The 144,179-nt window shown below is 39.3% G+C and overlaps 3 protein-coding genes across 5 annotated transcripts; 2 read left to right on the forward strand and 1 right to left on the reverse strand.

Moving 5' to 3' along the window:
• Positions 1–14,294: 14,294 nt before the first annotated feature.
• SVIP (small VCP interacting protein) lies at positions 14,295–19,179 on the forward strand. The gene is made up of 4 exons (XM_057414393.1): positions 14,295–14,451; positions 15,648–15,698; positions 17,687–17,797; positions 18,989–19,179. Exons 1-4 carry the CDS (start codon positions 14,389–14,391, stop codon positions 19,001–19,003), a joined length of 240 nt encoding a protein of 79 aa, XP_057270376.1. The 5' UTR covers positions 14,295–14,388; the 3' UTR covers positions 19,004–19,179.
• A 5,464-nt stretch (positions 19,180–24,643) lies between these two features.
• GAS2 (growth arrest specific 2) lies at positions 24,644–114,849 on the reverse strand. 3 transcript variants are annotated; one of them, XM_057414392.1, is made up of 8 exons: positions 114,736–114,849; positions 105,457–105,618; positions 97,026–97,150; positions 78,743–78,884; positions 69,593–69,656; positions 64,865–65,009; positions 62,578–62,685; positions 24,644–25,997 (listed from the first exon to the last, which is right to left on the reverse strand). In XM_057414392.1, exons 2-8 carry the CDS (start codon positions 105,596–105,598, stop codon positions 25,779–25,781), a joined length of 945 nt encoding a protein of 314 aa, XP_057270375.1. In that variant the 5' UTR covers positions 105,599–105,618; positions 114,736–114,849; the 3' UTR covers positions 24,644–25,778. The 3 variants fall into 3 exon arrangements, with proteins under 3 accessions (XP_057270375.1, XP_057270373.1, XP_057270374.1); XM_057414390.1 differs by lacking the exon at positions 114,736–114,849 and adding an exon at positions 114,604–114,717; XM_057414391.1 differs by lacking the exon at positions 114,736–114,849 and adding an exon at positions 114,276–114,380.
• A 17,331-nt stretch (positions 114,850–132,180) lies between these two features.
• Positions 132,181–133,831, forward strand: FANCF (FA complementation group F). Its single transcript, XM_057414371.1, has one exon. It carries the CDS (start codon positions 132,205–132,207, stop codon positions 133,306–133,308), a length of 1,104 nt encoding a protein of 367 aa, XP_057270354.1. The 5' UTR covers positions 132,181–132,204; the 3' UTR covers positions 133,309–133,831.
• The last annotated feature ends 10,348 nt before the right edge of the window (positions 133,832–144,179 follow it).

Consider the following 144,179-nt stretch of genomic DNA (forward strand, 5'->3'; position numbering starts at 1 on the left):
TGGTTTGGGTTAGAAACAACCTTAAGATCATCTACTTCCAAACCCCTGCCATGGCCAGGGACACATCACCCTAGACCACGTCACCTGAGGCTCTGTCTAACCTGACCTTGAACACTGCCAGGGATGGCACAAGCCAACCGTATCCTGGGCTGCATCAAAAGGAGCGTGACCAGCAGGTCGAAGGAGGTGATCCTGCCCCTCTACTCTGCTCTTGTGAGATCCCACTTGGAGTACTGTGTGCAGCTCTGGTGTCCTCAACGTAAGAAGGACATGGAACTGTTGGAACAAGCCCAGAGGAGGGCCATGCAGATGATCAGGGGCTGGAGCACCTCCTGTATGAAGACAGGCTGAGAAAGTTGGGGCTGTTCCGCCTGGAGAAGAGGCACAGAGACCTCACAGCAGCCTTCAAGTGTCTGAAGGGGGCCTACAAGGATGCCAGAGAAGGACTCTTCATCAGAGACAATAGCAATAGGACAAGGGGTGATGGGTTCAAACTTAAGCAGGGGAAGTTCAGGCTGGATATAAGGAAGTTCTTTACTGTGAGGGTGGTAAGGCACTGGAAGAGGTTGTCCAAAGAAGTGGTAGAGAACAATATCGCCTGTTTCTATTTCAGTTAAAATTTCCAATTTCTTAATTATCTAATCTTAAAAATATATTATTTATATTTACATATATATGCAAATATATTATAAATGCACATAAACATACATGTGTCCATATAATGAGCCTTTTTCAAACCCTGTCATTTGCAAGCTATTAATAAGTATGAGATATATACATATATAAACCACAAAAAACCTTCTGCCTAGTCTAGGAAAATACATAGTGCCTTGATTTCTCCACCCATAAAGCTCTATGTGTGCTTCCTTGACCTTGTTCTCAACCTTGATGGGGTGATATTCTCTCAGTAACAACATAAATGACATTGTGTAACAGAACCTCAACTATTTCAGATGACTAAGGCCAGTCTCATGGCTTAAATGCCCCTACATTTAATGGGGAGATAAAAAGAGAGCTCATGGAAGTGCAGACTTGGAGAATAAGAACATATTACTCTCATTGAGCATCCAAGCTCTCTAGAAAGATGCAATTTTCTACAGTACAGAAATTAAAAATTCTGTAATTTCAAGATGTCTAATCACAAGCTACTTGACACTAAGCAAGAAGCACTAAAGAAGATGAAATTCTGCAAATACTAACTTTCAGAGTAATTTATCAGCAACTTCCGCCCTATATATAGTGATCTATACATAGATCCGCAACTATATATAGTGAAACATTCTGAACAGCATAAAGCAAATCGCTGACCTTGGAGGCTCCAACATTGTAAAACTCATTTATTATCAACCAGAATTATTCTTCAATACTGCTGAATTAATGCCTCTAAAAAGCTTGTACCTTGATGACTTTAAGTGGCTGACAGAAGTAAACACAATTTATCAAGCAGATTTGGGCTTTTAAACCTTCCTACATGAACTAGTCAAGAGACATTTCTACTTACAGGACTTAAGATACAAAAGATCATGCTCAACAGTATATACTGCAGTATTTCATTAGGAGAATAGCAAAGTTTCTTTAGCTTGTGACCCACTTTTCTTTCACTAGAAAAGAAAGCTCTGGTGGAACTAGGGAGTCTGGTGAACACAGTAAAACCACGGTTAAATACAGTTTCTTCACCAAAAGCACCTATATTTAATGATACCATTAAAGAGCAAATGACGTAACTGGAAGAACTCTGTAACTCATAAGCAACTTAAATATAGAGGCTATTGCAAAGTCTTTCCCCCACCCCACCAAATACTGAATGTGACAGTCACCAAAGTTCACTGGGGCTCCGTGAATTGTCTCATTTCATGTCAAATCACTCGGGCCACATGACAAGATCCTCCCCATCAAAAGGCATCAGGCTTTTTAACCTGCTCAATTTTAAGACAGAAAAGCACATCCTTCAGGTTTCAATTATGTTTCAGGCAATCACAGTGTGTAAACAGACAACAGCAAACTTGAGAGGAAAAAGAAGCCACCAGGTAGAGATTACCAATAAATAAGGAAATACATTAATGGTCACGTTAATGATATGTGGACTGTGCTGCTGTTCACGCTTGATAATAGGTCTTACATATCAAAGTCCCCAGGACAGCTTATTTTGTGGAAAAACAAGTAAAATTCTTGTATATTCTTCATTACAAAAATCTTTTTCACAAGCAATCAGCTGCTGGCTTTTAGAATTACATGTTAAGAATAGAAATACTAACCATTCTTCAAGTATCTAGTCTAGATGTAGCTCCTAAGACACTCAAAACATCTGTGTTCAAATGATACACTGATCATTTGCTTGCCATTAGATCTTGCTGCAGACAATCAGAGGTCTCATGGTACCATTTTGTTCCTCTCCTGTTCCTCACATACCAGTTTATATTTTTATGGTTGAAATATAATTTCCACTGGTATTTTTCCAAGTCATGTCTAGGCTTTCTGGAAAGTGCATCCATCTTGGTTTCCTTTAAGTGTGCTCTTACCAGCACCCAACAGAAGATGTGCTGCTATGACAGCACTTTGTCATAACATCACACTTGACAATCGCATTGTGCGTGCATATGGGCATGTGTGTCTATGTATACACATAGTGAAAGAAAGAGATGGTAGGATTCATAGATTACTTACAATATTTGTACATTTCCATTTAAAACCTAATTAAGAACACTATTTTAAAAGGCAGTAGGTTGAAAATGTTGTGGAAGATCATTTTCAATGTATATTGGATATCAATATCATTGCCTTGGAAGACACAGCAGCATACTTGTCATTAATGGGATGCATAACTACCACCTTGTGAGTACAGTTCATACCTGTGAGATTAGTCTCTGGTTTCATAAATTCCTTAAGCACAGTTATAAGTTACACCTCTAATATTAGCAATATATAAAATACCAGCTAAATTAGTCGTTGACAAGTTAGTAACCAAAACCAGAGATAAATAGGAAGCATAAAAGCAATATTGAAAATGGAACTCAGGAAGACAGTAGTACGAATATTTTCCAACAGCCAATTCATAGAACCCATCAACCATTATGTGTTTATTACTGTCCTTTGTAAATTTGTCTGGTTTTAGTAGGTTGGCGCAGTAACAGACAAACCTATAGATTTAATTTCCACAGGGCCACATTAGTGCTTGATTGTTCTGGTAATGCCCATCTCTATCCAATACTTCTGCATTTCAGTGGCTCCTGTAACAAGAGATGAGATTCTGATAATTAAGCCTACTATTTCAGTGGCAACTCAGATTCACACTTCATGCAACTCAATTTGTAAGTGGTTTGAAATATACTGGGATAAAAGTCAAACTTGCCACTACGTTAAAGGTATATTCATGATTAATTTGCAGCCTGGATTTCACTCAGATTCCTTGAGTCCATAATGATATGGAGAAGAATGATAGTTCCACAAGGCATGTTGGTCTACAGATGCTATCACCATGACTTGTAGCAGAGTATGTGTCATCTGCAGTGCTTAGCAAAACTTCTTTTTTGCAGACTGATGACTTGCTCATCATGAAAATATGACTGATAACTGGGCAAGCTGAAAGAGAAATATGCAATTCCCACTTATTTATAGTCAACTAGCAATTGAGAGTGACTCACATTCAGTGCTAAGACCCACATCCCACTAAGAAGTACATATCCATCTGCAGGAGCTCTGCATAATTGTTTTAATTCAGTTTTTAAAATGATAAGTTGTTTCTTGTATGGAACGTAAAGTTTGTCTGAATCCCAAGTCTGCATTCAACTCTACAGAATAAACAGGCAAAATGCTGTCATGGAAACATTATACTAATGAGATTCAGACCTGACCCAAGTTCACAGAAGAGACAGCATGACTTTTTAATTGCTGCAGCCAGTGAGCACTGCTGCTGCAGATACAGTCAGGAATACTTAAGCAAGGGACAGCATGAAGCAGTTGTTTCCCACTTGCTCTTCCACTTCTTCCACCTGCACAGCTTTTTCTCCACAACCAGTCACCAAAACTCCCATGTGTTCCCAATATTGACCAATATCTAGAGTTGGCAAGGGCTCGCATCTTATCCCTGCACTAGCCACACCCCTGAAACCAGGGTAATGCCTTTGCTAAAGAGCTTTGGCACATAAGAATCTCAGGGAAGTTTGCATTAAGCATCTGACTTGGTGCTGCCCAAATTCGACATGTAGTAGGTCAACTTTGCTGAAGCTCCTCAAAGTAAGGCAGCCTAAGGCAAACACCCACATGAAGATTTTCAGTCCAAGCAACTCAAGTCTGGCAGCATAAGAAAAAGCTGAAACCCAAATCATGTCCTAATAGGCACATGTAGAAATGCAGAATTGAGACAGTACCCTTCTGCAGGGTCAGTGTGTGGACAGAGGATTTTACAAGACTATCCATGACAAAAGTAGTTGTGAAATTCTAAGAAGCAGCTGAGACAAAATAACATGTAAGCTGAAATGCTGGTGAGACACAAAAGTCTAAAATGTTAAAATGTCACAGGTGGAACACTACTGCATTAGCTTCTACTGCTAAGGGGTACCCACGCCTCTCCTGTGGTCAGCACTCTTAGGCAGGTGAATGCTTGTTCAGTTCAGGTGTCCTTTCCAAATAAGTAATAGCGCTTCATCCAGTCTGTTTTGAACCAGTAAACTTTCTACCTAGGAGAGAAAGCAAATTCTCAGTGTTTCTACAGTAATGAAAAACTTTGTTATCTTTCAAGCAAGCTTTTCACTTTATGCCCACTAAGCATTTATGTGCATTTATAAATATGTAACTAGGGACTGTAGTGATAGGACAAGTGGCAATGGGTTCAAATTTAAACAGGGGAGATTTAGGTTAGATATAACAAAGAAATTCTTCACTATGAGTGGTGAGGCCCTGGAATAGGCTGCCCAAGGCAGTTTTGAATGCTCCATCCCTAACAGTGCTCAAGGCCAGGCTGGACAGGGCTTGGAGCAACCTGGTCTAGTGGAAGGTATCCCTGCCCATGGCAGGGGATGGCAGCTGGATGATTTTAAGTTCCTTTCCAATCCAAATCATTCTGTGATTCTATGGACTCCTGCTATAGTTGAAAGTGTTTCCCCAGAAAGGCTCGTGGCTTGCTTGTTTGCCTTTCAGCTGGTGTCGTGGTTTAAACCCAGTCAGGTAACTCGTTCACTCACTCCCCCCCTTCTTTCCCTCCCCCTGCTCTCGGAGGGACGGAGAGGAGAATCGAAAAGAATGCAACTCCCACGGGTTGAGATAAGAACAGTTTAGTAACTAAGGTATAACACAAATCACTACTGCTACCACCAATGATAATAATGATAAGGGAAATAACAAGGGAAGAGAATACAACACCTCAGCACCAGCCAACCGATAACTCGCCCCCCAAGCCCGACCAAGCTCTGACCGATACCTCCTCCAACCCTGCAGTCTCCCAGCCCTTCCGGCTAACTCCCAGTTACATCCTGGGCATGACGTGCTGTGGTATGGAATAGCTCTTTGGTCAGTTTGGGTCAGGTGTCCTGTCTCTGCTTCCTCCCGGCTTCCCCTCCTCCCTGGCAGAGCATGAGGCTCACAAAGTCCTTGGCCAAACCAAAACATCTCTATCAGCTCTGTTCCCGAGCTGAAAGTCAAAACACTGCACTGCACCAGCTACCAAGGAGGAGAAACATGACTGCTACTGCTGAACCCAGGACAGCTGGTAACCAGTAACAACACCTGATTCAACATGAATGTATAGCAGAGGTCAGTAAAGGGCCAGGGACATGAAATCTTCCTCCCACTGCCATTTGCTTCTAGTATGGAATTAAAACATTAAGAGTCTCAGAGGCTGATGTGTCCTGAAAACTATGGCAACCAATTCTGGAAAAAAAACAGTGAATAAAGACGACTTACTGCAACAAGGTTTGTTAGCAACACAATACAGAGTCAAAATTCTGGGCGCTTAGCACATCTTCACGATTTCCTGAATTCACTGTGGTTAACAGGATGCAACCTCTGTGGCCTGCACAGTGATTCCTGTTCAATTATTATTCCTAAAGCCTTTGTTAAATACAGTCAGTCACACAGAAACACAGATGATAAGGTTTATATATATTATTTCCTATAAAACACACTATTTCAAAGGGAATAATGAAAAAATTACATAGCTAATTTATTGTTATGTGACATATTAGAATGACATATATTTATTCTAATGGCCTGGCAGATGTTCTTGTTTCTCCATATAGCTCTGACAAGGGTAATTACTAGAACTTCCTTGAATTCCATTATAATGTTATAGAACTGATTTTTATCTTCAGTTTTCCAATTCCTATTTATTGGACTTTGACGTGATGCTACATGATAAATGAAGTCCTAAAATTACTCCTGAATTTATGGATAGACATAGGCCATGTGTCTAGGTGAAATTTAGCTTCATTCTTCTCTTGTTTCAAGGAGATAATTAAGGAAAAGCAATATTACTACATCCATGGAATCACACAGATGGGTTGCCATATGACTGAAGAGACCATGAAACATCAGCACTGCAAATACATGCCAGAACATGCACCCATGGGTATTGGCTGTTGATAGAATAATTTACATATCACTAGAAGTTTTAACCTTAATATCTATTCTGATTCTCTACACAAAAAAAAAAAAAGAATGAGGAAAAAAGGTAGATTTCAGCTAAGGACGCTGTCAAACATGCCAGCATCTGCCCACTGCAAACATCAATTTTTAATGCTTTGTTTTAGTACAGAAAGTACACATTACTTTTTTCTTAAGGTAAAGGCTTAATTTTTAACTCAGATTTCCAAGATGAGAAAAAAGAAATGTGTGTCTGTGTCCTTCACCTTCTGTGTCATCATTGTTGTCCCCTAACTCCAATTTAAAATGTTAGTCATAGAATCAATCATAGACTGGTTTCAGTTGGAAGGGACCTTAAAGCTCATCCAGTTCCAATCCCTGCCATGGGCAGGGACACTTTCCACTAGACCAGGTTGCTCCAAGCTCTGTCCAACCTGGCCTTGAACACTGCCAAGGATGGGGCAGCCACAGCTTCTCTGGGCAACTTGTGCTAGCACCTCAGCACCCTCACAGGGAAGAACTTCCTAAGTTTCATCTCCATCTCCCTTCTGTCAAGTTAAAGCTATTCCCCCTTATCCTGTCACTACATACCCTTGTAAGAAGTCCTTTTCCAAGTGATCTAAGTGTTCCCCACTTAGCAGATGCAAAATGTTTAAAAAACCCGAACAATCAAAACAAGACAGACACACAAATAGTGCAAGTGCTTTTATGTATGAAAACACCACAGCCTTGTAGAAGACTGTGGTATGTCCCTGCTCTCACAGGCCTACTCTTCGCACACCACACCCTTTGCGAGGGCCTAAGCATTCCTCAAGTCTGAAGAGGCAATTTTGCATTATGATCCTCATTAGTGAGTGGTCAACCAGTAAAAGATTCAAACAGGGAAGTGCTACAGAACCTCTATCAAGCCAGCTCTGTGCAACACAACATATCCTTACTGACATCATCTTTTAATAAGGTATGTTAAAGTTACATCAATCTCTGGGAAGACAGACACTGTTCCTGCCCGGAACCCCTCTGTCAAACTGGTGAGAGTTATTCAACACACAGAAGCCAGATGTGTGAGAGCTTACTTCCATTCTGCACCCAAGATATGAAACTGGTGCCCCAGGCAGGGCTGGTGACTATCAAGTGCCTACAGAAACCAAGGCACATACAGGAATCAAGAAACCAAGCAGAATATACAAAGGCCAAGAATTATCTGCTCCTATCCTTACCCAATTGTGCAAAAATGATCTGCATGTTACCTGTTTTTGACGTTATTTTACGCCCAGGAACTCCTGTCTATCTCTGTTAACATGCTAGAGGAAGAAAGCATACTCACTGCTGTGTGTCTTGTGAAGGAGTCTATTGCACAGTGATTTTTTCAAATTTTGTAGCGGTACCAAGGCAGAGTGCAAACTGACCTTAAAAAGCAGTGAAATCTGCCTTCTCAGTTTTAACTGCCCTTGCACTCTAGCACAAGCTATTTCATGATGCAAACTTATCCTTAACCGAGTTGTACAGTCAGTTTTCCTGCAAATTTTAGTGCTTCGTCTGTATGGTTTTATAGCACAGAAGGAAACTGTATAGACAGAAGGCTTGCATACAGTAAGCAAGTTTTTAGTCACTAACTAGCAACATCCTTAAGCCCAAAAAGCTTCTTGCTTCTGCAGAGCAGACCATGACAATCCAAGGGGAAAGGTGTGAAAATGATGGAAAGGGACTCAATGCTAATGAAGGGAAACTGCCACGATTAGCTGAAAGCCTATGAAGTACGTTAAACCACAGCTTAAAAAAAGCTCAGCATTCATGGACCTCAAGAAAAGCTGAATCCTCAAGGATTATACAGAGCTTGGATTGCAATTTGACACAGTAATCCCTGAACTGAAATACAAAAAGAAAATTGATGAAACTCATGAATCAGACACTGAATATCCATCTCTGTAATCTATAATTAAGCACTACACCATATCCACTCACCACAGGTTAGAATGAGTTAGAAAAATAAATTTTAAAACCCAGCCTTGCTACATTCTTTAGCTCAAACTTGCAATGATGTTGAGAACTAGTACTTTAAATATACCAAAGTATTTTGTAATAACTGCGTGTTTTTATCTAACTGCTCCTTACATGACATCCAAGCTCTGTATGATCTCTGAAAGTTCAGTCATCTCTTGCCCTGCCATTTTGGGCAGAATCATTTACATCTAAGCAGAGGGAAATTAAAGTTCATTATTATTTCACTGCTAATATTTTACTATGCACGCATACAAAATACCTTTTGTCTAAAGTTAGGGTGACAATTAACTTATATCTTAATAGTGCATGATATCTGTGGTGGGAATCAGCCTCCCTGTATATCAATACAACATTATTAATAAAACCCAGAGTCGCATTTTTTCTAATTCTTCACACCAGTACTCAATGCCTGTGTCAGTAACTGTGCTTTGCATGGAAGGCTTTACACATTCATTCATGAACACACACACACACCTCCCCCCCTCCCCCCCAAACCAAGGAGCCACAACGAAAGCAGCTGAGGATCTAAAACCAGCACTACTGCCAACTTCAGCACAATCAGTGTACCAGAAGCACAGCAGAGCCTGCCTGTTTCTTGCCGCTAACCAGGTATTGCTGGATTAAGCTTAGCACTTGAATAACCCTGGAGAGGACAGGACAAAGGTGAAAACACTCCCTTCAAGCCCGACCTGCTGTTCCATAAGTGACAAGACTCCAGAAGCACTTTCCTCTGCATTGCAGGTGGCATTTACAGAGAGACAAGAACTCTTCCACAACCACAAATTGATTTTCCCCTTTAATCCACTGCTCTGAGAGGATGGTGCCATGCAACAATACAGCCAGAGGAGAAACAGCCTAAGTGGGACTGACTTAGTGCTGTGGAGAGTGCTAGACCTGGAGGCTCAATAACCAAACCTGACAGACACCCGCTGCCAATCACTGCTGCAGGACTACACCTGCTCCCATGAAAATCAATAACAGTGTAGGCATTGATTAGCGTCAGTCCCTTGCTATCGATATTTAAACTGATGTCTTTGAATGACTACAGAGTTAACATAGCATGGCCACAAAGACAACGTCCACAGATGCTGCACTCAGTTCTGCAGTACACAGCCTGGCGCTAAGCTGTTCCTCAACTTTCCTCAAAAGCGCTCCATGCGTTTGTTACTTGAAGTACTATAGCAGCCTTCCAGTACCTAAATGGGCTTAGAGGAAAGCTGGAGAGCTTTTACAAGGGTATGTGGTGCAAGGATGAGGGGGAATGGCTTTAACTTGACAGAAGGGAGATGTAGGTGAGACATTACGCAGAAGTTCTTCCCTGTGAGGGTGGTGAGGTGCTGGCACAGGTTGCCCAGAGAAGCTGTGGCTGCCCCATCCCTGGCAGTGTTCAAGGCCAGGCTGGACAAGGCTTGGAGCAACCTGGTCTAGTGGAAAGTGTCCCTGCACATGGCAGGGGGTTGAGACTGGATGAGCTTTAAGGTCCCTTCGAACCCAAACCATTCTGTGATTCTATGATTATGACTCTATGAAAAGCTGCCTATGACAAAAGCGAGCACTGCTGGTTCCCAAACCAGAGTTATGACTCTTTTACAATCACTCTTACAGACATTATGAATCTATCTTCAAGAAAAGACAGAAGTTGAGAATTCAAATGAATACTTTCATTAGCTGGAAGGAAAGTATGATAAGTAACTGAATACATCCAAGTTAAATGCCAACTATAATTTAATCACTACCGAGTTTACAGAGTTTTCTTTTTTAAATAATTATAGAGCATGATAACTTTCTAGCCTACCAGAAATGGATTCTTTCTCTAGGTCTATGTGCAATAGCAGTAATATGAATCATCCATTATCACTAAGTCCCCACGTTCAAAGGTTAATGCTACGATTGCTGTGCCCCTTTAGACTTCATACTTGACAGATTCTCATTTGGAGGGGTGTATGAAACGTCTCAGAAGACAGGTATCGAAAGAGACATTCATGGGGCAGACCAAGTATATATAGCACTAATTTTCACCCTGGAAGTTAAGGTCATCAACCTGCAAGTCACCTACTAGTGACTGCATTACCCTGAACGTATAGTACTGCAGGGTAAATAACTGTCATTCCCACCCCCGAAGTCCTTGCCAGTTGTGCTGAAAAGCTTTCTAACCCTTCCAGAAATCTAGCATATGATAGCAACTTAATTCCTATTCAAAGCCACACTGCTTGCAACATCAAAACAATAAATCCAAAGTGTGGTAATGGCTTTGGGAAATACAGGACATTTTTGTGTCAATAGTACCACCTGCTGGATTTTGAGACTATAAAGAGAGTTGGAGACTAATCAGCATTGACAGAAGTCAGATGGAGATGCAATTCAATATTGCTCTTGTACAAATGCCACCCACCATAACTAAACCATTACAAATGAGCAGGTAACAAACTGCCGGATCTTCTAAGGAGCTGCCAACATCACACAGAAAGTTCAGAGGCATCTTCAATGTTTTTTGTTAAATCAGATATTCAAACCTCACTGCTACCCCAATAAAAGCAATATGCTGCTACTAATGTCAGTGTTGAGTATGGTTTCTTTCTTTATTTATTTTTTTTAAGTTGACTGCAAAACCAATGTGTTTTTCCACTAGGGTATTATTTGTCAGGGTGGGGAAACTGGACAAAAATGCCCCCAAAAGCACTAAAACATACAAAGAAAAAAAAACAAAACAAAACAAACAAACAACCTTTACTATTGATATGAGGTGTTAATATTTCTGATCTCATAGTATCAAGAAATACTCAGCATGCCATGAAAAAAAGAGCACTGCAACACATAATGGAGAAGAACACACTTTGCCATGTCAAGTGATCACTGCGAACTTTATAGTTAATTCACCACAAAACGCAGAGGGCTGCTCTGCACTGTCCACACCCAACACAAGAAGTAAGTTTCCAGCAGAAAGAAAAGCAGAAATTTGAGTAGTAAGGATTAGGAGACTCCAATGCAGGTGAATTCACCCAAAACCCACAGGGTAGGTCTTTTTTACCAGTACTACCGTACACCACACAACTGCCCCAGGGAATAAGCTGCCCAGTGCTATGAGTGTGAGAGCTTTCTATCAACCCTCACCTCGTTAACCAAACACAGCAAGGCTAACTCCTCTCTCATACTGACTCCAGATTACCTCCAGATCTGAATTCGTATCTAGTTTTCAAGCTATCACTGATTATCGGTGCATCTAAACACACAAAGATCCTGTTGATCACTTCATATCACACATCTTCAGGATTTCTTTAAGCTCCTCCCAAGAAGACTCAAATGGAAACAGTTTGAAGACTTTAATCGAAGTGACACTGCTAAAAGGTTATCCCCAAAACTTCAGCAGTAAAAACATCAGCCTTGACAGCCGTCAGTGATAACTTATAAGCCTTTTTTGCTAGAAGTTATTACCATATTTCCTGCTGTTTCTCAACAAATAACTTTCAGGCAGGCTCCTGGAAATAACTGAAGCTGTGCTTGAACCACTCACTTTTTCAGTTATGCATCTTTAAAGAAAGCTGTGCTCTCTTTCCCTGTGCAGAGTTCTGTCCAAGGGTACTTGAATCTTTCTTTAAACCTGTTAGATGCAGAAAAGTGTATTTCAGCTGCACTCAGAAGTTATCATCTGATAGGTCAAGCAGGAGACTGCAACCAACCAAGAACTCCTCAGGTGTAACCTGAAGCTTGACACACATGAAGCACTTAATCCACATAACCATCAACAAATAGCACCTTCATACTTTAAAATAAACAATAATAAATGCTTTTATTATAAAGCAGAAAGTGAAACCATAACCCACTACACCACACAGCAGAAAAGTTACTGCAGCTCCTAGGACAACAGAACCAAACTACTCTGCAAGAGCATTTGTGCACTCCTGCAGGTAATCTCAGCCTCACTAGCAAGGGACAGGCAGCAGGTGAGCCCCCTCCAGCTCCCTCTCTCACCAGCCTCATCAGTTTCCCACCAGAACAGGAAGACTTTGGATGTTCAGTTCAGAAACCCCAGCCGTGATGTGTGAAATATTTAGTTCAGCAATGCAAGAACCTTACCTGATGGCTGGGAACTAATACAAGAACTGAAATTAATACTTTACAACAGTGTTTGACATCACATGCCCATGGCATAAATGGGTGGAAGAACAGCGGTGCAAAAAGATATCATAGAATCATAGAATAGTTAGGGTTGGAAAGGACTTTAAGATCATCTAGTTCCAACCCCCCTGTCATGGGCAGGGACACCTCACACTAAACCATCTCACCCAAGGCTCTGTTAAACCTGGACTTCAACACCGCCAGGGATGGAGCATTCATAACTTTCTTGGGCAACCTGTCCCAGTGCCTCACCACCCTCACAGTACAGAATTTCTTCCTTATACCCAATCTAAACTTCCCCTGTTTAAGTTTGAACCTGTCACCCCTTCTCCTATCACTACAGTTCCTAATGAATCACAGAGGTAGAAAAGAAGTTGGGTAAGATGTTCATTGCTTATAAGGAATACAGTTACACCTTTCCTACGTAATCCTTGGGCATGGGTGTATACACCAACATGCAAATTCAGGAAATACTGAACAGGGTAATGCTGGAGTTTAGCATAAATAACTAGAAGAGAAGGTGGCAAAATTCTAAGTGAAAGAGACAGAAAAGAGGGAAAGACTTTTGCTTTCCTCTATTTACTGAGTTTTCCAGTGAAGGCCAGCAAGGGAAGCAATTGTTGCACAGCAGCTCCTGACAGTAAGCTATAGCAAAGCATTCCAAAGTCAAACTGTGCAAGTCAAAAAAGCCAAAAGCCGCTGGATGAGAAGTGTAAGGCATGGGCTACACAGGTCCCTGCTCAGCCAGACCTCATGTTCTACGTGCGAGTGTGCTGGTCCTCCAGGACAAGCGGTGCATGCAGGAGCTTCCAGCACTTCCTAATGAAAGGGCTGCGAGCTTAGGCTGTGCCAGAGCACCCATGGGCTTGTCTGGCTACAGGCAAATCAGCAAAAGAACCTCTGCAGCTCCACCACCAACAGACCTGTGTCAGAGCTTCAGACAGGGAGAGTGGAAGGTGTGCCAGGCTGTGGCGGGGGGAGGTGGAATTAGATGAGCTTTAAGGTCCCTTCCAACTCAAACCACTCTATAGTTCTATAAAATTTTTGTGTCTTTTTACAAAAGAACGTAGTGACAGGACAAAGGGCTTTAAACTGCCAGGAGATTGAGATTTTGGCACCTTCCCTGCGAGGCTGCTGAGGCACTGGCACAGGTTGCCCAAACAAACTGTTGCTGCCCCATTCCCGGCAGTGTTCAAGGCCAGGCTGGCGTAACCTGGGTTGGAACTGGATGAATTTAAGGCCCTTTTCAACCTACACCATCCCATGGCTCCCCACAGCGCCGATCTCGGCAGCCCCGCTCCCACCCGCCGGGTTGCGCCGCTCGGTGGCAGCACCGGCTTGGGGAACGGGAGGACTGGTCGCCGTTGGATGGAGCCCTGTAGCCAACTTCCCGGAGCGAGCTGGACGTTAACGAGAACTATCGACCTTTAGCCCTAAAATAGGACGAATCTAATTTAGTTTCATGCCTGGGGGAAGGAGAACTAGCGCTGGTCTACCGCTGTTTCTTTCGCCCACCCCCACCCCCCCCCCGCGGGCCTCCTGGCCGGGCCCGGCCAAGCCGCCCTCGGCCGCCGGCCCCACGACGGGGCGGGCCCTGCCGGAGAGCAGCGCCGGGCGGGGCCGGGCCCGCCACCGCCTCTCCGCTGTCCGCCGGCACCGCAGCGATTGCGGGTCGTGCGGGCGGTGTGGCCCGCCATGGGGCTGTGCCTGCCCTGCATGGGGGGCGCAGTGAAGGACGTGGTGGAGACGCCCGATCCGGTGAGTGCGGGAGCACGTTCTCCCGCTCCGCCTGGGTGTTGGGTAGGGGGACTGACGCGGCGAGCTGCGGCCCTCCCCGCTGGGGCGGGGTGGGGAACCTGGGCCGCCCTAGCTAATATGGCGGCCAGGCCGCAGGGAGGGGCGTGGCTGCGCCGGCAGCGCTCGCCGGAAAGCCTCAAAGCAGCGAAAAGGCCGCGCGGGTGCCGGGTAGAGCGGGTGGCCGGGTTTCCGTCATGGGAGAGCTGTCTGGGACGGGGCTACGCGCACCCGTCCTCTGCTGCCTCAGGCCTCACCCGTGAGCCCTCGTTTGGAGACAGCGATTTCATGTCGAGGGGGTCCGAGCCACGGCTGGGGCCATGGTGACCCTCTCTTTAACTGGAAACAGTGAAATCTAGCGCACAGTGATGCTCGGTTCTAACTAACCTTCTCTGTGTGTACCTGAGAGGCGGGGTCGGTCACCGCTCCCAGGTAACAAGTGGTAGGACACGATGAAACGGCCTTAAGCTGTGCCAGGGGAGGTTTAGACTGGATATTAGGAAAAAATTCTTCCCCAGAGGGTGTTCAGGCATTGGAACAGGCTGCCCAGGGCAGTGGTGGAGTCACCGTCCCTGGAAGTGTTATCAAACCTTGTAGATGAGGCCCTCAGTGCCATGGTTTAGTGGTGGCCTCGGCAGTGCTGGGGAACGATTTGGCTTGATGATCTTAAAGGTCTTTTCCAACCCGTTTGATTCTGTGGTTTGTAGGATGGCATTTCTTCTGGCGAGTAGGAACCTATCCCCATGCTTCTGTACCCCTTTATCTGAAGGTTTTGTGGGGGTAGAAGGAAAGGAGCCCACTCAGGCTGGAGGATTGAGCTTTCCTCTGCTCAAACTCCAAAAGGACGTTTCACACCCTGCGTGCCTTTCAGTTGGAATTTTTCAGAGTGAAGGCGTAAAACTGACAGCTGAATACAGATTTTTGGTGGCGGTTTGCTGTGGCTGTGTCAGCAGCTGCTCCTGTAGCATCTGAGTCACTAGAAACACTTTGTTCTTGCAGACTGGCAATGCAGAGAAAGATGATGCTAATTGGCTTAAGGTTGGCATTTTGTGGCAGCTTGCATTGCAGAGTTGAGTCATCCTCTAAAAAAACTGAGACTTTCAAAAGAATGTACAGACTGTGCTGGAAGAGAATTTCACTGTCTTTCACTTTTTATTTAGGAAATAAAAAGAAGACAGCTAGCAGAAGCTGCTGAAAAGAGGCAGATGGAGGTAAGGTCTGATAAAGTGCCATTTATTCAAAATATATTTAAGGTAACAGATTTATGGGGAAAATAGCCAGTACTCTCTGGAAGCACTGGATATTGTGCCTGGATTGTGGGAATTGCCATTAAATATTTTCATAGCATTAATGTTTTACCTTATACCATTTTTACATATCTCTATAGTCATGTTTAACAGCTTGGTATGTGCTCTGAGACCATTGCAAGATAACTGAGCTTGTTTGGATGGGAGTAGTTAAGAAAACAACCTGAAAATTGGAAAAGCAAGTTGAACATTTGGGTTTTTTTCCCCGCCATGACTTGATAACAAGAGATTGAGAAATACTTCAAACTGGAATCATCAAACAATTGTTGTGCTAGCAATTTCAAGTGGTACTGCACTTGTACTTCACTTACAAATGCAGGCTATAGGCACTTGCAAGTTCAGTTTATCAGTGTGGAAACAGTTGGGCTCATAATTCCAGAAGAGAACAAGTATTAACTTACTCTTCTGTCTTTTTAAGATTGTTAAGCTTTAAATACTGCAATATCCTTGCAAGCTAGAAGAGGGTAGGATGCAAGCATACTAACAGAATGTAAAATAGCTAGCCTGTTTATACCTTTCCATACCCCTCAAAAAGTTTATAACATACACCACACAAAAGCTGTTGTAAGTAAAAAGTGTATGTTTGAGACCACAGCTGAACTAGCAAGAGAAAGGAACATGTTGTATGAGTGTTAGTGACGTTACATATTGAATTAAACATCAGCCATTATTGATGAGGACCATGTTGACCTGTTTTAAGGGAGTTTGGTCAATAATTCAAGCCACAGTTGATTGATGCTTCAGAGTCCTCTAAAACCCCTTGATTTTGTGTCAGACTACATAGAATCACAGAATGGTTTAGGTTAGAAGGGGCCATAAATCTCATTTCGTTCCAACTCTGTGCCATGGGCAGGGACACCTTCCACCACACCAGGGTGCTCAGTGACTTGCCTCAGTAGCCTGTTGAGAGTTGTGCTTCTCATCACAGCCTTGAATTTCAGGCGAGAGGATTGCTACTTTCCTCTGTTAGATTATAACATCTTTTGTGTAGCTATAGTGACATAACCCAAAACATAGCTAAGGAATCAGTTTTTAGAACATATTTCTTTTTTTCTGTGTTTACAGCATTAAGTGTTCATAGTTCTGATATTCCTGCCATATAGTCAAGGTCCTCTTCAGACCATCACCAGGGGGATGTGAAGTAGGCAGCTGACAGAAGGTTTCTCATCTAGGTATTTACTGCTGTCCGTACATCCTGTGAAGTTTGAAGGGTAGACTGGCACACAGGTTATTTCTCAGATCACAGTTTAGAAGTTCTTACAGCCTGAGCACTACCAACACAAGTTTTTTCTAACTCCCCTGCATGTAAAGTTCTCATCATTTTCAGTAGTAGCTGTACAGAGCTTGTGACTTCCTCTGCTTATTGTTAGAATAGAATATTGTCATGATTTCCATCATTTGTATGCTATCTCTAGGTAAGGTAACCTTTTGATAAAAAGAGATGGAATAAGTGACCACATGATGAAACAGCTAAAGTCCTTGGAAGTTCTGTCTGCCTGCATCATCTCTTCCCAGTTAGTTCTGTTTCTGAGGGCAAGAATAGGCCCTGACACTGACAAAACCACAGACTAAAGATTTATTGGACTGTTAGGAAGGGAGGTTCTGGTTCTGCTTCTTAGTATGCAAAGCAGGTACATGTAACTGCATTAAATATGTTCACTTGGATGTAATAACAATATGAAACAAACCCCTCGCAGATACCTGCAGGACCAAGAGCTCACAGTGTGAAGAAGCATCCTAAAAGGTCTATATTTAGGTAATAGTAGCATTACTTAATGTTTCAGTCTTTTCACACAAACCAGAATTCACAAAAAGTTATTGCCAAGACTTGCAGTTTGGTTTCTATACAGAAAAATAGCTGAGTGGTCTTACCCAAACGTGTTCTCTTCCAGGCTTCCTCTCGAGGTATTAAGAACGTTTACTCTGTAGAGCAAAAGAAAAAGAAACAGGAAGAAATGGAAAAAAGAATGACAGCTTCAGGTTCTGGAGGAGGAGGACTGAGAGTAAGTTTAAAGAAGAAACAACATGATGCAGCTGTCTGTATTTTCACTGAGAAAGTCCTGCTTTGTTGCTGTCCATAAGATTGAATAACGAGGAAAAACTAAGAGGAAGGGAAATGAAAGCATGGGTCATTTTCACAATGTTCTTAGTGAGGCTTCATTTCTGGGACACAAAGACAGCAAGGATGGCAGAGAGCTCCCCATTTCTTCCTCCTCAGTTTCTCCATTGTACTTTCAGCACTGGGGACCTTCTCATAGATTTGCCCTGTACTCAGTGTCTCTTTTCAGTACCAGCTGTGATTGTCTCACTTCCCTCCGTTTACAGAAAATGTTTGAACCAAGTAGGGTAATGTCTTTGGGTTTCCTGTGTCTGTCTCTGCATTCAGTGTTGGCATAGACACTGACCAACTTTACTGCAGTTACTACTAGTTTTCTAATGTAAACTTTGTCAGACCAGGCAGAGATTTAATTTAGAAATAGAATCCCAGACTGTTTTGGGCTGGAAGGGACCTTGAAGCTCATCCACTTCCAACCCCCTGCCATGGGCAGGGACAGCTTCCACTAGACCAGGTTGTTCCAAGCCCTGTCCAGCTTGACCTTGAACACTGCCAGGAATGGAGCAGCCACAGCTTCTCTGGACAGCCTGTGCCAGCGCCTCACCACCCTTGCAGGGAAGAACTTCTTCGTTTATCTAACCTAAATCTTCCCTCTGTCAGTTTAAAGCTATTCCCCCTTGTCCTGTCACTACCTGCTCTTGTAAAAAGTCCCTTTCCAGATTTCCTGTAGGCCCTTTTTAGGTATTGAAGACTTAAAAGGTCTCCCCAGAGCCTTCTCTACCCCAGGCTGAACAAGGCCAGCTCTCTCAGCCTGTCATTATGAAACGAGATTCCTGTAGAATGTCTCCAAAGCAATAGGTACATCTGGTTATCAAAACACAGGTTTCATAAGCCTTCACCTCTTACTGTCACTGCTGTATGTGGCTCAGCGGGCATTTTAGACAACCTGGTGCTGGTGGGTTACACATCCCTCACTTGCTGGGTATAAAAGGTGTTGGAATGGGAATTCACTGTATTTAGACAACTTTGTGTTTGGGTTGGGTTTTTTGGGGAGGTTCGTTAGTTTGGTTTGGTTTTTTTCTTGCTTTCCCCTATCTTCATAAAAACTTGTGGTGTGTTATGTTGTTTTTGTCTCTAGTGGCAGGTTGGATAAAGAAGCATGACTTGCAAAGAGAAGATTGACGTTTACTGCCAATAACTTGCCAGTTTCTGCAGCTGAGTGGCACTTACTCATCATGTGGCTTTTGCTGTTTGCATATGAAGACTCAGCAGTACTTCGCCATTGTGGGAGAGCAGGGGTGGAAACACACTAAGAAATTTAAAAACTAACTTTGAGCACTAAGTTTTCGCCAGTTTTTGTTTATTTTGTGTGCATGTTTTATTGCTTCCCTGTCACACGACTGAGGTGGATTCACATGGAAGTGGCCTCCGTGTACCTGTAGTGAGTCAGTACATGGATGCTTATCTGGTCAAGTGGGTGTCTGTCTGTGTGACTGGCTTAGGCACATCTCAGGTGTCCATGTGGTGGTATTGACCCTTATTTCAAACTCTCCCATCAAACTGTTTTCTAAGTCCTCATGTAGAAAGCTGTCCATAAATATATATATTTGAATATGTGGGTAATGACATTTCTCTTCAGTTTCTTAATGACTTTTGAACTGCTTAGGGATTTAGTGCCTTGTTCAAAACAGAAAGCAGATTCACAGTGGACCCTTGCCAATAGAAGTGTTTTGTGACACTAGCTTAAAAAAAATAGAAACCTTTATAAACCTTATGTACTTACATGAAGAAAGCTGTTCTATTATGAGCCTAATAATTGTTTTTGGATGTGCATTTCCTTTGAGACTGTAAATATTTATAGTGAATGCTGGAAGTTAAACATTACATTAATAGTATTATTAGTCTTTCTCTTTTATTACCACAAGAGAGCAATGCTGCACCTCGCAGGAGTTTGAAAAACAAATGGCAAAGGACTTCATCACGTCTTGGATGGTTCATTTTCTCAGATTTGTGTTCTGTCCTGTCTAGGTGGGTTTGTTATTGTGCAGTAACATCTGCCAAGTGTCCAAAACTCTGTGACTATTTCCCTGTCTTCAGCAATGTCTGTGGTTCCTTTCCCAAACATGAAGCTGTCTTTTATTATTTATTGCTCCCTAAACCCTGGTGTTAAAACCAGACTTTCAAACTAATAGCCTCAAGCCACTGCTTTGATAGAGCGGTTTGTTGCACCATGTTTGACACTTGAATCTAACTTCATTTTCCCCAGAGAGCACAATGCTTGGCCTCAGTATCTTACTGGCCTCATTTCTGTCCTAGTTTAGGTTATAGAGGCTTCCCCCACCCCACCTTGAACTAAATATTTCTGCTTTTATCTCCCTCGGTAGCGTTTCATGCTGTCTTAGGAGCGCAGTCCTGACACAATGAGTTTTCTGGCTTAGCCTTCAGAATTGAGAAGAGAGACTTTTCAGTATTAACATAGTGGTGTTTGGGCTAAGAAGCTGTGTCCTTGGCAGATCAATGTCTTCGGTTTCCTTTTGGTTGCTGGCAATTAACTGGTCATAGCAAGTTGGGGTTTTTAAGTCTTAACAAAACATGCATTGAATTATAATAAAATATATTCTTAAAAACATCACCCATTAGTGTTTTGATGCTGTCAGAACTGGAGGAGTTCACAATGAGAAGCAGTTGTATATCCTTGCTTATCAGCCTAAGGCAAGCCTGTTGGGTTCTGTCACCAGTGGAGGTGCTTTATGGTCGAGTAAAGGATTGCTGCCCTGGCTGAACACACACACTGCTCAGTACCCATTTGCAGATACAGTAGCTTGACTGGGCCTGCCTGCCAGCTTCTCTGCAAGGGTTAGGGAAGGTCTGAACCACCTCGGACCTAAGAGGTGATTTGTGTAAGTCAGAATTACCACAGAAGAAAAAAAACAGCTCTTATCTCTCCATCCTTCTAAGTAAAAGCCAGATACATCTGTGCTTCTTAAGAGTCCTTGCTCTCAATGTCAGATGTATTCCTACAGCTAAGAAGGTCAGAGGATTTTGGGGCATGTAGTTGTACATTACAAACCTCTGCTTGATAAAGCTGTTCGTGAAGATGTTTCTATGCCGTACCCATCTCACTGCTCACATGACTGGTCTGAACTGAATCTGGGAAATTCTTGGGGTAAATAGAAACACCTCTTGATGGTTTAAGGGTTTGGGTTTTTTTCTAATATTTTCAGTTGAGAACTAATGCAGAAAATACTGCAGTTCAGTTAAATACGCCTAATGAGTACCTGAAGTGTACCATTAAATGGTAAAGCAGAGAGCTGTGTAGATGAGAGCTGCTTTGTCCTTGTAGGAGCAGATGCCTCCCCTCTCTTTCTTACCGTTAGCACTGCACTAATATGAAACACAGTAAGAATTTTGTCCTTACTTCCCCCAGTCAGGGAGGTTTACTTCACCTTTAAGGCTGTCAAAACACATCCAGTCACACAGATTATGAAGGCAGTTGGCATTTTGTTTGCTTTACAGCAGTACAACTACCTTTTTTCTCTCTACCTTCTGAAAGCACTGTCTTGCAGCTCACTTGAACAACTGGAAGGCAGAGGCCAGTGCTTGCAAGCCAAAATGAAAGGGCTGACTCGGTGACTGCAATAGTAGCATCTTTGTTGCAGTAACAGAAAATGAAGCCATCTGCTACAGCCTGTTGTTAAAACACACAAATAATGCCGGGAAGAGTGTTTGGGGCACAACTTCCTGAGGTTTGGGAGGACCCAGGAGCTGCATATCCACAGGGGCAGTAGCCTTCTGCAGCCCCATAAACATTCACATCATCCCATGTGTCTCATTCACCTGACTCTGGATTCTAAACATAGCACAGGCCAAGAAAGGAAGAGAAGCAGACAGAGCAAATAATAAGTGCTCTGCCTCCTCTGTCAGGTACCACACAGCAGTAGCCAGTGAGGCAGCACGGAACACAAGCCCGACAAAAGCCAGCCCTTTCCATACCTCCAGCAGCTGCTTCTACAAACAGCTCGTCTCTCTGATCTAAAATGCATGTAATGAATTCATTTTAAGACAATCTATATTATATAGTCTGTACAATATAGAGCTATATATGTGTGTGGCTATACCACCTATTGACGCCTCCTTACTTCACTCCTCCCCACCAGCAGCCCTTGAACAGCTTCCATTGATTACAGGTAGCATCTCTAAATCACTGTTGGAAAAAGGGCAGTAACACAAAGGAAGAAACAATTCCGCTATCAGAAAGATAAAAACCCTATCATTAATCAGTTAAGTAAATAATCCTGCTTGGTAGAAAAACTCCAGGTAATCCATGAAGAGCAAGGTGACAGAAAGTACCTCCTTTAACGAGCAATTACCAATGTTACATTTCCAACCTAATTCTGAATTGCTTCCAGCATGGTGATACTTTTCTGACATTCTACAAGACTAATAGTTTCTGTAAGTGATCTTACAGAGCCCAACCACGTGGGGCTTCAGCACAGTTACAAGGTTAGTGGTGTATGACCCGATGTATGTGTGTATGGCTTGGTTGTATGACCCAATGAGAGTTTTAAGAGTATTTGCTGCAGCTCATAACTCGACTTTTGATGACTTTCAGCCTCCTCAAAACTCAAATCCAGTCAAGTTACACTGCAACAGTGAGCTCAAACCACTACAGAGCACTCCTCTCTACAATCTTCCATGCCTAGTTCAGCATTTCAGTATCTCACCTCCTGCTCTTTTATCAAGAGACTGTTCCACAGCCCCACCAGACCCTCTCTCACTCAGGGGGACAAGAGAAGAGCTGCAGGCCATCCTTGGGGGTAACTCTGAAATTCAGTTCAGCCTTCTAGAAATCTACACAGATACCTCACTATCACAGACTTTAGCATAGAAACTTCAAGTACCACCCATCTTAGCTAGCTGGTCAAACAGTGGGGTTATTTCCTGCCTAAATACTTCCTACATGAAGGCTGTTCTGCCCCAGCACTGCAACAAGGGCCATGCCTCTGAGCAAGATTGTGATGCACACAGAATCATAGAATAGTTTGGGTTGGAAGTGACCTCAAAGCTCATCCAGTTCCAACCCCCTGCCACAGGGGGGGACATCCAGTTCCAACCCCCTGCCACAGGGCAGGGACACTTCCCACTAAACCACATTGCTCCAAGCCCCATCCAACCTGGCCTTGAATGCTGCCAGGGATGGGGCAGCCACAGCTTCTCTGGGCAACCTGTGCCAGTGCCTCAGCACCCTCAAAGGGAAGAACTTCCGCCTCATGTCTCATGTAAATCACCCCTCTGTCAGTTAAAAGACATTCCTCCTTCTCCTGTCACTATATGCCTTTGTAAAAAAAAAACCCTCGACAGATTTCTTAACAAAATCTTTAGCTTTGTAAACTGAGGCTTAGGCTACTAAGAAACATCCCAACTCCTACATTGCCACAGAATCCATTACATTAAGAAAATACTATGTAGCATGCTAATAACACTTAACCATCTGAATAGCATACTTCCAATCCCTTTCTCCAGAGGTACTTAGCCTGACACATTTAATTGCCTGTTTCCTTTCTTGATGCTTCTGCTTTAATTTCCTCCTCCACTTACACCAGCTGCACTAAATGCAGTTAAAGTCGCACCTGGAAGTTTTACCCAGATAAAGGGCAGTGGCAGCACTTTAAAAAGTCCTTTATAAGTCTCCCATCTGGACCTAAGTTGAAGTGTTCAGGAGGTGTTCTAATACGATTTTTCTTTTTATGGTGCTTCAATACACTGAATCAAAAAAAGATTATTTGGATAGCTCCAGTGCAAGTACATAAATCAGTTCATAATTAACTTAAAATCTTCATTTGGATTTACCAGGATTATTTGTTGAAGTATAATATTAAAGCAAATCTAAGAAGACTTAAATAATGACCTGCTCTTGATTTATTAACAAGTAAAAACCTTCAAACATTTTACAGAAAAAAAAATGACAGTAATGCCAACTTCATGTTGAATAATAGAAATGCAACTATTTCTGTTTGAAAAAAGTAACATTTCAAATAAACACCGGATCCTTTCAGAAGTGGTAGTTTTTCCTTCTCCATTTGGAAACAAATCTCAGTGCACAGATTTCACATCATGAGGGTTTTTTTCAGCCGTGTTGGATTTTTCACATGTTGCTTATGGTTTCTTCTCTACTTCCCTAGTGGATACATCCATTGGTTCCATCAGAACTGGGTATTCTTGTGGCTTTTCAAAGGATTTACTGCTTGAGTAGATGTTTGACCTTCCTATAAACCATCTCAAAATTAAATAAAAAGGCTGCAATTTTTCCTCCTAAAAGCACAGGTCAAATGATGTGTTGTTGCTTAGTAGGGTGAACCACACCATTGTGAACTGCTGGTATTGAGCAGATATTTTTAGGTATAGTGGTTCCACAAGTGAGATATAGGATACAAGTCGTGGAACATGAAAGAAGGCGGTCTTGATCATGTCTAGCCAGCAGATATTTTGCTGTTAATTTTACAGACCATGGGAGCAGAGCATGAGGCTGTTTTGAACATCAAAACATACAGAAAAATAGCTGGCACTGATAAAATTTTCTCAAGAATGCTATTGATTTTTTTCTCTCCCTGCAAACGAAAATTAAATTTCAGTAACATCCAGTATTTCTGTGCTATCTGTAGTAAATGAATGCTTGCCTTGTACACTGGGTAGCTCATTATTTGGTTAGTGAGCAGTGCTGTGTATCATAGGCATTCAGGCAGCAGCAGCAAAGCACAGGAACACAGATTACAAATGACAAATGAGGCTTCCAAAACGTAGGAGTATTTAAAAAAAATTTATTTCATTTGTAATGAAACAACTGAGTTCTGCTAAAATTTATACAGTCAGTGAAATAATCCTATAAAATGATTTTTCTAGGACGTTGCAAGGCACATAAATTACCGAATATAAACATAGAAAAGTAGCCAAAATAATGAACTAAGCCCCTGTATGCCTTTAACTATTTTTGAGGTGTGCAAATGATTTACAAGAACGTGAATCACTCCACTGACAGGGCAATGAGTATTTCACATTTGGCAAGACCAACAACATTAAAAGATAAGGGGAAAGGAAAGCTCAAATCTGGGACTCCAGAGGGACCAGAATCTTCTGCAGCTCTTCCCTGCAGCACTGCTTCCCTTCAGGGGCTGCAGAACGTCACCCCGTGAGCACGACTAACACCTCTATTGTCTGCCAGAGGAAGGGGCAACCTCTCAGCTTCCCCATGCTTCTATATCAGACAATGCTGGAAGGAACAGGAAGGATATACAAACAGAAATAACATTCAGCATTGTCTTTAGCTTTAAAGAGTAGAGGTGTGGGGTTGTTGGGGTTTTTTTTTTTGAGCTTTCTTTTTTAAAGTAATCACTTTGGGAAGTCGTTTGGCATGCAATAAATCTTTGTATTCTACTGGTTAAGAAAATCTTGCAAACCATAAAAATAGCCAATTTTTCTTTCATTTCAAGAGGCATTACCAAATAATTTCAACAATTGTTCATTTTCCACCTGCATATCTATTTTTCAACTAATCTAACAGTCAAGGATTCAATGTAATACAATTTTCATACAAATATAATGTATTGTGTATTTTCTTCCATTAACAGGATCCACTCCTTTATGTAACTCTAAGAATACGTTCACATATTAAAAGAGTAATAATTTGGCTAAAAATATATGTCTATTTCTTATCTGACTGTAGTAATTAGCCTATCAAGGGTAATTTGCTATAAAAGATACAGTACTAGAAATAAATAGTTCTACAGTTCAAAGATCTTCAAAATGGGTTGCCATTTCCAGTCTGCCTTAAATTTTCTGAAGTCCTTTTAAAGCATAAACTAAATTTACTACACTTGAGAAAATAATTTGGACCTACGTACATAGCGTCCCAATCACATGAGGAGCTTATTTCACTTAATCTCCTTCTTGGTTTTGTAATGGGCAGAAACCACCAGGTAATTGTCTGGATTCGTGTCCCTGAGGGTTGGAGACTTGCTCTGGATTGGAGAAGTTTTCCCATCCACTCGGGAGATCTGCAGCATTCGGCATGGGTCATGCTTCAGTAAGTAACCTGCAAAAGTTTCCCATCCTCCTCCAACACGAACCATCACGTGTTTGTTGTGCAGCATCTGAAATTGCATATACAGGGGAAAAGAAAACCAAACACAAACTCTTTAGAGAGATTCGCTCACTGGGAAATCACTTTTTTTTTTTTACTGTAAAAGCTGTGTTTGCTTCAATTAAAAGCCACAGAAATGCGTTAGTAGTCTGCTTTATAACAGAAGGAAAAGAAACAGTAGAATAGTTTTTATTTGAATTGAATAAGTCAATTAAAAAAAGAAAATGAGGTAGTATTTAAAGATTCTCATATTGTATGGAAGCAATGCTACATGTTCTCCTAGTCCTGCAGCACCCAATGATCCTGGTCTTCATGTGTTTAGGATAAACACGTTAGGGAATATGAATGATTTTCAGATTAATTTTTGGAAAATATGTTCATAAAGATGCCATTTTATATGTCTTGAAACTGGCTTTCTTTCTAGGCTAGGGAGCTATATAAAAGGAGCAGTGAAGGGCAAACCACTAAAACAGTCTCCTAAAATACCAAAAAATTTATTGAAGAGAATGAAGTACCATTTAGTTTAATAATTGACATAAATTCTACCTAAAATAGTCTGATGTTGTAATTAAATCAGTCTAATGAGAGACATTAGAAAGAAGACATCTGGAACTGTTTGCAGATACCTGAATTTATGCTGAGTTGTGAAAGAAAATACAAGAGAAGTCCCCAGGCTTTTTATTAGTGGGACAGCTCAGGACTGCTTACGTTCACTGACTTTATACCAGAAACCCTGGGGCTTGACCTACAAAGGAATTTCAGGTGGAGAGGGGGATCTGACTGCCAAATTAGGCACCTATCTATTCTCCCATGTCAGCAGCAGCTGAGACTTCAGCTGGCAATTCCATTAATTTATCTCCTCCAGTTCTCCATGCAGAACAATCAAATAAATACCAGTGCAGTATCATAAAGCAGCATATTCTATAGAAGCCACATCCTAAATCACGCTTTGAAAAATGCTTTCATTAGTACATCCCATGAAATGCTCAACATAATTTAGCTGTAGTGCCAGAAATTAAGAATTGGCCATGTAAAAGGCAGCTTATAAGATGTTTAATGGAGTCTTGTCGTGGTTTAAATCCAGCCAGACAGCTTGTAATGATGTTTGGATTTATGGCTGTGCTGTGTATCTTCTACACATTCAAACCTCCCTTGTGGGCTGACAGTATTTGTAATTGAGACTTACATGGCACATAAGCCTTTTGCAACACAACGTATTTTAGATGAGAACACATAGCACAGAGAACAAAACAAGATCAATTCCCAACCAACAAAATCACAGATGATAATAAAAGGCAAAACCGAACTCTTTAAAAAAGCCAACCCAACCAACAAACACCCCACCTCAGCCTAAAATTGCATTGTTCGACTTCTGTTACCTGAGGAGACAGATTCATCTGGAATGAAGAAAGCATGGAAAGCTGTACAACTTTCTGAAGTTTGAAAATCAGAGAATGGTTTGTGTTGGAAGGGACCTTAAAGCTCATTAAGTTCCAACCCCATGCCATGGGCAGGGACACCTTCCACTAGACCAGGTTGGTCAAAGCTACTAGACCAGGACAAGTTTATAAGGAATCAAACTCTTTATTCAAATAAGCGGCTGCAGGTGTAATCTGGTTTGACAGTTCTCATTTAAAACATGAGAGTGCAAGGAAATACTTGTTTCTGCATTTTGTCTTTTGTGTGAAGCACAGCGGGAAGTCAATTCAGCTTTAGAGATACTGAAAAATAGTTACTTCTGATCTATCCCTGTGAGAACACATTCAAGTACTCTTAGTTTAATTAACATGTGTTAGCTACTAAGACTGTCTGTGCTGTTGCTCTCAGTTGCAGGAGCATTAACTTCTGCAATAGCTATACACACACGAGGTTTTCCTCTTGGTTTATATGGGTATGAGAGCAGAATAAGCCTCACATCTTCACAAACCACACTTTTTCATCTCAAACTTTGTATTTTAGTGCCCAGACTTCACTTTGAACTGACAGTGGTATGATCAGCTTTTAGCAAAATGAGAACTGACTCATGTCTTTAGTCTGGACAATGTATCATGAAAGAAGCGAATGTTTTTTACATCAAGTTTGAAAATTGCAGTTCAAACAGTGCCTCAGCCTAGACAACAGTCTACAGAATTTTATTTAGTGACTTTCCCGTCATAGAATGCCTAGAAAAGCATTTGAGAAACACCCCAAAAACTTATGTTAAAACATTTTAAGCCCATCGGTTCCACTACAAGTGAGACTGCTGCAGGAAGGAGTTAACTGTTGCTGAATTTCAGCTTCCACATATTGTCACGGGGGTTCACGTTCCAAGAGCAGTTAGAATCTGTACTTTTGATTAAGAGTTGGGAATGGAAAGTTAGCAGAAAGCATATTTGGTTCCATTTCCCTTAGGGACTACTGTGCAGACAAATAAAATCTACCACTGGTATGTTATTTCCTGATGCTCAGGCTGAATGTACATCTTCTGTCCCCCCCCCCCCCCCCCCCCCCCCCCCCCCCCCCCTTTTTTTTTTCTTTATTTTTGTATTATTATACTATTATAAAATCAACTGAATGCTCATTGTCTATAGAGATTGGGGTTTTCTGCATCCTAAATATAGTTGTTGTTCATGCTGTGCTGTGCCACAAAAGTACCATTTTACTCCTATGGCCATATTTTGACCTTAGTGACACCAGCACAAATCCAGAGTAATTCTGCTAGCTTCAGAATAGCTCCAGGTTCACAGATGTAGAAAGGATTTCTCACCAGGGGTAAAACAAAAAAAAGAAAATAAAATAAAACAACTTTCTCTACTTTCTAACTGAAAAAGCACTTTCTTCCCCAACACACTTCAGCAGAAGATGAAACTTTTGAGATTTTATGATCCACCCAATTCAGTTTTTCCATTGCATGAGATCTCTGAGAAAGAAGTTGGATTCTACAATAACAATGTAATTATTCAGTTATCAATGTAAATAAATTCATGCCACGTGTGTATTTTCACACTGCTATCCAGCCAATTGAAATTGAGAAAACCCTTTCTGTGAAATAAAATCCAACATATGTTTAGGCTTGCTGTAAATCAGACTCCCAGACTGGTTTGGGTTGGTAGGAGCCTTAAAGCTCACACAGTTCCAACCCCCTGCCATGGGCAGGGACACCTTCCACTGGGCCAGGTTGCTTCAAGCCCCGTCCAACCTGGCCTTGAACACTGCCAGGGATGGGGCAGCCACAGCTTCTCTGGGCAACCTGTGCCAGTGCCTCACTCACAATATTTTTAGTTGTGTCAAAGCAGGGCTGTCACTAAAGCTGTTCTGTCTAGAATCTGTGTTTCAGTTGAACCCATGGTGAAGCAAACATACAAGAAACCAGATGACCAGACAATAGAATTGCAGAGGGAGAAATTTTAGATTGTTTTGCATGCTTTAAGGCTGTATCAAGAAATAATACAAAAAATAGACAATAGAAGTTAGGTGAACTAAGCTGTCATTGCATAGCACTTTGGCATCAATGTGAAATATAGTCTGAACAGTTCTGGTTTTCACATAAGTTTTGAGAGCTTTATGGCTTATTAAAGCGATATTAGGCTGTATGTGAAGATATTAAGCTCATGTAAATGAACACAATTTTACTGACTTGAAAAAAATCTATTCTGTCTTATGGGAACTGAAAATCTGTCCCAATATTGTTATTGTGATTCTTCAGATTATATTATAATTTTCTTCAAGAGCATTTCAGGGAGGGAAGGGGAAGCAAGAGGAGAAATTACACACTGTGGATTTGATCCAAGTACTGCAAAAGTCAACGGAAAGAATCCTACTAACTCAAAAGGAACTTGGGCTGGGGTCTGGAAGCCAAATGCAGCAACCTAAAGCGAATCACAGCCTGAAGCTAGTTGGTGTGATTTTAAGCCAATTTCAGAAACAATGTAGGCTACATACTGAGAGAATATTGACTATAAAATCCAAAGGTGTTTGGCCAACTAACACAGTGCATCACACCAGTGGCTGTGCAAAGAAATTGTTGCACTCCCAAAGTGTAACATTAATGAGACTGGGAAAGAGAAGAACTGAATCTCTTCAATTAACTTTTGCTGAACACGAACCACTTAGACTCAGCAGCAGCAGCAGATATAACCCTTGTTTCTCATATCTGAGCATTTAAGGGGCCTTCTTTGGGAGGTGTTCAGAACTACATTATGAAGCAGGCTTCTAGATCAATATATTTTCATCCTGACCCAAGGTATTTCAGGCCAACACTAAGGAAATTCCAATGTTGTTAAGACTTAGCACATCACTGTGCCAGACCACTACCCATAGCAAGTTGGAAGGCCTCACCACCATCGCTGCATGCTTTTCAAGTTCTGAAGTGAATGCAAACACACACAGAGCACACTCAGACATGGCTTCTCTACAATCTTACTGCAACCCAGGCTGATGCTATTTAGGAATCTTCACTAACCATTCTTAGCAAAAAACAAGGTGATAGCGAGGTACAAAGCTCAATCAGGAACAAGACCCAGATCTGGGCAGTCAGCCTTCCCCGGTGAGTCTCTGGGCCTATATCTAGATTGTGGTATTGCCAAGTAATGAAAAATTATTCTTCAGGGCGTAGCCAGCAGGAGGCTGGAGCTGGGATTCTATGTGGTCCGTGGAGGTTTTGAGGAGACCTGGCATGAGCAAGTGCAAGGGCCTTGGGCAAAAGAAGAGCCACAGGGCTGCCCTTGGGAGCATGGATTAGCATGACTGAATAGCGATGTTTAGCAACATTGCATTTCCATAATCATTACTATTATCATATTGACACTTTACTAATTTACAATAAATGCCCATGCAGTAAAGGCAGTAGCGGGTGGTAGTAGGTATTTACAGCAAGTCTTCTAAATACCTTCAAATAGGGAAGTGTATTTTCAGAAACTTGTAGGTAACTATTGCCAAAGGGAGTTTTTCTACTTACCTGAGAATTCAGTGACCTGAAATACCATCAAGAATGTGTCACAGTCCCCTGATCAATTGCTGCAAGCCACAATTAAATATGTAAAAATACCTCATTACCAGAGATTATGCAATTTCATCCCTAAAGTTCATTGTAAAATCTATAGCAAAATCCTGCAGCACCATCGGATCTGAACATCAGTCAGCTTAGATTCAGATGCATCCCCACTTTAAAAAGTTTACAGCCACCGTGTGATATCTATTATAAAAGGCATTACTACTGCTACATACTGTTATGGACACAAGGGAACATGGAAGCAATTCCCAAGAGGATATGGAAGAAAAGCAGCTTCCAGCTGGAAAGCTAGAAAGCTTCCCTCCAACTTTTCTTTTTCTTGGCTTTTGTTCTCATTTTGCCATTGAATTTGTGTAAGTTGTCTTCTTAAAGTTTGAGTCTAATATAAGCTTATTTTAGGCTTTCAAGAACTCACTTATGTGCCTAAGTGCACATCTAAGGAACTCAAATCTCAACTCTGCAAATCAGAAAGAGCACGAATTATGCAGCCAATTCCAATTATTAATTATTCATCCACACTGAAGTAATCCACTTAAAGTATACTAATGTGTATTTTGGCAGGCAACAATATATAGTCCCTTCCAACCTCAATTATCCTACGATCCAACTGTATTAAGAAAAAAAATCTTTCCCCACCTGAAAACCAGGAAAAACGCACTCTTCATTTTTCCCTGTCATCCCTCATTAAATCACATTTTGCCTAGCCCCCTTCTTGATACAGGATTATACAAAACTGTTTTGAATTACATCTACTAGTTTTAAAAGTTCCAAATGATGCAACTTGCATAACTCCAGTCATTACATATGGATTTGTTTTGGGACCTCCTCCAAGTTTCTCTGTTGTTGTTCTGAAACCCCAATAAAGGAGCCTGCACTTCCCCTCTCTGCATACACCATGATAATGACATGGAAAATAGACAGCTTGCTGGATTAACATCTCCCTCTCGTTTTCAGAGATTTATATGTAGTAAATCACACTACATGAATCTCACTTAGCTGGAAAAAGCACTGTAAAAAAGCTCAGCTCAAAAAACAGATGTCAAGAGTGTACGCTAACTGCTTGTCACAATATTTCTAGTGCTAAAGCTGGTCTTCATAATTAACAGGCTTTCTGAATGTTAAATTTATTTTAACATTATAGCTTAGGTTGTATCAAATATATTAACAGGTATCTACTGATTTTACCAAACTAACCTCTTACACTATGTTATGTAACAAAGAATGGGATGGAATGATACTTTGCAAATTATTTATAAGCATCATTTGTTCAAGAACATATTCCCAAAACAAATCAAATGCAAACATTCCTATTTTATAGTAAACATCAATGGTGGGAAATAAACCTGAATGGAAGCACTTGCAGACTCCCTAAATCTCCATTTTGGGGCAGAATAACATTTAAAGCTGTGTGTCAAGTGGTATTTCTCACTGAAAAAGGAGCTCAATTTTCATGTAGAAGCTAATAAAGTTCCCAATGTCTTCAGCAACACCACCACACCTACATTCTCCATATCTATTGACTGACATACAGGCTGGGGGGAACTGAAAGAAGTTTTGACTTAAATAGGTGATACAAAAAAAAGCTGATACACTGAAGCCTCATAGATTTTCTAGGTGAGGCAGCCACCCAGGCACACACACCAGTAGATCCTTCAAAGCATATACAGACCAGGCCTTACACTAAATATCAATCAGAAGCCTCCTATAATTCATGGTGTCATTTTTTCACAGTTTGAGTTCAAAAGAGCAAGCAGACTTCATGTCTATTTACGGATCCTCACTTGCTCACAGGGTTTTCCGTGATAACAGAATTTAACTTCTTAAGGTTGTTTTGCATCAGCATGAAAATAGCAATCTTTTAGTGGTGAAGGGTGATGTGTTTGTTTGAAACATGATCAAGCGTTATTACTTTGCCACCAAAGAAGGCGGCTCACTAACAATACTTACAGCATAATGTTTGTAAGCTTCAAAAGACTTAAACTGATATTAAAATGATCCATGTGAGGGATGCAAGTTAACTTCTGGTCTTCTAGCAGATTAACTGACATATGCATCAAAAGGTCCAAGAGAAAACATAATGAAATGTAATAAAACTGAATGAGATCAGTTACACATTTTCAGCAAGTGACTGGATCCAGCTCCTACTGAAGTCAATGGGACTTTATTCAGTTCTTAAAAAATGTGGTTTGGGTCCTGTTTTTATGAAATTTGAACTTGATAAATAAGTATTTTTTTAATCTTTTCCTTAAAAAGACCCACGAATAAAGGCTTTAAAACCATATCCACCACATCTTTTGTTAATGAAATCCGCTCCTTACGAAGCTGCTTTCTTTCTCATTCTCCTTTTCATCTCACACATCTTTCTATGAAAAGATGCATAAGAACATCAACTTTTTTATGTCACTAAATCTCACTGTGGAGAACTCTCTCTATTTAGAATAGGAAGTGAACTGCTTTCACCCAACTAATCTTTAATTGATCAGTTAGTCATTTTGACTGCATGCTGATTTCTCCTTTTTCTAGACTGATACTACTGTCCCTTCATCAGCTGTCCATTTGGCAACTGTTTCCACTTGCAAAAACACTCCTTTCCATGAAAAAATGAAGGTATTAACATACCTTGTTGGTATGACCTGTATCACCTGGTCACCTGCTGAAGCAAACTAAAATGCTCTAACACTGCGTAAGTGGCATATCATTCATGCATAACTGTAAATTCTCCCTAGCAGGAAGCCAAGCAGAACTAGTAAAATCCTTTAAAGTCCAGGGACAAGTATCTCAAGTCTCTGCCTTTCACCTTTACACAGAGCTAAATCCTGCTGTTCTGTTACTGTTTATACAGAAGGCAAATCCTTTTCACCAAGCATCACAGCAGTATGGAACGAAAACAAACATTCATTTAGATCTAGTCACAGCTCAGCAAATTAACAAGTAATCAGGTTAGAAACCCAATACCATGGCGAAGAAGTTTATAAATTGTTCCTAGAGCTTCTCCCTAGTGGAGGTACATATATGGAAAAGCTGAGATGGCTTCTCGTTACATCCTGGTGTACAACAAACAGCTTCTGAAAGATTATAAAAGTCTGAAAGAAGCCAGGAAATGTATATTTAAGCATGAAGACACCAGGTGTCTAAGAAAACATAATGAATAGAATGGTAGATGACTAAAGCCTCATACAACATGAGGGAAATAACAGAGGATAACTAGGATCATGACCTCCAGTGAAAGCAGTCAGAGAACAGGCAAAGGGCATGTTTACACCAGTACCAGCATGACGTGCCAGAATTTTCCCACATGATATTTCAGCAGAAGATCATACTAGATGAGTACACAGCCTCCCAAAAAGAGCAACAGCAACTGCTGAAAACAATGCTCTTGCATACCTAATCCAGCATCCATACAGTGGTAACAACGAAGATCATCAATTGTGGATTTACCAGAAATATGGTAACAACAGAGTGGTGACAGAATGGAAGAGTAGGAAACTGTGTGTCCCAGGATGTGGGAATGAGTAACCCAGAGACACCCACTGAAATGTCAGAGAAAACATCTCTTAAAAGCCAGGGCAAAGTAAGTTTCTTTTCAGCAGGCATCTAGCAGTAAGCAAGAATCAAGCAGCACAATGAAACCCTGAACTGATGTGAGACATGAATATTGAAGGATGGAGAAGGAGATCTCAGGGCAACCAACAGTAATTAGTGAAACTATTGGAAGGACAAACTGAAGAGCAGCTGACAACACTGCCCCAGTAAATTATGGGATCTAGCATAGAGATGATTTTTAGCTGACACCCAGTCATCTGAAGAGATGGTAGGCAATGAGCAATGATCAAGAGAACTGCACACAATACTGGACATGAGCACCTGGGATACATACAAAGATACATACGGAAGGTGGTGTCAGGGGAACTCAGTATTCTGCAGGAATGGGTTAGGAAAGAAGAAAGGTCTACTCTAACAGCAAAGTGAATGAAAGATCTCATGAGGCATTGAAGAACAACCAGTAGATCAGTGCAGAGGTCCCAGCTTGAGAAGTAGCATTTCCTCAGTCATTCTACCATTAAAGATACTCAGAACCCATGAAATAACATCTTCTGCAAGAGAAATAATCAAGTGAGAGAGCTGAAAATTTTTCCTTTCACACTGCAAAAATGCAACCTCCTCCCTCTATTTCTTCTTGGTAAGAAATATGAATAGTGAATATGCTTGGTAAAGTGGCATGAAACACTAATGCCTGGGAGCTTAGTCACTTTTCATATACCTCAAGAAGCCCAGAATTGGCTTAGAGGGTGAAATCACAGCCATGTAAATCTGGCATGGCACAGACACCTTATAGAGAGCAGCCTATTGACCCCTGGAGGTAAGGAAAAGGCAAAGTTGCAAAAAACCCAAAACATTTTTACAGAGGGAAAGCACTGGAGAAGGTCAAATTAAAGAATTCTCCTTATCACAAATGTTGCAGTTAATGAAACTGAAGTCTTCATTTCTACTTTCAGAACGTAGCAGACATTAAAATAATTATTCAAAATGCCCCTGCCTAACTAATTGAAATAAAGATGCATCTTTGTATGTGTCCTGATAGAAATAACATGAGAGTTTGAATATTTGGGATTCCCACCCTCGGTTAAACTTTCCCTCAAATCTTACTTTTAGTTTCTGTCTGACACAATTTGATAGAATTTGGGCACAGTACACATTTGGTGTCTATTTAACACTAGACCTTGGTTGCTGTCTGAAAAAAGCATCCTGTGTAGGCGAGCACTGCGTGTGAGAAATGACTCAGATGCAGGCAGAAGTAAACACGCTTGTTGATTCAATAAGGGACAAGTGAATTCCTGACAAGCGGAGGCTTTTATTTCTTGGACAAGGAGAAACAGTGTCAAGGAAAATCAATTCGATGTGGGAATCATGTTCAGAACTGCCTTTGTAGGTAAAGGGACAACGCATTTCCAAGCGCTCTGGATGCGATTCTGTGCCCGATTAGTTTTGAGAGCAGTAAGGGTGACACTTACTTGTTACTTCCCCTCCAGCCATGTCTGTGTGGGCCAGCCACAAAGACCACCTATTCTCTATCAACTGAAGTGTGGGATCTTAAAAAGAAATCAAATTGCTTCTAGTTACAGCACTGACTCAGAAGAAATATTTTATGCAACACCCGGCAGGAGAGATGATACGGCAAACATTAAATATAGAAAAAGATATCGGAGATCATGAGTTTGAAGTGAAAGCACAAACTGGCACTGAAGACATAGAAAACCACATGTGCTAACACCAAATAATGGGGGGACAGGAAGACTGTCTTTCAGAAAAAGAAACATTTAAAAAATGTAAGCATGAGGCTGCCAAAATAGTATTTGGAGCCTTGGAAAGTGTCTCTTAAAAACTTAAAAACTCTAAAAAAACTGGAGCAGTGAGATACTAACAGTAAGTTAGAGAAAATCTAATGAGAAATTTAGAACAAAAAAAGTTTTCCTTATAAAAAATACACAAATTTAAAACAGAACCCTAAGTACAAAAGGAATTAATTTTACCTGGACTTTTAAGATTCTCCTAATTTACATTCCTTTAAGAGTGCATTAATGCACAGAGCGATCACCTGTTTAAATTTTGCCACTGAATTCAGCAAATCTTGGGTTTCACCATGCAAATGTGTGTGGGCTGCACGCAAACACGCTTGTGTTAGAGCATTGCCGAAGTACATGAAAATGTTCTTTTGAACCCTAAAGTGCCATCTGTTTTCCAGCTATTTTCCCAAGGCTCATTCTGTCTCTCCTAGTTCCCTGAATAACAGCCTCTAAACAGTCAAGAGAAACTATTGCCTGCAACCAGACTAAAAAAAACAACCCACCTTTATCTACAAAATTCTTCTCACTGCATGCCAATGGAAGTGATGTGCATGTGTGACACAGACACGTACGTCTGGCCCCACTTGACTTAACGTCACACGCACCCAACTGCAGCAATGTCTATGTTTCCCTAACTCTGCCTAGATTCTTTCTTTTCAATGTTCCAAACTGCTTCAAACAGCTTCTTCCCAGTGCATGCAAGATTAATACAGAAGCTGGATTTAAAATATTTAATGTGGTTCCTTCATTGTGCATGCGTATCCTCAGGGATACCAGTACAGCAGACCCAGCAAGAACTTCCCTGCAGTTGTGATCTTTGTCAGATTTGCCTCAAAAGTGATTGTAGGCCCCTATTTTTTTGCCTCCTATTAAAATAAAGATGCTACCAGGTCTCTTATTGGTAAAAAATGTGACCCATAACTTTTAAAATTGTGTATTTAAGATATTTTTTATGTACCCAACATCCAAAATTAATTTCAGTTGAGACAGAAACGGCAATGTCCTTGAGTTGGCTGTTAGTATTTCAGTTTAATGTTTTAAGTCCAAAGTCATTACACTGTGGAGGAAAAAACCCAAACCACAAACCCCAAAATTAAAGCATAACCCTGACAGGCGCTTTTAAACATTTCTCCCAGTTGACTACAGACCTCAGGCTCGAGCAGGTCAGTGAGTCAGTGTGGATCAAGAACTGGATGTGTGGTTGTCACTTATTCCAGTTTGTATGACTGACCTTTCTATGATCTTGAGATATTAATTCCATGGATCCGCTCTTTTTTCTATCACTACCCTTCCATTTACTTTGTCTAATGTGATCATCTGAAAACCAAAAACAGATCAGTTTTAGTATGAGATTTTATAACATCTACCATAAGAGACCTGATCTTAGTTAGGTCCTCCAGACTTCACTGCAGAATAGAACACATAATGTTAACAAAGTCATGAAACAGAACTACCCCATTTTCTTATAGTGCAAGTCAGATTTGTAAAAACATCATCACTCTGTCCTAACCTTTAAACAAACATATCTAATAGAATAATTTATTCAGAAATCCCAAATTTCAGGATTTTCTGTGGTTGGATCTGGTTGTAACCATTTTATTTTCAACCCTTTTTTACTGAAACAGCTGCTTTTCATAGCTATGCATCCTATGCTACAAATTAACACTAAAAATGTTATTGCCTAGAGTAGCAAAAATCTAGGCACAAAATGAAGTACCTTCTAGGATAGTATAAAGGCTTACTGAGTCACAAGATAAAAAACCTAGTCAGCAGCAGGAAGGTATGACAGCATCAGCTATCATTTATGTGAGGGAAAAATGATGACCAAGCGTGGGATCACGCTGTTCATTAATAAATCTCTCAAGGGCATCACTCTCATGAGTTTCTGAGAAATAAATAAACAAAAGGTATGCCTAGAATCATCACAATACAATTATTTAGCATGACCTATTTAAAAAAAAAAACCCTCCCAGCTCAAAACCAGATACACCAAACCGACCGGGATTGCAATTATAAAGAAAATCACAAGGAGGCAGACAAACACCACAATCAATTAAAGGCGTGAGGAAAACGAACAAGAAAGGATGTTCAGGGCCAGTGAAGATCCCTCAAAGGATGGTTAGAACTATTTTGCTTGCTTGTGTAATGAAAACTAATTAAAACTAAAAATATCGAGCATATTACAAGGAACTGAATGCCACGTATTTCATAATTGCAGATTTATCTTTGTGAAGAACAAAAAAATACTTGACACTCTAGGGGTCTCCTGCGATGATCAGAATAACCAGCACTAGTACCTGCCTCATTTGGTTTGACACTAGCAAGTAAATGAAAGTCTGAGGAGTTTGACAGACTGGGGAAAAGAGGTCTACACTACAGCAGCATGCCGTCTAACTTAACTGGGAGATAGAGACCACAAAGACTGTATGCTCAAAACATAATTTCTGATGGATCACTGGAAACAGAGGAAAATCTTGTGACCTGGATTTAAGCCAGAGCACATACCCATAATTTCAAGCACAGATACCTGAAAGGGTAGGCATTTCCCTGTTTTTAATTTCCATTCAGGCTTACCTTCAGTAAGAAGAGATTTAAGAAAAAAAATATTATTTCTCTCTTCTTGTATCCACATACTTGATTTCCAAAAGCTGAATCATGTCACAAGCAGCAATCACAGAAGAACTGTTATACTGAACTTGAAGCTGATGGCAACAGCTCCTGCTGCATGTCTGGGCTTAGATATCCACCATGAAAAGCTTGTTGCTCTATCACTTTCAATCTGTGCTATATTGAGATGACATGGCCTTTGGAATCTACATAGAAGTTTTTACATCTTTTTTTCAGGAAAGCAACACTAAGACTAGAACATAAACCCTACAAAGCACTCTTTAGTGAAGGCCCCATCAGAAGAATGCTGGTCAGATTTGTATTTTCTGGACATTCTCAGAATAATCTTCACAGTTTCAGATGCAGCATTTGCCTAATTTTATTTTATTTTTTTTATTAAAAGTTTCATAATACCTTTATTAGTCAGAATTTTTACCTATTTGTAGTATTACTTTCAGGACTGGCAGAGTGCTGGGGTCTTTGATCCAACCCATAGGAGTGAATAATATACCGTGACTATAATACCTTTTAACTTCCTCAAATTTATGAGAGATGTAGGTTTAATTATAAGCTCCAAGACATACTTTTCACATGATCTTCAGTAAGTAAATATACTGTAATTCTGTACTTCAATTCTCTAGGCTGGGCGTAACAAGACTTATTTTTTCCATTTCTTCTGTGTACAGGCTTGCTGGGTATTCAAAGATAGGGTCTTTGAATATATGTAGATAAACCACCAACATTACCTGTGGTTGAAATTAAAAGCAGAAGATTAACACATGCGTCATCACAACTCCTCACTGAAAACTTGCAGATGAAATTGGTCTGCGCTCTTAATTATCAAATCGCCTACATGTACCTGAAGATGCAGCAACTATAGCACCCAATTGCCACACTCACTAAGCCCCATCTCACTGCAACTGCAGCCTATTAAAAATACTAAATGAAAAAAAAAAAAAAATCTACAAATAGACACAAAAGAACACCACCAACACAATGCACCACAACGATGATAGCTACAAAGCATAATTCAAGTGAGGCATTTAAAACTGGGGAAGCCCAGGGAGATCACGTGCCAAACCCCAGAAATTGTTCAAGAGGTGCTGTAATATGCTTACAATCCATTTATTCCTATGCCAAAGAACTAATGTTCTTTTAAAAAGCTTTTACAAGCAATACAATATACCAGACAGACAGAAAGCTATTTGTCCTTGGTTGCTTAGTGATCCTAGAATAGAGATGTAAAGAAATTCATTGGGCCTTTACTCTGACTAATTCAAAAGATTACATGCTATTGTTTAGTCTTGTCATCAAATATATGTTACAATACGGTCTGTTACATGGAAATTATTCCTTTATACTACTCTTTATGAAAACGACTCATTAAAATGTGATTACATTGAAGATACTGCTTAGGAGAGCTCTTCTAATAGCAACAGAAATTAATAAACACTACTAAGGTACATTTATCATGTTTAAGCATGCACTACATTCAAATCATTTAATCCATCTATTTTTCCTCCATCTTTCCTTTACAGGATGGTTTGGGTTTGGTTTTTTTTTTTCTGCACTCTCCACAGCTTGCAAGCTTTAGGGAAATTTGTTCTCTGCATTATAAGCAACAGAAAATTAAAACCTCACAAAGAATGGAAGCACAAAGAAACAGTACATGAACAGAGAAGAGTGAAACCCTTCTCTTTGCAAGTGCATCATGGCAATACAGTACTTCAAAATGCAAGGAGGAGAAAACAGAAAACTCTCCTCGCCTCAGTTTCCTACCTTACTGGTATTCTGAGGCCACAATATTCCTTAAATAGGTACAATATAATTTTAGTACTGGTCCAGTAGGGACTATTGCTTAACATTTACCTTAAAGTGAAAGACTGCACATATTGTGTAGTAATAGGCATGCTGCTAACTCACATCCTAGAAGTAACTTGGTTAATTTGCCCAAAAATGTAAGTAGCATCATCTAACTCCATAGAGATGTAAATTAATTCCCAATATACTGAAAGAGATCTTCTAGTCTGACTCTCTTCCAAAAAGTTCTGGACCACGAAGTGAAGGCTTGGCCTCCAGTTTGCTTCCCCCCATGGTGTGGTGCAGCAGGACCTGTAATCCTATCGCCTCCCACTCATGCTCTCTGCAGTAGGAATGTTTCCATTACTCCAGCCTCCTTCCCTTGGTGAGTTGCAGGAGAGCACCACATTGCATTAAGCCCCTGACACCCTCACTACTTATCAGAAGCAGTAGGGAACTCCGCTGCTCCTGCCTCATCTGGGGTAGGAGATAGGTACGTAGACAGATAGGTACGTAGACAGAAGGACAAATAATGGACAGAACAGTTAAGAAGAGAAAAATACTTTTTTTCTTTCTTTTTCATATTTATACAGTTCCACCTCTACAGCTCCATTCAACCAGGTATCCTTTCCCTCTTTAAAAAAATGCCCTCCTACATTCATAAACCTTGTAGGCAGAGCATGGTAAGGTAAAAAACATGAGCCGACCGACATTTAAGATTAAAGGTCATGATATGCATATGCCTGTATCTCCTCCATTTAATCTGTCATCTATTGGATAAACAATAGTTAACAAATGATATTTAACAATATTTAACTATACTGAACATGAGTATATTATATAATCATACATATTTGATTAATTCCAGCTTTATCTGGGCTTTTTTACTGGTACAGCAGTTGTCTTTGGAAAATGCATCCTTTGTATATTTTATTACACTCTCTTTCACACACTCTTTCCATCTTAGTCCTGAATGCAGCAAGTCTCTCCACTGTAATTGTCCTGTGGCCTCACTGCAATGTCAATTCACAAAAAACCCTGATCCCTATCTCTTTTAGCAGCACTGTGTTCTCACTGACAAATTCCAGCTCAATCTGTCTTTACATATGTGGTACTGTCTAAATAGAAACAATTTTTAGTTTGATGTAAATTGGAATTAAGGAACACAATAAGGAAAGAAACATTATCTGCAAAACCTAAGGTCCCAAGAAACTTAAGGTCCCAAGAAGTACACACAATGCCAGATCTAACCTGCAGTATAACTGCTTACCTTACCTTGACCTATGACTGCAGATGCCACAGCTATAGCTTTTATGGGAAAATTATCTTTTGGTTATTTTTTAACAGAGATAAAAGGCTTATAATAAAAATATGAGTGAGCTGGCAAAATTCAGATAAACATTCCTGCAACCATCACAGATTGATTCTATTCACAAGAATTGTTCAAGATTCTCCAAGATACTTGTGCAAAGTGTATATAACCCATGATACCGGTTGGCTTCCTCTAAAGTACTTCATATTCCTTCTGTTTTGTGATACTTAGTTTTGCTGGAAGCCTTAGTCCATATGCTTTTAGGTAAGATCTAATAGACACAGAACACAAAGGTCCCAAGATCTGTTTTCCACAGTCTTACACATGAGCAGTTCAGGGTAACACCAAAATTATGAAAACAGTCACAGATGTCCCAAAGTAAGAGGCAGAGATTTGGAAACTGCCTCCTGCCTCCATCCCCTGGTTTTTAAATCAGCAGAGCTACATGCATAACCAAGAAAATTACATTTTGAAGGTATCTAGAGACAGATTATTTTATCAGATCTTACTTGAAGTAAGACTAGAGATTATTCTTTTAAATGAACAGGCCTGAAATAAACTTTAATTCTATGGGTTTCATTAAAATGTCCTCTAATTTACACTGGTGTAATGAGGGGAGACAGGGTAGCGTGATTTCACTAATATTTATACTTAGGCTTAATTTCCTTCAAGTAGGACAAAGCATCTTCTCTAAGTTTTGAAAATGATGTCAGTGTGAGTCTATGGGGTATGATGTTACAACGGTGGAATGAAATTATGTCACTGCAAATGTATGAAAGCAACATTGTAAGTAACAAACCAAAGTTATATTAATGTGTTAAACTGTGAAAATGACCTGAATAGAATCAATAACTTTGCATAAGATGAAGATATTTCAGACCAGAAATTATTTATCTGAGACTGCAATCATCAGTCTTAACTATAGATCCATATACATATTTGGCTGTAGAGCCCAATGTAGTCAAGTACAGTCTGTAGCATATTACCTAAATTCAAATCCGCCATAGTTCAAGTGACTGCAGCATGCATGGGAGTCTTTGAGACAAATTTGATCAGAGTGTAAATATATTGGAAATTACATACCAAGTGTAAATGGAGATGAGCACAAATGGTTGGAGAAATTTAACTAGCAGGTTAAGTGGACAAAATTTATTCCTGACACAATGTGAAAGCAGGAGGTCCACATGTAGTCACTCTCCCAGCTTCTAAAAAACAGGCATTCAAATGAAAATCAAGCGATTTAATTGCACTGATGAGGGTAGCATGAGCACAATTAACATATGATGACATGGCTGCACAGTATTTCACTATTACCAACTTCTCTTGCTCCACCTTTTTCCTTTCTTTTGGGGATCACGTTAGCACAGACTTACCATCTTGAATCGAATTTTCAATGTATCTGAACCTAAAATGGGTTCACTCTGAAATGAGTGCCATAAGGAAATGAAGGATCTGCCTTTCAGCTTACAAAATGCATGAATTTTGCATGCTGAAGTTGACCATTTCACACATAACTCCTTTGTCACCGTATTTTCACCCATTTTTGGACTTTGTTACCAGTACCCCATATATAGTCTTATGCTATTACTCCATAATACTGACCATAACTGGACATACAAGTTACAGTGATTTCAGTTCCCAGGAAAATTAAGAAATCTTTCTTACATTCTAACCTGTACACGGATGAATCATCCAAGTTTGGATTTTTGTTTTCTTTTAAATAATCTAGCCCAAAGTGAAACACAGCTGAAATCAGTTTCATCTGATTTCATGTGTTACATGAGATGATGTTGATTTTTTAACTGTTGACACAGGACAATGCATTTTACATGGACATGAAACTGCCAAGATTTACCAGTTTGGTAAATTTGGGCGATAAAAGAGAAAATACTGATGCTTTTGTTCCCCTCAGCTCTACACTTTGTTAGCACATCTGATATTAACTTTGTGCCTAATCCTCACTTTTCCGTGGGACAGATCCAGGAAAAATCCTGGTAATACTATCACTTTTGTTCTGCAGAATTCCAAGTTTATCTTTGGAATGTGTTCCAGGACAGTTTACTGTACTGTACTTTTATGACACTTGTGACTGGCTGACCAGTGGCCAAGCCCTGAAATCCATTTAAGAGCTGTGACTGCTACCAACAAAAAACACTTCCTTGGTTTTGAAGTGAAGATGAAAAACCAACGGAGTCAAGGACAGAAGCAGTCAGAATTAAACAGTGCACAGATTTCTCATGTGCTGTTTTTCTTTGGTATATTTAATAATTTTAGGACTCTGATAAGTCTCCTGACACAGGAATGAATTATTTAAAGTTAGTGTTAGTAATTTAGTTTAGTTTTGATAGCTGCCAGCTGTAACCTGACGGCACTTAGATTTAGTCACATGGAAATCCCCTGTTGTATATATTCTAGTATGTTGGCTCTCTTTGCACTCATCAGTTTTATATCTTTCCACAAATACCAAAAGAAAGATCTTTTTAGGTTCTGGCAAAGATCTTGGAATGGGAAAATGTGCTAGTTGCCAAAAAGGCACTGATTACTGTAACAGAGTAGCCTGGAGTTTATATCCTTTTCTTTTAATATGTAAACTTGTTTCTGATTTAGAACCAGCTCTTCTGGCAAAGGTGTTTTCTCAGTGCTAGTTCATGTGCAGCAAGACTTTATGTGGCTCTGTTGCCTTAAAGTATGCAAAGCAAGTTTCACTTACTTGGAAGCACAAATAAATTTTATACCATGTAGTCCTACACTGCAGGAGATAGATAGGGACAGAAACAGTACTGCTACTGCTTGTATGTTTTTAACTGTGATTTCAATAGCAGGAACTATGGAAAACTCCTTTAAAAAGAAATCTAACAAAAGAAAGAACTTCTTTTTAACAAATCAAATATGGAAAGATCAAGCATGCAAGGATGGTTTTATACTTCAGTACTTCATCCTTAGATCTCACTTCCTTCAGAGAAATGCTTTTTGCTTACTGTCAGCATAATAGATTTTCCTGATTTTCCTTTGATAATGCTCCAATCAAGAATTTAATGACATTTACAGGACGACTTGCCATTTATTAAGGCAATCAGGTAATGTTCCAGTAAAGCCTGAAAAAGCTTTGGAATGCTATGGAAGCATTCTTGGCTCAAAATTCCTGGCTAAAATTCCTTTTCAAGTATTCTCTCTCACTCATTGCTGCCACATCTGAACTGTAGGATGGAACACACAATGTTCTACATACGTATGATGCACCCTAGTCACAACTTAATCCATGAGAAAGTAAGACTTTTTTTTAATCTTATATCTCCTGTTTCAGGTTTCCACAGAAGACAAGACACAACAGCTCTAGCTGCATACTCAACTGGACATTCAAGAAACCCCATAAGTCCAAAATTACATCTACTTCATTATCTAAACATAGTCAGAACTGACTAGAAAGAACTGCTGCTGCAGTTCCAAAAAATCTTGGTTGAATCTACAGGTCTGTTAAATCCCTAAAGCCTTATTATGATCCCTTAGTCCACCTGCAGTGAAATAAGTTATTATTAAATATAATATTCTATTCTATTCTAAATACAAAGCATGACAGTTCTTAACTTCTTGAAATTGCATATTGAAATTGTATGAATGTAACTTATTAAACAGTGAAAATGTATGAGTGCATCTTTCCATATGAGGTGCTAAAGGTCAAAGTCTTCATGCTCAGAGTCCTGAAAAGAAATCCATTGCATGACAAGTTACTAAGCCATATCTCCTTGAAAGCAGATCATGATGGCTTGTACCTTATGAACAAAAATCAGGTCTCACTCCAAGGTACTGTTTGACAAATCAGCTTCCCCAGCTGCCACTGGAGAGATTAATTCCTAATGAATCCTTGTGCACTGATCTTTGTCTTCATAGTGTCTCTCACCACATGCTGTTTTAATTGATTCTTTTCACTATAGTGTGCACGTTCTGCAAAACAGTCTGACTAGATCAGAAAGTACCATATAGACAAACATATTTCCAATTCAGGGCCAAAACAAAGAAGATTTAATCAGCATGCCCTTCTCAGATTTGCAGTATTTAAAGAGCACAGTTCTCCCTTTTAATTCACCCACCCAGATAATACGTATCCCAAAACTGCAAGAAAGACAGATTGAATGCCACTGTCCTTGAATAATGTAAAATATTTTAAAAGGCATATTGAAGTGAAAGAGAGAAAATACTAAAAACCAAACTGTGCCACTGCATAGATTGCTCTGCAAGGTGGGGATATGGCAAAGTCAGACAACAGCAAGAGCAGGAGCTACACTCGGAACAGTCCTTGCATTCAAGCGACCAGCTTATGAGTAGAAGCAGAAGGTCAGCTAGCCTGAACTTGCTTGAAGCCACAGGTATTCTGTGGAGCAGTTAGGTCACAAAGCCTGCCCTTAGGATAGATTAAGAGCTATTTCTCAGAAGGAATATATCTAACCTTGAGAGGTTGAGGGAATAACTACAAGTCAGTGATAAACATTGGCGGAGGACTGGTGAATGTCAAGCTGGAGAGTATTTCTTGATTTGAACTGACTTATCTTTTTATCCTAAATTGTACAAAGTTCACAACTGGCCCTACAGACCTTGCTTCCACCAAAGTACAGCACAGAATGGCAACACAGAACCACCCAGCTAATGGGTATTATACCTGGGAGTACACAGAAGTGTGCCCATGGTAAGTGAAGCTGTAGTCTGATATGCAATTCCAGATCAGCATCTGCTTTGTCCTTTGGTCTGAACTGCAGTCACTGTTGAGCAAATCAAGCTATCCTTTGATAGGATAGCTTTGATCCTACCTCCACTTTGATGTATTTTGAGTGGACATCCTATAAATTTTAGAGGACTATGGTTTCACTGGTCACAGTGTGGCACGTGTATGTTTTTACACACCCACCTGTAGGTGTGTAACACTCCCCGATACACTTCAAACCCGCTGTAGCCAGGTAACACCATGAATAAAGCAGACAAGAGTTCCTAAATGCAAACATATGTATTTAGTTGGTAGGTCAGCTGGTTCACAAAATATTTTCATAACTTTTTTTTTCAGTTCTGCATAATGACTAAAGCCAAAGAATCATGTGTTGTAAAAGAAAGCTTCTTCAGACAAGAGAAGCTATTCACCTAGTTTTAGCTTTCATTCTAAAAAGACTTTATGTTTAAACCAGGTTTTGTTATTATGTTAATACTGAAAGTGGAAACTAATTGTTAGGATAAGACTTAGGTCTGACTTCTTATCTGGTCGGGGGTAACCCCAAAGCAGTAGCTCTAGACACAGACAAAGCTACAGAGATCTTCCCCTTAGACTAGTACTACTAATGCTAAGCACCAGCTCTGAGAAATTCCTTTTTTTTTCTTTCTGCTCACAATCTCTCCTAAGCAAGTATGATGAATTTTTAATAGCTAAGAAACATGAATGAATTCCTCTTGTGAAGATGACAGTGTAAAAATGTCATTATTCCTGTTTTCACATCAACATGATCTTTCATCAACACTACTGTCTTATTTTTGAATTGGACTCTTTACAAATACAGCCAGACTCTTGGCTCCACAGAACCAACTTTTTATACAGAAATAGATACATTGCCAGATCAGGATCAAACACTTGATCTCCAAGTTTCCTACAGCAAAGCTTTCATACCACAGACACCGTATTACACAGTATCAACCTTTGAGCTTGAAGGCATCTCATCTGGCTTAACCCTCAGGCCAGCTTGCTGGACAAAACTGAAGCCATAGTAAAGACAGGAGAGTTCAAAAAGTAGTGTCACAAGCCTAGTCATTATGGTAAAGACATTTTGCAATGCTTCTCATTAGCTGAAAGAAGGGATCTGGATGTTTAGCACATTTGGGGAAAGGTCTTTCCCCTATTTTTCTAAACATACTCAGGTACCCCTGACCCACTGGAAGCTTACTTTATCCTTACTAGCTTTTTTTGTACTGCTAGAATTTGCTGAAGCACCAAGAATCAACTCTAACTCCATGGAGATTTTGGGGGCTTTTTGCATTTCTTGCAAGAGAAGCAGGGCTAGGTCAAGACTGAACACTTAAGGTATAATTCTGATTAAGGAAATTCAAAACAGACACATTTTATACACACTGTTTACTATTACTTGTCCTTAGCTGGAAAATTAGGCCTGCAAAAGAGTAACCCTAAGCAAATTAGCTACATTACACCTGAATTTGTAAGATAATGAAATACACACAGACCAGGCCTGCATCGGCTCCTTCAAAATTAGGGCTTATGCTCTGAGTTGTCTTATGTAGGACTTTCTATGGCATCTTTTGCAAACACCATATTTAATTTAAACCAAAAAAATGCTACCACTCTACCAAAGCAGACTAAAGAGAAGGAGGGAGACTTGAGAACAATATACGCTTTCAGCATGAAAGTGCCATGATATCATTCTTTGGCTTGGTAACGTATATACTTTAAGAGACTGGGGAGGGGAAAAGGTAAGGAAACAGAAACAGAGTTCTTTGTACCCTTATGAAACACCACATGACTCTTTCTCCCTCTTGCCTCTCTGTAAATCACAGGGAAGTGGCTCAGTAACGTGAACCACAAATTGAGCACAAGCTGCAGAGTTATTTCTGAAAAGCTGGTTTAACTGAACCGCCAGCCTGTCATTCTCCCTGATTTATGCGATTCTGATTAGAAGCTTTAACACAGAACTCTGAATGCCACTCTGGTTCTACACCTTAGACACAACAGAATATTGCTATTTAAAATACATGCTTTTTGTAAAGAAAGTTTTTTTGACCAGCCAGAATTATCCTTATGTTCTTTGTAATAGATAGAATGATAAAATGATTTGGGTTGGAAAGGACCTTAAGATCATCTAGTTCCAACCCCCCTGCCATAGGCAGGGACACCTCACACTAAACCATATCATCCAAGGCTCTGTCCAACCTGGCTTTGAACACTGTCAGGGGTGGAACATTTACCACTTTCCTGGGCACCCTGTGCCAGTGCCTCACCACCCTCACAGTAACAAACTTCTTCCTTATAACTAACCTGAACTTCCCCTGTTTATGTTTAAACCCGTCACCCCTTGTCCTATCACTACAGTCCCTAATGAACAGTCCCTCCCCAGCATCCCTATAGGCCCCCTTCAGATACTGGAAGGCTGCTATGAGGTCTCCACGCATCCTTCTCTTCTCCAGGCTGAACAGCCCAAACTTTCTCAGCCTGTCTTCATACGGGAGGTGCTCCAGCCCCCCACAGATGCCTGTGTTTTAAATGCATACAGAGAAGTCATAGTAGTAACTATGCCCTGACATCAACAGGTGTGGGAGTTTGTGGTTTTTTTTAGCTTAGGCTGTAAACTGGCTTGGAGTTTACTTTTAGGTGCTAATTTTACCTCTGACTCACAGATCCCATTGGGTTTCAGTACATTTTTTTTTCGTGTGCATTTGAACAGAAAACAGACTGGAAATATATTGGGTGAAACATCAAAAATGGACTCTGCTCCAATCATGCCAAAGGAGGGAAGCTGAACTTATTTACAAGTGGAAATTATAACCTGTTGGCATTTAATAGGCTGCTCTACCAGCCAGCAACATTTAGGCAGCCCAAAGTCAGTGTGTTGCACTTCTGAATTTTTGCTATGCTTTTCCCTGTAAAGCAAAATCAGATTAAGCAATTAAAGACAGTCTAATCAATGCTTGGTTCGAAAAATCCACAGACATGAGTTTGGCAATGAGGAATATCTGGTTTTGGCTTCCACAATGACACTTTTTTCCCAGAGCAGAAAAAAACAAAACAAAACAAAACCAAACCAAAAACCCACGTGAAGGAGCTAAACAAAACAGTTTGAAAACGTTACACTAACAAACAGGGGAAAAGAAAGTTGCTTTTGTTTCCTTTATCATTACCTTTGCCTAACTAAAACATTCCCAATGCATATTACCTTCCCTACTTCCTTGATAAATCTCAGGCATCTAGCAGAGTACAGGACCAGGAATAGTGATAATCCTGATGGATTTATGGTGGATTTTACTTTTTCCCCCATGTAAGAATTTTCTGTATGCTCACTTTTTCCATGCTTTCCATACCAAGTTTTACTGATCTATGTTGAAGTTGTAAAACTTAAATATGTTATTCCTTTCTTCTCATTTCAGTTTACATGCCTGCTGGTCCTTACATAACAACACTTTGGGATCTCGGCAACATCCACCTTAATGTGTTGGAAAGTGCTCACTAACCTGAATAACAAGGAAATAGCAATAAACAAAGACTGTTGTGGACTCTGGCCAGCTTATTCTTCACCTGATTTTTGACTATTCAGGGAACAAAGCGATTCCTTTCAGTTGCTTGTGCAACCATACAAAGGGTCAGCTTCATCCAAGTGCTACTCTTCATGACTGTTTACCTCCTTCCTAGGATTTAAAACAACAGCAGTCCACGGCCAGGCTGAATGGGGCTTTGAGAAACCTCGTGTAGTAGGAGGTGTCCCTGCCCATGGCAGGAGGTTGGAACTGGATAAGCTTTAGGGTCTCTTCCAGTCCAAACCAGTCTGGGATCCTATGATGGAAATGCCTGGAGAACAGGACCCAAAGCAAAGACAGGAAACAGAATATCAAATATTCAGTAATTCTGGGAGATGGTTTAAAATGGTAATACAGTCAGAAGCATTACGAATTGGGATTCTGAGCATGTCAGTGAAGTTCCACAGAAATACTGGCTGCTTTTCTTTATTGTTTAAAAGAAATAAAGTAGTCTTGCTTGATACACCAAAGGCAGTAAAAGAAATGAAACAACACAGACCATTGTTCTGATGATCAGGTAATAAAAAGTGACAGCAAGATAAACTTAGGAAATTATATTAGATAAATTTAGGAAACAATTTATGGCAGAAATTTTAAAATCCTATCATATAGTTAAAAGAATTCAGTTCACTTTTCAAAACAACATTCAAATATTATGGTTAACTACAGTGTTTGAAACTGAGTTATATTGGTTTAACTGGTTGCATAACAGGCTAGCTAGTGACAAAATGTTTCCCAGGTCCAATACTGAAGGAGAAATCTGAGCTGTAAAAAGAGTAGCTACTACATTTTAAACTTTTTTTTTTAATGTGTTTTCTTGAAGAAACAAGGAGGTATTTCGGAACCTGAAGCGATAAACTTTAACCAAATCAGTTGAGCTCAAATGTCTTCATGGAAAGCAATGTGTCAGAACAAAATGGTATCAAAGAGTTAAAAAATACTTGTTTCAGTTTTAAAAACAAGAGAAATAAATAAGAGACGCTCTCATTTTTGTGAGTTAGCTGGTTCATCTTAAGTGATTTGTAAATATTGTCCATTTAAAATTATACTAGTAGAAGGGGACCAGGAACTCTGTCAGATGCTAAGCCAAAAGCCCCTAGCCACATGTCATGTCTTTGGGCCTCCCTGCCACACCACAGCAATAAGCGCAGGGCTGTGGTCTAACGGAAGCACTCCAGATTGTGCCTGGGAGCAAGGCTGAAATTTAGATGTGTAAAGATCAAGTATTATACCTCTATGTCATTCAAAAGAAACGTTAAAACTTCAGGGAAAGGAAAGCTTTCAGACTGGGGGCTGCTGGGGCAGAACGTAGATGAAGTAGAAACCAGTTCCTTCACATGAAACATAGGCAGTCTAACATGTAAAACTCTGAGGCTGGAGAACAAAACTACTTCCTTTATATTTAGAAAGTCTTTGAGATTTCTAAATCTTCCTTTAAGTGAGACAGGAATTTATAATGGCTATGTAGTTCCTGAATAAACAATGTCTCCTTATGAATAAATAATTACTCTTGAATACAATAATGTTCACGTGAAGTTAAGATGGTCATATATTTAAGATGATATGAGAAAAAGCAGAGTGTTAAGGGCCTTAGTTAGTAAATCAAGCTGCTCTTTTTCCCTAGGCTGTATTGTGAGAGTTTAAAAGATCTTGATGCAAACAAATTACTTGATGTTATTTCAGCATTATTTACAAAAAACAATCACGACCTAATAATTACCAGTTAATGACATGCTTAGGGCAATGTTTCTGGCTCTCTTTTGATTTTTTAAAAACATAGTTATGGCTGTATCTAGTTGGGTAGGTAAAAGGCATATCGTTGAGTGCAAAACCTAAAATTATCTAATCGGGTCCAATTTCAGCATGTAAACAGAGTGTTTATAACAACTACAGCATTTTGGCATCTGGTGACATGACTGAAATACTGACTTGATAAAACAATACAATTTTTATCATCTGGTATGGTGGGTTTGGGGATTTTTTTTTTTTTCAGAGTTTCTTTTTAAACCTTAAGTTGAACCCATTTCTGGTGAGTTGAAGACAAAGCATAATAGTACACCACAAAGAAGCCAAGAAGCCTGAATGAGCTGATGCTGATTAATGACTTGTTGAACAATCCATGTTGGTGTTCAGTCACTATTTTTTGGAAAATACCCTTCACATAACTAGTTAAGTCTAGGATCACTAGAATTTACTCATCTTTGCCAAACAAAGTGTTTGCTGTATTTAATACTTCTGTACAGCAACAGATTCTTCTTGTTTAAATCCGAGTTTCAAAAACAGCAAAAAAAAAAAAAAGGTGAAGAGATGCTCCTAAACTTCCATTAAAACGTGCACATTATTTTAAAAGTTAAATCAGTTTTACATGTATTAAGCTTCTATGAGATCTGCATAAAAAGCAGAGGTAAAAAAAAAGAAAAGTCTTATCAGAGCTTTATAAATTTGTTCATTCACCATTTTTAAAATCAACATATATGGGAGAATTTGGTTTTGTATACAGCTTTCCCTCAGGAAATGGTTCATTGCCACAAGACAACCATAAAAAATCACTTCAGGACTTATACAAAGAAAACAACATTGCTTTTAGAGTAAGAAGGATGTGAAACTGCTCGAGTGACTTCACAAGAGGCCATGGAGATGCTGTGAGAGCTGGAGCAGCTCTGCTCTGGAACCAGGCTAAGAGAGCTGGACCTGTTCAGCCTGGAGAAGGGAAGGCTCCAGGGAGACCTTAGAGCAGCTTCCAGTGCCTGAAGGGGCTCCAAGAAAACTGGAGTGGGGTTTTGGACAAGGGTATGTAGGGACAGGACAAGGGGGAATGGCTTTAACCTGACAGAGGGGAGACTGAGAGGTGATCTCGGGAAGAAATCCTTCCCTGTGAGGGTGGTGAGGCACTGGCACAGGTTGCCCAGACAAGCTGTGGCTGCCCCATTCTTGTCAGTGCTCAAGGCCAGGTTGGACAGGGCTTGGAGCAACCTGGTCTAGTGCAAAGGTGTCCTTGCCCATGGCAGGGGGTTGGAACTGGATGAACTTTAAGGTCCCTTCCAACCCAAACCTTTCTGTGATTATATGAAAAAAATAAAATGGCATTGGGTATATATTTTAAGAGAATGTCATATCCAGTTTTATCTCTAAATTTCATATTTGGAGAAGCTAAAAATTTTATCCCTTGGCTTTTATGGACTACCACGAACTTCGGTGTTTTTCTACCAACTTACATTTGTCTCTAAGTTGGCACTTACTCTATAGCATTCATGTGATGAATGCTATAGTTTTTATCTTTCTTATCAAGGCAAAAAGGTGGTAGTTATAACCTTTCTAATGTTCCATTGCTAAAGGAGTAAAATTACACAGAAAACATCCATGAAAATTCATTATTTGATGCACAAAGCATATAAGCAGACTTGGCCTCAAAAAGTGCTACTACTAATACTAAGAAATTAAATAAAACCACAGAAAATAAAGTCAGGCTCACAAATTGACCTTGGTTGAACACTGACAATTTTCTGTTGCTGGATGAACCAGGAAAGCAGTTTTTTGTCCCAAGGGAACCAAAGGAGTCATTTGCTGCAGCTGTTTCCATTTGTGACATAAGGGGTCACACATAACAGAGACAGTAACTGACACACTCTAGTCTAGGGTTTGACTAGTGAAGAACTAGTAAAACCTGTATTTTAGCCTGTTCATATATTTTGGTCACAAACTAAGTTGCATAAATGTTTGGCACAAACAATTTGAACAGGCAAGCTGCGACTACATGAGAATAAAATATGCAATCAAATTTGAGAGCACATAACCTTAAAACCTCTTTCCCTCTTTCCTCAATTTTCTCTTACTGTACACAAGAACATTTACCAACCAAATGGAATGATAAATTAAAAGTAGCAAATTAAATTTAAAATACAAAGTAAAAATAACTATTAATACTGTGCTAAATTATTAACAGAAAATTAAACTTCAAAGGAAAATTTCATTACATTGTAGTTATACATCATGGTGTAAGCCCAGCCAGTAATTCAGAACCACACAGCCACTCACTGCAGCTAAAAATTTAGATTCCTAGATTTAAAAATCTGCACTTAAAAAGCATTGCTCAATATCCTAAAAATATTATTTCTAGGCTATTGCACATATAAGATAAACACACTGAACGTATCATGACTGTTTCTTAATCTTTGGCTCCTAAAAAGATAAATCAATAATTCAACTGTTATGGATAAATGTCTCATTGTTTTATTCATTCCCTACCATGAGAATTCATTCTTGATAAATACTCTTCTGGTTTTTGAAAGAGAAATAAATTCCTGTTGACTCACACAGATACGTGTGAATTTTCTTTTCAAGCTTGAATAGAATATCTCAAGCTAGAACCTTAAGAAATAAATGTAACCCCCTCCCATAATTCAGAACAAAGAATACCTCAAACTGACAGTTTATTTTTTGTATTTTTGATCCAAGAAATAAATAATCTAAAATGCCTCATAGTTCTGTAAATTGGTTAACAAGCCATTTAACATAATAGAAATAGAGAGGAATTGCTTGTTCCTGTATACTAACACACCCTTGTAGGCATCAATCCTAGGGGGGATGAATGCAGACTTCAGATTCTTTATAACAATATTCATAAAGAGAAAAAAAAAAACAACACCAAAGTAAAAGCTTAACTTCCCTTGACTCTTTAGTAAGAGTGGGCATCTCAACTTCTGCTTGGGAAGAAAACCCTAATGGAGCAGACTGGTTGATAAATTCATTAGAATGCAAATCATGAATACTCATAAAAATAAAATATCCTATATTTCAACATGAGAAAGAAGATTTGGATATGGAGTATTTACTACTTTTCTACTGGTTAGAATTAGAAGGCAACACAAAGGACAAACTCATCAATAAACAAGAGAAAATCCGGCTGCCTTTACTTATGATAAAAAGTACTTTACAGGCATCTTGCATGTTGCCACAGAGGTGTGATTGAGTTTCAGAATAAACTACAGTAGATAGATAGTTTTTAGTGAACAACACAAATGCGAAGTATAACTTGATGTAACAGGAGGAAAACCCATTATTTCACATTGGTAAGAGAATGACAAAGAAATAAAACGCTTTTAAAATGCACCTTCACATTTTCTTGTTATTTCAGGAATGGAAAAGCCAAACCACACTGTATTAAACATTTAAAAGGCCTACATACCATTTTTGTTACATCACGGCCAGTTCAGTTCTATGTAGAACCGTCATTCCTGAGTCAATGTATAAAGCCCAGTGGGAAATTCCCATGTAAGCTGCAAGTTCTTAAAGAATATTACCCTAAAACTAAAGAACCATGCAAAATATCATCAATGTACATTTATGGCTGAATCCTAAACACTCAATAAGCACCTCTGACAAACAGCACAAAAACTTTTATTTATTGTCATTTCTCTAGAAGGTAGCATGAGTTATGTTTATAGTGTAAAAGTATACTGTGCAAGAAGTGTATCACAACAAAGAACCAGGTTTTTTTTTAATAGCATTGTATACTATTTATCTAAAGCTACAGAAAAGAGTAACTAATTCACCCTGTAAAATACGCAACATTGTCCCATTAAAGACACATGCTTATCTTGACTGTATTAAATATTACTCACATCGCAGTCATACAAGACCTTTTTACCTCAGCAAGGAAGAAGTTTAAACAAGGAAGTGAAAAGCTCAGTGCTATCCTTTTTCAAGAGCAACACCACAAATAGCTGCATCTCCAGTTCTAATGCATCAGGTTTACTAGAGCCAAACCGCAAACATGAACTTTTGTCTCATTGTTTCAGTAAAACATTCTAATATCTAGGAAGTATTCTATGGATTCCTACAAAATTATTAATCTACTAAACAGAACCACAACACAAGAAAATAACCAAACAAAAAGGACTTTCCCCTATTTAAGTTTTCAGTAAGGGGACCCAATCTGTGGTTCTTGACAATAAACTATAAAAGCTTTTTCATTTGCCAAATCTTACCTGTAGACTAATGGTGGAGGGGATTAGCGGTCTCTCTGTGCTCTTAGATATGCAGGTGCTGATACAGTACCTTTCATATAAAACTAGTCAGTGGAGCAGGGAAAAATAAAAGAGGGGGGAGATGGGGAGGAGAGGTTGCAGGGAGAAAAAAATAAGGCTGAAATAATGAGATCTATAATACATAACCTATTTATCTAGCTTTGTTTCTCACCTTTATTTACCTCTTAAGTATTGAGAAATGTTTTGCATAATGAGTTAACACACAGTAAACTGCTGATACTATCGTGCAAGGTGATTTTACATGCTGGCACATTACTGCCAGAGAGGAAATGCTGGTACCCAGGGAGGTCTCACTTTGCCACCTTCAGCTCTTGCAGACACAGGCTGCATTAAGAGCACACCAAAGGCTTCCTACCCCTGAAGTGCATTGCTAAGGAACTCAGATGAATTCTGAGGTGGTGTTTTTAAAGATGTTGCACAGTTTCAGAATACTTTACCCTGACCTCCTGTTCTGAGCCACCTCCTAAGGGAGATTTCTCTTTCCATTAAATACAGTTGTTATAACTTTAACTCTAGAAGTCTAAATTATAAATACCTTGGCAGGAAATTACTACAGATGTATTAGTCATTTCAAGAACAAAAACACGACACTCTTTGAAGATGCGTTACATCTTAGAAAAGCACAATGCAATCTGCTAAAGATTTTTCAGACATCCAAGAGGATTTCTCAACGTGCAATATTGCATAGAGGCAGAGACTGAGAATTAAAGACCCCACATTTAATTGTCCACAGGAGGTTGCTGAGGTGAACAGGTTTAAGCTAGTGAGGAAGAACTGCGTATCTACTGCACAGCCTGTCAGTTCCACTGAATCAGTGTTGCATTGGAAATATATTCTGTCAAAACATTTTCAACCAAGACTAACAGGAACACCATTTGGATGAAAGTAAAAATGAGTAACTCCAACACATTTCCATTAAATTAGCAGCCAAGAATTTGATGACACACAGCTGGTTTGTCAATAACTTTATAATGAATCCTTTCAAAGCATTTTGCTCACAATTGGCTTCTGAACTTCCAAACACATCAGACACTAAATTAACATGAACGGCCACACAAAAGAAGCATGTCAAAAAATATAGGAAATTATATCAAGAGGGGGAAAAAATATAATGAATTTCATGTACTTAAGGGGATTGGCTAACCCTCAATGAAGGTCTGTCAATCACCTAACTAATGTCAAGTCCTCATGGAACCAGGTAGTGCAACTGTAGCTGCTCTTGTGCCCAGTGCAAACACAGCACCATCAACAACAAAGTAAACAGAAAGATGTCCACAGGCTTATCTGCCTGGGTAAGAAAGGCTCAAGGCAGGAAGGGGGAAAAATAAAGGAAAAAAAGGGAAAAAAAAAAAGAAAAAAAAGAAAACTAATAAAGGGGAAGCAGGAGAGAAATTGTAACTAGGAGAACAAATGAGCTGTAACTTAATTTGGGGAGGGCAGGGGTTTGCCCAATGTAACTCAAGAGATTAAGGGCACAGTCAAGGAGACAAGCTTTCTATCATACAGGCAAGACTGCTCCAGTCACCCCACTGACATGCTCAGTATCACTGTTTGCCCAAGAGCTTTTCTTAGGGACTGCGTTTTGCTGGCTCTTTAAGGATGTTTGAGGTTTTTTAAACAAAAACTAAAACCTGAGAGAGTTGAGAAGAATTCCACCTTCACTAGCACAAGACAGACTGAAATGTGCCAACTACTCTGTAAGCACAAAGCAGCTGGAGAGAAACTGGCACGTAGTAAAAATGTGTCCAGCCACCCACTGCTAGAAGGTCTCCAAAACACACCTTGCATCCAGGAGATAAATTAGGGCTGGATTTTAGACGTGCCTTTCCCTGCGTCTTTTGCAGTCTACAGTTAAGAATTAGTATGTTTGTCTAAAAAGCATGAGGAGACAAAGAGGCCTATGACTGTCCCTGTCCTAAGGCCCAAGATGTATTTTCAGAATTCATTTACAAGATGATTCCCAGAAATCCCACTACATCTCCCTTGGAGTTAATTCAATTAAAACTCCTTATGGTTTTGATATTTTAAACATCCCTGAAAGTTACCTGACATGGGTAAACGTCTAGGGAAGGAATGTCTGTGCTAAAAGGGTAAACTTTTATAGACTAGATGTGAATGGGCATGGGAAATGCAGAATGACTGTTAAAATACTTGGAATAGGGGGATGATAAAAACCAGGTAAATGATGCTGAAGTAAAATTGAAAGGCAGAAGCACACCAAGCAAAAGCCAGTGATATTTGAATCTTGAAAACTGTAGAATCTATCTGCTTTCCATTTTCCCTTATTTCCAGTTCATAGATGGTGTATCGTCCCTACCTGGATGTTTTGGAATAAAACGTGCTTCCATATTTCTACACAAGCACATTTTTGCAGCAGGAAGAGGCAATAACATGCATCAGCCTGTCTGCAGAATGATTTTATATAAGTACACATATGGATTACACACACATTTTGATAGCAAATCCCAAAATAAAGGTTCTACATAGGTGGCAGAGGAAGCAAATAATGCCTTTAATTTCCTGGGATTTAAAGAATGTAAGTATTAATAAAAACATTTTATTATTACTGCAGCAAACTAATGCTAAGCGATACTAATGATTAAAAGTACAAAGTCAAAAAGTAACGCAACAAACACATGCTTGTCATCTGGTCTGCAAGGCATAGAATACCTACACATTATAGGAAAAATGACAGGCTTTCAAGACAGGACCCATTATATTATCTAATCTGAATCTACTTGCACAACAAATTATTTTTCCATTGTGCAGAACCCAATGATTTCAAAGTTATTATGGGTTTGGACCAATAGAACAGGTCTTTCTGAGAGAAACTTGCTAGCTTGTGGGAAGTGTACATCTTTATGTATTTACAACGTAGTAAAGACAAGATAGCTTGGTAAGTATATTTTCACATAAATTATTAAAAAAAAATTACCTTTTTAATGCCTGACATTTCTTACTATGAAAATCTCTATTGATCTAAACAGCTCCTTTACTGCCTTCTGCAAGAAATACTTGAAACTCTGGGACTCTTTTTTTCCACATTATAAAACATGCATTTGTGCAGTGTAAGTTTTCATGACTTGTTATTCTTTATTCATTAAAATAGGCTTATTAATTCAGTTCTACTTTGAAAGATTGAGGCTTATGTTCCCTAAATCACTTCATGGCATAAGGGCATGATCTAAGAGGGAACAGGCAAATAATTGACTTATTCTAACCCAAGTTTTCAATTTAAATAAACTAGTCATTTCATTTACTGCAAGTTATTAATATTATCCATCATTGTAAAACACATCTTCTACAATTTTTGCGTAAGCAGAATTTAAGACTCTCTCATTCCTATATGTCAGGAAAGAAAAAGCATTCACAAGCAAATAAATTTTTATTGAAAACAAAATTTCAGCATCTAAGCCACCACAACACTAGGGGAGGAAGCATGTTTAGTTTAGGTATTATGGAACTACTTCCTGTGTAAGAAACCTACTTTTGTGACACACATTTTTATCAGCAGACTTTATTTTCTTAGTGTTTTCATGTCTCTTCATTGTTTCCATTACTTTATGGATTGCCATGGTTTATTTTCATCTCAAATGTAAACCTTTTCCATTTTTATGTTCTTCAAAAAACATAATTCTTTATGCAAGTAATTTTAATTTTGAAGGACTGTCCCCCTGTATTTTGCTACATAGTCCAAACTTCTTTTTTCCTTGAAATTATTTTACATTGACACGTGTAAATTTTTGCATGTGTGTTTTTTGGGTTTTGGTATTTTTTGCATGAAGTTATGGTCTGAAGTTTGTTTTACTTTGCTGTTCCATATATATATATGTTTCATATACAGATATATGTTTCATATACAAAATTGTTTCATATACAGATATAAATTAACAAAAGGAGGGACTCTGACACTTTCTTATTAATGGCTATTCTTAATAAACAAATTTGTTATGGCTCTTATTTATGAAAAAATCATAACCAGCAATTAATAGGTGTTAACTCCACTTTAAACTTAGGTCTTGGAATGCTTCATCATATGGTCTACTTGTAGCATCAATGAAACTAAAAAGATTTTCACCCTGATATAGGTTACTAGATCAAGCTCATAGTGATTGTAATGGGTATACTAAGCCAACTTAATAAAACTTTTGATCCCAATTCAACTGGGGCATGTTGGGTTATTAATAAATGGTATATTTCAAATCCAGGTTGGAAGGGGTCTGGAGCAACCTGGTCTAGTGGAAGGTGTCCCTGCCGATGGCAGGGGGCTGGAACTGGGTGAGCTTTAAGGTCCCTTCCAAACCAGTCTGTGATTCTATGATTTCTGGTTGTTTCACACTGTATAGACAACATACAATGTAGGAGGAACTAACTCTGTGGCATCAAATGAGGTGCCAAATGTCAACAAAATCAAAAGCCAGCTACACACCTCAAATGTATTTTCTTAAAAGTGTCCAAGGGATTCCAAAGAAAGGCTAATAAATCTACTTATGTACACAGAAAAAACACAGAGAATGAAGAGTAAAAACTTACTGTGATCCAGTGAAGAGTTCCAAACTGAGGATGAAACCAAGCAAAAGCAAAATACAACTGACTTTTAAAACCCAGGAATATTGACTTGCTCCCACTAAAATTCGTGTTAAGTTTCCATTGATATCAATTTAGTAGGAATGAACTCTAATCCTGCAGTTTAATGTCTAATCTATATTACTGGTATTTTTTGGCACAATTCAACTTGGAATGCAGTAGCGCAATATGAAAAGGGTGTTATGTTTGCAAACTTGGAATGAAATCTGACTTGGACTACACTGCACAATAAAGAAACCAGAAAAAGGGAATCTGACACTCACCCTTCTGGCAGAAAAAAAAACTTAAGTTTCTTAAAACTAGAAGAAGATTAAAAATACTTTCATATTGTTATTTAAAATTACAATCAAATTGTACCTAAAAATACTTCAAAGTCATTTGAAGTTTGTACCTAAAAATACCGCAGAACTTAAAAAATCTCACTGCTATGAAAGCAAAAAGCTATTAATCCTTCATACTAGCATGGTAAATCACAAACTCTCTGTAACAAATCCTGTATTTCTTCTGTCTGAGCTATTACCAAATTAATTGGGAGTTCTCAATCCCCATTCAGCACAATAGTTAAACACCTTCTCAACTTAATACACATGATAAGGATACCTACATCCTTATCTAAATTTGACTTCATTGTAAGTTAAGCATAAGTTTACTACAGAAGCAGCACTCTGGTGTTTTGCTGAACTAGGAATTTGATTTTTATCAATGGAAAATATTCCCTCTGACTTCTTTTGTTCTCACAAGTGCTAAATCCTCAGTTTTATCAGGTCACATTTTGCCTTTAGCAAAATAGGGGCAACAGTTCTTTGAGAGCAAGTGCTATTGTTTTTTCAAGTCATTAGTCAAGGACAGTACATGTGGAAAGGAAACTGGAAAGCATAGCATGAACCAGGGTCTTAACCTATTATTACAGGAATAATATGATTAGCATATTTTCATTATTATAACCATGAGCATATATAGAGAAAATAAAGAGGTTTGAAGTTGTTTGGATAATATATTTGGGCTAAATTCAGCCGGATACTAATGCTAGCAAATATTTATATTAATTGTTAACTTTGTTCTATGGGAGTTTATATACTACATCTGAAACCTGAAATACAACCCTGGGTTTGGAGATGCCTGTTAATCAAATGAAGTACTACAATACTAATGTTTTCTCACCCTACTTTAGCAATATGTCTTCATCGTGACTTGGCAATTCAATGATCATGAAGTCTTTGATCTGTTTCCTGACCTGTCAAATAGTATTAGTCAAAACCAAGTGGGAAAAAGGCTGCTTTAAGGCAGTGGATATTCTTTCAAGGCAAACTGAGAGGAAGTCATCATCTCCATTTGTGAAGAGTTTTGGTTGCCATCGATCAAAGACAGAGCAAATTCAATGACCTAAAGTTAGAAGGATCTATTACATGTTAGTAATTCCTTGGAGCAGTTAACCCACTGTAGCGTATTTAATATATGACAGCATCATAAAAATGAGTCAGTCTTTGTTAATATGAAAATATTTTGTCCTGTCGATCAATGCCATCATTTGCCAAGTGGAAGGTAGCAGATACTAGCAATTCACTACAAAAAAAAAACAACCAAACAAAAAAACCCAGAACCAACCAACCAACCAAAAAAACCTTTACCCTAATAAAGAGGATCTTCTCTCCAACTCTGTATCTTCCTTGTGAAAGACGCTCCACACAGAACTTCGTAGGGCATTTACAAGGCGGATCTTCAGAAATGTGTTTAACCTAAAACACACAGATGTTACTAATAGAAACTGTTTAAAGCAGCACATGTAGCAAAACATTCAAACATGACATTTGCCATAACATGATATCGCTATGTCTGCATTAGTATTTTCTTAGTTTTTCTTAATATTTCTGTAATCCCAGACCATGGTGCTTCCAGTATCAATAATATTTTTCCAGCTGTGAGGAGGTGAAAGAGAGACAACTGTTACATAGTTCAACATAAAATTTGCACAATTTAAGTCAAGTTTGCTAATTTGAGTTCAGCATCAAGGTTTTGCAGATTAGCTCTAATTATTTTATGGTCAAGTGGCTCAGCTGTCTAAGTGCCAGTATAGCTGACAAGCAAAATTAAAATGTCATAACAGTATGTTTCCCCTTATAAATAAATACAGAAGCATATGGCTTATCAAAAAAAGGTCCTGCCAGATACATCCACTTGCACTTTCAAATAGTGCGTTAACACCTTAAAAACAAAAGATATATGGAGAAAACAATGACAACTACAAATCCACGCCAAGATGCTCCCCAGCACTGCTAGCTACCCTTTGATGACTCTACCTTAGGACATTAGTGCTACCAAGGGTAATTTAAAGGCGCCTCAAGACTACTCTACTCCATCATTGCCAACAACATGGGCTGCTTTTTCAGCTTGACCAAAGGCACTGATGTTTAGTAAAAGCATATTTTGTACTCTTCAGTGATCCTGAAAGCAGCAGAGGCATGAACGCCAAAAGAACAGATCTGGCTGAGAAAATCCAATTTAACATTAAATTGCAGAACTGCATAGGAGCAGTAATAACAAGTGCAGCATTTTCATATACTGCAGTTCTCTTGGATGAATGCTGACCTGGCACAGGTCCCCCAGAGAAGCTGTAGCTTCCCCATTCCTTACAACATATTTTTCAACATTTATCACCTCTGGAAACACTCTTAAAATTTGAAGCTGAAAATGGATAGTGTGAACTATGCCTTGATAGCTGGGTTGACCAGGGGTCATCTAAGCAAGTAAAAACCCAGAGCAACCAGATCTAAGAGGTTCCAAGTTGTTTTGAACTGTGTAAGCAAAATAGAGCCATCTTGGGCCTGTGGAGAATAAAAGCAAACAGATTTATACTGGTGTAAAACAGAGCATATGAGACCTTTACTGCTGATTCTGCTATTGAGGCTTCCAATACCTGACTATCTCAAAGAACACAGAATTTAGAGTGGAATTTAGAAATCAAATAAGGAAGCAGAGGGCAGAACCATATCCTATTCTATTTTGCGTCTGGACTACATGAGCACTGCTGCTATTTTATGGTGTGAATGTCTGGGGCAGTGCAGGTCGGGAATCTAGCTGGATGAATTCCATTCTGTTTCTATCCCTACTGCTTTCTAAATTAAATGAGGTGGTTGGAGACAACCTTCATATTCTCTGTTCTGTTCCTAAAAGGAGCATGGTAACTGTATCTACACATAGCTGCTCTTTCTCAATTCTGCTGCAACATGAGTGCTTCTGCAAAGTTAAGGAAGAAATACACAATATAAAAATCTGAAAATAATATTTCAATAAAATGAACCAACATGATATTCCATCTGCTTTTTGTAGCAACAAAGTGGCACATGGATTTTTCAAGAAATGCTTTGTAACTCCCAGGCGGCCCATGTAATATAGTGGTTACTATAGTAACTGCTTCTTTCGACAGAATATATTTGTACTTTTCAAATTTAACCTCTTCCTGGTCTCAAAGAGTGTCCTTTTCATCTGATTCCAGCTGTTTCAAAGGAACTCCTCTAGGATTTGCAACAGAGAAATGAAAACTGCATAGTGCAAAGAGCTTAATGAAATTCCAAGTAGGGTAGTTTCTTTCTAACAATGAGGGGAAAAAAAAAAGCTTCTTGTTTTGCCACCCGAGGAACATACAGGACAGCAGCATCAACATTTGGCTGAGATAACTTAGAACTGTTGGTTAACAATCTGTACGAGTCAGTGTAGACCAAATCTAGTCCTGATTCAGTCCTTTCTCAGACAAAACACCAAGTGGGAGTTGAATAAGAAGTGAACAGAAAAGAGATTAATAAGAAGGGAGCTTGACCTTCAGCACAAAGCAAGGCTAAATTTGAGCTGCTGTGTGCTTCAGAAGTAAGTGCATACCAGAATGGGTCAGAGAGGAGGAAACTTCCTCCCACAACTTACAGCATCATCCAACAGTTTCCCTGTGCTCTTTTTCCCTGGAGACTTTGTTGGTGACGGTGAAGGAGATGGAAGCGGGGCTGAAAGTGTTTCCTCTTGTTCAATCTCTTTTTCCAGCTTTATTAATCCAGGAGGCTCCACCCCAAACCTTTTGGAAACATGCAAACATATTAGTAGTCCTTAGGAAGTATTACATGTTTTAAAACAAAATGGTGGAAAAAATTTATACCTTCTGCATTGCACTACTGTGCAGTGATAAAACCCTATGTCTGTTACTAAACATGTATTAAATATATCAAACATTAATGCCATCATTCCAAATGAATACAAAAACTAAATTTATATGGAAGCTCTCAGTTGATCAAATTTACAGGAAATACAGGGTTTTTACAACTTCTCTGTCTGGCAACACATATGTTGGTGAATGAGCAATATCAGGCTTCAAAAACTGCTATCCCATGTAGAACATTAGATTTCAATAAATTAATTACAGTTGCCCATTTTTTTCCCTTCCTTGACAATCAACATCCTTTCAACTTACTTGACAACTTCTATTTCGTGTTAGTATTTTTCCAAGAAATCCAGAGGTAAAGGAATTAAAGGTTATCCTGGCCTCAGCTCTTGCATTGAATGCACAGATAAATGAGTCATGGCAAATATTTTTCAGAAGGGGCTAATACTTTTTCTAACCCCTCTGACAGCCAGTCTTCAGCTCTCTGCTGACAGTGAAAAACACTTGTAACTCCAAGCAAAACAAAAATACATGCAACTTTGGCATGGGGAATCTCAAGCACAGCATTTGAGAGCAAAACTCTTGAAAGCAATGCCTGCTTTTGAAAGCTTTATTGGAAGTGAATAAGTCTGTATCTCACAGCAAGGAGTAGAGCTTGGCCAGATGTCAGGAATCTAAAAGGCCATCCCATTTTTCTTATCGCTGATAATTCTCCTCTGTTGTTTTTTTATCTGCCTGTACTGAACAAACCCCAGAAAAGGACTTCAGCTTGGAAAAGTTATCATGCCAGGTAGGCTTCTAATAGCAAGCTACTTTCAAAAATTAAACCGTATTTTCTTTTGTACTAGAAAAGCCCCTCGCACAGATGCAGAAAAATGCTGACTTACCTAGGTAAAGATCTGGACACTAAAATACTGAGCATTAACATATATTATGAAAATCTAAGCTAAATACCATAAAAATGTTTAAAATGTACAGGGAAAGAGCATAAGCACATATGCTACCTTTTGTGTTTTTCTGGTAACTTTTAATTTACTCACACTACTGCCTAGTAAATAAATAGAAAGAAACCCAAGAACCAAATCTGTGCTATTATTGGCTTCTAACTGGTGCAGTCTGCCTAATGAAAAGTCAGCCAACATTGAAGCAAACACTTACACACAATCCATTTACTTCCTGTCTGTCTGCAGATGCTGACAGGCTGTAAATCATTAAATTCCCACTGGGCTCAGATCCTACACCTGCATGCAGCCTTACTCATCAAATAAAATTCCTCCACTCTAAGCAATGCTGTTGCTTTTCATAATCTCCAACTTTTGTCTTTGTGGCAGGCTTTTCAAATTCCTTTTACTTCCAGCATTATGAATTCCTCCAGTGATGAGTTGAAAAATAAAACCAATGAACAAACAAACATAAAATATGTGGAAAACAAAAGTGTCTATCAACCTGAAGCAAAGTTGCTGGAAAGCTGAAATGGTAAAAAAACACATCTTTGTCTGGAAGACATAAAAGTGAAAATTCTGTTCTGGAATGTATGCTGAGAATTTCCTTTCCTGCTTTTTTCTAGCTTGCCTTCTCATAAGTACAAATGAAGCAGCACTGGACTGTAATATGATCTCCAACAGACTTCTCAGAGCACCACTTCCCATTTTTAACAAGGAAAAAGTGAATACAATAGCAGAAAGACCTTGAAAGTGCTCAACAGTAATTTCTAAAGACCTGTGGGAGTTGTTTAAACCCCCCCCCCACACACACACACACCCCCCTGAGTTTAGTATTTGCCCAAGAATATAATTCTTTCTGCAAAAAAGATAATTAAGCTCTTTTCCATTGTACAATCTGTGACTTTATAATCTGTGACTTCAAAACACTATGAGAACGTTGGACCTGTGCAACCCACTGCAATAGCCCCAAGTATTGTCACTGCTCAGTTTCATCTTACAGGATGCTTCCCCCTTGTATAAATGCTCTCGCTCTACCCACCTGATAACTGCTGGTGCACACAATGGCTCGTTTTAGCTATTGAGATTTCACGGATAACCTCAGTATTTTGTTTTCAGAAACAACTGAAATTCAGGGTAGTTTATCAGGTGATTCTATTTTTATCGGTACCTGCACTTAGAACTCCCACATTTGAGTCAAGTGGTCACATCAGTTTTCCCCTCACTGTCCATTCATGCAGACTGTCTCTCTCTAATTTGGCTACAAGTACAGTATGAGAGAACATGCTAAAAGCACTGCTGCAACCTAGCTGAATTATCAGCCGTCTCCCCTCATCCACAGAGTATCTGTTGAATGGGTTCAAGTTTAGCAGAACAGAGCTCGGTTCTCTCCCCTCCTCAAGCAATCCCTACTCCTGCTCACTTGTGCCTCAATCCCATTACATTCAATAAGAAAGCCTAGGCTGATTTATGTGAGATATAAGCTCTCAAGAATAAAAGTAATCCAGCTGGGCAAAGCGTGCTATGACCTAGCTCCTTGTGAGAAGCCACTTTGTTTTAGAAGCAAAGCAGTATGTTCAAAGAAGAGAAAAGTATGAACTTATTCAGCATCTCATACTCTTTTCATTCTTAAAAAACATACTGAGGCATCTTTTCAGGGATGTCTGAAGCTCCTGTTCTGGAAAGCAGACCCCCTAAGACTGTCAAGAGACCCAGTTTGCTTTACAAAACAAGTGTACATCTGACCTCTGTCCTTTTTAAGGCAGCGCAACAATTCAGCTCAACCTCCTCTTTTCTATGCTTAGTGGAGGCAACTACCTATTCTTTTCCATATAGCTCCTGTTTACCACACCTCAGGCAAGACTGGCATCACATATTTAATTTTCAGTTATTTTAACTTGATGTTCCCCTTCAACAGTTTTTGGGCACCTTAGAAACCTACAATATTATAAATAGGGTTTGTTTGTTTTCAGAGATATTAGACCAGGCAAAAGTAGACAGACATTTGTCATTTGACCCCCAAGCTATAAACAAAAATAAAATACCGTACCATAAATAAATAAAATACAATAATGACATATGGGAATATATATGGATTATAAGTAAACAGCAAAATAAAAATATTTTAAAGGCAAATTAATAATAATGAAAACATTCTTAATTCATTGGCTCAGGTTTCATTTTCATGCTAGGAGCAGAGAACATCTGAGATATGGAAGCTTAAGAGAAAAAGACAACTAGGAAGGGTAAAATACTACCTTAATTCCCTTGCAGATCTGTTGAGAAATCAAATTTCAGTACAAAGTGAGACTAATCTAACTCAACCAACTTCAGCAGAATTCAATCCCACCTAACCAAGGAAGCTGGATGCTACCAAGTAATCAGCCTGGGGCAGAGCAGGCATTCCTGACAGATGTGACAAGAGCACAGGGTCTTTGGATGCTGGGAGGTCTATCTCCAAGCTGGGGATCTTGAAAGCAGTTTGTTTGCTTAGATATATTAAAAATCATGAAAACCAATTTCAACAAGCACCTGCAGATCAGAATTCTTTATTATTCATGGAAAGTTAAATTGATTTTTTTTTTTTTTGGCCATGTTGGACTGAATCCAAGTTTTAGAGATAAGAAAATTCCTGCTACCTGTAAATCAACTTTTTTTTCTGGCCAGTGCTATTCCTTTGCAAGCTTCCACTGACAGCAAGGGCTTTTCTCAAACTTGACCAAGAGACAAATTTCTAGTTGAGCAGCTTTCCAAGCAAAACTATGAAGACCCGTAACGCAATTATAACATGACAAGTTCTTATGCTAGCGATAAGCAAGGGCCTCCTTTGCATTGATTGCAACCACAAGGAATTCATAAATTAATGGAAGTATCTGAATAGCAAGGCACCCTCACTTGATACACATGGGTGAAGGCACCTGCAATTTATACACAAGACTGGGCAGCAGCACTGCTGTTTACATATTTTGTAGCAAATCTTATGCACTCAGTGGTTAAATCTTCATCTGCAAGAAGAGGAAAATCACATTCTAATTCCTGGCATTTTGATTGTCTTGACATCAAAGATGCTACAGTGCACTGAATGTCCAGCCTGAGTAGAATCATCTGACAGAAAGAGAGCACAGACTATTAATTCAATTCTCATATTGCTTCTGTGGGTGAAAGCCAGAGCTAAGTTTATTTCAGTAAATCAGATAAAAGTCAGTGCTGTTGAGCTCAGATTTAGGCTGCATAAGTATCAATTTATTACCAGTAATGTTAATGAAAGCTCAATTGTTTTTGAGAGATCTAACTCTTAGAAGGAAAAATTGCTCCAAGAATTATTTAGAGAAAATAACTCTCAACTCTCTTCCCTCTCAATATAAGGATAACCAACAAATACGAGATTTCATATTTGTTAACGACTACCCGCAACATATTTTTATGACATCAAGACATGCATTCACCTTGAACCTGATGAGCATAAAAGCTTGAGATGAGAGATTTAACAAATCAGCACAATAGCCGCTGCTGTCAAAAATGTAAATCTCTCTTCATTCTGTAAATATTTTCACCTACCTTGCTGCAATCCTCCCAAGTTCCAGCAAACAAAGGCACACTTCTCTTGGCTGCTTGTGGAGAACTGGAAGAGTAAAGTGAAGATGGAAAACATTAAAATAAAAGCTATTTTAAAGATCTTTGTGATGAAAGAACCTGATCATCAACATCTGTAACTCTTGACTCAGATAAAACTTGGGTTTCCTAGGCTTGCAGTGGAATTTTACAGGAATTAAAAAGGATGGGATTGCGGAGTGGTCCTTCAAGTGCAGATGATTTAGGGAGTTCCTATTTAGTTATCCTTCAATTACTTTGAAAATAACATTTTAAATCTAAACCATGAGTAATTATTTAGGCTATTTGGTAACCTGCAAGAAGTTCATAACCATTTAAAAATAATCAAGAGCTCTGGCAGGAGCCAGGAGAATGCCAAAATTAATTAATAACACTAAAGTGATACTTCTCTTTCTACAAGCTAAGGTAATTGCTATCCTTTAGATAAATATTTTTCTTGGCCTATTTAAAATCGCCAAAATAACAAAATTGCAATAGCAAAGATACATCTCCCTCAATTTGGTCCTGAATTGGTTATGCATACACTCTTAAAGTAAATATGAAACTACAATATTTCATGAATTCAGATCATCATAGACAAGAATCCAACCAAACAAAAACCTTTTCCTCTGTATATGCATATACATCCATATATGCAAGTTTTCATGCCTGGATTCTACACAAGACCTAGAGTTTTTCGGCTTCAGAAGCAGCTGTAACACAACATGAACTTCTCATTAAGAAGTAACATCATAATTCAAAAGAATTCTTTTTTTATAATTATTATTATTATTTTCTCCCACAATTCCGATAATATTCTGCAGAGAAATCCAGCAAAACACATAAGCAAAATCCAAAAATCAACCAATGAGGAAAAGTCTATGGCTGGCTGCATAATCAACTCCCCAGTAGAGGAAAGGAAAAGAGAAGAAAAAAGGAAAGAGTCATTGTGATCTTCTCTCCGGAAATACCTACTGCAGCAAATACCTCACATTGTGGATAAAATTCAGGTTTTATAAATTTCCACAATTATCAAAACATTTGTACTTTAGATTGAACTGACACAAAAAAAAAATGTGTATTTGTATAATATAAAAGAAACAGCAACAAAATTGATATGCCTTTAATGAGTTAAGGTTAACTTATACGTATAAATATTTTGGTTATCTAAAGGCTCATCTAAATCAAATGCATAAAGGAAAAAAAACACCATACCTGAAAAAGATATTGCAATGTCTAGTTAAAGCTCTCAAAGTCATTACTTCATCCTATGCTGTATGAGATCTAGAATGGGAATCCAGACTTATGCATCTCTAAATAACTAACACCCTGGGGCACATCTTCAGCTTCTACAACTTCAACTTCAAGCTCAACTGACTTGAATAAATGCATAGCAAGTTGTTAGCTGAATGCTCATCCCACTACCTTTTACTAGAGAGATGTGTGCATTTTTCCTCTCTTATCTCATCCAACTGTATTTCCAGAAGTGAAACTGCAGAGCATGAAAACTAAAATGGCACTGCACTAGGAAAATATTTTTATCCTTCAAGTATCTGTTATTACAAATATAAAAGATGCAGACTTAGACATTCAATTATGCTCAATATTCTTCCTTGCCATATCAATAATTTTATGAAGTATTTACCTTTACTATTAATGAATATTTTTCAAGTGTCACATACATTCATGGCCCTAGAAATGTATCCTTCTGCTTTAGTTTGAAACCAGTTGGGACTGCCCCTAAATAAACCTTAAGAAATAAGGTATCTCTCCAAATATAAATAGAATAAACTAGTTTTGGAATAGTCAAGAGGAGTCCAATATTTCTGAATTACATTTCACACATATGCACATCTGAGGAGAAAAAGAGGCTCACGTAATACCTTATGGGAAAAAAAAGCTACAAATAGAACTGGAAGAAGATTTGATTAAGAAAGGTAAAGTGGTTTTCTTTCAATACTTAAAGCTCTTCTACCCAAAGAAAATTCCAAGTCTTCTAGCAAATCTGACTTGACATAACTGAGACACATTTCATGCATTTCGCATAGCACAATGTGACATGGTAAAGTTGTGAGAGGATGAAGAGCTGTGGGGGCAACAACAAACCACAACAAACATCTGGTCATCCAATGAGCAGATGATGACACAGCACTTCCAACAAAAAAAATTAGCATTCCTGAGGACTATAGCAGCTTATGTATTCTGGAATTTCAGAGACAAACAAACGTCATTTTGTGTACTACAATACTCACTGGAAATAATTTAGATTCTCAAACAAAAATTTGCATTTTTTTTCCCCCAAAGACCGTCTTTTTAATGGGCTAACAACCTCACAAGAAACAGCTCGGGAGTTAAAGCAAAACTCAGAGAGATTCCAGACTGCATTTCTTGGACCATTATCTTGGTCCCAAAAGTTCAGGATAACCTTGAGCAAGCAAATCAAATCATTGCTTTTTTGAACAAGCAGCACATTTGAGTACCTTGATTTCTGAGTATTTATCTTGACATACTTTTTGCTTGGTGCTATTTAGCAATGCCAGAAAGAACTCAGTATTTACAGTCACTTTCAAAAGGCTGCCTTTTAAACTTCTGGGGAAAAAAAGCTACCTTTACACTTTTCCATCTAGAAAACAGAAAGAGCAACATTTCTTACACTTCCTTCCCTAGTTTTACTTACAGAGGTTGAGCTGATTCACGTTTTCAAAGCACTTCAAGATATCTTGGAGAAGAGATGCAAAAACTATTTCAGAAGCACTATGCAGTGTCAAAATCTCTCATTATTTAAAATAAGTATGCCACTAAAGAAAATGCATTAATATTTTAATTCTTGCTGTGCTCTGATTTAATTCACATCTGCATTCTGACTATACTGGAGTTCATGGCTAATTACACTACATTCAGGTTTAAAAAATACCTAATTGTACATATGTGTGTGTTTTAATAACTACTATAATTTGATGACTACACACAATTCATTCTGAAGCTCAGACTGAAATATAACACCTGTACCCATGGCATTCTGTTGTACCTGGGGATCTACAGCTACCACTTTCTGAATTACTATCATCATTTATGTTAATAGTGGCACTTCAGTAATAGGCACCACCTCAACTTTTTTAGTTAATCCCAGGCATCTCACATGGCAGACAGACATTTGCTAAGCAACACATTTGCTGTAATTGCAGCAGTTTATATGCGGCTAAACACAGTAAATACTGGCAGCTGAAAAAGGATTTTTAAAAACCAACTTGATTCCGTCTATGGCCATACACAATTCACTGCACAGCCTTTAAAGTTGACAGTCAACAATTCATTTCCACAATAGTACTACTCTGTGCTGTAAAGAATTCAAAGAAAAATAAAAAATAAAATTGAAGATTTTTCTACCCATGGAATTAAAGTATAGGTATTAAATATAAAAAAGCACATTTATATAGATACTATTCTAAAATACTTACTGCCTGGTCTCTTGGGTACTGCTGAGTTTCCTAATCCTATATTTTGCATGTATTCAAAGCCAACACAACCAGTGATCCCACTACAAAGTCTGATACGTCTGCTCTGGCTGCATGTGGGAGCTACATGATGGAGCCACAGTCACTTCTGCTGATGCCATTCAGTAGTACCAACAAAATACTATCCTACATCTTGCACCACTCTCCAAACACCTTCAGGTTTTTACAACAATGAAGCATGTCAGGAGAGAACAACATACCAGTTATGAGTTTCTTTCACTTCATGAACTATACTAAACCAAGATCCACCCTAAAGAGAACACAGCTCTTGTAGGGGAAAAATAACCCACGACCACATCAGACAGTTATAGTTTAACTAATGCAGTACAGCCAGCCTTAATTACAGCCCAAGTATTTCACTTTGCATCATTAATACATTTTTTTTTGTATCCAATTTCATATAATTTTTCAAGCTTCCACAGGGGGAATAAAACAATATTCCTGGAGAATCCTTAGCCAGACCTTCCCTATCCAACATTAGCAAGAGGAATCAACCAACTAAGTAACCATAGGCATGTAGCAAATTCTAAATGTAGAAGATGTACGCTACACAGATCTACTGCATAAAATGAATGGAAATACCCACCTTGCCAGAGACTCTCACTGACAGTATTTGCTTGACAAGGAAGCTGTGTGAAGATTTAGAAATCATGCATACAAGTCCAGCTTATTTTAGGTGCCCTAACGGTTACAGACCATTTTGCTTTACATTTCATTCATTTCAGTTATTTCTCATCTGCTGTCCTCATTGTCTGCATCTTTTCAAGCTACTTCCAGGGGCTCTTTTTTTAACCATAGTTCCTTTTCAGCTCCTAGCAAGCTTTTTACCCTGCTCCTCTCTGTCTATAACTTCTTTCTCCATAATGTTTCCATCTTGTTGCTGCTCCTTCTTTATTTTACAGGTCCTTCTCTCCTGATCAATAACCTCTTGTTCTCCTCCCTTGTACTTAATTTCTTTCCTATCTACTGTTCATATTTCTGAAGCATTTTTAGCTCACTGAAAGTGATTTTCCAAAGGAGCTTAATACTTATTATCATTGTCTTCCAATTGCCATCAGAATTCAACACATTCAGGGAAGATTTTCAAAAGGTTGATCCCATGATCTTTTTTCATGTTGTCTTTCTCCTTTTTTTTTTTTCCTATTTTTAAACAGTGTTTGACAAAACATACTCTGTTCAACATATCCCAGACATATCCTCACTTCTGCATCCAGGAGATATACTTAAATCAAGGAGCTGTGTTCTCCATCCCCTGTTTCATCACTATCACGTACGTAAATCTCAAAAGAATTAAGGTTTCAAACACAGTAAATCTACAGATAGTAATGAATTATTCTAGAATGAATACAGAAATCACAAATATTAATAATTTATGGAAATTCATTAACTTAAGGTGCTAATCTAATGGTAGTAACAGTGTCCAGGATGCTTCTATAACCCTCAAAACAAGACATATTAGACTATATTATAAGTTTAGTAAAATATTGTGAAAGCAGGACAAAGGCTTATTCTGATGCAACTATGTGTAAAATTCAACATGCTGTTACAAGCTGTAAATGGGTCACTGTGAAAGAATGGTCAAAATACTTCCATTTATGAAAGGGAATTAGATAAACAAGAACAATAATTTAAAAAAAAAAGGCGCTTTTTTTCTTTAAAAACATCACATCAGAATAGGTACTAGAAACATTTGTGATTAAGTCAATTATTTCCATCAAGGCACCAGATGTTTTTGTTTAGGGAACCTGTCATTAAACTTGAATCAAAGTTGCACCAAAAGAAGTCCATGTCACATACTGTATCACATATTGTGTGTACACACAAAAGTTACAGAATACACAAGCACAAAACCTTAATACAACACTATCATCCAACAACTCCCAAAGCAAATGATGCACATTAACATGCTGGCATATTTGGCAAACCCTTGTCTTGATGGGTGGACTCTGTCATAGAAGAGATACAGAATATTCATTGCTTCCAAATCCCATAATCATCCAACAACACTGTTACCAACAAAGAGTTCATAACTGAATGCTTTAAGTTCACATTAAGTAAAGCAGTCACAGAAATTCTTACCATTCTTACTACTTGGCCAAGAAGAGTTTTCTTTGAGTATTACACTCTTCAGGCTTGAGCACCATAACTACAAATATCTCCATCTAGAATGCTTCAAGAAATGTTATTACCATAGCTGTCTGGATCTGCTGCTCTAAAACCCACAAAAAGGAACTTAAAAAATATATACAGCATGCAAACAGAGGCGTTACAGACAGTATTACTTTTCTTAGACTGCAAAGAGAATGCATCATGTTCCAAGTCTTGGATATGGCACAAACTCAGACTGCTGAAACATCCAGAGAACCCCAAAGACAGGCATCTCTAGATTTTCCCAGATGACATAAGTTTGGACTCTGTACCCTAGTTTTTGGTATTAAAGCTTATTCCTTCTTCTTTAAATACACCAAAAAAAAAATACTTATGAAAAGCACACTGAATTGGTCAAGGTGTGCGAGGAGCAATCAGGGTCTCCCTTATTTTTGCAGCATTCCAGATGATACATACATACTGTGGCGCTATATTTGTTACTATTATCTTTTGGCAACTGATACAACAGGTAACACCATCCACCTTTTCTTTGCAAGGGCATTAACTCTTGAGACTTTTCTGCCAGGTCTCTGCAATAAGCTAAGGGCAAGAGATTGCTACCAGTCAACTTTGGCTGTCTTGTAAGTCTTTACAGAAAACTGTATTTCTAATTTGTTTTTATTTCAAGCCATGTTAATGCATCATAACATTCAGCAAGACAAAATACATCCTACTGCACTACTAATTTATAGTTAATAATCTCTTAACTGCATTGTTTTTAAACTTCTGAGCTCTTTACTGATCTTTTTCAAGGACCCTTAAAGTAACTCTACTGATCAGAGGCCATAATTTTATCTACCAGCACAGCAAACATCACTTGTATTTTTTCCCCTTCTATTTATTCTGAACAAAGTCTTTTATCCCATTTCCTTGTTTAGCTCAGCTGAATAGCCCAGCAAAACATTTGAACCCATAATTAGTCTGAATGCTAAAAAAGTGGGAGTGTTGGAAGCATTTGTGTGCAGTTATGCTTACATGATTTCCAAGGCTTCGGAACTCATCAGGATGAGAATATATTTTTAAATAATGAGAAATAATAGAAGTTAATTTCTTAGTTAGCACATAGCTAGTTTTGCTGACCTCTGAACAGACTCGTCAAAACTGCTCTTATAATGTCAGTACACAAATTTGACAGAAAAAGGCCTCAGGAATGCCTTATGAGATACAGTGGCATGAAGAAAACAACACTATTTGCATCTAATTAAATAATACAGTATTTAGATACATAAGGCAGCAACAGAATATAAAAGAAAGGTAAAAGTCAAGTCAATTAAGAACATTAACACAGTGGGGTTCCTCAATCTAGACAGAAGCTACGGCTTTATCACTAGCAATTTACACATCAATACAGTTTATGAGCCATGGAGAAAAGTCACAAGGAAACACAAAACCCAGTTACCTCTGTAAGCATAATTTCACCACATTTATTATAAAGAAAAAAAACACATAAAAATTCCATGAGGCAGTGCCAACACTTAGATGTCATTCACACACATTTCTCACCACTTGGCATATTACTTACCTTTGCTGAAATTTTATTCCCTATGCAGTGGAGAAGTGATTTGTGGGAGAGAGAGGAACACAAAAGCTTTAGATTGGCAACTGCTATGATTCATCATTCTTTCTAATGCCGCAGAAAATCCTCAAGTGAAATCAACACTTCTACGAGTTCTAGCACAAACTGAGGGAGAAGAGGAGCGTCTGTTTTTATCATTTTTAGAAGTGGCATGGTTAGTACCCCCTTCCCAACTCTAGAAAAATGAGTCAAAATATTACCAAGTCCTAATCCTATTTCCAGCACTGTAAGTCTTTTCAACAAGTACATAAACAGTAGCACTTGGAGCAGGAAGACAACAGAATCTAGTTTCAATCAGACAAGAAAGTCATTCACTAATCAAACAAATCTAATAGAGCGCAACATGTATTTCTGCAATTTCATTTCACTTTTCTGAGAGATGAAGATGTTCATCTTAAATATCAACTTTCCAGGTGCATTTGCACTCCGTGTTCTACTGCGGCAGTCAAAGCACTGTGTAAGTGTAAAAATTAACTTATCCAGAGAATGTTGGTATTTCAGCTATGCCAATTCCATCTCTAAACAAGAACTTGTTTCTTAATGATGCACAAGCAAATTCCTTATACAAAATGCTCTCAATTTCGCAGTTAACCTATTACTGGAACAATGATAAACTGCTGGGTTTACCACAGTAGTACAAAGTATAAATTAATTCAAGCGCTTTATTAACCACAGGTTCTTCTGCTTCTCTCAGACATTGGAGGTTTGGGTCTCCTTCATTCTTGTGTTTGCAAGTTTCTTTGTCCTAGTAGTGTCCAATTACTCCATTATTTCAAATCTTTGGAAACACAGTTGCTGTTCATCTTCTGCATGATTTACCACATCCAATAAGAAATTCAACTTGATGATTTAATTAACAAAACAGAGACAATACATATATCCTCCTATTTTTGATTGATACCAATTTCTCTTCTGCCAAGCATCTTCTCCTGGACATACAAAATAATTTAAAACCCTCACAGAATGCAATAATAGAAAAATGAAGAAAAATAGAAAAATGGAGAAGAAAAAAAAACTGCTTCAGAAATAGTTGTGCTAGAAGAGTAAGACTGTAAAAGAAGGGAAACAGATCACACAGATAAGAACTTCAACTGGCAAAGACCTTTTAAGCAACAGAACAAAGAAGCCTCTTGATTCATCACAGTGTGTTCATTTGTCTTATATAGAAATAGAGCTATCATCACAACTGCTTTGCACTTTTATCTGAGTTCAGCTAACAAACAAACATTTGATTCTCTTTGTTTCATGGTATTTGGCTAAAAAACTCCTGCTGTAAGACTTCCTTTGAAGACAGAAAAGTTAAAATAATGAAGAACATGTAGTTGTTCTTCATGAAGACATGAAGGACAGTGATTTCCTAAAGCAGTCCAATTCTTTTGTTGGAACACTCTGAAGCACTACTGTTGGACAATTTTTATCCAGAGCTGCACAAGAGAACCTGGTGGAAAAAAGGTCAGTACAGGCAACAGAAAAAATTTCCTGTTTTCTTGCCTTCTGCACAACCCACTGAAGCTCCATGAATAGCTAAATGCCTCCAGCCAAAACAGAGCCTGCACTGACAACCCACTCTCCTGAAACAGAAATACACCACCCTACACAGCCAACTAAGGAACTGCATTCCATGGTCAAAAAAAGTGGGTGTAGGATGAAAAATCATCTGTGTGCAAGAAATCATAGCAAGATTTTTTTGCCTCATGTACTTATGAATTTCAGAGGATATGTACTTTATTCGTTCAAGCTTCAGATAAGGGACAGAATTAAAACAGTTTGACACAGGTCAGATTTGAAGTCAGGCTCTAGTAAGAGAGCCATTCTGTCTTCAAAGGCGAACACACAGGTTATTTACAATTACCAACTACTATATAAACAAATACATACCCAAACCTTCAGACTCAAACAAGCAGGTATCATCCACCCCCACATCTCTGCACCAGGATAAGAAATTTGCTGTGTTGTCCCGTGCAAAAAAAGACCCTGAAGGAGCATTGGCTTTGCATGGAATCTTCCGTACTGGTAAGGTCTGCAAAACAGAAGTTCCCTATTTAGATAAATGACACATGTTAACATAATCATAGAACTCTAGGATGGTTTGGGCTCATGCAATCTTAAGAGGTCATCCAGTTCCACCCTCCTGCCATGGGCAGGGACACCTTCCACTAGACCAGGCAATACTTTAGTGTTATGAAATCAATATGCAGATTTTGTATAGATGGGTGACTGCCACCAACGTATTTCCTTGTCCATTAAAGAACTGCAAGCAAGGAAGAATGAGAAGTGATGAAGTTGTTAACCACAGTCTTTTCAAAAGCATCATAATGGTTGAACAAATATTAGCAACTTCTTCAGAATATTAGCAACTACAAATTTGGGAATTCGTGTTTGGTCCAGTTCACTGAATAAACAAAAAAAACACAAACAAAAAAAAAACCCCAACTTTATAAATACAGACCTTAAACCTGGAACTGAACTTTCCCAGAATTAAGGGTTAATTAGTTTCAGATGTATATTAGGAGAAAACCACAGTCCAAAGCAATAGGTCTTGAGGCCATAAGCACTTCAGAAACATCACAGTCTCAGATTTAACAACATGTGAATGCCCCCTATTCACAATAAGAAATGAAATCTAATAGCAATGAGATCAAGCTGTAACATGGAGACATGCTCAGCGTGTTCCAGAATAGTTAATTTATATGATTTTGATATTGGAGGAGATGCTACTCATATAGCCTATCAGTATCTGAAGCAAGCAGTAATGACTTTTTGCTTGCATTGGTACATTTACCAAGATGTGTAAAAAGAATACTTCAGCATTTAGTTCTTATTCAAGGTTTCTTTTCCTCAAATGAAAAGTAGTCATCACCCAGGGCAAAATGAAGAAAGAGTTAAAGAATGAAGCATTGTTACTAACCAACATTAGGAACATCTAAACCATGGAGGAATTCAGACCCCAAGTCCATTTGAATGTGCTGCTTTATGAACTATTACCTTCTGGAGTCAGTAGTTACTTGATGGCAAGTGAGTTAAGAGGCAGAAAACTGAAAATAGGGTCTTTTTTAGTTCCTAGTTCTATGTCCAAAAATCTGGTTTTAACAGTCCAAAATAATTCTTGGAAATGCGGACAGGGAAAAAGACACAGGAGTAAGCTTGCCCTTACAACAGCTGCTGCTAGCATACTAATGTCAGTATTTAAACTGTAGAAAATGTAGAAAAAGTTTCTGTAGGATTTTGTATTAGACACATGATAGAAGCAATGTAATTGTATAGAGTATCCTAGATGCATAGAACTACTCACCTCTATATACCTGATAAACCAAATAAATTGCAAACATGAGGAGATAGTAATACTTTTCTATATTGGATTAGCAGAAAACACTGACCAGTTTTACATCATATTTTATAGAAAAATACAAATAAACCTTTGTGTCACAGACATCACATCACCTCCTGGACTATTCAGAATAAGGGAGGAAAAGGAAGGAGGAAGTAGGGAAATGAAGACAGCTATCCACTAAATCCAGAATAAATAAAGCCCAATGAAACCTGAATTCTTCCAAGGGGCTCTAGATATGGAACAACCTTACACATCAAGACACAAGCAACTTGTGAGACACTATTTTAAATCCCTTTTGTTCTTCTGGGAGTGGGGGATGCTCAGTTCCTCAAAGACCAGGCCTTTGGTTTCTTTTTCTTTTCTTTTCAAAAGGGAGGAAAAAAAACGAAAGCTGGTAGCACTAGACACATTTCTAGCCTAGCACCCTTTTCACATCATGCTAATGTCTTCAAAGAAACAATGAGTATCTGCACCCCGATGTAAATTCACATTATATGCCACAGACTGCTTCACATGTTGAACTATGATTTAACAGCCCTTAGGAAGAAGTAATGCAGCATTTGTCCACCTCTGTCCCACCTACATCCTTCCTCAGGAGACTTTAATTGGACAAGTCTAATAACCTTAAAAGAGCACCAACTTCTGTTAAAAGGACTCAGACAAAATTCTCTGGCAGAGTGTGGGAGGAAGGTCAACTAGTCCTGTCTGCATTCAGAGAAAAGCTGTCAAAACAAGCCCTTTGTTCCATGATTTTCTACTAAAATCTTACAAAAAAAACTGAAAAAAAAAAATAAAAAAAAGTTCCTTCCTGAAAATAATTTCTTTAGCAAAGGTCTAACCTGACCTTACTTCCTCCAGTGCAGGAGAGGAGCAAGCAGTGTGGGCAGAGATGTTCAACTGGCTAAGAAATAGCAGCACAGAGCAAGATGGGAAACAGGCCAGGAGCAGGAAGAGTTCTGCTGCTCTGTGAAGGAAGATGAGCCCGGAGCCAAGTGTAACCCCAGCACAGGTGGTGGCAGCCCTCACTGGCAACAGAGCAGTCCCACAGCACCCAAGTCAGGCACTGCTGGTGGCATAACAGCTTGAGCCAGCTGCCTTGTGACAAAATAAGGTGACAAGTCAGGTTTTAGTGTCACAAAGTCACAGAAGGGTCTGGGTTCCAACCCATATGAGTTGCAACTCCCTGCCATGGGCAGGGACACCTTCCACTAGACCAGGCTGTTCCCTGTATAACCTGGTCTTGAACACTACCAGGGATGTTTGATCAATAAACAGAACATAAGGCCAGGGGCAAGGCTACAGCAGAGGCCACAAAGCCCAGCCAGCTAAAAGAAAGGCTGGAGATGGTCTGTCCACAACTTAGCTTAGGCAAAAAGTGGGGATAAGGACAAAGGTAGCTCCTGGGCCACAGGCATAGAGGGGAGGCTGAGGTACCAGGTGAGGCTGGTCAAAACTGTTAGGGTCCCCTCAGGTCCTAACAGCAAGTATTCTGTGTTTTGTAGTGTTTCATTGGACTCAATCCATTCAGAAAATCATAGCTAGTTTATAATTGACTGTCTTGTCAATAAATTCAAAGAGGTGCCATTTCATGGTACTGTATTTTAAATACATAAAACGTCCACTGTAGATACAACACGCTGCTTCATATTCTCACAGAACCAAACTACCAGCAGCTATAAACTAGTTTAATACCATTAAAATTACACATAATGAAATTCTTTTCCCATTAATACTTGAGTATTTGAAGTAATACATTGTCAGACTAGTCCTGGAAACCAGGAGTTGCTCCTTGGCAGAGATGCCCTCAGCACTACAAAAGCAGCTAGAAGCAAAGAGACAGAGGGGAGAAAGAGCTCTGCTTTTCTTTTAAGGGGCTGTTAGGAAGGCTTTGCAATGCCTGGCAGGAATGCAGAAAACTAATTTTCGGCTGGGTCACTGCAGCTCCCCTGTACTAACACATGAATAAATCTGGTTCTAAGTATTTTGTTTTCTGATTTAGGTAGATCATACTGACTGACTATAGAAATTTTTTTCAAAAAAAGCAAGTCAGAGGGTTTATGTGTATACATGAAATCTATATTGAATTCTTCTACATATGAAAATATAGATGAAATCTATATAGGTTATATAGAAATATATTTCAAGTTCATATGAAATCGATATAGATTTCATATATACACATCCATATTCCATATACAGATTTCATTATAGAGCATTTATGTGTATACACATTGACATATCTATGGATTTACATATATATCTACATATAGATATCTACATATGTATTATATAGATTTCTACATAGATTTACATAGTTCACACATAGATTTCATTATAGAGGGTTTATGTGTATATAGGAAATATATATATATTCATATGATTCATACGAATCATATGATATCTGTGCAGTTAGACTCAGCAAATAAACCACTGCGAACTATCCATAAATTACACTTCGACAGCTTGACAACTATGATAGGCCTTTAAACACATCAGGCAACTTAGCTTCACCATGAAGCTCAGACAACCGAAAAACTGTCTGATTAATGGGTGCCCTAACCAACTCAAAAGTGAAACTCACAATATAAAAATGAGGCTTGTCCTGGACTACAGAAGGAAAAAAAGCTTACATTATTTAAGGAAAAGAAAAAATAAAAGCTCCAAGTCATTTTATGAAACAAATACTACACAGATAAATATCCCTGGCCTCACACGATCTCACTAAATTATAGGACACTATATTTCATAGCATTTCCCACAATATTAGGGTCTTGCTGAAGAGAACAGCAAAAGAAACACCCTCTTCTCTATTCAACAACAGCACAATCAGGTTGATCACAAAAATCATAGGGAAACACTCGTATTTTCTGATCACCTCATAAATTTCCCTCCCACCTTTTAAACAGAAGTCTACTTTTTTAGTATTTCCAAAACTGTCATAGTAACATTCAATCTACACATGAAAGCTTAAAGGCGTCACGGGCAAATATTTTTTACTGATTTGTATAAATGGCCTGACTATCTCACAAGTACTTTCTAACAGATCATTCTGAAGTAATTAGGTTTCCATATGGCAAAAGTGACTTTTGTTGACATAGTATAATATAACTGCAGTTGCTTTGCAACAGCAGAGTCCGCAATTACTCCTATCAAATAGCATGAAAACAATTCCCCAGTCACAATCCTTTTGCAATCTTGTCTTGTTGATGTGTGTGCATGTGGTTTCACATGCAGGATGTGAAACTGTGAGTGAAACATATGATGCTATCCTAGAAAAATGCTGTCAGGTTCACATTGAAACCCAAAAGGTAGTCTCTTACACCCATGCTCTGAAATCACATGGAAAAAATGTAATTTTTGTACCATTTTTCCAAAATGAGGGACAACAAAAACATGTTAAAGCCCCCATTTTATACAGCAGACTTGAGCCACATTTTGAAGATTTGTAATCATACTTCCCTCTTTACTTACTATTAGGAAACAGCTCTTCCCTGTGAGGGTGGTGAGGCTCTGGCCCAGGTTGCCCAGAGAAGCTGTGGCTGCCCCATCCCTGGCAGTGTTCAAGGGCCAGTGGGATGGGGCCTGAAGCAACCTGCAGCAAGTGGAAGGCGTACCTGCCCATCGCAGGGGGCTGGAACTGGATGAGCTTTAAGATCCCTTCCAACGCAAACCAGTCTGGGATTCTATGACTTCACAAATTTTTGAATAGTCACTTCCACTTGAATTAAAGGAAAAAGATTGGCAATGTTGCTTGTCATGTAAAAGGGTTACAGTTAGGTAGGTTATAGATTTAACATGGTTTAGTGGTGGACTTGGCAGTCCTGGGTAACAGTTGGACTTGATGATCTTAAAGGTCTTTTCCAGCCTATTTGATTGTCTGGTAGGAAAAATTTGCTTTTATCACCTGATGTCCTACATTGACCAAAATGGGGGGAGAAATTACTCTGTGGAGACTGCAGCACCTCACTGCAGGGGTGTCTCTCATATGCCATGTGAGCACAAATTCATACTGAAATGTGAGTATATCAGCTAGAAACCCACATATCTGGTTCAGAACTTTTTACACTTTTGCCTTTACTACTCGCCTCTTGCTACTGACCTCAGAGCTATTCTTTTTCTTCAATTCTTCCCTTATTTTGCTCAGGTATTTTTAGAAAAGCCCTCTTCCTCCTTATAAAATTAGCTCATTAGGATACGGAATATCAAAGAAGTTCTGCCACAATCTTCTCTATAAATGATTTTTTTCTCCCCGTCTTTTATTAATTTGTTAAACCTAAGAGAACTGAAGCTCATTGCTACCAGAAGTTACTTTTACTGAGCTGCTGCAATTCACCTCACCACAAAGTGACAATACAGTCAACTTAGCTGCTATTTCTAATTCTTCAGAAACTCAAACCTAAAAAGTTTCAGATGCTATTTATAAATTACAGAAGTAGTGGCCCAGGCACTCATTCCAGCAAAGGAAAATTAGGCTTACCTTAGCCTGCTTTGCAGTGCCAAAACTCAGGTTTAGTCAATAGCCGTAAAGTAAAGTATGAATCAGACATTAAATAAATGAAACTGTAATACCCACAAGGTAAAATAACTACTCCTGGGCAAGGTGGGCCCAGTTTTGTTCTCTCCCTACCCCATTTACTATGGGAGAGAATGCTTTCCAAATATAAAGACTGGAGAAACAACCAAAAGAACCTGCTAAATGAATAATCAAAATGGATAGAAGGAACTTTGCATACGGAAATGCATGCACAGAATTTACAATTAACCATTTCCCACTGAAAAAAAAAAAAACCCTAAGAAAAAAAATTCTGTGCCCCCTCCTCAACCCTCCCAAAGCTTCAATAAATGTTAAAATCCAGGAAAATTTTCAAAACAAAAACCCAACATGGACGTTTCAAAGGCTTTGGAAACATCAATCAAAATTGCCCAGCTTTTCAACAGACACAGAACCAGGCACAGCTTCCAGATGAGCGAAAAATGACATGGCACTTGCAACAAATAAATGAATTGCCTAGGGATGCTTTAACACTGGGGAAACATTTTCCTTCAGTGAAATACAGTCTTTGCACTGTCATATTAAGTACTGTAGAGAGAGACCATTAAATGGAATAGCAGGTTGGATTTCAAGTTTAAAAATCACCTGTTGGTTAGATTTTTACCCTATATAATCATTGCAGAGAACATCAAAAGCCAGAAGTCACTCTGTCAATTTCCTAGGTTCTAAGAAAGCATTTGTGATCTCTTTGGAATACCTAACAGATTTACGATATGCAAATAAAAATAATTAATATCATCAAGGCTTTATATCAACATATAAACTACAATGTTAAAATAAATGCAGAACCAAGTTAATGGTTTAACCATGCAGTTAGTGTCAAAGTAGAATGCGTCTCCCACTTCTTTCACATAGAATTAGTTTTATATTCCTAAGAGTAAGCATAGATAGAGAATAAGATTACTTTAACAACAATATAGTTTTTAAAGTCAAGATTTGATTCATGGCTTTGTTCTAAGTGCTCTACTGGTCACACAGAATAATGAACACACTGGTTACCATCCTGAAAAAGATGGGGTTAATAAATAGTTATGAAAAATTAATGCAACTGAAACACTACAACTCCTACTTCTAGTAGTGTTAGAAAATCAAGGAATGCAAGAGATGACTCAATTCACATACAATGCACCAGACAACTGGGAGATCCAGAAGTAAATCATGTCAAAACTTGGCAAGGCAGAAGCTTAATTCACCAGTTTAAGCACATTTGATTATTTGACTAATAAGTAATTTAAATGTAGTCAAGGGACATATCCATTTCAACATATGGAGACAGAAGTCACAAAGTCTGCCAGAATAAGGTGGACACTGAAGAGAGGCTGGCTGTTGGGCAGCTGGATAACGCAGAGACCAACAGCCAGGAATCTTCCATTAGAAAGCAAGTGAGGCACAACTAATCATAGAATATCAGGTTGGAAGGGACCTCAGTGATGATCTGGTCCAACCTTTCTTTCCAAAACATGACCTAGACTAGATGTCCTAGCAGCCTGTCTAGCCAAATCTCAAAAAGTATCCAACATCAGGGAGTCCACCACTTGCCTGGGGAGATTATTCCAACAGCTGATTGTAAGAGAAGCTGACAACCAAAAGCCCATTTAAAGTGTCCGACTCTGTTCCTGCCCACTCAATTTGTGTAATTGAGGATGGAATTAAGTCACTGTAGTCTAAAATCTTGGGAAGGTCTTAAATTAACAGTCAAAACTTCGAGACATCTAACTCTCTAACATAGCTATGCCTACTGAGTCATGGCAAAGACCTCCTGGCGGGGCTCCTGAAAACAAATGCAATAGGCAGAGCCTGGGATTCAGTAGTTCATTCCCATGCAATAAATGCTTTGTCCTTAGACCTCTAGTTTTCAGAGTTTATGTTATGATGAGGATTGATAAAATTAGCATTTCATAACAGGTTCTTAGGTAAACTCCATTAGAACACAATGGGGCAATTCTCACAGTTGCTCTTTCAGAGGACTATTGCACCTTATTTTTTGATATGCGATTGTGAGCTTTTCCCCACCACAACCACAGAAGCCAGAGCTGAATCAATGTAGGGTTAGCTGAAGAAGTTGAAGAAGCCTCGTTTCTGAATTTCCCTCATTTATATTGTAATTTAATGAGAAAACCAGGAGGACTGCGTTTCACCAAGTTGTTTGTGGCTATCTCACGGTCACACAGCATGACCTGTGAATAAACATGGCAACTACATGAATTAAGTAGCATTTTTTCCATGAGATATAAACTACTCAAATCTGAGTGGAGTTTCATAGGATACATTTCAAAAAGTATCTTTTTAACCAACAATCATCTTATCAAACATCACCTTCTTGAAGGGGACATGATTGTCTCAAAACAAATATGAAAAATATTAAACATTGTCAAAACCAACTCATTTTAGTCTCAAACTTCAAAATCACTTCTTCCCCTTAATCATTCCAGAACGCAAGCCGAGGACAACACTTATGTCTGAATAGCTGAAGTCCATCAAAATATATTATAGGTTCTAAAATTTCATATTGAAAGATGTTTCTGTACTTTCACTTACAGTGAAGTGTAATAAAGTTCAAATAACCAACATATTTCTTCAGCTATGGCATTAAAGTAGATAAGCTTCCCCGGGCGGCCTGACTAAAAAATGTAAGAAGCCATTCACATTCCTTGATATCATCATTCTAAATGCTGGGTTCACGGCTGTATTACAATCATGCCTCTTTTCCTCCTGTTCTTCTCTCAGTGATCAACCTCACACTTTGCTGACCTTCTGAAGTTTGAGGTTCCCAGCCCTTCCTGCAACATAAGTTCCAAACTCTGCTTTACACCAAGTCAATTGCCAAGGAAAACTGTGATAAAGATTCATGCAGTCTAAAGCAAGTCAGATTTCTTCAGATGCTTTATCTGTTTGCTTTTTGGATTTACAGATGTTTAACAAAGATGTGATCTTCACGCAGACGCTGAAAACATTCAGCAGAAAACATTCACACATAGCTCACTGCAGGTAAGTCTGATTCTCCAAAGCCGTGTATGTTCTTATTTAAGAACTTCTTTTCCTTTATGATAAAGAATCTAATTTTCTGTGAGTTTGCCAATTAGAAACCACAAGGAAACTGCTAGAGCCCTGAGAATTCTAAACTGGCGTAGAGTTTTAAATTGTCTGTGATTGGAAAAACATGTTGGAATGTTAATCTATACAGCCAAATTTCCAAACCAGCCTTAAATCAGCCTCTAAAGTTGTGAACAAAGCTTTACTGTATACTTGAAGCATTTGGGGCCAATTTACATATACAAGCCCAAATGGGAATACATGCTTTTTTAAATAAACAGATTAGACATAATTATGATAGCTATAAATTTGTGTCTATGCCTCCAAGTGACTTCTGTTTTCTCCAGCTGCATTGCAGTCACTGCTTATGGCTCTATATTCACTATTCCCATTGTTTCAGAAAATTTGGCTCATTATCTTAAGTTCAAGACTCATTGTTGGTAAATGGACTAAATTCTGTAGTTCTTGCTTATTCATTATTCCCTAAGAACTACTAAAACTAAGTTTGACCTAAGAATTCCACAATTAAGCTGACGATAGTTGATCTAAACTGTATTTTCTCAAGCTTTTAAAAATATATGCTTATTTCCATTCAGCCTTTCTGTTTCCTTTGTTACCTTTCTGTTCCAGACTACTCCTAATAGTCAAAATAAAAAAGCCCCATAGAAAGCTACCCCTCCCACCATTTTCCCCCCATGCCATAACCACAGTCCTGCGTCCAGCTCTGGGGGTAACCACACAAGAGGCACATGGAGCTTCTGGAGCGAGTCTAGAGGAGGCCATGAAGATGCTGTGAGGGCTGGAGCAGCGCTGCTCTGGAGACAGGCTGAGAGAGCTGGGCTGGTTCAGCCTGGAGAAGAGAAGGCTCCAGGGAGACCTTAGAGCAGCTTCCAGTGCCTAAAGGGGGGCTACAAGAAACCTGGAGAGGGGCTTTTGACAAGGGCCTGTAGGGACAGGAGAAGGGGGAATGGCTTTAAGCTGAGGGGAGATTAAGATGGTATCTCAGGATGGTAAGGCACTGGCACAGGTTGCCCAGAGAAGCTGTGGCTGCCCCATCCCTGGAAGTGTTCAAGGCCAGGTTGGACAGGGCTTGGAGCAACCTGGTCTAGTGGAAGGTGTCCCTGCCCATGGCAGGGGGTTGGAACTGGATGAGCTTTAAGGTCCCTTCCAACCCAAACCAATCTGTGATTATATGATCTAAACCAAGCATTTTTAGTTTGCTTTAAAGATTTAACAAAATAAATAACAGGAATGTTATAATACATTTCACGTAAGAGAAAATCCAGCAAATCTCAAAATGGCTGTTTATGTATTTCTCTCAGAAAATACGGTATCCCTATTTGCAATACCCAGACTTAAGTAATGGTAAAATTGTCATGAAAACTTGCAGATTTAATACAAATTTTATTAAGAGTCCAAATATTAGTATTGCATACAAAACCAATGTTAACTAATCTCTTATGGAAACTGGAGATGCCCTCTAGTAATAATGATATTATTAGAAATCAAAGTTTGGTTCTCTCTTAACCTGATCTTCAGTCTGAGTCATTACGATATTTTCCAAAGCAGAAGCTAACAAGAATTAACTGCTTCAATAGTGTTGCTTTTTCCATAACAATTACCTTGAGATGCAAATTCTGATTATTTCTGCTATGTCAAGTAGGAATGGAAGGAGGGTATGCAAGAGAATCCATTCCTCAGGTTCACTGATGAGAGCAAGGCCAGTTGACACAGATTAATTGTGCTCCATCCAAACAAGGGAACAACCCACGCTTCCCATAGGACAAGGAGTATCAGCCGGAAGAACAATCTGGAGAGACATGATGTCTCAGTGCTCCTTGCAGGACTATGTAGCTTTGCCCCCAGCACACTGCAAAGCTTAAAGTGTACCTAAAAGCCTCTAAGAATTTCTTCAACGTATTCACCTGGCAGGTGCCAAGCAGACCACTACATAATAGTTTCAATTTGTTCAGAAATCTCATTTTATGCATGGGAGGGGGCACAAAACTCCATCCTAACATGCAATCCTCCTGCAAGCAGAAAAGCTTTAGCTGTAAGACTTATTTGCTGAGGCATTCCAGGTTTGTCCACATGACCTGTTGCAGGCAAATCTTACAATATCTGCAAGAAACCTCGTAGCAATCCAGTTGAATTCATGAGCTCAGCAAGCTATTGACTTGTCTGAGAAAGGTACAAGGAATTCTCTAACAAACAGCTTTAGTCTTGTGGAAATGATTTATTCCAGATGGATTAGCACTTGAGAGTCATTTTGCAAGATGATTCTTTTCCTTTCATAACCACATCAGTCTGCCACTATAAAGATTAATGCACCAAAGACAATGCTGTACTTTTATTTTTTTCCCCTCCCAAGGAACTGAGGGCCATATCTATATTGTATATGATTAGAAATTGGCTCCATTGGCTTTTCCTGCAAAACAAAAGTTTCCAGAAAGGACAAGTCTGCAGACAAGCAAATTGCTGCCCCAGACCACAAAGAATCTGTTCATAGCCTAACAACATTCATGCAATTCTCAGCTGGAAATTCAGATTTATAACTTACAGAGAGCACCTGCACAGGGCTCTGCTATAGCTGAGGATTCTTTACCTTGGACAGACAGGCTCAAGGTGCCAAACTTACAGAATATTGTATTTGCTGGGAATCCATCCCACCTACAAGACACAGGTAACCTTGAGAAACTGAAATCTACAGTAAAAATAAAACCATCATGTTGATTAGATCAGACTTTCAGCTTGGCCATCCATGGTCTAAGAGCAAGATCCACATATCTCAAAGGCAAATACTTTAAAGCAGACAAAATACAGAAGAGACTGTCCAAAGAGAACATTTATTCTTAGCCCTTTCCATCTGAACTTGAGTTACACCTCCAGGAATGAAAATTCATAACTTTTTCAAATTTAAGAACCATTTAAGTAATTCTATTTTACCTATGGATGGTCTAATAGCAGTCACACACATCTGATTCTGTTTAGGAATGTTAATCATTTTCTTAATTGAGAATACTTCGATGCAGTAAGTAATCAAAAAGTATTACTATATTTCAGAAAGACCAAGTAAAAGGAAATTATAAAATTCCTAATTTTCATTGCACAGCACCTCAATCATTTACCAAGAGGAAGACTTCCTTCGGGCAGGACCTTTTCTATTTGAAGAAAATAAGTTCTGTGGTTTGGTCTATCTTTTTGTATTTTACTATCCTGAATAATTTTAATGTACATCCACTCTCTGACAACTCCATTAAGTGAAGCTCTAAGAGCTTCAGTGTTGATTTTATTAACTGTAATATTTAGCTCCAACAGCTTTTTATTAGCCTCCTCATTTTTAAGAGCTCAAAAATACTGTGGTCTTTACTACTTTGAGGTTTAGTTAGATCTTAAACCAGCTCCTAAATTCTGCCAAGCACGCCTGCTGCCCACCAGCCAAGCTAGCTGCCTTGGGAAGGTATTAAATATTTCCCTAGTTCTCTTCCCCTGGTTTGATATTAATCAGTTTAGGAGAAATTCTATGATTCTATGAAAGTACACTAACATCATGTTATATATATTATACCTTCTATCATTTATGTGTATGGTCTTCTGCAAACCAAAATAACAATTTAACGTTACAGTATCTGTACAAGTGGCTCACCTTGTCCAAGACCTGAATGGATCCTACTGGATTACTTACAAATGAGGGTTAGAGTATCATGTTCATTTGTCACTTTACCTATGTGACAATGTATCATAATGAAGATTCATGAGATTTTCTGAAACAAAACTGCCTCATCTCTGAAGTGCTGCCAAACACTCAGCTTGCTTTGATGATGCATGTCTTGGAGACTCAGAGGCACTTGTTACTCCTTGTGAATCTCCAGGATTCTGCTAACTTCTCCATTCACATCATTGATGGAAAAGATAGAACAAGCATAAATATACCTTTTGCTCTTATAAATTGTTAGAGCAATCCCAGAGCTGTTACTCCATCCTGACTCTCACTGGTTTGGTGATGACTCAAATCCTAAACCATTGGTCCAGATTCTCTTCTTTAGGAAGACCAGCTTCCCTATATTTGCTTATGGCCCCATAGCAGAGGGGACACAATGCTCTTTGAAGCAGTAGATTCACAAACAAAGGTTTATCTCTTACTTGCATTTAGAGAACCATGAGTGTTCATGTTTCTTGTAAAGAAGTGGAGTCAAATATCAATTTATTTTCTAAATAGAAACTACCTGATACTAATCACAGCTCATCAAATGGGACAGCAATAGTGCAGTCAAAGTGCTCAAAGTAGTTAATAGAATTCACAAGTCAAGACACAAGTCCTTCACCGTCTACTTCTATGGACAGTTATAACTGTCCTTAGAAGCATAAGTATCTTGAAACTTAAAACAAACCGTGAGCTTTCAGTTGCGAAACTGCTGAATTGTTTCAGCCCCGAGATGCAGGTTCAATATTAAACTTAATTAAGGGAAAAAAAATCTTCCATCGCAAACAACAGTTTAGATCTCTTAATTCTAACTCTCAACATGCATAACATGACTTTGAAAGTGCACTCAAAAGGCCAAAGAAAGCTGCATGACTCTGAGAATCCAATGCTGTGACAGTGATCTACAACCAACCAAGTACCAGTACATTTCCCAGAAGCAAGTGAAAGCTTTGGATATGGAATAACTGTAAAATACACTTCAGATACTAGGACTAGGGGTAAGCTGTGGGCAGAACCTCTTAAGGTTAGGAAATACCTGAATGCTGTGCGCAGAAATGGCCGTAACTGTGAAAGTTACTCTCAGTGGAAGTACATGTGCACATCCAAGAAGAAAATTCGCTCTCTGCTTTCCATACAACAGCTTTGCTTCACTGCACATTCAATTCAACCTTATTAAACCAGATCCCACTGGAATAATAAAATTAAATGCATATTTGAATGAAGCATCCTAGGACTTATCAAATATTTGCATCTGGATTTCTTTTGTACTTCTATTTTTTTTATAGGCCAAATCTAACCTAGATCCCAGCTTCCTGAAGATGAGATTGAATTTGAGATTCCAATTCAGTATTCCAAAGTATTTCTAAAAGTCATTTGAGTTGAGATTTAGCTGATTAACCTCCCAGAATGCAGGCAAAGAAGATGAATCATCTTCAACCTGTTTGCCAGGTTGCATTCGTTTGACATGAAAACACTGAAAAGTGTAATGCTCATAAAAGTATCTGCAGCTTCAAGGATGGTGGGCATACTATTATGCCCCATCTATTAAAATGGTGATAATAATTAACAAAATTTATTTATGTTTATTTTAAAAATCTTAATTCACAGGCTTACTAAACTAAGCCCAAGCAACTGTGGGCTCTGTACACAGTGCATATGCCTTGATGCTCTGAATTTGTTTGTACAGCTGTGAAATTCTCAAATTAACTGTCAGGAAAATTAAAATACTGCCTGGAGAGCACAGAGATGAAATCCAAGCCAATGGGAGAAAATTACAAAATACCATCCTGTGACATGAATCACTTTAATGGAATAAGTCCTGCTATGTTAGTAAGTCCGTAGTTTCTAGATAGTAGACCATTAGCAGCAGCAGCAGCACAGGTAGTTCTAACAGCTTAGTACCACACAAATCTTGAGCATTTATTAAGACTGATATCTGTCATCCCCTTGTGTCCTGGGTTCAGCAGTAGCAGTCATGTTACCCAGTCATGAACCCAGGGCACCTTGTCATTTTATAAATGTACATGACTATATCTATTTATGACCATAAAATCTCCAGAAAGAGGAAAAAATTACTTCTTTACAAATATGTTATAGAGTCGCACCAGTCTAATGCTGTCCTCACTGTCTAAAATTTCCATTTCAAATTCAAAGCTTTGTCTGTCTGAAGCAATGGATCAGATACAACAATGTTTTCACAATCATATGGTTTTGCTGCTTTAACAATGAAGACTATAGTCACCTTGGATTTGCAGAAGAACCGAGTGCATAAGATCCTTTGAAATGAACAGCTATTAAATACTTCATATTTATAAACTGAAATGCTTTTAGTAACTTCTTACTGAATGATTAACAAATCAAAGACCACAAGATTAGGGAGGCAGGTTGGTGGAGGACATATTCAGGCCTTCTATGATAATACCCAAAAACGCCTATTATGGCATTAAGCTTACAATGCCAATGAGGAGAGATGATGCAAATAGCATCAGAGGCTGCCAAACCCCACTGCTCTCAATCACACATTACTCCCTCTGGATAACAGATTCCAAAGCCCAATGCGAGTAAGGTACCATTTTTAACTGCAGGGATTGCTGCTAACATTCTAAAGAGGCATGTTTAGACAGAAAGAGTACATACTTAATTTAAAATAACTTCTTTGAAGTTTGACCCTTGTGAAAGGATAGTTTTCCCACTATCTACCTGAACAACCAGAAAGGGATTTATTCTCAAGAAGCAGTAATGCACAGAACATAAGAGTGACCCTGTGAGGCCAACTAAAGGTTCACCTAACCCAGCTGCAGACTGGCCATAAGTATTAGTTAAGAATTTAAGACTAGCAAACATGTTACACCTTTCAGTACTTTCTCAAGCTCCAACTATTTTAAGCTAGAGACCTCCTCACCTACATGTGGTTCCTGTGTATTCAGCCTTTCAAAGAGATCTCTCTTCCACTACTTACTCACTGTGTTCTTGAACCCAGGTATATTTTAGCATTCATTGAAAAGATATTTCCAACCAGTTTGTAAATCAGCTTGGTTTCTACCAGCTTCATTCAATGTCCCATGTGTTCTGCGCAGATAAGGCTGAACATCTACCATGCCATCTCCGATATTCGGGTTTCACCATATGCCCCCATGCCGTCTCCTTCCACATGGAAGGACCCTAACTGAACTCAGCCACTCATAAAAAGCTACTCACTTCCTTCATTTCCAAAATGTTACTCTTTCATTGCCTTCCTCTGACTTTTAAGGAAAGAGGACATTGCTTTTGCATCACATACCTTTTAATTCCTTTTCCATTTCTTCAAGCTGTATCCCCAAGGCATTACCAGTAGTTTCTTAACTCTTCTGAAAATGTCCCCAGCATCCACAGGCGTCTCCAAATGACACAAAGAGGAAGTCTTTATGTCAATACCACCATCTCCCTTCCAGGTTTGGAAAACACAATATTTTGGGAGGCACAACTCCTTTGGTTTATGCTTTCCCGATTTATTTCACACTCAAAAAAGGGTGATGCTGACCTAAGGGGTCCCTGAAAACTGAAGAAAGTTAAGTCCTTCCTAATAAGAAAGGGAATGATGAAGTCCTGTTCAGAAACAAACTGCAAACCCTACAGTGACTCGAAACACATTGCACAAGCAGTTAACCCAGAAGCAACAGGATTTAATCTCTGCCACTCTGTAGAGTATTGCAATATGAACTTAAGGAATTACGGCAATTAACTGATGAGTCAGTATATACAATATTAGTTTTTAATGTTTTCTTACATGTGTTGCTAGAGCTGCTAAACTGGCCAGACAGCCCACAAGAGCTCACAAGTAAATTCATGATCAGTAGCACATATCAAGCAGAACAGAATATATCATCTTCCAGTAAGACAAAACTAAACTCATAAGATTTTATAGAGCTTTGCCATCTAGGAAGTAGATCGCTTACAAGGAAAAACTTCACTTAGAAAAACAGACCAAATCTTCAAGCTTGCAGAAGGACTTCACAGGATTACAGCTCCCCCATTATCTATATAGCCTTATCCTGTCTCACTCACTCAGCTGCAACCTTCTTCTGCCTGAAAGCTGATCCTTCTGGCAGCCACTCATTTGCTATCAATATGCTTCTATCTAACAAAATTCAAAGTTATATATGGGTGGAAAAGCACTTTATCTATTTTGATAGAGGCTGAATGACAGAGGTCAGCTTTTAGCTGTTTTTGTCAATAATGGCACTTTCTGTTTGTTTCTTTGCTTGCTGAGGGGAAAAAAACCAAACCAAGAAGTAACATTTCTTTCTGCCTAGCTAGTTTCTAGACTCAATTGAAGACTGCCGTAAGTGCTTTCTCAGCTTGGGAACTACCATGATGCTAACAGGCCACCCCTTAGGTGAAGACAGGCTGGACCATATTACAAAGAGGAACTCAAGTCATCCAATAATTCTACTAACCAAACCCTGATTATAATTTGAAATATGAAATATGAGTCCCAGCTGTCTTTTCCTCCTTTGTGGAAAAAGGCTTCCTTCCTTCTCTACTTTAGTTCTTATCTTTCTTCCCAACTATCACTTCCTTTTTCTTCAGATAAACAGAAAACCCAAGCAAGCAAAACACACCCCCCAATTCACAGAAAGTTAACAATGATTAAAGCCTATCTTAGTGCAGACAACAATTACTAGGCTGGAACCAAGAAAAACAACTTAGGCAGCTGCAGCTGACACAAGGCTGTGGGCTCTCAGAACTGCTGATAAAATTTATGCTGTACCCTGATTTCTGCTGCAGAGTAGTTTTGAAAACATCAAGAATAGAAGATGCAATATGTGATTTCTGCTCTTGGGCTTTTTTCTAGCTGTCTATTTGCCTGCTTCACCTGTCAAGGAAGATGCATCTGAATTGAACAAGTAAAATAAAAACAGTTTCACAGTACATGCATTAACATGTCAATCACTTAAATTGTCCCAGGAAGAAACTTGTTGCACTCTTGAATTTCTCCCAGTAACACTGTCCTATGAAAATTATTGAAGTGAAAGGGTGATTGTGGTCAAGCAAGATCTTAACCTGATTTTTGCAAAGATCCTGGGTATCTTCTGAATCTTTCCACATCATCCCTGCAGCTCTTGAATGAACACCTTCCAGTCCACCAACATGAACTGTAAACTCCAGCCACCAAAACCAACTATAGAATTTAATTATTGGCCTCCTTTGAGCTGTTTATGGAGGAAGAAGTACCTCCCACAGCTACTTAATATTCCCTTTGCAAATATATACAAGGATCACATTTTCTCGATTAGCTACCACGTCACACTGCTAGACTTCATTCTGTGTCTTCACACAAGTAATTTTTGGAGTACTTGCTTCTCATAGTTACTTTAATAAAGACCCAAGAAGTATTAATTCCCCCAATTTGATATTATAATTTTTCTACACAGAGCAATTACCTCCCTGATCATTTGCAGAGCCTTCACAAATGAAACCTCTCAACTGCACAAGAAATTTCAGTACCAAACAGATAGCTCAGATACTGATAACACATGCTAGAACATTTACCAACACTTACTTTGCCAGGCTTGTTTGCATCAAAGCTGTTTTCTTTAAATTTCTCCTGCAGGGTCTCAGCTAACCGACAAAGCAAGGCACCATTATCCAATTTCTCCAGAAAGGTTTCTGCTGTTATTTCTCTACCTGAACAGCAAAGAGAAAATTAAGATAGCAGAAAGCGTGTAAAAGTATGTCTGCATCTGTGTAAAAAGAGAAATCAGTGGAATTCTTGGCAGCAATTTGAAATACACTTGAACTAAAAAACTTGCATTATTCTGAATATTTAGTGAATAACCTCACTCCTATTTTACCAGTAGACATGCAGCAAATTTCTCAGAAATGACATGCTTTCTTTGGGAAGGCACATGCTATCTGAAAAGTAATTCTAGCACATCAGACTCCACAGATCTCATTTTACTTATGAAATTCCAGTGCTTTTAACATACTGCTTTACATGAGGGAGTATAGTTCACACCAGTGTGCATGGATAGCTATAGTGGAAGAGTTGCTAACACAGAATAGCTTATTTTGTAAAAGAAGTATAGAACCCTAGAATGTGTTGGAAGGGACCATAAAGATCATCTAGTTCCAACCCCCTGCCATGGGGAAGGACACTTTCAACTAGATCTACTTGCCACGCAAATTAAGATTTTTTCACCCAAAGAGCAAAGACAAAATAGTTGGATTTCAACATAACTATCATCATGCTAGATGACACTGTACTTTAGCTGCCACAGATGGTCTTCCCTGGCTACAGCAGACCAGATGACCTTCCATTACACATAATTACCTCTTCCTGGTGGAGGTGATCACAGGAGCCCCATGATGTGACGTGCATTCTGAGCAGGCTGGACAATCCAGAGGAAATGGTAATCATTCACCACTCTAGACTAAACTTCTAGGATCTTAACAGCATTTCCATGTAAAAATATTCCTTTCTCTTATTGAAGGTTTTCTATTTTCACATTTCTATTGGAAAATTTGCCTTCTCTTTGGGCACTTTTTAGACTACCAGCTGTATTTTTTCTGCCTCTTCTACTAATTTCAAGAGAGCATCAAGGACTAATTCCTGACCTTCCTATGAGCACAGCTTTATTTTTGGTGATATTTACATACGTCATTCAGAGACAGGAGTAACACTATCAACTCACTGAGGCTCTTAGTGACATGGTTTAGAGGTGGACTTGGCAGTACTGGTGTAATGCTTGGACTTGATGATCTTAAAGTTTTTTTCCACCTAGTTGATGCTATGATTTTTCATAGGCTGTTACACAGCAACTATCAGTAACTCTATCTACCCTGCCAAAAAAAAAAAAAAAAAAGATAAAAGATAAAAGTTTGAAAAACTGAGTGACCTAGATGATCTTTATGGCCTCTTCCAACCCAAACCATTCTACGACTGTAGCTTCTGATCCCATCCAGATCCACTCCTGCTGCTCCAAACTGACTTGTTTCTGAGCAGAACAACAGGCCAAAGTCTGTCCACTACTGGTCAGGTGTTTCTGCCACAGATTTTTAACCACCAAGCAGCTGCCTGACCAAACCAGCAAAATGGTTTGTTTGGGGAAATTTGTTTTCCATGAGATGCCTGGAAACTTGGAGCATGATTCTGTTTAGAAGAGGTTCACAAAATCTTTTTGTCAAAAAAAAATAAAACAAACATAAAATCTAAGGAAAGTATATTTAGGGGGAAAAAAAAGTAAACCTTTTCCATAGCTCTTCATTCAGAAGAGAGGTGAAAATTAACATTCAAAAGTAACAAATATTAAGCAGATAATCAGAAGTTATCATTCTACTTCTGCAATATACTGCTGGTACATTGTGATCTGACAGCGAGTGGCACAACACTGAAGATCACAGTATCACAAAGCAGTATTTTTAGAAAAATGCTAAAGGACAGCTGAGGGGAGTTGGAACTACCTGAACTCCAAGGTCCCTTCCAACTCTAACCATCCTATCATTTCTCAAGGCCCTTGCCTCAAAACTGTTAGAGGCTTCGGCATCCTTTGGGTAAAGGAATGTTAGGTTTTCAGCGTGGTCAGTTAAAATAAAAAAACTGAACTAAAGATCTTTGCAGCAAATCAGATACAACAGCAGACTTCCATTTTCAGTTGAATTGAAGCTTTTTTTTTTTAACCCCTAACACATTTCCATTTCAGAAATATCTTTAATGTGAAGTTTTTTCTCCTCCCCCCCCCCTTTTTTTTTTTTCCTATTTTTTTATTCTTCCTTAATTCCCTCTGCCATATAGCCCACTTTACAGCTCCTGGATCCCTAAATGACTTCTCCAGGCATAAGAGCAGTAGCAGAACTGCAGACATTCAGTGGCAGCTTGTGCATAACTGCCAATATTTCAGTAGTGCCTCCTGCTCAGCTGAAGCCAGAACTTGAAACTATAGTAGCCCACAGATGAAAACCCTGACCATCCCAGCACCTCAACAGCCTTTATCACCGTTCTAGCCTACATATTTTCCTATTTACCCATCAGCATTTTTTGGCAAGGGGTATAAAGCCATTAGAAAGCTCAATTTGAACGATTACAGTTACAGTAACTGCTTTAGAGTATTGCATTTTGGAATAAACTCTTTTTTTCTAAAAAAATACTTCAAGTATTTTTAAACTACACAAGATTATACTTTCCAAACTAAAATAAAAAGTTTTCATAGAGGTAAAAAAAAAAATGTTTTACATATCTATTCTGTTCCATGATTTGTAGATTTATTATTTCACTAGTCAAACATTAAAAAGCCTAAAACATATTTAGAGCTATTTTCTCCTTTCACAGACATGGGAAAATTCTTCTATCGCATTCTGCTATTTAACAACACATTTACATTCTTTTAAATGCTAAACAGCATTAGCAATTTGGTCACTGCATATTGTGCACTAAGCTGGAGTATTTTAGTTCTGTTCTCATTTATGAAAGCTGAAAGAATGAGTTTTGCACTGAACATCTGTATCCAATGAAAAATATATTAGGTGTCAGCTTTCAATTCACTGTATTTTATAGCTCCAAAAGGTGGCATTTCTTTGCTAGAACAGACACTCTGACATATTTAACAGTTGAAATGTATTGATTCAAATGAAAGTAATGTTCATAGCCTGAGGAAAAAAAATGGCTCTGTATATTTGTATGGAAAAAACATTAAACTCTATTAAAAATGTATAACTCCCACTATAATTACAAGAAAGCCCTCACAATATTTTTATAAAATGGTAATAACATTAAGGATAATAAAAACACCAACACTGCAAGTATGCAAAACAAACAGGAATATGAAAGCTTTTCCAAACCTTACAAGCATTTCTCACCCTCTCTTTGATCACAATCACCAGATGCCCCTTACAAAGACCAACTCTTACACCTGAGCACCTACCACTTGGAAACTGTGGCCAGCTATCTGTAAGGGCACCCAGTCCTGGGGGTCCTAATGCAACCACACTGGGAGGCTATGAAAGCTTAATCAAAAAGAGCCCACGCCCAGGGTGGGTGCCCAAGAGGCTGAAGACGAAGAATTCCCTATGGGTCACCTCAGACAAGAGCCTCAGGAGAAGGTGGAGGAAACCAAAAACTACAAGTACCAAAATCTAGTTGGTTCCTCTGTTACTGAACTGAGCTTTTCTATACTTCATTTAATAACTATTTACTATTATTCTTATTGTACACTCCAGTGGTTACACAAAACTACTAGTTTCCAAATTGAAACATTTCATTCGGGTGCATCTCTGAGACATATCAGTAAAAGGATGAGCTTCTACAATACTGAGCAACCAGTGGAACAGCTCTTCCTGACCCTCTTAAATTGTGTGACATCTAAACCCAAAATAACAAAACACCATAAAAGTAAAGAAAACAAAGGCCCAAAGAGTTTATATACATGCAAAACTGGTTCTTTTCTGACAAGGATACTGTTTCCTACAATAGCTGACAGCAATAGTTTTGGTAGCATTGAGACATTATCACTGTTTTGAAATGGGACATATAAACAATCCCACATGCATGTTGATACCAAAGAAAATTGTAAAGCCACTCAACTAAAGGAACTGCATCAGTACCAGCAGAATCACCAGGAGTATCAGTATCATAAATTACTTTATATTCAGACATTTAAAACCTGCATTTCCCACTGGCTTGAGCTGAACATGCTGATGTTGAAAATAAAGGTACTGCTATAGAATCCTCTCCGACAACAAGATGAGCAAGAACATCAAGGTAAAGCAGGCTTTGGTTTAATTCAGAACCAAAGACAGACGGTTTTCCCACAGAAGAGTTCCCAATGTTCATCCCCCAAAATTGACATCTTCCACACACTTCTGAATTCCAAGTCTTGTCTTCAGCTCAATACTTCTTCTAACCTCTTCACCTCCCTGTTCCTTTTCTCTCAGCCTGCTTAACTTTTGCACCCAAGAAACTTTTAAATGCCTCCTACAGCACTGAACATTTACATGTCCAATTCCTCAGCATCCTGCATTGTCCAGCTCCTTATTCATGAACAACTTCTGAAGGCTAGAAACCTCTGGGTCCTCTGTTAGGAAGGGGCCTCAGCACTGAAATCTTGGAGCCCAGACATGTGTCAAATACACATCTTGCAGGACTGTTCCATGGTGCTAAATGAAGCTGGATTGAATCAGCAACAATATAACCCCCTGCAGCTAGTAACTGCGCTCTGGGAACAGGAAAAATATCAGAGCTCTACACAATAGCCAAAGGGGAAACAGAAACCATCCCTCTGTACCTGTCCTAAGCTAGAGACTGGTGATGAGGGCCTATGCATAATAAAAACAAGGCTAAGAGATGATCATAATTTGCAAGGCAGTTGGGTCAAAACATCTCCTTAATTTTGCCAGTGCAAAGATCTCTCAACTGAGCCATCAGAGCTCTACAGAGAGAAGTGAGACTAAGACGCAATACCCATAGCTACAATCTTCCTCTCATGCATGCAAACTCTAACCCCTGCAATACTGACGTGTCCCACTCTGAGAATGCCATCATGCACAATATTGTGAGTTAATCCATCTGACACATCGATTTCATGTGCCATGTCCTTTTTCCAGCCCCCATAATACAGGCAGCTAAAATCTATTTAGCAATGGACCTGAAATGACAAACTGACCTCTCAAACTCTTGACTTCTCTGATGCGGTTCCAAAAATAATTAGCAAAATGCATACAAAGTACTTGTGAATCCTCAAAAAGCCCACAGCAACATTCATGCTAAATTAGAATGAAATGCCTGAAGTCATATGAAGGTTTGGGTTGGAAAAAACCCTAAGATCATCAAGTTCCAACCCCCCTGCTAAGGGCAGGGACGCCTCACCCTAGACCATGTCACCCAAAGCTCTGTCCAACCTGGCCTTGTACACCGACAGGGATGAAGCATTCACAACTTCCTTGGGCAACCCATTCCAGGGCCTCATCATCCTCACAACAAAGAACTGCTCCCTTATATGTAACATGAACTTCCCTTAAGTTTAAACGCATTACCCTTTGTCATATCACTACAGTCCCTGATGAACAGTCCCTCCCCAGCACCCCTGTAGGCCCCATTCAGATACTGGAAGCTGCTATGAGGTCTTCTCACAGCCTTACCTTCTCCAGTCTAAACAGCCTCAACTTTCTCAGCCTGTCTTTATATGGGAGGTGCTCCAGCCCTGGGGTTAAAAATTCTTACAGGATTATTTTCCATCTGCACCATGTATCTCAGCCTTCTTATCTATCACTTATGTAAGGTCAACTTCTGGCTGTGCCTAATTTTCATCTGATATCAAAGCCCTTCATTCTTATTATAAAGTGCAATATCCCTCAAATGTTTTCCAGTTTGGAACATCGAACCAGGCTATGCTGCTGCAATACTGTCACCCTTTTAACTCTCAGCAATACTGTTGGGCATCTTTGCCTCCCCACAAGTATGTCCAAACCCACGCTCAGTTGATCAAAGTACCTCAGAGAGGTTCAGCTCTATTCTTGCCTAAAGTATTATTATTAAAAATAAAAAAAAAAATCTACATTTATTTGAAAATATTATGTGCCCCTGTTGACTCATAGTACAAAAGGAGGAAGAAAACACAGATGAAACAAAATGTAAACCAACATGATAAAGACTACTTGAAATACTTTTTTTTTTTAATAAACTGAGAAATTCTATTGCACTAAAACTGGCATAAAGACAGAATAAGGCCACACAAGTTACAGCAGAGAGCAACCTATGGTGTGGATACACAGAATATTATCTGCTGTGAGTTATCTGTGCATTCATGCACATGAAGATCCACCAACCATTAATGCAAAGCACATTAATTCTCCCATGAAGGAAGAAAACCCTCAACACAACAAAGGACTCTTGCCTACCATTTTGTCCTTTTGGATGCTGAAAAATGAGAGAGCACAAACAGGTTTTTACAAGGTAGCAGCATGCCATAAATTCATACCTACTTCCTCTTACATCATATGCTTACACATCCCTCCTCTCACTAAAGCTAATCTAAACTATAAAGTAATTAAGCCAAGTTTGAATTCTGAGTTAATACATTCCTATGAATATTAATTGCTTAAATTCAGCTACACTTATTTTGAATGTGAGTTTTGACCTAATGGAATTATAAATTTGAACAACAATGTCTACACAGGAATTTAAATCAGTTTAACAAATCACTGTAATTTCAGCTCTTCAGGACAACCTCTGAGAACAGAATAGCCTGGTGTGAGAAGGTGGGGGGGGGGGGGATGCATTAAGCAAATGAACTGTGTATGTTGCTTAATTAAGTTGTGCCTATTTAGTTCTGCAGTGTAGAATTTAGTGGCCATATGAAAAATCAGATCTTTAATTACAGCTGGCATTTCAGAACCTCCTGCTTATTGCTACTTTCTTGCTAAAAAAAGTGACCTCATTCCTAAACTTGACACTGTTACAAACTGCAAACAAGCTTCTATTTGTTGGAAATTGGCTCACTAAAAATTCATTGTTTAAAACATTTAAATATAATCAATCCTTAATGTAATAAGTTTCCGAGTCAAAAAACAGTCTTTTTGATTGCTGTCTTGTGGTAATTAGAATGAAAAGTCAGGATTACTGGATTTTGTTCTGGCATTGCTTAGACAATTTTACATTCAAAACTCATTAATTTAAATGGAAGTACCACACAAAGACATAAAACAAGTGCCACTTTTGCAGTTGTGGATTTGCAACTATTCCAGCTCCTAAATGGGTATCGTCTACCTGCAAAATACTGTGCTCTAGTGTTCTACTGAAAACTGTAGTCACTGACTACACTCTTCAAATATAGGATACATCCTTTTCTCCTAAAAAAGGAACATGCAGCTAAAAGGCACTAGGTACACTATTACTGTATGACATCACTGAGATGATTCAGCTACAATATTTGCCAAGACAACACACTGCCTATGTCTCACCCACTTCCAGGAAAAAAAAAGAAACCCAAACCAAACAAACAAAAAAATCCAAACAAGAAACAAACAACAACCAAAAAAAAAATACCACAAAAAAAAAAAACACACAAAACCTCATACACCAAATTTAAAAATGTGCATCCCAGATTTCCTTCAAAATAACATCTGCAACAGCTTCATGTAAACATCACCTCCTCTGAAATATTTTCTCCACTTTGTTTAATGAGAGGAAGTGCTGCTGTGCTGCTACATTTCCCTTAAGGTGTTGTGCAAGTCATGTATTCCTTTGGTAGAATCCTTTGCAATTCCAGAGATCACACAAAAGCCATTTCCCCCTCAATATTCTCGAAAAACAACATACTATTTCCTGGCTCATAGTTCCTAAATTCCACCTTCTTGAAGGAGTCGTATATCCCAAAGAAACATCTGCCTCCTTCCTGCCAGCGACATACTCTCATTTGCTCCACTTCATGTGTACCTATTTTTTTCTTGGCTTTTGGTTTGCATCCTCTTTCATCAACAACACGTCCTGGCTTCACACACAGCTGCAACCAGGAAATCCCCAGGTCCCACCTGCAGGGTCAGACCCCTCTACACACAAGCTTGAACATGCATGCATTGCCTTGGGCAGCAATTATCAATCACTAGATTGTTTGGTTGACAAAGGACTATTTCATGGCTCCTTCTGTTATCACAGTCATTTCACCCATACTTTTTTGGGTGCTTACCAATTGGCCCACAAAATGGAAGATGTAGGTGGATGGCAATAATTATCACCACTCAGAAAAGATATACAAAAGAACATTTAAAGGGAAATTTGAGGAAAAATAAATGAACAATAAAGGTCAATTGTGCTACTCACAGAAACACTGTAGAGGCAAATTACTTAATGGCTTTTCTGCCCTTGCTAACAGTCACACTATGCAGAGGTAGCTAACTAATCATAACCTTTATTTCTGAAGCCTGAGAGACTGAATTCCCAGCTAGCAGTGTATAGAGTTTTCTTACTGCCAGTATCTGCATTCCATCCAGTTGTATCTTACCCAGTAGGTTTGTGAGCCACAGGGCCAAATCCTCTTTCATCGGCAACAAGTTGGCCTCATGTCTACTTGCAAGCCACTGACTGTACTGATGCATATCAGAGAGGCCAGGCCCACGTGCCTTGGGGCTCAGAGCAGTGCACATGGCTTATCCACTTGCTGTACCTGTTTTATTATATAGTAAAAAGAGAAAAAGAACAAAATATGCCATTATACCAAACAAAGTTTCATGGGTTCTGTTTTAAGAATTGTAGAAGATAAGAACAGTAACTATGAGTCCAAGAAATCAGACATCATACAGACAAATGTGGATCTAACACATGCATACATCAAGGATGACTGAAGTTTTGCTTTGTTATGGATCACACTGCAGATGATTAAATTGTACAGATAATTGACAACTTCAACTGCACTTGCCAAGCTACACGTTGCCAACACATAACCACATATTCTGCAAGGCATGATTAAAATCAAATAAAAATAAACATTTTATACAAAGCTAACAACTCACTGCAGTGCCTAATCCAATAGCCACTGAAAATAAATGGAATGCTTCAGAGATTTTTGGATCAGGCCCAAGAAAAAGGCAGGAGTAACTGAGTTACACTACTACAGCAAACTTAGTAGCTATTAACAAATGCCACTACCAAATGGAATCAGTTTATTCTACAACTTCAGAATAACATAGGACAAAACTCACAGGAAATATATTTACTGAATAGCATTATTTCCTCAGAAAGCAGCACAACAGGTAGCACTTGTCACCCATGCCTCCCACTTCCACCTTTAACACAAATACTCTGCTTCAGCCAGGACTTACCTGCACGTCAAGTTTCAGTAAGACAACATGTCATGTATTAAATATTAGTTAAGTGTTGTGAGTCTTGCAGCAGCGAGAGACCTTAAACCCACTGGACCTATATCTTTGCTCCTGAAGGATTAATTCCTCCATCTGTGGCAGAAGCGTGCTAAGTAAAGAAGGTTATTTCTCTCTCTGAAAAAATACCTCAGACCTGGACCCTGATGCTCGTAGCAATGAGCCTACATACTTTCTTGCCTGGCTGGCGGTAGCCTGCTGAAATCCATCTCACTAACCAGCACTCCCAAGGTCTTCGATAGGTGGCACTAGACAGACAAACTGGGACAGACTTTATGGGAGGCCCATAAGCAACAGTTCTTTGCCTATTACAAACTGACTAATCCACACCAGCTCTAGTTACATACATCGACTGGCTTCAGCTTATAATATTATGCAAACATTGCTTCTATCTGTCCTTTGCATATCTTCCAAGTCAGGTAAGAGGCATTTGTGACTTGAAAAAAACAACAAAAAAAAAAAAAAAAAAAAAAAAAAAAAAATCAAACGATTTGTTACACTATTCCCTTGTGGCCTGAAATAACAAGAATACTGAAAACAATTCCCTTACCAAAGAAAGAGGAAAATGTTTACTGAATGTAAAAAGAACTGCTTTTCCATAAAACTGTGCTGTAACCAACATTTCCAAACATATGAAAGTCTATTTGGGATATTTTAATGCTTATATTAAAACACTCCAGCAGTTTTTAACCATACCCTGGGTAATTAAAGTCCTTGTTGGCAAACTCACCTGCCTAAGCTCTTGTTCAGAGTACCTCACCCCAAATCCTGAAGTTTGGCTTGCCCTTCAGATATACACAGCTTTTACTGCTAACACACTTCTTACTGAAATTGGACATTTTTTCAGCTATGGATGGGGAAAATAAAGATGAAAAAATACTTTATTCCCTTGTATAAACACAGATTTATTAATTATCAGTATATGTTATACTAAAAAAAAATTTTGTGCATCAAAGTTCCTTCAAAAGCAAAGGAGTTTAAGGCAGTCTAAAGTATGTAATTTAAGCAGAACCTTATTCTGAAAGCTTTGTAAAAAAAACTTTGATTTATGATTTCATGGTTAATAAATCCAAATCATACAATCATACCTGTTCATTTGCAGGGGGTGGTGGAGGGAGGGGAAGGGAGTGGAGAGAGAAGGATTTGATTTGTGCAGAGCTAACAGCCTATCTGGAACATCATTCTCAAAATAGAGACCTTCAGACTAGATGATACTAATAGCTAAGGGATTACAATGCCAGTATATGTAAGGTTGCTATTAGTCACTCAGAACCATGCACCTTAGTGCTTCAATGCACTGCTTCATTTTGGATAGAAACAGAGGCAATATGGATAATTAGCATCACCTTGCCTTCAAAGGTTATATGGGAAAAAAACAAGTATAAATATCTCTGTCATATAATTTCTTTAAAAAAAAAAGAAACAAAAAAAACCCACAGCTACTATTTTTCTGTCCGATTTCTGGATTCTAGCAACTCTGTTGATATGGTGAGAGCCAAAACTGAAACTAGTTTATTCTCTTGAATCACCTCTGAAACGATACTGACAATATGAAAAGGCAATAAAAAAATTACTTATTCCCGAATGTTCACTTCATGCGCAAGACACAAGGTAAAAATACATCCTTTTGGGGCATCCATTTTTCAGTTTATTAATACCTATGTATCTAAATATTTAGGAAACAAAATCTTGCCATTTATTTCTTTTGACATACAAACTGCAAAAATATACCTGAAAAAAAAAAAAAAAAAGCAGAGCCATTGTACTAAAGGAACCAGTTAGACACTGCACCACTTTACTGGAAATAATTTCACAGTTCATACATGCTTTGGGGAGGTGTGGGGGGTGGGGTGTGTGTTAGACTACATTACCCCTGGAGGTCCCTTCCCACCTACGTTATTCTCCAATTTTTTATTTCAAAGATGCACACAGGAATATCCACCATGGGACCCTATGCAGAGTCTGCCCTGCTAAGAATACTACATATGGCACATATACCGAGCTAGGCTGCGTTAAGAGGAAAACATGACATCTTTTTCTTCCATCTCAGGAAAGGCCCACCTACCTTACCACTACAAGACTACAAGCTCCATAGGGCACTTCAAATATGGAGATAATTAATAACCAATATAATATAATTAATAACCATCATAATATGCCTGACAGCCAGCCAGATTTGCTACTGGATGCTGCTATTGGTGGGGCTGAAGTAATTTGAAGGTCTGAAAGTTGTATTTCTTTAAGACCAGAGCAAAGACAGGGAAGGCTGCTGGAACAGCTACATGGAGGCAGTTTGGGTTTCCCCATCAGGCTGTGAAACAAGCACTGCAGTCTGTTTATGCTTCAGGCTGATCTCCGTGGTGAGACAGCACAGAGGATTCAGGGATATGAGATGTTATTTCAGCTTGTCTCTAAAACACAAGCTGTCTTGAAATATATTACATATTGGCCTACCTCTCGTTTTGTAAAACTCAGCAACCAGGCTGTGTGAAAGTCTCAAAGAACTTCTGAGACTAATTAAAGGAAGAAAAGTGGGAGAACAAAGAGCTTGGATTTCAGTGGATGGATGGGTGCTTTAGTTTCAGAGTAACTGTGGCAGTAGGAAGAGAGAAGATACAGAGACAAGAAGGGTATTCTAACGTAGTTTTACTAGAACACAAGTTCGCAGAACAGGAAACTAGGAAAGATAAGGAAAGGCAAATAGGTGACAAAAATCCCTAGAAGCTAAAAAATTATTCCAGCATCTCTATACCAGGACTAGGTCCAAGATGCCTCAGGGCTGAAATACCTAAACTTCAGTAAAAACATTCATCTCCTTCATCAACTGTAATAGCCCATACATTAACTATTGAAACTTTCATCACATACTTTGTCACAGGATCTGTGACAAAGCTGAACTGGCTTAGGTGAAGGTGACAGAAGTTGGGTCCTGAGCTCCTTCAAGACCTCTTCGAAGAGTCAACCTCAAGTCAAGGCCAGGTTCTTGATTCTTTACTCATATACCATCAACTTCACTTCCTTAAAATGTCACAATGTATTTATTTTCTGGTGAGCTGAAGAAAAGTTTAACAATTTATCAGTGAGTAATTTGGTCATATTTTTAACTTGCCAGGGAGGTAGACAGTGTTCAAGGACACATCACCACAGCTGAGGCAAACCTCCGGCTCCAACTATTTCATCCTTTCCTTTTGGCAGGAATAAGGAATGAATTAAGTAGCCAAAAAAGACTGGTTTTCTTAATCTCACTACTTTCTAACAGCAACATCAGATCATCATATATATGGCTCTTTGAAACTAGCCAACACAAACACAACCAATATTTCGCAGAATGTTACACTCCTCTATAAACTGTTCAGGCTGACATGATACGCAGAAGCATTTTCAAAACTTACCTCTGAATGACTTGCTCCTGAAAAAGCAACTTCTTCCCCCCACTATTCTGAATGTAGACAAGGAAAGGTCTTCAACTACTTTTCATTCTGTTTTGTCACAGGTCACATTTATTCAGCACAGCCTTTTTTTTTTTTCCACTTAAGTAAGAGGATGACATCTCAAATTCTCAGACTTCTTGTCTAACTGAAGAATTCAGTGTGGGATAGTTTACAGTACACCTAGTGACATGTAACAGACTCGACACACTAAAAGGCTGTATTTGCTTCTGCTTGCTCCTACCAAACACTGAAGTTTTTATTTTCCTTTACAGTAATACATTTAGTTTTCTGTGTATTGTAGCTCACAGCTTCTAAGTTACCAGTGGTGTAACTTACGCTACCTGCTGATTGTTGTCAGTGATCATCAAGGGAAAGCAGTGAGCATCAAACAAGTAATCTTCTGTAATTCCACTGCCTTTTGTTGGGGCTAACTGGTAGAACAAAAGGACTGAAGAATGATACACTCTGTACTCAAAACACACAGGAGGCAAGGACTGACCCAGAAAGCCAAAGTGGCTGCACACTTAGACACTCACAGTTGCAGATCCATAGATTCAATCCCATTTCCTATTCCAACCACCTTTCTTACCAAGTGTGATCAGGAGGAATAAAAACATATATAGAAAAGTGTGTGTGTATGCACAGATACACATACACAGAAAAAGCAAGTTCCACCCTTTGAGATAATCATACAAAACATTGAGTTTTTACTCCAAATTACCCATTCAGTTCCAGGATATGGACATAGTGGTTTTCACTGAGTAGCTGCTGGCCCTGCAGTGCTCTCTGTATTACACGAGTTTCATTGTTGATGCAGCCTGCTTCCTAATTACTACATGAGTGTTATTTCCCAACCAAAAGGAGGCTTGAGAGCTCCTTTTAACTTGCTGCTAGATATGATCCTTCCAGGTCAGGGATGAAGAAGTCTTGCTCAGTCACTTGTTCTTGATGACTTGGTTTAAGAATTAGCATAGAAATTCAGTATTTAGTCCAACAAGTGTTTTTCTTTGTATTTGTATTTAGTTACAAAAGATTAAAATCATGTTAAAAAGTATCTATAGAGGGGAAATAAATAAATCATAAAGCACATGCAGAACTCTGTATAGAGACTCCTACACAACATACTCTTTGCACCATATACCAGCTTGACTGTGACATTATGTGACAGACACTTGCTCTGACCCACCCAGGTACTGCCTCCTACCAGGCAAGCTAATCACTGCCTCTGTCCACCTGGCAGCCAAAACAGAGTTCTCCAAGACTGAAGATTTGCATGTGTGCCAATTCAGCACCCTACTTGCTCCACAAAGCTGGAACAACTGGCAAGAAGATGGCATAACTGTCTTGGACACCAAGTTCAAAGACTATTTCATAAAAACCTCAGGGAAGATGATGGCTCTAAGCTTCTGAGCCTTTGTAATACCACTGAGGCAGTGCATCAGGTATCAGTTGCAGAAGAAACAAAACATCATGCACACAACTGTGTACATGTCACACAGTTTACTGTCAGTGGCAGAGGCAGCAGACAGCAACTTAGGCAAGAGCAGCAAGAGCTTTTCTCTGAAGGAACTGGAACTTGAGTGCTAGACTGTACATTGGCTTTGACAGAGGGGTATCAGCTATAACTGCAGACAATCTCCTGCTGTCTTAGAGAGAAGGTAATGCTATTGGAAAGAAGCCATCCTGGAAAGAGAGGAGAGAAAGGATCAAAAGCCAGGATAGAGCTCATGAGTATCTGGCAAGGGTCTCTGCTGGATCTCCCTGCTAGTTCTAATCACCTCAAGCAGATGGAAAAGAACAGAACTTTTGAAATGTCACTGGAGTTTAAGTGGACTGTGTGAAGCATTCATTCACTGGAACTGCAAGCTGGGTGCAAAAGAGGCTTAAATAAAAGACCCAACATTCATAAACACATTAAATTGCAGCAACAAAATACACATTTGTGCAAGTGGAACTGAGGCTGAACACAGCCTGAGACGTATACTTGCAATCACCACTTTCAGATCATCAAGTGCTAGTTTGACACACACAGCTGTGTCAAAAACCGATTTCAGTTTTCCTGTATCAGTATTAGCATTTTTTTTCAGATTGGGAGAGTATATCATTAATCCACAGACTAGAGGTTGTTCTTGTTTTTCTACCCCTCACCCATATACATATGCATACACAAATATATATGCAGAAAGGAGAGGAAAAAAAAATATACATGAACAGCTTCCTTTGAGAGCCACAGGGGTAACTAACAACTTCTGCAATTGATATTTTTAACATCAGGAAACTGTTCCCTATGGTGAGATCTTCTAGACAGTGAAATCATTTCCCCAGGTGAAACCACGAAAGCTCCCCTCCTCAAAATCCTTAAAATGGGGGGGGGGGGGGGGGGCAGGAGAAGCCAACATAAACAAACCAAAAAAACCAAGAAAGATTAAAAAAAAAAAAAGAAAAAAAAAATCAGAGACCCATCATTCACTGGTAGATGCTACTCAATTACCACCTTCAATTTCCAGTTTACTACAGAACAGTAATCACTCATTTTTCATTTTTACATATGTAAACACAAACACTTTCAAGCGAGTCAGCTACTATATGGCATAGCTCCTCCTCAAAAAGCTATTACAGAGCCTTCCCTTCCATAGGTGATTCTGACCTTCATCACACTAAATACAGGTATCTGTAACTTAGTTTTCTCACTGTCATAAAGCAGCAGGTAAAACATCAGCTCACAAATGTAGCAAACATTTTTCTAAGGAAATTCAATTTTTCTAGTTATTATCCTTATAAACTATACCACAACCAATTTAGGCCAAGGTTTCTGGATCTTTCCCAGCTTGACTTGGAGCACACTGTATATGCTGGGAGCAGGGGGAGGGGCACTGGAAGGGAACCACCATCTGAAACTCATTAATCAATTAGAATTTTTAAGGGCTTACATCAAAATGCGATCTACACTGATAAAGTAAACTTTCATCACAAGAAGCCTTTGTCCTTTACATTATGAATATACGTGTTACAAATGTGTGCAGTACTTCCAGTGGAGGATGGAGAACCTTGGCACAAGAGCTCAGTGATACTTTAGACCCAAAAGGCCCTTGGTCTGAAGCCAGAACAAAATGGAGTTAACCACACTTAAAAATCTGAGCTAATGACTGGAAGCCTAGACATTTGCAGGACTATGCCTAGAAGAAATAATCCTGTTGCCTTGATAATGTCTCCTCTACCAAAAGAAAAGCAAAAAGTCCTTCTCACTCAAACCAAAACAAAGCTTTAAGAATGTTCAATATTGATTTGCTCATAAAATTGTAACTCTTGGAAGCTAAGCCTGATTCCTAACACAGCCCAAAAACTTTTAAGTTGACATCTCTTTGCCTGGCTTTTACTGTGTGTTTTTCTGCTTGGCTAAGCAAAATAGCCATTAAAAATGAGTACAAAAAGAAGTTTCGACTTCTACCAGCTAGAAAAGGAAATATATATTTAAACTGATACATCATACAAGGAACACAAGCATGTCTCTTGCTGCAAGTACATTATGCAGGCAGTAGTACAAGCTGACTCTAAATCATCAGCTTTGCTTTTAATCATGAAGTTCTATTCCTAAATCCTGTCCTGAAATTAGTGTGAAGCTTAATTGAGAGGTGTAAAGTGGAGCTGAAGAAGTACTCTGGATAGCAAATGTGCCAATTTAAATAAGCCTGTGGGTAAAATAAACAGAGTGACCAAATAAGTTAATAGCCTAAAGTCAGTGCAAGAAGTTGAGAGTAGTATTGCCTCTTCCTCACCTCACCACCTCCATCTAGGGTTTGGTTGTGGTTCCAACTAGGGCACCACGGTATAATGCTGATCAGATGGCCTACGGTAACATATGATGTTAACTGAGGAACATCAGCTAATTTCCTATTAAATCACAATCCGCATCACAAAACCATGCCACTTGGCACCACATCTACTACACAGTGAGAAAACAATTCATAATTTAATACATATGGAAACCAAAGAATACTTTTTGTTGTCCATTTTTAATTTCCAAGTAACATCAGAAGCGTGCTGGAACTGCACTGGGGAACCTGCAGTGAACCCTTCCTGGTGCCCCAGGCACCCTTCTCCCCTAGAAGCTCACAAAACCAGCGGGCTCCACTGACAGCCATCATTGCAGGAAGATAGATAAAGAAGGATAAGCAAGGCAGCAACCTTCACTTCTTACATGAAAGCACTACTGAGTAAGAACAGTCCTCTTACAGTAAAACTCTACCCTCCTGAGATGGGAATCTAAAACCTGAAGAAGCAAGCAACAACCTGAAAGGGCGGATTTCGGTGTGAGAGAGGGTCTCCTCCCGCCGGCCCTTCGGACCCAGCAACCCAAGGGTACGCAGGACAAGCCTGAGATTGAGGAGAGGGATGCACAGACCAAGTAGGAGCCCCCGCGAAAGCCGGGCTGGAAGCGCTCACACCGCCTCGCAGGAGGACCTCCCCCCCCACCTCTCCCCGAAAGTCCGGCAGCCGCCCCCCGTCTCACCCACCGCGGAGCCCGGCTCTGCGCGGCGCCAGAACGCGTCCGTCCGCCTCGGGACCCCTCTGCTGTAAGGCTAAACTACTAATGGCTTTGCCATCAGTGCTGGAGGCGCTGCTCCCAGATCTGCCCCTCGGGGGGCAGGACCAAGCACCACACGCCACGGGATGGGCCCCAGGAGCCAACCGATCGCAGGGCTCCATCATGAAACCCCGCAGCCTTCAGAAAGCCGTCCCAATACCCGCAACGCGGTGCCCGCCGCTCCCTAGGGAAGTGAAAGGGGTGGGGGAAAGACACAAAAGTACCGACTCCACAGCGCGGAGCCGCCAGGCACTCACCTTCCCGCTCCGCTCCCCAGCCCCTTTCACTTTAACCCTACCGAGCGCCCTCAATTTAAAGGAGCTCGAGCTGCGAGCTCTGCCGGGGCGGGCAGTGTTCAGCTCGGGTCCCGCTCCCGGGGCCGCACTCACCAGCCCACCGCCGCCGCGCTCCCCCGGAGCGGAACAGACGGGCAGCAGCCGCGCTGCCACTCCTCATGCTTCTGTCCGCTCCGAGCGGGGCTCGCCTGGGGAACCCCTGGGTTGTTTTGTGTTGTGGGGTTTTTTTTTTCCTTTTCCTTTTTTTTTTTTTTTTTTTCCCCGGCTGTCCCATATTTCAGCAGCCACCGAGCCCGAACGGAAGTGCAATACTTACTTTTTTTTTTTTTTTTTCAGAGGGGCGGCAGAGGCAGTTTGCACTGATTCACCCTTGAAATCCTGAGGTATTGTGTTACAGCCCTTGGCAGCAAGCTGGTGCTTGGGTCCGTTTCTCTGTTATTATTATTGTTACTCCCTTTCTAAGACTCCTGATTGTAGAATAAGGAAAAAAGAATAGTAAAAGGAGAAAGGAAAAATTCTCATCCAAGATAAAACTGTCTTTTTCTTTGACTAGTTGTCTGGGGATTTTTTTTAACACTTTACAGCACAACTTTGTCACGTTGCACACACACACCCCCCACCCCCCCGACAGCTAAAAGAACAGCTTTGGGAACCCTGATTTATCACATCTATCTCCAAAAAAATTTCATATCACCTTGTAGTGTATTTAAGTAGAGAAGTTCTTCCCTGTGAGGGTGGTGAGGCCCTGGCACAGGTTGCCCGGAGAAGCTGTGGCTGCCCCATCCCTAGCAGTGTTCCAGACCAGGCTGGACAGGGCTTGGAACAACCTGGTCTAGTGGAAGGCGTCCCTGCTGGTATGTTTTGTTGCTGCCCGTGGCAGGGGGCTGGAACAGAATGAGTTTTAAGGTCCTTTCAATGATTTTTCCTGTTCTATGACCTAAAAAAGTATGCTGCTCAGAAATTAAGCATTCTTATATTACTTTTTCAGGATGGTGATGGATAGAGGGTTTGCTCCTTCTTGTACATTTGTGTTTCATTTGCCAAATTGACTCTTCAACCCTTTTTCTTTCAGCCATTTTATTCTCACCTGATGTCCTTTCTGTGACATCTCAGTATTTTGTTAAACGCCAGAGATAACCTACTCCAACTGTTTATTCACTTATTCCCTGCACAGCGAAGCCCCTTTCATGAATCCAATAGCGGGAAACAGATGTTCAGACTTCTACTTCTCCTAATGCATGCATGTAGATTGTCTGGTTGAGTTTACTAATGGTATCATGTTAGCACTTTCCAGGAGAGTGCTCCAGTCAAACAGCACACTGATTTTTTTATCTTTCACAGAATATATCCACTTAATTAATTTGTTCTACCCAAAGCACATTATATGTAATTACTCTAAAAGAATTGTTTTAACCTGATTGCTGAAGAGCACATCAAGCTGACCCTTATTTTTTATTTACATTCATTTCTTTTGTACTCTGATCTGCTGGGAAAACTTGATTTGCACAATTAATGCTGGGCTATTTCTCAATAATTGCACTGTAAGCAAATTCCTGTTCTCTGAGTAGCAGATGTTCATTTCTAGCCAATCAGAATACACACATCTTTCCTTCTTTATTGTATTCCATACTCCTATTATGCTGTTTTCTGATGGACTATTAACTGCTGCGATGAGTGCTACTTCAATGAGAGCACTTTATCAGCATGCCAAGGTATTTAACTAGGATGAGCTCTAGCCATGTACTATGTGACTAACAGCACAGAATTAAATGAACTCCTAGTTTTGTTCTTGTTAGCAAAATTCAGATGCCCTGGGCATGGTATTCTTTGGCTCATCCAATTTCTTGGACACTAAGAAAAAAAAAAAAAAGGAGAAAAAAAGCCCTCAGATATCTTAAAAATCCACTGCAGTGAACCAGATGCTGAGCTGATGAGCAGATTCCTGTATACACTTCATTATCTTACACAGGTTTTAGCTGACTTTGAGAAAGATGGTTTTGGTTTGTTTTTTTTTAAATAACGAACAGCAATTTAAATCCAGTTCATGTGTCACCTCAGTATAAGAAGAAGCTTGAGATGAGAAGACCAATTCTGTTACGGTGTCCCCTACACCTAAAAGTCTTGCCCCTTTATAAAGAAGTTAGAATACATTCCCCTAAGCACCAATTACATTTCCATTAAAAGCTTCTCAAAGGTCATGTGTCCTCTTCCAGTTACAAGTTCCCTGCTTAGGAGCAATTCCACACAGGGAGTTAAGCTGAGGTTCTTTGAGCTATCATGTAAAAAAAACCTAGATGTGCATTTGCATATGTACTGGTGGAAAGCTTGTCAGCCCACACCTGGAATGCTGTGTTCAGTTTTGGTCCCCTGCTAAACAAAAAAGACATGGACAGGCTGGGGAGGATCCAGAGAAGAACCACAAAGATGATCCAAGGACTAGGAAGCCACATGAGGAAAAGCTGAGGGAACTGCTTTTGTTCAGCCTAGAGCAAAGAAGACTCATGGGAGACCTTGTAACCATGTTAAAATGGTGGCTACAGAGGAGATGTTTTTACAAGGAGTGACGTGGAACAAACAAGGGGTGATGGGCATAAGTTACTCCTGGGAAGATTCCAGTTGGACACAAGAGGAAAATTTTTCACAATCAGAACAATCAGCTATGGAAAAATAGCTCTTCGGAAGCAGTGGTTTCTCCAGCACTGGACCTTTTCAAGATTCAGTTGGACATCATGCTGGGACATCTTCTCAAGACCGTGATTTTGCCAAGAAAGGCAGGAGCAGATGATCCTTGAGGCCCCTTCCAACCTCGTATTCTGTGACACTAGTATTAGTAGTCTTTGCTTCAATTTCTCTTCCCATTAAATTACCCCCTTTGTTATTGGACTTTGTCTGAGAATATTTTGTTGAGTTTCTGTTTATATTTAACCCAGTTCTGCCTCTGATGTCACCCACAATGAAACTTCCTTTAACAGTAATGAAATCAGATGAGGACTTTTTTATACCTGGTTTATAAGAACTAAATTATTAGCAGTTATTCCAAATCTGAGAGTGCTGAATATAACTACAGATATAGCTTCCAATCTCTTCTTACAGTCCTATGGACTCATCTCAAAGTCTTCATAACTTCATCATATCTGCATTGAAACTTTCCCACACCAGTCTATACTTCTCAGCAACATAATCATAATATTGTACTGATGGGAGGGGGGGGGAAGTATTTCAACAGGCTTGCTAGTGATCAGATACATCTAAATGAAAATGCTAAGCTAACCCAGCAGCAAATATGTGGCATATAGAGGTATTGCTGTACAGAGGGATCTATGTGAGTCAAATGTCTTCCTTCCTTACTGGCTATCTATCTAGTGAAATACAACAATTTCATAGAACTTAGACACCGGAACAACTTCTGTAGTCCAATTTAGGATCCTGTATCCATGTCAAAATCCTATAAAGCAGCAGAGTCTTTGGCCATCTCAAGTTCAGCTCTACTTTTCTCACCTTGCTCTTTCCATGAAGTATAAAAAAGGCAGATAATTAATTCTAACCTATTTGAAGTAACGCACTTTCACAAAACACACAATTTGTAATAAACTTGCCTCTGTAACAACAAAAATTGCACATTTTGTGAATGTGCCTTATTTCAAATAGATTGTAAAGGGAGAGACACACACTGGTTCTTCTAAGCAGAAAGCAGGCGCTCACTTAGGTTTCCAAGTTTGATGTTCTTTCCGTACCAACTTCACATAGTTCTCCTTGCCCTTGTCCCTGTGTTTCCAACATGGCTTTTCAGCCACCCCTACAGCTTTATGCATCAACATTTCAAATGATTTTTCCTCAGAAGCTGTTGTTGAGATACTACGTCTATTGCTATTCTTTTCCAGTTTTTTTTTTTCTCTGAAACACTCAGTTCATACAGTCAATCTTATACCTTAGGGAATGCTTTCAGTCCAACATTCCTTTTCATTCTTCTATTAAAATGGCATCACTGAAACGTTCCTAATGGAAAGAACACCATTCCCTCTGCACTATATTATATTGCCAAATGAAACAGGGTGAATGCCAGCTCATTTAATAAATTATTTCTGTCTCTTGGGGGTTGGGAGATTCAGTTCTTTTTCCCAGCCCTGCAAATTCATCTGTTGTATGAGTTTTATCAATTCACTATTTCATTTTTCCCACCTGTAAAATAGGCATATTCATAAAAACCCTCTTGTAAAGTAGTCTGATGTTAATGAACAGTGAGAACTGTATAAAGATGGGCTCAACTTATTAATTCAATTTGTAGAAGAGTCCTGCACACATTTCCCTTCTCTTTCCTTCTTCCTTATCTCACAAACCACATACCTAGTAATATGTTATTAGAGAAGGGAAGTACAGTGATTTGGGAATCATCTTGGCTCTAATTATCACTTGCTGTCACAACCAAACAAGAAATCTGTATGTGATCTTGAGAAAGTTACTTAATCTTTTGGATGTGTCAGACTTACAATCTACAAGACAATTATTAAGTAGATCCCATGGGGGTTGTAAGGTAGGGGACACCTTTTCAACATTTTGATGTCACAGACTGAGAGTTCAACGCAGATGATAACCATTGCTTTTTTAATATATTACCTCTTGCTGTGAAGAAGTTGCTCAATTCCAGTAATCTCTGTGACATTATTCTTCATGTAAGGGCATGTTGTTGAATGGCAGTTTCCTTCAGAAGAATCTCCAGTTCACAGCATTACAATATCAAATGTGATAGAGGTATTTATAATTGCTGACCAAAACCAAGTGCTTATATTTTTAGTATGTTTCTTTCAGACGAAAAATGCTTTCTTAAGTCTGTACATTTTTCGTTACCATTTTGCACACGTTACTTCAGCACCTGCAAGCACAGATTATCCTTGCCTAGCTGATCTTTCTTTCCACTGGGAATAATTATTTATCCTTGCCATTAACTATACCAATGTCAAAATAAGGAGGTGGTTTTGTTCAACAGGTTTCTTGCTCAGAATAAAAGCAAAGTATCATTGCCAAGTGCACACTGGTTTTCCTCTAGGGAGGAGCCTGACATATCTCTGTTTATGCTGCAGACTATGCCTTGGGCATGTTTTCCTAATTGGGGCTGGCCGAAACTGTTCTGCTTTCCTGCTGCCTGTCATAGGCTGAATTACAAACAACAGGGAGACCGGTTACCAGCTCTCTTCATTAATGACACGTGTTGCTGAAACACATTGAGAGAATTTGAGCAAGATCAAATTTCAGACCAGCCTTTAAACCAGATGCCCCAAAACCAATAATGAGAAACCTAGAGATAGCTTGTTTTTCTGGTTTTTGTTTGTTTTGGTTTTTTTTTTTCTGGTTTGGGTTTGTTTTTTTTTTTTTGGGGGGGGGTTGGTTGGTTTGTTTTTGTTTGTGTTTTTTGGGCTGTTTTTTTGGGGGGAGGGGGTTAACCTTGTGAACATTATACCCATGCTTGCAAATAAGTCCAGGGTCAGAATTTCAGTATTAAATATTATTTAGTGTGATCTTAATTAATACATTGTTTTTTCTTCAACCATCACAAGTCCAAAGAGCCCACAGAATAATAAAAAAATCAAGAAATAATGCAACAAATGTGGAAAAAAGAAAACCCACTTGTGCAAAATATCATGGACCTGGTAAATGAGAAGAAAGAACAAAGTAGGCCAAACAGATGAGTTATCTAAAGGATATGATAGCAGGAGATACTCAATTGCTGGTAATTCCAGATGGAATTCACTACTAAATACTGTACTGTGTATCTGTGGCCCTCAGGTTTCATTTGACAAAAAACAAGATGGGAAAGACAGTAATTTGAAACTCTTCAGTCTTAATATATGCAAGTGCTAGGGTCTAAATCCATCCAAAGGATCTCTCCGTTTCCATCCCAGTAGTTATGCATGTGATGTTTTGATCTGTAGGAAAAAAATGTACACAAACATATACAGTGATCTACCAAGACATAACTGGTGATACACATCATCTACTGTAACATTCACGAAGGCTTACTGGATAAAAATTCTGACTTTCAAAGGGTAACTTTAATTTTCATTACTCTAATAATAAACCCCAGATTATTAACCTAATAATAAGTATGGTAGAACACATGATCCTATTTTTTAGTGACAAACTGAGTTCACTGGCTGCTTCTTCATGAAATGCTATAAAAGGCAGAGATTGGGAGAAATGCTGATAAAGCCAGGAGATTTTCACTGCTGTGGAAGTGGAGCAGACACAAAGAATGCCAGGCCCACAATGTGTAAATTGGGAGGGTTGGGGGGGGGGGGTGATGGTGGGGAGAGTCTGGAATATCTCTCCCTGAAAAGACAGTGAAAAATAAAATCTAACAAAGACTCACAGTTTTGCAGAGTTCAACAAAACTATCCCCAGGGATTTGGAACAATTCCATGGATTTCACAGAACATGGCAGTAATTTCTATACAGACCAGTTACAACTGACTGGGTATGTTCAGAGAGCTGTTAAGAACTGGGCCACTGAATCACTCTGGGAACAAATATAATGGGAAATCCATGACCAGGTCTGATGGATTCAACTTCATGTTTATGTCCATTAATATTATAACTAGAGGAACAATTGGAACAGGACTTAAGACACTGTTTGTATTTTCCGAACTAAAACAACATGTAAGGAAATAATGAAATAACATCCATATTGTTATTTTTGACCAATATCTTTGTCAGTACTTCCCAACAAGCTAGTTAATTAAAATTACCTGAGATAGTGATGCATTAGCCATAGTAGCAAGCTAGGCAGAATGCATCTATTTGCAGAACAAATTACCTAGACCCAATGTGCTGTGTATAACTTGAACCTTACATGTTTAGTATTAAGCCTAAATACACATGTTGAAATCATTCCCATCTGAAAACTTTTCCAAAACTGTAAAAGAAAAGGACTTGGAAACCAGGAAGCACAAAATGCTATTAGAAACAGTTATATAGCCAGAGAAGCAAACAACAAAACATGTAATGTAAGCAAAAGGAGAAACAAATAGTTTCCATCTGGCTATCAACCCATTCTCAGCCTACTGTCTGAGGAACCACTGCATCCTACCAGGCAGTCTCTACATTTCCAGTTCTTTGTCTTCTGCAGTTCTTCCCAAACCAGCAAGAGAAAGGGTGATTTTGAACCAAGCCATGTATCTCCACCTTGTCAACAGGACAGGGACTGACAAGGCCCTGCCTTCTTTTCCAAGTCTTAATAGATTGTCAGGGAAGAAGAGTTCAAACCAGTGCATATCTATTCAAACTAATGAGAGAAGGTTCCAAATATTTAAATGGAAAGCTGGAAAGTGCCTTACTTGAAGTCAAATCTCCCAAATTCTCTGCTTAAAGGTTTGTTGATGTAGAAGTAACCCTCCTTCCTCAATATTACTACAGAATTAAAATACTTTTTGAAAAATCTTTTGAACAAATGTTTCACTTTTTAAATCTTTAAAATATTTTAATTTAAAATTTTCAGTTAAAGGTTAAGTCAAAAATATTAACCAAAACATAACTGTTTTACCTGAACTAACATTTTGATTTCTTCCAAGTCATTTCATTTGATAACTTCATTCAGTATAAAATTCCAGCTCCTCATTCCAAGTGAAATCACTGTTTGCTACCTTTGGTAGCAAAGACAAAGAAAATAGAAGCCAATTTAATTTTGAGATTAAAAGAATGACTCAGATTACCCCTATGGAAATGCTCTGGAGTATTCTCTTGGATCAATTATTTCTATACTGTAGTTCTTAACATCTGTCCACTAGGTCTGCAGTATTCAGGTGAGTTGCACCCCAATTCTAAACTGTTAAACATGTCAGCTTCAATCATGAATAATGCCAGATGCACAGAACACTTGTTCTAGGTGAATGAGGAGCCCTAACTTGGACACAAGCATCTCCGGTAATACACAAGTTTTCAAGAGCTCTTAAGACTCTCAAGCATCTGGTTCCCATTGATTTGCTGTTGTGGCAAGGTGCCTGACTCCCTTAGGTGGTTTAGAACAGTCAATCATAGGCAAGCTTTGTCTGGAAGACAAAGTTTCTAAGAACTATTAGATCCAACTCTTCCTACAAAAAGCAAGGGAGCCGATCCTTACGAATCTTAAATTATCAGTTAACAGAACTTCACACTCTTTCTGGTGTTGATGAGCACCAGCATTTCATAAGAACAAGAAAAACAGACACAAGAAAAATTTCATTGTTTCATGAGTGTTGCAGAATGGCTCTAAGAGCAAGGCCATGGAGCCTTCGAGGCCTGTGCGAGCAAGGCAAGGGGTAGGCCCCACAGGTAACCGGATACCGGAGGTGGGAGGAGAATGTGGAGGAAGCTCTGTGGATCTAACCAATACTGTTGTGCCTAGGAGGCATGAATAAATACCATGCCTATATAAGTGAACTGCGTCACAGATAAAGTAGAAGTTTGCTTATCACCCATATTGGGTTGGCCTGCCTTGCTTCTCCTCGCCGCTTACACATGAGTGCTGTTTTCTTCATGCAGAGTATAAAATTCATTCATTAGAAAGTAATTAGTGCTTGATGAGGTTAAAAATGTAATTCTCTCAAATGAAGAGAAACTATTGTAATATCAAGAAATATGAGGACACTCATAGCAGTGGTTTAAACTAAGAATGGTTGTTTTGCTGCTTTCATTAGAACAAATTGAATTAATAAGATTTTGATTATTTCCAGGTTTACTACTGGGTGATTGATACCGTTTCCTTAATAAAAAAGGGATCTTTAATAAAGACCTCCCTTTTAGGCTTATTCTTTAATTCTAGGAATTCATCTTCACTTATCACCTTCATCCCATCCACAGCTATGAACTACACAGCAATTTTTTTCTGCTGGCTTTTTGGTTTATGCAAATATCCTTTGTGCTAGAATCTCTGCCACTTTTTTAAAAAAACCAAACAACTCATTCTTTTCTGCAGATACAATTCATTAATTTAGCACTGCTAATTCCTTGTCTTTGAGAAAGCTAATGGCAAAGTCTCTGGATCAGCTATAGAATCATAGAATCATAGAATAGTTAGGGTTGGAAAAGACCTCAAGATCATCAAGTTCCAACCCCCCCACCATGGGCAGGGACACCTCACACTAAAGCATGCCACGCAAGGCTTCGTCCAACCTGGCCTTGAACACTGCCAGGGATGGAGCATTCACAACCTCCCTGGGCAACCCATTCCAGTGCCTCACCACCCTAACAGGAAAGAATTTCCTCCTTATATCCAATCTAAACTTCCCCTGTTTAAGTTTTAACCTGTTACCCCTTGTCCTATCACTACAGTCCCTAATGAACAGTCCCTCCCCAGCATCTCTATAGGCCCCCTTCAGATACTGGAAGGCTGCTATGAGGTCTCTACGTAGCCTTCTCTTCTCCAGGCTGAACAGCCCCAACTTTCTCAGCCTAGAACTACATGAAGCATGAACTACAATGTTCCAACACATGTAATTACCTGTATGGTGATGCTTTTTGGATCTACACAAAGGCTCTAACCTCTGCCATTGCACAAATGCTTAAGTGCAGCTCAGCACTGGACCACAAACCAAGTCAGAAAACCAAAATAATATGGAATTAATCTGAAATATCCAAATCCTAACTGCTGTGGAAATGCGCAACACCAGATCAAAGTGGTTTAGTTTCTGGGCCCTTTTACCAATTAAATACCTGTACTTTTAGTAAAATGTGGGAAAAATTAAAGAACACCATTAAGTTAAAAAATCTGGAACTAGGAAAAAAAGTTAAGCCTGCGTTTATTTAGTCTGCCTGCTCTGCAGAATACATCAATATTAGGACGATATAATAGGGGAATAATTTCTGAGATATGAAGAGCTTTCCATCAGGAAGGTTCTGACAAAACCTGCCAGGGGCATTTCCCAGAGACAGGCACACAACCAAGTGGCCAGCAATAGAAACTGAAATGGTTTTACTCTGCTACTGATCCTATAAGCATCAGTATCAGTTTTACTGATTTACTTTCAGAGGATATTATGAGCATAGATAACAGAAACTAGTATTCCTTAATATGCGTTTAGCTAAACAAACAAATCATTAATCTTTTCTTAAATAGGAAGAAATATCCCTTCAAAGTTTTGCATTAACATTTATTGGATCCAGCCATTTATATGATTTTTTTTTTTTTTTCTGCATGGAATGGCCTTCTTTATGGAGAAAAATAAAATATTTTAATCATTAATGAGGTTAACATATAACCCCCATTCACTTAAGTAATGCTTCTTACCATTCCACTATCCCATATTTGCTTCACAGTGAAAGGGATATTAATATGGAAAATTCAATATCTTTGTAAATATTAACCAGTGAGCTTCTTAGCAAAGACTGAAAAAAATTTATGTATATATTCTGTCGTTTCCATTTCCTTGGCTTTATTGTTTTTATGTAAATTCTCCCAGGACATTTCAGGTTATATGTCTGGAAGCCCCAGCCACTCAGCAGAGGAAGGGTTGAGAGAATAATGAGAAAAGTGCTGGAAGAATTCACATAAAAGCTTTGGAGACATGAAAATGGAAACAACAGATACTTAAAAGCCTTATTGCTCAAGAAAAAGAAATATCTATCCAGCATGTGCATGTGTGTGCTTTAACACAGCTATCTTTGCATACATGGACAGCTATTATTCTTAAGACACTGTACAGAGCTATGAAGGAGTGATATTAGTGTATCTGATAATATGTTCTCGGGACATTAGGGCAATGAAAGTAAGATAATCCAAGTGACTTACAAGAACCCAGACATATGTATAAATAGCTCTATACATAGTTGTCTTGCGCTGAGTTTTATATATATATTTTTATGTAAGTGAAAAATAGAACCAATTCCAACATGAAAGTGTGTTTATAATATCTCCCTGTACTCTTGTGAATGACAACAATCGTAAATACACAGAATTTAGGAGTAGGAAAGAATTTTTAGTTGCTATCCTTACATGTACATATTCCCCCCACCCACCCAATACTTTTCAAGACACTTAATTGTTTAATACTAAACCCATGATATAGACTAAGCTTAGTCCTAGTAGTATGCTTGACTTCCTACAAGTACCATAGCATTACATATCAACATGACGTTATCCAGGGATTATTAAGGGATTCTGATAAGATGGGATCTGAAACAGATAGCTCATTAAGACACTTCTTAACAGGTACCCTAAAAGGGTGGGTGGGTTCAAACTGCCACAGAAGGCTGAATTTGTGGACTTCAAATAATAGAAGTACTTTGCATGAGTAACTAAGTGTTTTCTTGGCTTAAAGAAAATCCCAGAAAAGGGTATGTAGACAAATACTCTTACCAGTACATGCTGTGATTTATCAAACCCACCACCAAAAAACAGCAAGTTAAACCCCTCTAGAAGGTATCACAAACAACAGCAAGTGATCAAATCACACAGCTTAATACCTTTCCATTCATCACCTGAGTGATGTTAAGTGACTGTCTGCATGCTCTTATCCTACAGCAAACACAACCTAAAATGCAATAGCTCAAGCAATCTTAAGCTAAAACTGGTTATAGCTCATACACACTTAACTGCAACTGGTTTTGGAGTGCACACGTGATGCACTTATCTAGCAAGAGGCAACTGTGTAAATATCTACTAACTTCACCACTTCTAATCAACTATTAACAGAAGTAGGTGGCACAATTTGCCACTCAATTTTATTTAAAGTATTCAAGAGCTATACTCTAGCTTTGTAAAGTGTAGTCCTGACTCATAGTGTTAAAATAAAAATGCGGTTAGGCAGCGAAGTCTATCTGTTTATAACAACTTCCCCAAAATTCAGTTTTGGTATAGCTAGACATAATTCCTGGAGTGTTTTTTTAGGTTCTCAGTAATGACCTACAGGACTCATTTCAACACACTGTTTTTCAAACAATTTTCACTCTAGCACATTATAAAACTGCTGCTTAGTCACTGCATTGGTTATTGAAATCACAGGTCTAGCTCATCACAACTGGGCATTGCTACTAACATGGTGATAGGCTACAGTCAGCCTTTGTAGAACTTCCGGTGCTATCCTAACTGGAGCACACAGAGGATTCAGGAGAAATTTGCCCTGCGGAGAAGGACTTGGGTGTGTTGGCCGATGACAAACTTAACATGAGCCAGCAGTGTGCACTCGCAGCCCAGAAAGCCAACCGTATCCTAGGCTGCATGAAAAGGAATGTGACCAGCAGGTCAAAGGAGGTGGTCCTGCCCCTCTACTCTGCTCTTGTGAGACCTGTTCTGGTGTCCTCAACATAAAAAGGACATGGAACTGTTGGAACAAGTGCAGAGGAGGGCCATGAGGATGATCAGGGGACTGGAGCACCTCTCGTGTGAAGACAGGCTGATAAAGCTGGGGCTGTTCAGCCTGGAGAAGAGAAGGCTGCGTGGAGACCTCATAGCAGCCTTCCAGTATCTGAAGGGGGCCTATAGGGATGCTGGGGAGGGACTGTTCATTAGGGACTGTAGTGATAGGACAAGGGGTAACAGGTTAAAACAAACAGGGGAAGTTTAGATTGGATATAAGGAAGAAGTTCTTTCCTGTAAGGGTGGTGAGGCACTCAAACGGGTTGCCCAAGGAAGTTGTGAATGCTCCATCCCTGGCAGTGTTCAAGGCCAGGTTGGACATGGGTGACATGGTTTAGTGTGAGGTGTCCCTGCCCATGGCAGGGGGGTTGGGACTAGATGATCTTAAGGTCCTTTCCAACCCTAACTATTCTATGATTCTATGAAATCCTCCCACAAATACATTTCTTGTACAGTCTGTGACCCACACTGATGTACAAACTGGTAGATTCGATACCTTTATTATGCAATTTGATCTGTTCTCATTCCAAAAGCCCACTACAGCCTTGCTAGTTTTTAAACTATGAGAGATTACATTGACAAAAAATTTTAAGAGCCTCACCATAAGTTATGGAAGGGGTAATACAGTCCGACAGGTCCTGGCTTGACTAATTACCCATCTTCCACAAAGTCTGGTACAGAAGCGGGAAGAAATTCTACAAGAATGGTCCACAAGTTCAGAGTCTTCAACATACATAATATACGGTACAATAAGTGTGGCAACTTTATGCCTAGCATACAATTTGAGGCAGCTAAACAAACCTCCTTAAAGTTGAAAAGTGAGCATTAGTGCTAGAAACCTAGCAGATGATCAAACATGTCTCTCAATGTATTCATTTTTGTAATTTGAAATAACACCTCCTACCTAAGAAAACACCATTCTGGAGTTTTGTAATACTAGAGACTGAGTAGACAACATCCTAAATGTCTATTAAGGTGAAATACCATGTTACAGCCAATACAGCTTCTGAGAGGAAGGAAAATACAATGGAATCCAGACTTCTGGCTACTTTGACAAGTTTTGCTTCAGAACTTATATTCCCTGCCAGGGTGAATTTTACTGGCTCCATAACTAGAGTGAAGAAACTCACTAGGTTCCATAAAACTTTGTATGAATCTTTTACTTGACTTCTCAGCTTAGATAAAACAGTGCAGTAATTCATACTAAATGCAGGGCTTGCGAAACCGCTCTGCAGTGCTTCACTGAAAAGTAGGTTTGTTTTCATGGAGTTGTGGAAATGACTTCCCAGATACTGTGTCTAACAGGCCTTTTCCATACTTGCTCAACAACTTTCTTTGCCACTTATCTTATCAATCAAAAGCTCAAATGAGAAATATTTGCTACAGCTTAACACAATGACAGATGAATACTCTCACATTCTCTTTTCTTATTTTAATGCTTATTTCAGAGATTGAAATAAAAATCAGACTTCATTGAGAATAAATAAACACCCTCTGCAACAAAGCAAACAGAACCAAAACCCACAACACAAAAAACACTGTACTCCCATTCACACTCTCAGAGCTACTTGTAAGAAGCACATAGAACAGAGCTTAAACAATACAGTTGCAATTATAAATCTATGCTCTAGCCTATCATACAAAATATGCCATTTTCTCTTCTGCTTTCTTCTTTGCTTTTAATTCAGACAAAACAAAGAGATGACTCTTCAGACTATGTAATCAAGTAATCAGTCTTCAAAATACCTGAAAAATGCTACTTCAAAATATTTCCCCATCCTCCATAGCATAAAGTCTCACGCACTCATACATACAATCTATATAACTTTTTTTTATGATATCTTCATAGGTTCCACTTCTTGTTATGAAAAAAAAATAAAGAAACTACATAGTTTACATGGAATGAAATACACATCCAAACACCTAGAACAGCAGGGAAATAGTAAAAGACTCACTAATAAAGGAAGCAAACTCATATACCTCATATACCCCTAGCAAGAGCTAGAAATGGACTTTTAAGGTTTTTCTTATAAAGCAGTCAAGTAGAAAACACAAAGCTACCTGAAAATCCACTCACCATTCTATCCCCACCATCTCTATGCTCTTACTGTGTCTCCCCGGAGCCTGACCCAACCTTTCCCATCCCTTTCCCCAGCATTAACTCTCTCCCTCACCTCCTCAATCTTGCTCAGTATTTACCTCCTAAATATCTCCCCACTATCCTATAGATGTTCCTCAGATACAAAACCAACTCTGTACAAACACTTTTAAACAATGCCTAGACAACTCAGCATAACTATTGGGTACCAAGAGACTTAACATAAGTAGATAGTAACTACAAAATACAAATTCTTAGCAGTCTTGCTGTTCATAACAAGAAACATACAGCTACACAAGCTACTGCTTAACTAAAACTAAGACTGCTCACACAAAAAAGAGTACTAATATCTAAAGGCTCCATGCAAATAAGTCACTTGTGAGGGAAAACAAAAACAAAAAACCCCAACCCAACCCAACCAACCAACCAAACAAAAACACCCAAAACCCCACAAAAACAAAACAAACCAACCAAACAACCAAAACCACCACCAAACCACATTTCTTCAATTTAATTTGATTATTACATGGCACCACTCTCAGCAGATCAGTCAACAGATAAATAGATTTCAGTCTTGCAGTGGAAGGTTCTGAAGTGCCTTTTGAGAGTGGCTAGGCTCCTAATTAAGGATACAAAACTCAGTGTGGAAATTTCCTCAATGTTGAGCATGAAAAAAAAATTAATGTTTTTAAGTGTTACTGTTTTGTAAAAATTCATATGAAACAGAATTGTCTCAGTATTATCCTTATTACTTTAGTTTCTTGAATTTGTCTTCTAATGCTTCTAATGCAAATTTGTCTTCTAGTGCAGAACTCTGCTGATTCTCCAGGTTAGGCTCTGTTTTCATTTTATGTCTCTCCATTATGACTGGAGATTCCAAATGCAACTTCAATATTTAGAAATACATTTGCATGAACTATTTATTACAGAGATATCAAACTCTACCTCTGTGAGAAAAAGTGCTGATATTTAGACTTTTCACCCTAATTTGAGACAGAACTGAACGCTGAAATAATCAGAGTTTTTCACAGAACAGAAATTCAGTTTTTCAGGCAAGTCTGCAGAGATCCATTAGAACACACAAGCCATCTCCCTTCACATGCAAGAGTATTCCATATACCATACTACCCAGTGTTTCTTCTAGTCTGGTTAGATTTCTGCAACTTGGTTTTGTGAGTTTCCTGGTGCTGCAAATGAGATTATTTCATTTATTTCAAGTGGAACATACAGAGACATTCACAGGATATAAACCCATATACTTTATCCAATAAAGAAAAGAACACTAATGTGGAAGACTTCTTGTGAGAAGTTTTCTGGTGTACAGGGAAATTTCTTCTCTTTATGACTTGAAGCATATACTCCAGAAATATTCCTCACTAAAATAGAACTGAACTGGTTTTTTTTTTCCTTTATGCTACTGAACACAAGAGATGCTGGATTAAACATAACTGAGAGTTACGTAATATGTAATCACACTTTGAGCAACCTGGTCTAGTGGAAGGTGTCCCTGCCCATGGCAGGGGGTTAGAACTGGATGAGCTTTAAAGTCCTTTCCAACTCCAACCATTCTGTGATTCTATGTTCCAACCACCTCATGTTTCTGTCACTTATGTGTGTAAGTAACATGTCCCAAAGTGTTGCACGCAACTGCATGCAACTGAAAAGTTTTCATGTTCTATCTTCTCTTCAATATGTATTAGCTTATAATATGCTTTAGAATATATAGGGACAAGGCAGGTAATAGGTAATTTGTTAACAATACAATAAATTTCTAGCCACTTGTAGCCAATTTCATGTTTATCATTCCAGAAATATTTAATAGAAATGTTGAAAGAGATTTTTTTCAAGAGGAACACATTCATTATTTGAATGATACCTGGAAATATGAATCTGCAGCCATGGAGAGGTTATTACAAGCTCCATAGACCAGAAGGGCACAGAACACTACTGCACACCTAGCCCAGTGCAGCCCAGTTCAGATGACTGCCTCCTCCCTTGGGCACTGCTGCAGCCCAGCTCCAGGCCCAGCGATACTGCAGGGGCTCACTGGGTCTCTCTGCTCCCTCTGTACCCGTGGAGTGTCCAAGTTTATAACCCGGGGGCTTTTGGAGTCCCAGAGGGGCAGGCAGCAGCTCCCAGAGGCCATGCTGCCCCCTCATACCCTCAGGAGCACAGAGGGCACCTGTGTAAGGTTCTAGAAGCCCCGCTGCCTGTTGCCTACTGTGGGGGAGTGCTGTGCATAGCAGGGTTGTCACGGGGATGAGGAAGGACACAAAGGACCCATCTCCCAGGCGAGCAGAAGCCCTGGACTTAATGGACATGAGAGAAGCAGCCGGGAACAGTCACTCCAACAGGTAGGCCACCTCCTGTGAGCTACACACAATACCAATAGCTCACAGTGTAAAACTGTTCTTCAGCTGGCAGACGCAGGAAAGGGAGAAGGGGTGTCCTTTCCTGGCTGTAGACAGAAGTAGTTATGGTGCATGTCTGCCATGATGTCTGTGTGGTAAACCCTGTATGTGTCAGCGCCCAGAAGGCCCTGGTGGATGTTAGCCATTGTATCTACATCAACCAGAGGACTAGAACAGGTAGAGGGGGAGGTCAGGTACCCTGAGAAACTGTTAATGAACGTCAGGAGGGTGAGCCCAGCTGTGTGGGCATAGTGGGATTGTGCCATGGCAGGGTGCTGAGCTGGGGGCAGTACTGGGGGGCAACCCAGTGCCAGAAGATGCTCTGTCATGGCTGCCTTCCAGAGACAGGGCATACCACAGAAAGCAGGAAATGTCCCCAAAATGTAGGGCAGGGGATGTTTGCTCCTGGAGTTGTGGGCTTTTTAAAGGGCATTTACAGATATCATTCTAAAGTTTATTCTAAGGCTCTTAGCGGTTTTGTTTGACTTTTTTAACTTAGTCCTACCTCGTTTTTAACGCTTTAATTCGGTTCAACTTTCCAGTTTTTCGCTGAGGGCTTAGAGCGGTTAAGGTCTCCTTTAACCGAGACTCAAACCGCATCAGATTGACATCTGAGTGAGCCAATAGAGTTACAAATGTCCTCCCTCTCCGGCTCGGATTGGCCCCAGTTCCGGGGGGAGGCAGGACCTCTGCTCAAACGGTTGGCGCGAGGGCTGTTCGGCTTGCTCGCTATGGAGGCTGTACTGGAGCAGGTGGAGCAGCTGCCCGCACTCCTGGCCGGCTCCCGCTCCGCGCTGGTGCGGGACTGGGACTCCCTGACCTTGGCCCGAGCTCTAGAGTGGGCCCGGTATTTCCAGCATGTCCACGATCGCTTCCGCACCCGGCCTCGGCTCCGGGAGGTCCTCGGGCGGCGGCTGCGGCGGGCTCAGCCGAGCCCTCCGCTCGGCTTCCCGCACCTGGGCCGCTGCCCACAGCTGCTGGGCCTGGCGCTGCTGGAGAACCGCGCTCTGCCGCCCACCGCCTGCCGTTGCCTGCTCCATAGCTTGCTGCAGCTTCCCGGCGGGGAGGCCGGCCCGGAGCCCCACAGCCTGGCACTCCTCGCCCGCCGGAAAGCCGCCTCCCGGTTGCTGGCGCTGCCCAGCGGCCCGCCGCGGCCCCCGGCAGATACGGAAGCGCAGCTGCAAGCAGAGGCGCAGCTGCTGCTTGGCCGGCTGCGGGAGGAGAGGCAGGAGACCGAGCCAGCTGGGGAGTCCGCGAGGCCGCCGCGTTGGCTGTCAGCTGTGCTGGAGCAGCTCCCCATGCTACGGGCCTTCGAAGTGGTGGCGGCAGCGCTGCTGGGGCAGGGGAACGGCGCTGACCAGGGTGGAGACGGGGATCAGGCTGGGAACAGCCTAGAAGGAAACTGGGCGAGTGCCATAGGAGACAAGTGCGTTGCCGGACCCCTGCTTTCCTGGCTGCTGGGGAACCAGGAGAGGTTCTCTGCCTTCTGCCTTTTCCTCCCAGGATCCCTTCTTGCTTCCCTAGCTGGTCACTATTCCCAGTTAAGCAGACCTTATTTGGACCTCTTAACCGGCTGCGGAAGCCATTTGCTCTATGACCCCTTGCAGGGACGGTGGGTTATAAATTGGCCTAACAAAGCTGCTTTGTCCTGGGAACAGTTGAGGGAGCGCTTCACCTGCCTTTGTCAGGGATCTGCAGTACTCAAGGGACAGACACAGGCTGCTGTGAAACTCCTGAAAGCACAAGATGGGGACTTTCAAGTCCGTGGCCTAAGTGTGTGGACTGACTTACTTATGGAAATAGAGGAATGTCTGAGAAAAGATGCAGAATGCTAATGCCTGAATGCAAAAGCAACATGAACACTTCCAAGATTCAGGAAGTCTGCTTAACTTTGTTTAATATGAAACACAAGAAAACTGTACCTCTTAATGGGTTGAAAGCCAAGCATTGTTGTGACTGCTGATCTTGCGTTCCTGACTTCATGTGAACTCTCTCGGGGAAGCTTGGTACTTTCTTGTAATTCTGCTGTTAATTCTGGTCACCGCAGGAAATGTCTTCAGTACTTGCTGTTCACCTAATAAAATGAAAATGCTTTCCTTTTCCTATATTGAAGAGTTTTCTGTTTAGAATATAGTTGAGATATGGTCGTAGTTGTCCCTAGCTGATGGAGGCTGACTAAAATCTCGAAGGTGGAGTTTGAAATGTGAAAACCCCTAATTAAGGGTTAATTTAGTTGTGGTTGTCTTCATTGGGCTGTCTGCTGTGGTGGCTGCTTTCATGCTTCTTTAGCTCTTGCATTTGACTTAGCCCCTTGGTGTAAGTGCAGGTGAGAAGGAGTCAACTGGAAAGCTTATTGAAAAGTTAAAGTTAGATTTTAGTTGTTGCTATATTATATGACAATATGCAAGTATTTCCTAAGAAAGCTGCTGGAAAATGTAGGGTATTCTCTGTGGTTTTCTTCCGTTTTCCATAGCCTGTTACAATACTTTTCTTTAGGTTTTTTTTTGTGTTGCAGAAAAGTGAGTGGACAGCAAACTTTATTTTTTTTTCATTCTTTTATGTTTAATCAGTTTCTGTGAACAGAGCTTGATCAGGGTAGTTTCCATGTTATCTTAATTTAAAAGGAGTGTTGTAATGCAGAGGTAACGTGTTCATGTGTCTTTAGCTCTGTATGAACAAAACCACACAGTGTGATAAAAGAATAGTTGAGGAAGATGGGGGAAATGTATGTAAATATTGCAAAAAGTCTTAATTAATCTTTTGTGTGGAGTACCTGTCAGATTTCCCGTGGCCCACATTCCTTTAGTTTCAAGATCAGTTGAGATATCTTCTGTTCCTGAAGTTCCTTTAAGAGGGGTTAAAAGGGGCTTTGCTTCTGCTTAGAAACTTAAAAAAGCAAATGACATTGAAAAGTATAAACTGGATTGAAGCTCATTAGAATAGCCTGTACTGTAACATAAAATAGTATATACAGCTATGGCAGGTATTTCTGCAAAACTAGAGTGGGAAGAATTTTGTGATTTTTTGAATGGAAACAATTAGTATAAGGGGATGAACATTGTTTATCTGGGAGAAGGCCAATTCTAACATGTATGGAAATAATTAAAGTCATAAATAAGTTCTTATTCTTTCCCCTCTTCTAAAACAAAAGAGATACTCAAGGGTAACGCTTTAGATAGAAGAACATGCTGCTAATCTCCCATCAAAAATATGGCTGTTTGCTTTGGATTCCTTGCTACATCATGTCAGTTGAGGTGATGAAGTTACAGAGCTCTGCAGATGAACTCATTCTAAAAGCTACAGCTGTCAGTTGTCTTGCTCTTTCTTAAACAGGGTTGTCCCCCCCTCTGCAGCTTGTGGTGGTCAGCCTTAAAAAACAGCACTGTGGCAGTAGACCTCAGGATTGAGTCAGTATTTTTGTGGTATCAGAAGAAATATGAATGCTGTCTATAGGTGTTGAAAACTGCCCTGAAGTATAAAGCATGAAGTTTGAATTTGGGTTGTCTAGCCATGGTTCCCTGCGTTAGTTTTGGCATTTGGTATGGAAACTCTGCATTTGAGCTTGCTCTTAATGCTTTTAACAGGCATAAGATTTTTTGTCTCAGAATACTTTTTGCTATCAGAGGTTCCTGGTGGATGATATACCCAAAGGCACTAGTCAAAATCATTCCCTTCTCCCTGGCTGTGTTAAGATTGAATTTCAAATATTGCAGTAATATTACAAATGTTACAGTAACAGAACAAACCTTATCAGTGCTCCTTCTTCTTTGTGGGGATCTAATGGGGAAAACTGGGTAGAAGCTGCTGGCATTCCTTCTCCTAGTAAGGGATAATTCATCACAACTCTGTAAAAACTTACTTTTCCCAGGTACTTGAGTGTCTGTGACAAATTACAATGAGAGCTAAACCTTGGTTTTGCTTGTCAGGCTAGATAGGTTTCCTAATGTACTCAGCATGTTGACTGTGATTTAAGTCTCTTAGCAGCTTGTAATTATTTCTGGGATAAATCTGATGCTTGCAGGGAGGTTGTACTGGGACTGTTTCACGTCTTGCTTTTAATAAACTTAAGCTTTCTTTTACAAAATTCAGTTCATGAACACAGATGTCTTCTTTCCAATATTATTAAACACCTTTTACTAGCTAATGTAACAACAGAATCATCTACTGGAGTAGTTAGGAAGTAATAGGCTGTTCAGTATGACTTTATTAAGAAATTAAAGAAATAATCAGGGAGGGGAAGGCAAGAGATGGGCCAATGCAGACCAGGCATGCTTGATTTCCAATTCCATCTTCCTTACAGGAAACTGAAGAGTAAAAGGTAGTTTAGCCTCAGTGAGGCAGAAACACCTGCTTATAGGAATTTCATAAAAACATTCCGATCTATCCCAAATACATTATAAAAGAGGTGCCAGATCCATGATTACCAAATTCCAAAATCCATATGGCATTTATTGAAATAACTGCAGCAGTCCACATGCCTGTTATTTCAGCATGGTGGTTGAGTTTGCCAGGTAGCTGTGCAAATGACAATCACAATTGTTTGGAACTCAATTTTTAATAGAAGTGTTAACAGAAAAGGAAGAAGTGTGGTCTGTAACTTCCTCCCTCTTCAGCTCATATTTGCATGCTGAGGTTTGCAGCCCAAATTTGAAAACTCTTGACCTATACCATCTCAACTGTCATTTGAAGGAAGATACTGGAAATGATAGACTACAGCCTCTTCACCTATCACCTTCTTCCCTTGATGCTAATAAAGAGAAGCAGATCTCTATTTTCTCTATTGAAATAATGATTAACTGCTTTAACCCTGTTTCAGAAGATTGGTCAGGATTGTGAAGTGAATCAGGAGGATTTTACTTGCTAAGATGGATATATTTTGCCTTTTTTTTTTTTAAGTAGTAAAGGAAAAGATTTTACCTTTTTTGCAAACAGTACCATAACTCTCTGCAGGTGGTATGCTAGGAGATGTCAGGGTACTAAGTGCTTTTTTTCTGTTTCTTCTGTGAAGTTCTCTTACTTTGTAATAACCTTATTAAGCTAAATATAGAAGAAAACTTATTGTGTGTTCTAATAGTAATTTTTAGTATGTATCTGGATACTTGAATAAGGATAAATGGTGAAGAAAAAATTAATCATTTAGGAAAAATAAGAAGATTGGTACTGTTCAGATGAATATATGATCCCCATTGTGACTGAAAACAAGTGAAAATCAGAATGTCCAGTTGAAAAGTCTGTTAAGGTATTAAAAGGAATTCTTGTTTTGCATGCCAGGTTTCTTTCCCTCACCTGCTAGCTAAGTAAATAAGGATCTAATGTGCTTAGTTTTCAGTGACAACGAGTGATTTTTATTTATTTTATTTTTGAGTGACTCTTTTTAGATGATAAAAAGAGAGTAATATTTTGGTCACATGGCAGTAGTATTTCCAGGTGTTGTTTAACTACAAAGCTAATTGATATTGCTTGGCCTACAAGGATGCTGGAGAAGAACTTTTCATCAGGGACTGCAGCAACAGGACAAGGGCTGATGGGTTTAAACTGAAATGGCGGAAGTTCAGATTAGATATAAGGAAGAAGTTCTTTACTTGTGGATGAGGCAGTGGAACAGGTTCAGGTTGCCCAAATAAGTGGTAAATGCTCTTTCTGGCAGTGTTCAAGAGCAGGTTGGACAGAGCCTTGGGTGACATGGTCTGGTGTAAGGTGTCCCTGCCCATGGCAGGGAGGTGGGAACTAGATGATCTTAAGGCCCTTTCCAATGCAAACCATTTTATGATTCTATGATTTTAGTTTATTTTCTGCTGTTTCTGAAAAATGGAAGATTTAAAGCTAAATTCTAATTCTTGTGACCAGTCTGGATGAATGACCTGTTACAGAGTACCTGTGAAGGCCTCCACACCACTGCCATGCAGAATACAGCATAGAACATGGCATGAGAATCATCTGCTTGAGTAGCTTATGTAGTTTGATGGGGTAGAGTTAGAGAAAAATAAATCAAATGAATGTGGAGATGGTGAGGAGAAAAGGCAGAAAACTGCTGCCTTATGGAGGCCCTTGAGAAAGGGTAGATTTCCCATTCACCAAAACTGAGCCTTTGCTGCAGCTGGGGACAGCACTTGGTTTGTGCATGTTGTGATTAAAAAAAAAACAAACAAAAAAAAACAACAAAAAAACCTGTCCAAGATACTTGATTAGATGTTGGCTCCTCTGCTAAAGCACTCAGCCTCTGTGTTCCCTGATGACCACTGCAATCAATGGTTTAACAGGCAGGAATACTAGGGTTGTGAATGAGAAATGTAATTGTGTGTGCAGGGTAGGAAATGGTGCTTATTTAAATAGGGGCTGCTCTGACAGAGGTGAGAGCAAAAGAACAAATATCCTATCTTCCCTCAAATAGGCCTGAATCACTAGTGTGGTCAGGAAAAGTAGCTTTTAATCAGTTAATAATTAATAGAAATCCCTTTCAGAAGCTTTTTGCTCTCAGTATTTTATCTGTCTCATGAGGGATGAAACATAATTTTGACCAAATGCAGCTATTAGTCAGTTATGTGCCTGTACTGAATTTCAGATTAAGATGACAGCCTCACAACAAATACTTTTGTTCTCCCTTACCTATATACTTCTTTAAGGATTTCAGAAAAAGAGGTATCTGTAGCAGTGGACTACATTCATTAACAGAGATAAACACATAGTTAGGTGCATTCTCTTTTACAGCTTTTCAGATGTAGCCACAATAGACTGGTTAACATAGCTACTGCTTCAACATTCAAGTCATTCATGTACCAACCTCACTTTAATTCCTTGTGTGCCAATACCTAGAAATCACTGATATTACTTTCCCTATTTAGTTATATCCTAGTAGCTTTTCTTTGGGTAAGTTCTTTCACAAGTAGAGATCTTTGTCCCTAGAACTTTAATTAGAGTGCTTGGCATTTTATTTAGTTAGTGTTTTGAATCATCTCTGCTACCACAGAGGGTGGCAGCAGAGTCTCTCTGCACAGATGGCCCTGGACTTCTGATCCTGGGGGGAATCGAAGCTAATGGGCTCTTTCTTGAGGCAGAAGAGATACAGGGAGTAAATACCCACTGTTGTGCTACCCACTCAGAAGTTTTTTGAAAACTCTCGTTGAGAGTCTATTTTGTCCCTGCAATTCTGATTTTACCAGCTCTTAATGTAGGATCAGGTAATAATATAATCTGTATCCCCTACTTGTCTCTATCCAAAGACCTGTTTTATTAATAATATTAGATATTCAGCTCTTAAATTCCTTTTCTATTACATGATAAATTCCTGTAGTATTATGTGATCAATTTACTGTAACCCTTAACTAGGACATTTTACCAGAAATGATAGCAGTGTGCACTGAGCAGAGAATATAGCAATCAAATTCTGATTTTCATCTTAAAATGCACCTTCCTATTATATTTCTCCCTCTGGGAAGAAAGTCCAGGATGAATGCTCAGACATAGGCTATTCATAGTGTGTAGCTCACAGAGGCTAATCCCAGCATCTGATAAAGCGTTATTTAAGTTCTTGGCAGTCACCATGACTTTTAAATCCCACCACAAAGATTCAGCTGGAATGTTTTCCTAGGGATCATTTCCAGAAATGAAATGATATGAACTGCTTTTACCTGCACATTTGTATCCGTGTTCCACTTGTGGCATGTTAGGCTTTATGACTGAGCAGGAAATCATAGTTGTGGTCTTGAGTTTCTGTACATAGTCTTTCTCAACATAAATGTAGCAATAGAAGAAAAAGATTATGTGCTGTCTATTGTGTATGATAAAAATTACATCCTCAATTACAACACAAGACTTACTGTTATATGATCCAATTGTCAGCTAAATGTGTAGAGAAGTATTTGATTTTAATGATGAATGATTGGGAAGAATTGTGTGGTTTTATTTGTTTTCCTCTCGTAAGAGGAGATAATGAATCCTCTTGAAATACCAGCAGGGTAAAATGTAAATGCAGCTGCTGTTTCCAATACTTACAGGCAGTGAAGTCATTAATATTTCCTTATTAATGTGAAGGAGCTAGGTAAGAACAATTGATTTCTTCTGGGAATTAATTGGACATGATCAATCCCTAAAACAAGCGTGACAACAAGGTCATTCATCAGCTGCTTAATGTTGCAATACCCAAAGCTTGCCCTTTCAGCCAGGAAAAGATGCCATGCCCTGGGGAAAAGGCTTTTAAATCATTATGCTATTGACAAGAAATTGTGTACCTTTGCCACTTGCAGCCTCATCATTCTTAATGTTGAGGTGAAAGTTGCTGAGTTCAGGTATTTTATAATTTGCCTTGTAAACGGTATCTCTTTTCAAGCTAAAGTTGATTTTATATAGTAGAAATCTAATGTGTGAGGAAAGCTAAATTTAACAATCAAATGTGACAGCTGCTTGGGCTGGCCCACATGTTTGAGAAACATGGCCAGGTTTTGTGTCCTGCTCAAGCAGTTGCGTTCATAACTTCGCAGGGTTGGTGGTGCTCATGAAGATGTGCTTAGCATTCTGTTGAGTTTCATGTTGGGGTGGAGGAAAGGTTTTTATCTGAAACTAAGGGTCTTGACAAGCTACACAGGGATCTTTAGGCGTTGGAAGTGATAAGCAATAAAAAAAATCGTCTAATTAATGTCTAGATCTATTTTTTACTCATTCTTGAGTAAGATGATGTTTTATGCTGGCTTCTACCAATGAAATAGTCTGACCCATCATTTGTTTATTTACTTCAAGTTAGTTTGAGCACTGAATTTACTTCCAGTTTGCATAAGTCTTTTTGTCTTTTTGCTTACAGGTTTGTTTTCCCCCAGATGCACAAACATCTTTCCTTTTATTCCTCATAAGCATGCACAACAATCTGTTTGGGTTGAAAGATAATATACCTTAGAGGAATGCCAGCGTGACCCTAGTGCAAAAAATAATTTCTGTGTGAAACTAGAATTTCTGCTATTGCAGTAGTAAACTATTTTGCTTTAGTTTAAAAAGAATTTTATAACCAGTTATTACAAGAGCCAAAATTTGACAAGGTGTCAAAAAACCCACAACTTCTACTCATGTTCCAAGCTATCATTTAACCTTGCAAGCAGAGATGAGATCCAGCAGCAAGAAAAAAGCTTGAAGCAGTTAAAAAGAAAGATTCAGTTTTGTGTAATGTGAGGATTATCAAATTAACGAAATTATTTATGAACACTATTTGTGATTTTTTTTTTTTTTTTTTTTTTCCCCATTGTTTGCTTGCAGTCTTTTGCAGGGATTTGATGTGTTTCTAAAATGTCCAGGGTGCTGCATGAAGCGGTGATGCAGTGGAGAGGTGAGATGAGCAGGAATACGGTCCTCCTGTTAGTACCCATTAGTGTTTTGATGGTTTTTATTTGAGGTTTTAAAGTGTAAGTTTTTGCTGTGAGAGACAAAGAGCCTGGCTCTGCTTGCAGCAGACGGCGTGCAAACTCCAGAGGTGGCACAGAGGGCAGGTCTAAAATGGACACATGTCATCATTCATCTTGCAAGTAGTATTTACCTTAAATGCAAGGAGATAGGTACAGCTAGAGAAATGGTTTATATTGCCAGAGGAGTTCTGCCGCTATTCTTGGAGCCAATGTCCTGCTCTTTGTTTCAGAGTAAACAAACGTTGAAACAGGTGGTAGGACAGTGAGTGATGTGTGAGTTTTTTGCTTTGAATTCACAGAGTTGTGGCAGTACTACTGAGTGCAAGCTGCTGTCATCTTGCCTTCACCCACTGTTGTTCTGCTGTTGTCTTTCTGATTTGACAAAAAGCCCTGGTTCTACACACCAGAACATCTCGCCCAAGTAAGTGGTTGGGTGCTGTGCTAGCGCATGCCCTGGAATTCTGCAGTTGCTGCTTGTTGCACCTCGTGGCCCTGATCTTCTCTAAGTGCTGAGTGTAGCCTAGAGCACATGGCTTCTCAAGATGAAATTTGTTGTTTTGAAGTGATCATTTCTTTAGGACTATTGGAGTCCCTCCAGTAAAAGTGAGAAAAGAAGTTTTATCTAGATCAGATTTAATAGTGCTTCCTTTGGAATGTCATTGGATGACTGTGATTGAGCAAGATAAAGCATGAATTTTGATGTGAAATGTAACAGACATTGCCACCAAAGCAGAAAGAAATACTGCACTTGTGTTTGAAAGACCGTACAAACATGTAGGGCGGGGTTCCAATGTATGGAATTTATACTGTGAACAAATAGTTGTTTCTTTTTAGTAACTGAGGAATGATTCCTGAGGTATTAGCTCTGGTAACATAAAACTTATCTTCACACCTTCTATCTCAGTTGAGTTTTCTAAAACTTTCTCCCTGTCTTATAAGTTTCTACGTATGACAGTTTTTATACCTGTCCATTTTGTGAAGAGGAAAAATGGCATAAATCATTCCTTGCCTGTGTTCTCAGTAATGTCAAAACCATGTGTTGCTGACACTGCCAGTTCAAGCCTGTTGTTGGAAACATGAAATAGATTGCAAAGGACTAACAGGAGCAATTTACAGAAGGTGCATTATCCAACCACAGACATGGGCATGCTCCACTCGTCAGTGGACATCTGGTTGAATCTGGAATTACTGCAGTAACTTCAGGTAACTGTGAGAATGCACTAGCCACTAATTACAGCGGGAAAACCTGGACCCTGTGCACTGCACTGACAAATTGCTCCCAGTGGTATCTAAGCTATTTTGCTGCTGTCATTATAGCCTGTAGCAAAGTCAGGATATTTGAAACGAGTATGGTCTGCAACCTATTAAAGGTATTAGATCCCTATTTATAGTCCAGTTCCACGAATAGAAAATTCCAACAGAAGAACATTTGCTGTAGAAATTTTGGAATACGGGGCTTTTCAAGGCAATTGTGTTTAGTTTATACACCAGCTATTTAGAAAAAAAGGCAATTAAAACCACCTTGCTCATTAACCTTTCCGTTCGTCATAGAGGACTTTAAGGAAAAGAAAGTGATTGCATTTTGATTTGTAATGCTTCAGTGAACTGGCCCTCTTTTCTGTGTATGTGTGCTTTGTATTAGAACACAGCTTCTAAACACTTGCATGTGGTTTTGTTCTACCACGCTTTAACTGATATGATGATCTCTTAAACTCTTTGAGCTCATGGAATCCCTTTGGCATGAGCTTTGTTCAGTTCTTTTTACCTTTGCTTTGCAAAGGTATAATACCAGAAATACATGGCATAACTGCATCACTAAGGTTATGGCTAATTTGTGGTGACTGAAGAGACTCAGCAAATGATAAACAACAGCAAATCAAGACCCTGATTGATAGAAAGCATAATTTGACTTCTTCATTATAAATTGGAAGAAATGATAGCATGATTGTTATCTCTCTATCACTCTTTGAGAATGATAAATACAAATCAACAAATCAACCTTTAGAAGATACCTGAGGTGGGGGTGAAAAACCATTATTGCATACAGCTTGCCCAAGAAATGGGTTAGCTGAACCAGAAATTGTTATTTTAACACAGTGTCATAGTTAGCAAAAGACACAGCTTTAAATGTGTTCTGATTCTCAGAAGCTAATTAGAATTAATGTGTGTTGATGGGTGTCCTGGGTTCAGCAGTAGCAGTCATTTTTCTCCTTCTTGGTAGCTGGTGCAGTGCAGTGTTTTGACTTTCGGCCTGGGAACAGAGCTGATAGCGATGTTTTGGTTTGGCCAAGGACTTTGTGAGCCTCATGCTCTGCCAGGGAGGAGGGGAAGCCGGGAGGAAGCAGAGACAGGACACCTGACCCAAACTGACCAAAGAGGTATTCCATACCACAGCACGTCATGCCCAGGATGTAACGGGGAGTTAGCCGGAAGGGCTGGGAGACTACAGGGTTGGAGGAGGTATCGGTCGGAGCTTGGTCGGGCTTGGGGGGTGAGTTATCGGTCAGCTGGTGCTGAGGTGTTGCATTCTCTTCCCTTGTTATTTCCTTTATCATTATTATCATTGGTGGTAGCAGTAGTGATCTGTGTTATACCTTAGTTACTAAACTGTTCTTATCTCAACCCGTGGGAGTTGCATTCTTTTCGATTCTCCTCTCCGTCCCTCCGAGAGCAGGGGGAGGGCAAGAAAAGGGGGGGGAGTGAGCGAACGAATTACCTGACTGGGTTTAAACCACGACAATGGGGATGTTCATATTTTCATTTTCTTCCATCGGCAATTAAAAGTAATTGATTAAAATCATAAAAGGTAAAATTTTTTTGCTGTTTTCTAGTCACAGAAAAATAACCCATATGTTGGATTAAGTTTTTCCTCCTTCAGCTTTTATGAAGGCATATCCAAATAAACTTAAAATACAGAGCCTCTTAAAATACAAAGGTTTTTCATAATCTTGGCAGCTGTGACACACGATTGTACGATGATGAATCCTTGTCACTACAAAAGCTTCAGGCACAGTGGCATTTCCCTCTTTGTGGTGCACATCATGGCTTTAGTGTTTGGTGAACTCTATATGTGTACTTGAGATAAAAAGCTACTTACTAAGGTCTGGAAGGACGTTTTTTTCCCAACAAGGTTAGAAGAGATCTTAGGTTTTCATTTCACTGCATGTTTTGTAGTCTGAACTGTCATTGCAAAGGTTAGAAATGGTGGTTCTTTTGAGCCTGAGTTATGCAATAATACAGCATAACTAAAATGGTTTGGTCCAGCTAAAGCAGCTGGTCTCAAGGAGAGGCTTCTTGAAGTGTAATGGTAAAAATGAGAT

Source organism: Pezoporus wallicus, unplaced genomic scaffold, assembly GCF_028554395.1.
Source record: "Pezoporus wallicus isolate ANWC-B61680 ecotype Strahan unplaced genomic scaffold, APGP_CSIRO_Pwel_v1 contig_5967, whole genome shotgun sequence".
Lineage (NCBI taxonomy): Eukaryota > Metazoa > Chordata > Aves > Psittaciformes > Psittacidae > Pezoporus > Pezoporus wallicus.

Coding starts and splice junctions, on each gene's coding strand:
- GAS2 (XM_057414392.1), bottom strand. CDS start 105,598: ATGTGCACTGCTCTGAGCCCCAAGGCACGTGGGCCTGGCCTCTCTGAT. Junction 65,010..69,592: donor CTTGGGAGGATTGCAGCAAG/GTAGGTGAAAAT, acceptor TGTTTCCAAAAG/GTTTGGGGTGGAGCCTCCTG. Junction 25,998..62,577: donor AGAAGATCCTCTTTATTAGG/GTAAAGGTTTTT, acceptor ATGCAATTTCAG/ATGCTGCACAACAAACACGT.
- FANCF (XM_057414371.1), top strand. CDS start 132,205: ATGGAGGCTGTACTGGAGCAGGTGGAGCAGCTGCCCGCACTCCTGGCC.
- SVIP (XM_057414393.1), top strand. CDS start 14,389: ATGGGGCTGTGCCTGCCCTGCATGGGGGGCGCAGTGAAGGACGTGGTG. Junction 14,452..15,647: donor TGGTGGAGACGCCCGATCCG/GTGAGTGCGGGA, acceptor CTTTTTATTTAG/GAAATAAAAAGAAGACAGCT. Junction 15,699..17,686: donor CTGAAAAGAGGCAGATGGAG/GTAAGGTCTGAT, acceptor GTTCTCTTCCAG/GCTTCCTCTCGAGGTATTAA.